The sequence below is a fragment of the Ischnura elegans genome, chromosome 4, assembly GCF_921293095.1.
Source record: "Ischnura elegans chromosome 4, ioIscEleg1.1, whole genome shotgun sequence".
Classification (NCBI taxonomy): domain Eukaryota; kingdom Metazoa; phylum Arthropoda; class Insecta; order Odonata; family Coenagrionidae; genus Ischnura; species Ischnura elegans.
Window position 1 is genome coordinate 53,607,225 of NC_060249.1, and position 144,179 is coordinate 53,751,403.

General features: G+C 37.7%; 2 protein-coding genes and 2 long non-coding RNA genes across 4 annotated transcripts; 3 read left to right on the forward strand and 1 right to left on the reverse strand.

Annotated features, from left to right (window-relative positions):
* Positions 1-11,906: 11,906 nt before the first annotated feature.
* LOC124156863 lies at positions 11,907-12,637 on the forward strand. The gene is made up of 3 exons (XR_006864413.1): positions 11,907-12,245; positions 12,344-12,457; positions 12,564-12,637. It is a non-coding gene; the product is annotated as an uncharacterized LOC124156863 (long non-coding RNA).
* Positions 12,638-27,938: 15,301 nt separating this feature from the next.
* On the forward strand, positions 27,939-101,149 carry LOC124157488 (ATP-binding cassette sub-family G member 4-like). The gene is made up of 12 exons (XM_046532225.1): positions 27,939-28,347; positions 77,980-78,097; positions 79,876-80,065; positions 82,429-82,574; positions 85,081-85,319; positions 85,700-85,924; positions 86,410-86,597; positions 89,526-89,694; positions 90,161-90,261; positions 90,887-91,042; positions 96,665-96,808; positions 100,274-101,149. The coding sequence occupies exons 1-12, from the start codon at positions 28,266-28,268 to the stop codon at positions 100,472-100,474; spliced, it is 1,959 nt and encodes a 652-aa protein (XP_046388181.1). The 5' UTR covers positions 27,939-28,265; the 3' UTR covers positions 100,475-101,149.
* On the reverse strand, positions 37,814-38,906 carry LOC124157489. Its single transcript, XR_006864605.1, has 2 exons — positions 38,352-38,906; positions 37,814-37,922 (listed from the first exon to the last, which is right to left on the reverse strand). It is a non-coding gene; the product is annotated as an uncharacterized LOC124157489 (long non-coding RNA).
* Positions 101,150-113,022: 11,873 nt separating the features above from the next.
* LOC124158141 (histone H2A, sperm-like) lies at positions 113,023-115,485 on the forward strand. Its single transcript, XM_046533324.1, has 2 exons — positions 113,023-113,165; positions 115,140-115,485. Exons 1-2 carry the CDS (start codon positions 113,023-113,025, stop codon positions 115,483-115,485), a joined length of 489 nt encoding a protein of 162 aa, XP_046389280.1.
* The last annotated feature ends 28,694 nt before the right edge of the window (positions 115,486-144,179 follow it).

Sequence of the window (144,179 nt, forward strand, 5' to 3'; positions counted from 1 at the left end):
AGGATGGTTTTAAATGGGTGTGCATCTTGAAATTTAACTTCTCCAGGTTTCACTGAGCATCAGCTTAATACTGTTCAAATTGTCCCATTATTTTTAAATCTAAATAACATCTCATATAAGAGGGGCTAAACATTTTTTACTATGCTAAAGTTTTTAGTACACCCATATCAAGTTGAGGTTCATCATCAACATCAGAGTATTAAAACTTTCATGGGTGGAGTCCATATTTAAAAGAATTACTTTTAAATTTCCCCACCTCAATGGTTAAAAATAGCCATGTTTTTTCTCTCCTGACGAAGACCTTGTCAGGGATAGTAATAATTAACAACGATTATTATTCCTAACGAGAGGAGAAAAATGTTGGCAATTTATAATCATTATTGCAGGGAAACCCAAAAGTAACTTAGGTATTTACACATCAGCAACATCTTTAACAATAGCAGTGTGATGACATATCTCATTCTTATGGCCTACTTATCCTCCTCTGCTTTAATTTCTATTGTCCTCCTTCTTTTACCAACATGAATGCATGGAAAACAGAAGTATGTATGGAAAATTGCAATATTGGAGGAATAAAGTGAAGTAAATATTTTGAAACGTGATGCTACAGAAGAATGATGGGGATCAAATGGATTGAGTGAGTAAATAATGAAGAGAAGCATAATAAAAACATCCAGAAGAAGATGATCACTCTCAGTGATTCAACCCATAGCTTGGTTTGATAAGGACAGGGGAGAGCTCACCCCAGACTTAACTGCACATACATGAATTCACAAATCAAGGTAGAGGGCCAGTTCCTTTTCCTGGGCCATTTTACACTTTGAGAATTTTAGAGTGTGGTGTCCAAAGGCTTCACCCTGGATTGGATCCCATGACAGAAGAAAATAGAACAACAACCTAGTCGGCCTTAGGAAAATTGGGTGGTGAGCTGCATCAAACCAATTTTAAGATTGTTGAGTAGTGTCAGTGATGAACTGTGGTTACAAGTTCTGCATGTGAGACAGTGAATCTCTTCAGTTTGTATGTGTAAGCATAATTATTAATTAATGTCCCCCTTCCTTTGTGCTTCTCAGAGGACCTGGCTGAAAGGCAGTGTCAATATCATGCATCTTCAATAACCAGAAAATGTCTTTAAATATTCAGCAGCAGATGAACGGCATTCATTAATTTACTGTTGACCTTTTCTTAAGAAGGTTGGGAATGGAGGGGTTTTCAAGATTATCCACAGAATGTAAGAAGAGTCATTATTACCTGAAGATTTATTGAAATGCAGTAATTCCACAGCCAAAAAAGATGAAAATCACAGAAAGGCATAGGAAACCACCCTGTAAACCATAATGGTTGCCACAACGTTGCAGCAACGTCTCACGGCAACCAACTGGGAGTTCCATGCAACGTTGTGACAACGTCTTATTTACTGCCAAACGTCCTCCGTACTACGTTTTCACAACGTCTTCACAACATCTTTGCAACGTGACACGTAACATGATTGCAACCTGCCTGCAACCTTCTGTAAACCATATAGGTTGCCACCACGTTGCAGCTACGTCTCACGCCAACCAATTTACTGCCAAAATTTAATCCTTACTACATTTTCACAAATCTTCGCCACCAGAAGCGTAACGTGATGCAACCTTTAATAAATAATACTTTAAATTGTGTCGTTTCAAAGGAAATTTTTTTATTATTCCTTATTTACAATTTGTTTTCCTTTCCTCCACCCTCTGATGCCTTGACTCAGCGTGCCTGAACCAGTCAATTGCCTTCTCCTTTATGTGCTTATGGCCATATTCCTTTAATGTGGGCTTGCAACGGAAAGCATCTGAAATTAAATTTTAGTAAGGATTTTAGACACAAGTAGTTTTATTGAACAGTTCCCATTTTGAAATAATTTTATAAGCACAACATACCAATAATACAGGCACACGTTCTGGTGGCACAGAACTGGATTTTTTTAGTGTTCATTTTGGAATGGCCGAAAAATGAAAATCTCCGACCAAGGTTATTGGTAAATAGGTGGTATAACATGCCGAAAACACCCTCAGTAATGTTATTCCGACCTCGTCCGCATAACTCTACAGTCTGAAAAATCAGAGGAATTTTTACAACACAAAAAAACTCACAAATAGCTACTTATAAAAGCCCATCAAACAAATGACACTCAAAAGTTTTATTTTACCAGAGCTGCGTGGAATGGCTTTTTGAGGAGTTCCACCTCCAGGGCATCAAATTCTTCCATTGTATCCATGGGGAATTTCCAGGTCAATAATAAGTCGTTGTCACTTTCATCTGGCATCTGGCAGTTCGACTTAGCTCTTTTCAAAGCCCGAATTTCCTTTAAAATTTCCAGCTGCGTCTTCTCAATTCTCTTTAAATACTGAAGAAGGTCTTCAGAAATAACTATGGGACCAGAAGAAGTTTACATTACTAAAAAATATGTATAATGTACTTTTCATCTTATTATAAAGGTGAGAAGTAAATTGACTATAATATAATTAAGACAGTAGTTTTTATAGGGCCATTTTTAAATAGATGCACATAACCAATAAGATGTGATGGTCAGCTGATGAAATCAGCAGGATTAGTATTGCACTTGCCACCTAGGTCAGAGCCCACAAATTTGGACTTTCTATGAGGCAAGAGTTGGCAAATTACTTCATATGAAATGACAAACAAGGGTTTGAGACACGAGCTTGGCTGCATATACTTAGTCATTTTCTTGAGCGATTCTATTATCATTACTGTCATTACATGAGATCTTGAAATGACCTCGATAATTAAGGCGTAAGCAGTTAATTTTCCCACAAAATCCACCTGATAAATTTAAGGCTGGAGAGTGGTTTCTTTACTTTAGAGAAATAAAAGTTTAGTCCAAATGTTAATGAAATAAGCAAGCACAACAATAATTGAATGTCATTCAAAGAAAACAGAAATTATCTCATGATATTTTTTAGAACAGCCAATCTTGAAAATCATAGGAATGGTAATAAAAATAATCGAATGCTAGGGTTGTATTGAAAGGGAGAGTACTAACTTTGAATAGAACCCAAGAGACTAGAGAGCATAATTCAATTCTGGGTGCTGGACAGCACAAAATAACAAAAGTAATGTCCTTGCAAGAATTTCAACAAAATGCAAGGATGGATTGCTGATAGCTCTCAAGGAAAATACCTAAGCTACTGACATATGTTGGTCTCATTGAAGTATTTAATTAATAGAAATTTGAAAACTTTACTTACAGCTTAGAGCCAAATGAATGAGTGTCTGTCCAAACTTTATGTTCCCTTTAAGGCCTTCCAATAAATAATATTTTGCAATATCATCTAAGAATGATGCTCTCAACCCACGCCTTGTTGCATCTGGTGGAGTAGAACCCCCAACTCTTTTCAAAAAATCAATCTGAAATAAAAATTATTATATTAGGGATAATTCATTGAACCAAAGGCTGTACACATCCACTATGACAATTTTACATGAAGAATACTGGGTGTCCCATTTATCTTGATCACCCGAAATAACTTTTTGTCCAGATGGAAATTCAAAAATGTGTCAAGCAAATGTTCATTAGCCGTCAGGGGGACATTAATTAGCATGATTGACTTCCTTGTAGCTTTATTATTTACAAAGATATGAACAGCGGTATGTCTTTTTAAAATGGCACCCTATATTTTTTATTTGGCAGTTCATTTCCTTTCCTAAAGACTTATTCAAAAATGTAGCACAGTGGACCATTAACATAAACACAGTGTTATGAAAAATGTCTGACTCAATAGCACTTAGTGCAGGAAGGCGGGTATTGGAACTACTCCACCAGTCATTCATAAAAAATATAGGGTGTCATTTAAAAAAGACATACCACTCTTCAAATCTTTGTAGAAACAAAGATACAAGGAAGGCAGTCATGCTGATTAATGTCCCCCTGAGGGCTTATGAACATTTGCTTGACACATTTTTGAACTTCCATCTGAACAAAAAGTTATTTCGGGTGGTCAAGATAAATGGGATACCCTGCATAATTGGAATCAAGATCAAACAGTCTGCTTGCTTAGAAGAAAACAATATTAGGGAGCCAACGCATCTCAAAGTCTTTGATCACTCTATTGAAAAGTGCTTCAAGCAAACATAAAGGAAGATGAATCTAAACCATTTCCTATACTGGGCTGGGTATTAATAATATTACCACAGATAAACTGATATTCACTTTATCATTATGGCCCAATGGTTTTATCCCTGAGTAATGTGCACAAATAGACTTGCCTCCAACAAATCAAATCCTATTACTTATCCCCTCTTTAACAAAATCACAGTGACATCTTTAACTACAAAAAATTATCACAAATGAGACACAAAATTGATTGAAATGTTTTCTTTTAATAACAATTACCTGATTGGAACTTTGATCCAAAACTTTTTACATCATCATGAAGATGTTTTTGACATGAAGCTACACTTAAACCCACTACACCTAAATGAAAAATAAACACTATAAAAAATGTAAATAACTTTAAATGACTCAATAAATAGTAAAGCCGAGAAGTTTTTCTTCATAATCCTCCCACACTACGGTGATGCAATGCGTCAAGCATTAAAATAAATTTAAGTTTATGCATATGCAATGTTTTTCAATCCACAGAAGATGGATTGACTGAGCTGTCTCAGGAAGTGTGAGAAGGTTGAAAATATTAAGAATATGCTTCATTTAAAATAAAAAATGTTGCAATAAGCAACACTTCTACTTACCCAGATTCTGATGAAGGAAGCAAAAGTAGAACTTCAGCGGTTGATAAACTTTTGTTGGAGAAGTTTCGCAAACATAACACTACAAAATTACGTAGTAACAGTAGATGATTGCCTAGGTGCTGGTGAAACAAGTAAAAGAAGAACTTAAGAGGCTGATATGCTTCGGCAGGATCAATTCCGCTCACGAAGAACACAACACAGTTCACGTAACATTATTAATGTACACATGAATACGACAACGGCCATCAAACGGCCATGGCCGTTGGCATGTTGTTTTTCTCTCGATGGAAATCGACTATTGGTGGAATCGACCATCGATGGTATCCACGGTATCCACAATCGATAGCTCGACATCGCGGGCGGGAGTCTAAATCTTGGTAGGCGAAAAATTAAGTTTCGCCTTATGACTTGAGGAATAAATCCCACTGGGAAATATATCTTTTTTGTATCATCGCCTTAGTAGATTAAAAAGCACGAGTGAAATCATATTTCGAAGAACATTCTTCTTTATGAAACGAGGAAAACTTATCATGGCAGGATTTTTTTTTACATCTTAAGGGAATTGATTGATTTTTTAATTAATCTGCATTTCGTAGCACCCCAGGTGGACGGCGTTCTTGGGTGTTCCGAAAAGAAATGATGAAACACACTGTAACAACTGTGACTCAGTTATTACATACACAAAAGCCTACTGTCAAAATATATACCGCGAATATCCCACAATGGTTCGCAATGTCTCTGGGACGAAATAAGAATATAAGGGATCAAAATAGGATATTCCAGGAATATCCTCTGCTGTGTGGGTACCTATTCTTTTAGCTCAATATTTTCATATTTTAATGAATGAGGGAAAATTGTTGTAAGGACGTTGCAAAGCAACCTGTCTGCAACGTTGCAAAGAGACCTAAGTAGCTCTGCAACCTCGTGCAACCTGTCTGCAACGTTGCCAGGACGTTGCAAAGAGACCTCAACAGCCCTGCAACCTCTGCAACCTCGTGCAACCTGACTGCAACGTTGCTGCAACTCATTGTGTTTACAGGGCATTACCATTAGCATTAGCATGTACAATTTGAAGTCATAATATTTCTATTTCAATTGTGCCATTTACCTGAAAATTTTTATGGCTTTTTACTGCTGTAGCCACAAGTTAGATAGAACTTTGATAAAATTGTAAATTTTTAGGAAAGGAGATGTAAGAAAAATGTGTCATCCCAGCCTATGGCATAGAAACAGGGAGTGATTAGAATATAAATTTTTACCATACCTGTTCATCGTGGCAGGAGACAACAACCCAACAAGCTAAAAATCTAAGGGAAAGAGACTGAGGAGGGAGGTGCCAAAGGAACTAAAGGTGACAAAAAAGGGTCTCTGATGACAAGTCAAAAGCTGGAGAACTTACGTTCTATATTACCAACTGCCGATTATGTAAAAAGTCATTAAATTCATCAATAAGTAAGTGAGGTGACTAAATACAGTGGTAAGTATTATCAGATAAATGGACATCAGGACAAAGGATGACTATATGGCACTTCAGATTCAAGAAGGGAAGTCAACCTATGCGTAATGGGCTAGCAATAGATGGACCTATGTAGAAGGAAACTTGAACAGTGTTTTCTTGCTTCATGAATTTTGAAAAGGTATTTCATGGAGTGAACAGGGTGAAGATAGTTGATATTGTTTAGAAAAGTGTAGAGTGGAGTGCTAGAGGTTCATTTTTTTTCTCCACATAGCACAAACCTCATAAAAGGGCATACAATAGAGAATCAGGATGGGCCACCATAAGGCATAGCAGGAGATAAGGTTTTCTTCTGCGACCCATGCTGTTATATGTGTATCCAAACAAGATGATGTCGTCTGATGAACAATTGATAACATATTTCCCAATGATGATAGCATCATCATGAGACAAATGTACCTCATCAATGTATATATGTGAGACTTTTAAAGCATTGAGAATCTACTTCCAAGAATACCTGACAGCCACAAAGGAGCAGTTGTAACTGCCTGCTATTGTGGAGCAGTTGTAGAGTAAACCCAGCCATGAAGCATTTTTTTGAAAAATAACTGCTACCATTTGAGGAAGGCAAAACTACAGCAAACTACAAAAGAAGGCATTCGACAAGACCATGAATACTGAAGACAAAAACCAACAACAAGAATACAGGCGATAGATGCAAGGCTATGTTCTAAATGTCGGCCTTGGTGGTGGCGGCACCCTTGCCTGCCAAACTGAAAGTTGTGAGTTCAAGTCCCACATGGGTAGTTAGCCCCTATTCATGATATGAGTGCTTGTGAACATTTATTGTTAATTCTTGAATACCCCCAGTTGTCAAAGGCCACATAATTGATATATTTGGAGGCATAGGTAAATATTTCAAAAGAACTAGAGTTAAGTTTTCATCTTAATACAAACAATTATATAGCCAATACAAACATTATGGATAAACAACTTTATATATGACCCAAGCAGGAGTTGTGGGGAATAAGGTAAGAAATCGCGGGTCTAGTACATATGATCAATGTGGCAGGTGTGGATGGTAGGAACTTTGCAAGGGCGCAGAGTAACAGTAAGATAAACTGTTCCATCATTCGGATCCCCTATGGACGTATGAAATATGAGGGTTCAAAGGACGAATTGCTACCAAGATATGATGCGAAAGGGAGCGATGATAGAGCGGGTGGACCGGATGATCTCACTAGGAGTCCCGTTATTGCTCTCCATTCACCCCTCATTATATAATTGTAGATCATTGCTGATTCTCAATCACATGTATGCTCTGAAATCTTACCAAATGGAGAAATTTGCAAGCATTTTTATGCCCGATGACAGCCAGACCAATCTGAATATATTCTCTCTTAAAAAAAAAAACACATTATCATTTCGCACATTTCCCCCAATGTAAAAATATCAAACAAATATTCAGTGAGTTGTTTATTATCACTCACAATCAGTTATTAAAAATATTCTAATGGTCAAGCAAGTAGGTTTGCATGGAAAATTATATGAATCTCCATTCACTGACCGCCTTCCTGCATGGAATTTCCTCAGAGAAATTAAAAAATTATTTAAAACTATTATCTTGCTTTGACTTTTACTAACCTCATCTGCTAAATTAAATTTTTTTTGCCAAAATGATGAAAATGTAATTCCAGTCAAGTCACTTTTCAAAAATTTTCCCGACATACAGCATACAGGGTGCGAAAAATTGTGTCACGAAATTTTAGCTGGAAAGCTGATACCCACAGGAACCAAAATTACTAATGATGTTTAGGCCAAAAAAGCATACCAACAAATATGAAGGTTCGACCAACTGAAAATTGAGTTTTCCCTATGGTGACGTCAGTTTCTGGTTCCCATCCCACTGTCTGCCTCGGCTCTCTCTCGCTACATCCGGTATAGATAAGAGTGGCCTCTCTCACTGAGGGAGCTGAGTGTCACTTGTGACGTCAGTGTTGGTACAACATGCCTAAGTATCGTTCTATAAGAAGAGGGGCTCCTCGGAGACCCGTGGAGAAAATAATAAAGGATTGTACTGTGTTGAAGGCTAATCATTCTGGAGCTGTTAACGTGTGGGTTGCTGATACCATTGGAACTCTATTTGGATTTAAGTTTACTTTTGCTGTTGGTAACGATTGGTGGAACACTACCCCAGGCTATTCTATACCCCCCAAAGCATATTCCTAGTTGTGCCACTGCTTAGAGATATTTCGGTGGCAAACATTTTACAGGAGAAGAATAATACCCTACCAATGTTCACGTCCAGGTGTATTGTCTCAACCCTCTAGAGGCATAAGATAATAGTCTGACAAGAAACAAATGGTATTGTGTTCCAAAGGAACAATGAGATCTCAATGGCCACATTAGAAATGAAAATGATATTGCTCTAATTTGCCGGAAGAGACAATGTAGATAGGATTTTCAAGTGCAATATTAAAGAAACACTACAGCTATGGAGTGAAAATAAGGAAAAAAGAAAAGAGAGGGAGCAGAGAGGAAGACAATCATGAAATTTTTGGAAGTACGGGTCTTAAAAAAGAATAACAAACACTAGAAGACCATGGATAAAAGTAAAATCAAATTACTCAGTAATGAAAGGAATAAATATGCAAGAACCTGAGAAAGAGCGATGGGGAAGTCATAAGCAATAAGTAGTTAACAAGGTCCTAAGATACCCTGGGAAGACTCGATTGAGTGTTGAAGCGCAAAATGAAAAATGTAGGGAAAACCAGAACAGAATTCAATGAATGAGCGTGGCTCCTGGATTTTTAGGCACTTCTATCGGCACTCTTGGAAGGAGGCCGTATCACATTCTTCTTCCATTGCCCTGCCATTTTCTTGTGCGAATTTTTATTTACAAATTTAGCACCCCTTTCAAATTAAAAAAGTATACTGTGCGTGGCATTAATTCATTATATTTAATTATATCCCACAGCACACACTTATGAACAAAGACTCCTGCTCTCTGCATTTCGAATTATTGGCTAAATTTTATCGTTTCCATTTCCTTGGAAATACATGCGGACAGATGCTCTACATCTAAATTTGAAATTTTAACAAAAAAAAACTTTTTTAAAATGCTGCATCGCCATACATATTTGTACTATAAACTTTGAATCTCAAACCTCAAATCACCAGCACTGATTCAACGCGTCCCTTCGGTTCCATGGACCAGACATGGGATGTTCACCGACATCTTTTCATCGATAGTGCTATAAAAAGATCTGAGTTCTTTCACATTTTGAACGTGATGAATTTTTGGAGATATTAGTGGCAAAATATATTACCCTCTTAACTCGAGGGGCCGTGATAAATAATTGGTACCACCTGGTTCTCCCATTCAAATCACCAAATGCTCACCTGACAATATCATATTTTCCTTTCCCCTCTATCCAACAACCACATTGGGTACCGATTCAGTTCTATGATGACGTCTCAAGCTTCAGAGAGAACTTTCACGATTTCTTAATAGGGTAGTTTCCTTCATCAAAGAAAACGAAAGGCATTGATTGCGATTCGTTACCCACCATTAGTGTATTCATAATACACAAATTATTTGGTTTTTGAAATACCGGTTTAGACGAATGGCAATGGTCCATTTTTATCCTCATTTGAAAAGGGCCAGATTGGCGCCCATGCGATGCCACTACACGTGACGTCACAGGGACCTAGTTTCTACACGAGAGGATAGGAGTTATACATCGTCTGAGGTTACCAATGCATGCATGAGGCACAGAGCTCAGGGAAACATGTCTTAATAATCACCTACTAAAACTGGCTAAGGTCGGAAAGTTTTCTTCGTTTGATAAGGTATTAATAAACCTTTTTTAAGCCAAGCGCTACCATTCAGCAAGGTACTCAGCTACCCGCTGGCAGCCTGCGACGTATCAGCGCTAAGCCTTGCCTCAAGGTCACCTCACCGGGCGGGAGGGGGAACCAGAAATACGACGTACGGAGGTATTTCCCGGCATTCATACTCGAGCGTCGCGTTTTCGCGCGCTTGAAAATTTTCACTTTTCATTTAATCGCGAAAAATAGATATTGTCATTTAAAAATCTAAAAGCGTGAAATACGTACTCCAGGAGTAATAATCTTTCGATTAAGGCAATAAAAAAATAATAGGAAACCACCCTATTGAAGAGTGAAAGGTTGAATAGGACGAATATTTTTCACAGGAAATTTATTTTCCAACCCTTCATCGAATTCATAAGATACATTGTGATAGTGGGTCAGAGGAAACGATCCCTAAAATCCAAATAATCTTGCTCTTGGAGACGCAAGGCTAGTTAAAATAGTGCTTGCATTTTTTCGATAATATTTTGACAGTGTTTCATCCTTCACATCCAATCTTCAAACAGCAATAAAGATTGATTTTTAAACATTCCTGCATTTATGTTTTTAATTTTAATCCTAATTGCATGGAACCCTTGTTACCATTATTGTACAGCTGTATACTAAATGGTACTATAGTGTACATCATGTACACATCATGTACCACAGCAGACTTGGTACTCACTGTACACAATTCAGCGCTATTTGTTACACAAGTTACACACAAAACCTACACAGATTGGGCCACTTTACCACTAAGTTACACAGATTGTACACTGGAGTTATAACTATGTACACTATAGTTACACACAGCCTACACAGAGTTTACCATTTTCCTACACTAATGGTACACTCCAAAGTTACCATTAGGTTACACAAATGTTACCATTCTTTTCTGCCAGGGATGCCTTAATTGGCATTTTTGGATCGGTCATTTACTCTGATTTAGCCAAAAAACAATAATTGGCTACACTTATTACTTTTTAAAACCCGAAAAGTAAGGATATTTTAACGGTTCCTTTCAAATTTTCGAATCATATCACAGAAATTCATAATTTTCGACAGGCATCGAAACTGATTTGTAAATGAAGTAGAGTTGTAAAGCACTTGGCGTCACTTAATTACACACATATTCCACAAAGTCTCCGACCCAATCATCAAAATATGTTGATAATTCATACACCGTGAAAAATTAGACTTGAATGCGCCAACTTGAGCCGGGACCCGTTCGTGCAGAAGCGATACCGCCGCCGCGATGGGGTACAGATCCATAAGGCGGCGGCGGCGCATATCCCTAGAGATATTATGAACGATAAAAACTCAAACTCAGCTTTAAGCATTTTTAACGACTCAACTAAGTTGTTTAAAGTGCTTAAACATTTCGAATTCTGGAGTTGAGCCCCCGGAGACCGACTTTTCCTCCATCGAAATTATCTCGAGCAGTTCAAACACAATCTCCATGGGCCCCGAACTGATGGTTAATTTCATATACGTGCGTATGCTTATCGATTGAAATGCGAGAAAATAGCCAATTTAACGACATACACTAATCAAAATTCATTATTATATGCACTAGATGCTCATCCGTTACAACAGAGGAAAAGTATATTTTTCAACAGTCTGTGCATGTGCCTATGTTCCGCACGATTGAGCCTCTATACCCGAGCCCTATGAATTTCTGCCCCCGGCCCTCGAAAGAATTGGTAACAGTCGTACGATCATCTATTAAACCATGCAACACTTAACACTCCGGGAGTGGCGCGCGGTCTCTGAGACCGCGCACCTGCTTTACGGTCTACAACTTTTTTGTTAGAAAACAAATGTGGATATCCTTTCGTTACTTTGTCTATCTTGGGAACCTCTTTCCTGTTGGTTAGAGAGATTTAGCCTAAAATGTATACTTCGAGCATAAAACATAGTTGCGGTCTCAGAGACCCGCGCCACTTCTTATGGCATTCTTCGACTGCCTGACGCCGTAATTGCCATAGTGCTCTTTCTCCGTTTCATTACTTTGTATCCATTTGATTACGGCAGTCATGTGTTCTTCTGTGCGCTGTTCGAGGCTTGCTAGTCATTCCACGGTGGGTTTTCATTGAATACACACGCTACACGAGAGTAGCACCCTCATCAGGTACCCGCTGAATTGACTTTTGCTGTGTCGCCCATCATTCTGCTGGTAAATTACCTTCACTATTAGAATTTTTTTATTATTGTGTCTTGATGAGGTTTAGAATTATACATTTTATATTTTGAACGTTTTTTGATAACTTACAGTGTTGAGTGGAAGGGAGTAAATTCTACGCTGAACCTTGTAAACTTTGCATGAATGCGCTGCTGTCTCGGATACCCACATAACCTGTTTTTTGGAAGGCGTCCAAAATATTGCAGGTATTTTGAATTAGTTCTCAATCTCATTTGCTTGTATTCTCATGCCCATGTAACAGGATTTACAATGAGAAAAATAATATATTCCACGTTGATTGTTCTCAAGTAGGGATGAATTACGAGAAAGCGGAGAGAAGGATCCAGCGATATTTAGAGGAAGTTGAAGAGGAAGGTGATGATTCGCCAGATGAAAATGAGGAGGATCATGTTGATACCCAGGACGATGTTACAGACACAGAGCAGGAATTCAGCGATTCTGATTTGGATGGCCACGAAGCATCAAACGACGACGGGACTCAAGGCCAGCAGTACAAGGGAAAGGATGGCACACCTTGGAGAGGCGACCCTCCACTCCTTTCTCGAGCAAGAAAGTGTGACATAATCAGAACTACAATGCCATCAGTCACACCAGAAACTCGAAACTTGAAAACCGTCGAGGAATGCTGGAGGTATTTTGTAAGCAATGAAATCATTGAAATAATTGTAAAATGTACCAATCAGCACATAAGGTCTATAAAAAGTAACTACAAGAGAGAGAGATATGCCTATGAAACAAATGCATGCGAAATAGAAGGATTGATTGGTTTGCTACTTCTATGTGGGATTAGAAAATGTAGTCGCATGAACGCCAAAGATTTGTTCAAAACCAATGGATCCTCTATTGAAGTTTGTAGACTCCTCACTAGTGAATTCAGATTTAGATTTCTGCTTCGATGCCTTCGATTTGATGACAAAACAACGAGAGTAGATAGACTCAAATCTGACAAGCTCTCTCCAATCAGGCAAGTGTTTGATAATTTTGTTTCCAAATGCCAGATGGGTTTTACAGTTTCACCAACGGTCACAGTGGATGAGATGCTCCCAGCATTTAGGGGAAAATGTCGTTTTAGGCAGTTTATCCCAAGTAAACCAAATAAATACGGCATCAAAATAGAAGCAGCTGCATGCGCTGAAACTTTTTATGTGATGAACATGGAGGTTTACGTCGGCACACAACCTGAAGGGCCATACAGATGCAGCAACAAACCTATTGATTTGGTTCCTCGTCTTTGTAATTGCATCTTAGGTTCAGGCAGAAATGTAGTAACAGATAATTGGTTTACCAGTTTTGAATTGATGACTACTATGCTCTCTGAACATAAGACAACAATGATTGGAACATTGCGGAAAAACAAAAGACAGGTTCCTGTTGAGTTTCTCAATTCTCGAGATCGCGCAGTGCATTCTTCATTGTTTGGTTTTCATAATGAAATTACTCTGGTTTCCTATGTTCCCAAACGGAATAAGGCAGTTCTTTTGTTGTCAAGTATTCACCATGATAAAAAAAATAGATTCAAAAACAAATAAGCAAGCCATTATCATGGATTACAACCGAGGAAAAATAGGAGTTGACATTGTAGATAAAATGTGCAGTTCATATAACTGTCAAAGAAACACAAATCGTTGGCCAGTTGTGATTTTTTACACTCTTCTAAATGTGGCTACCATAAACTCACAGATTATATTTGAGGCTAACAGCAATAAAAATATTTTGAGAAGGGTATATATTGAAGAATTGGCCTATAAACTTATGGACAATCAACTTCGTTATCGACAGGCATGCCTAAATATTCCAAAACTTATACGACTACGAATACAAACCATGCTGAAAATTCCTCCTGAGCAGGATTCAGTGTCAGCACTCCGAGTTTCTGGGCGTTGTAGTTTCTGCGACCGTTCCAAAAATAGAAAGACTCGATACGCATGCCACTTATGCAGAAAATTCATGTGCCTTGAGCATATAAACTCTGTTTGTAATAACTGTGTGATAGGGAACATAAATTCTGACGACATTCACGAGTGAAAGTTAATGCATATCCCACGTAGTCGGATTTGATACAAAAAAGTAGTATATTGAAATAATTTGTCCTTCCAAAATATTTTGTATTTGTATTTTTTTCATTTGTACTTGTAAAAATATAGCTGTCAATTTATTCAATGGTTGGATAAATTTACTTATTAGTGCCTGTATGTCTAACCAAATTATTGAAAGATGTAAAGCTGAATTTTTTTGTAACACTGTGTATGCTTGAGTCTGTATTATGTTTTACTGAGAATTATACAATGCTTTTATTAAAAATATTAAATATTATTATCGCTTAAAAAATTTATGCATTTCACTTTTCGCGGAAGATTGAATTTGTTTTTATTTTCTTCAAAAAGAAAAATAATTTTAACTAAAAAGCAATCTAAATAGTGAAAAAATGGATAAACAAAACCTCTAGAAAAATAAATAATGATGAAAAACAATAAACTACTTCTATAAATCCTGTACAAAATTTGCGGTCTCACAGACCGCGCGCCACTAGCCAAGTTACAAAAAGGTGCGCCACTCCCGGAGTGTTAAATATTTGACAAACGAAACCGTGAATTCTTGAATAGTAAATATTTTACAAAGTTTTATTATTAAGATCCATTGTTTCAAAAAAACCGTATACTCGACTACCACATAACATCTTCAGATGTTTGGAAAGTCTCATATAACTTTTTCCACGAAAAATAAACTAACAAAATCATAAAAAATTAACAGGGTGAAGAGAAATGTGGAAAGAACTAGCCAACCAATTTAAATATTTCAAGTCAAGCTAAAAAAAATCACTATCCTGGGCGTCCTTCACACGTCTGGAGAAATACTGATCTCATAAGGCCTTGGTACCGTCGCATGAATACCCACCTCCACGCACGAGCCTGCCCGAAGGGGGCGTTGACCTATTGATACTACGAAGAATTGAAATTTCCGAACCCTAAATAAAAGTAAAACCTTGTTTGAAATTAGCTATTTCATACCCTAGTCTTTCCACACAATTAAGGGCAATAATTGGCCTTTTCCCTTTTTGATTTTGAGGTAATTTATTTTAGAATATGGCCTAACAGACACTTTAGGCCTAAGGCAAAATTCTCTAAAGCTGACTTCCTGCTTAAAAAAGCATAAGAATACGAATTTTGATAAAATTTCACGTGTCGCCCGCTAAAACACTAATTTCACCTGACAATATCATATTTACACGAAGACGGCTTTAGTGTTCGTGATTAAGTAATAATCAAAGTATAAGGAAATTTAGTGGCTTTTTATCAAAACCAAACGTAACGCAGTATGTTGTGACTAATTAAATATTTACATAAATAATTCTCTATCACATTTTTACATTAAATGTGCGATGTAAACCCAAAGGAGATTACACTTTACCCCGAGGATTAAAATCATACAACGGATCAATTCTAAATTTGGCCAAATATTTGGAGCACTATTTTAGAAACGGGAAAAATGATTTTTGAGCTAATATTAGTCCAATAGTACCGTTGGATGAAAATATTTATTGAAATATGATTACGGAACATTGAATTTGATACAAAAGTTCATTTTCCCCCTAACAGCTTTGAATACTCCCGATGAAGGTCACATTTTTGTAAATGAGAGGTAACAAGAATGATGCCAGTACCATTTGACTAGTCTCCGTGAGTCCTAAAGCCTTTGAAAATGGGAACCAATAACCGAAGATAGGTATGCACTTAAAATTTAGAAATTCAAATAGCGTTAATAATAGGCATATATTTAGAAGCAGTAGGAATAATTAGAGCAGCAGGAAAGATCATAGTTGATTACGTTAATACGATGTAACTCGCTTATTATATTGGTATGTATACATGGAAACATAACAATGTAAAACGATTTTAATTTTTCTTGGCAAATAATATTCAGGAATTTTTCTCAGGCTCCAAACCAGGTTGGCCAACACGGCTGAATTAACCTGGTGTAGGACTGTAGGTTCCGAGGAGAATTCATGAATTACAATGTTACTTCAATAGCAAATAATGTTTGGCTTCGAAGGAGGAAGAGGCGAAAACAGTCAACAGACGTAGAAAACGAAAATCACTCATGTTTATACTTGTTCTGAGCTTGGCACAAATACCATGCAGCTGGGATTATGGGTATTAAATATAATCTTTTTACAGCAGAAACTGGTTGAAACTTCGAAAGCGGCTCTGATTTTGATGAACTAACAATAATTGAGGGGGGATTTCTCTCACTTATGGCTGTGAATGGCTGTGATGGCCAAATATTGGACAATGAATGAAAAATGAACCTCTGTCGTGATATTTTACTAGCCACGGCGATTAAAACCTTTGAAAATGGAAACCAATGCCCATTGATAGCTGAGCACAATACATTTATAAATTCAAATTACGTATTCTTTACAGTACTTACGAAATAAATTGACCTAAGCTTTCTAAGAAAGGATGTTAATGCTTATAGTGTGAGGAAATATACAATGATTCACTGAAAGGAAAACAACATGTGATGCCAGTTGCTGGCGGTTAGAGTTTTCGGCATTTGTTTAAAGAATTATGAAAAACATTCCTTCTGGAGGGAAACTCGAGTCGTTCCAACGTTGAGTTGAATCGACGCCGAATCCAAGGTGACTTACTGAGATTCCCAAAAACACTTTTTCAAGCCCGGAGGTCGTCCTCGGTTCCTCTGCAGAAAAACTGCACCAGAATAATCACTAAAGCCTTCGTCTTCTCTGAAAACCGGCATGATTACAGAGGACGTCTACTTTATGATCCAATCCCACCTTCCAACAATGAAAAAAATTCACTGACTGACGATCAGAGGGAAATATAAATAAATTAATAACCGTCTCGCGCATTTTAATGGGCATGTTCTAAATACGTTTCGGTCTTCTTCACACGTTGCTGACAGCAAGGTTAATAATTAGACAGAAAACACACACCCAACGAACAGAGAATAAATCTCACTCCTGCCACATCGCAAAAAAATACGAATCTATACACCATTCTGAGCCGAGACGACAATGCACAATTTGATTTGGCGATTGGCGTGGGGACAGGCCGCAATCAAGGGCTGAATCACGCTGAATGAAATCAAGCTGGGACGAAAAAAAGAGACCTCAAAAGGATGAAAAAGACTTCTTTTCCTTTACAGGGTGAAAGAATTTGACTAAGACACTACCTATCGGTGCTCCAGAGATAAATATCACGAATATTTCAATCAAGGCGCATAGAGGAGGCCCAATAGGGTGGTTTCCTATTATTTTTTTATTGCCTAAATCGAAAGATTATTACTCCTGGAGTACATATTTCACGCTTTTAGATTTTAAAAATGACGATATCAATATTTCGCGATTAAATGAAAAGTGAAAATTTTCAAGCGCGCGAAAACGCGACGGGTGAGCATGAATGCCGGGAAATCTCCCGCGTGACGTCGTTCTGGTTCCCGCTGCCACAAGTGAGGTGACCTTGGGGCGAGGCTCTGAGCGCTGATGCTAGCAGGTAGCAGAGTACCATGCTAGCTGGTAGCGCTTGGCTTAAATAAGGATTATTAATACCTTATCAAACGAGGAAAACTTTCCGACCTTAGCCAGTTTTAATAGGTGATTATTAAGACATGTTTCCCTGAGCTCTGTGCCTCATGCATGCATTGGTAACCTCAGACGACGTAAAACTCCTATCTACTCGGTCCCTGGTCCCTGGAAACTAGGTCCCTGTGACGTCACGTGGAGTGGCATCGCATGGGCGCCAATCTGGCCTTTTTCAAATGAGGATAAAATGACCCTTGCCATTCGTCTAAACCGGTATTTCTAAAACCAAATAATTTGTATATTATGAATACACTAATGGTGGGTAACGAATCGCAATCAATGCCTTTCGTTTTCTTTGATGAAGGAAACTACCCTATTCCATTCCATAGAGGGCTGATTTTTGTTGCCAATTCGGTCGCGTTTCAATCGGTTTCCAAAAATGTCCGCGGCGCAGTGATGCGTGCTATGCGATCCCATTTTCTCATTTTGCAGTGTGTTAGAAATTGCGAGGAATGGCATTGAAAAGTTATGAATTAGATATATCACATCATCATGTATATGAATTTCGGTTAAAATACCAAATTATACCTTATTTTCCCGTGAAACTCGGATCACTTTGTCCGTCAGCGTGGCAAGTGGCGACTTTGTAAACCCATTTCAATGATCGGTGGGTGACTATACATTTAGAAGCGGACTTGAGTATCCTCTTTGGTAATATTCGTGATTTCAATAAATGATTCCTGAGTCGGCAACTAAATGCGCTGTCATTGATCATTTGAATGTGTTTGCAGAAGTCCCCACTCGCGTCAATGAAAGTCAAAGATCTAAATTTCACGGATAAATAAGATAAAATTAGGGCTGATAACCCAACTTTACACATTTGATGGTGAGATCTATCAAATTCCTGAATTTTCAATGAAACTTTCTGCGGTTGCAAACACTATATTGTAAGAATTGAGAATAAATGGATCGCTGTGCACTCATCACCGCGCTCCGAACACATGTGAAAACCGAATAAAATGCACCCTGAGTGGCAACATAAGTGACACTTCCACGGGACGGACTGGGGACTCATCTGCGTGGTCTCCTTGGTAGATAAAGGGTTTTCAGGAGGAATCTACAATACTTCAGGAGGTGGTAGGCAGGGGCGGTCTGGGATGATTGGGAGCCCTCGGCTGGGGCTCATGACGGAGCCCCCCTTACCTCGGGGGTTTTCCCTCGAACAATTTCAGGAAATTGCATGTCCGGAAAAGGATTTTGACGCTATTCTGGCTCTTAAAAACCAGACAGAAGTTAATGAAAAGATATCAATTTCGTAAGAAAAAAATATTATGAAAAGTGAGCATTTCACAGTTTATAAAATTTAATAATGCATTACGGATTTATTATTTATTTTTTAGTGAATTTGTTCCTTGAAACTGAACTGACATCTAAAAAAACCTCTAAAGTAACCCTTTTCGAATAACCCTCTCAAAAACATCAGGTTATCTTTTATCTTCAGACACTTTAATTTATTTTTAATTAAATCTTTTTACTTTGAGTAGGCATAAAGTGTAAAGCAAATAATGAAAACGTAGAATTTTTATTGCAAAATTAACTAGTACGATCAGTTTTTCTTTATTTCACCTTTCAGATAGGCTTCACGATAGACAGGAAGGTTGTAGGGGGCCCCCTAATCTCAGGGACCTTGGCGATTGCCGACCAACCAACCTGGCTAGACCACCCCTGGTGGTAGGGGAGACAATTTCAAGTATTTTTGTCCCACAAACATTAGGTCGCAACTCCTTAGTTACTTAGCTATGGCAACTCAAAAATTCTGTTGCATACACTCTGCAGCCGCCATTCCTATGCGTAAAATTGGAGTAGCGTCGCAGAACAAGAGTTATTTGATTTTCAAATGCCACTTTTACAGCGAGGCGAGTACGCATGATGCATTGAATGAAGCCACTCTTTTCCATCCAGCACGTGGAATCGTGTAGACTTCAACAGCTGCCTACGCTCGAGGATTGGAAAACATTGAAAGCGCTCGCGCCGATGCGAGATCGCTATTTTCCTGGATGGTAATTCCGCGTCACTCTCCAGGCGCAATGGGATTTTTCATTATCACTACAGGTATCCTTCAACTTGCGGCAAATAGAATGACTCACTTCGATCTGGAATTACAATTCAACTCATGAATGAGTAAGATAATAAATATTACTGGTGGAAAGACCAACTTTTGCTGCTCATTGATTAATTTAAAATAGAAATTTGTAAAACCTGCCTCGCACTAGGAAAGATCACGACCCGTCATAAATCCAGTGCGAGTGATGTAAACAACATTCTGCGCTTGGAGGCGATGGAAAGGAGAGGCAGCGTAGCGCCCACGGTACCTAGACTATCGTCATTTATTGATCTTGGTAGTCCCGATGATTATGAAACAAGAGTGATGGCGGCAGGATAACAGCTTCTCACGTCCTTTGCCGCGAAGTGGCTCAAGAGTAGACATTTTTTACATAAAATGGATGGATATGACGCTCCTCAAAGCGATGGGCGACGATACTGTTAATTACACAGTAGAACATAGTATACAAAACGATCAGTGTTTTAAACCGATAGCAAAACTTTTTACATTAATATAGTTGAAAAATACGTTTGAATAGGGTGGTTTCCTATTATTTTTTTATTGCCTAAATCGAAAGATTATTACTCCTGGAGTACGTATTTCTCGCTTTTAGATTTTTAAATGACGATATCTATTTTTCACGATTAAATGAAAAGTGAAAATTTTCAAGCGCGCAAACACAAGACGCGTAAGTATGAATGCCGGGAAATCTCTCTCCGTGTGGCGTATTTCTGGTTCCCGCTGCCGCCCTGCGAGGTGACCTTGAGGGAGGCTTGAGCGCTGATACGACGCAGGCTGCTAGCGGGTAGCTGAGACCCTGCTGGCTGGTAGCGCTTGGCTTAAATAAGTATTATTAATACCTTATCAAATGAAAAAAACTTTCTGACCTTAGCCAGTTTTAATAAGTGATTATTAAAACATGTTTCCCTGAGCTCTGCGCCTCATGCATGCATTGGTAACCTCAGACGATGTATAACTTCTATCTTCTCCTATAGAAACTAGGTCCCTGTGACGTCACGTGGAGTGGCATCGCATGGGCGCCAATCTGGCCCTTTTCAAATGAGGATAAAAATGGACCATTGCCATTCGTCTAAACCGGTATTTCTAAAACGAAATAATTTGTATATTATGAATACAGTAATGGTGGGTAACGAATCGCAATCAATGCCTTTCGTTTTCTTTGATGAAGGAAACTACCCTATTACTTATCCAATTATTGTCACATAACTTAAGCAAGCAAAGGTACATAACAAAACAATACCCGAAATTACAGGTGGCTTTGGTAATATTGCGAGAACAAAATGTAAAATAATTTATACAGAAAAAATTAAATCATCCTTGGTTGGAATGTATAGCCACTATGAGTTCAATACTTTCTAAACGTACAGGGAGATGGCTGTTGAAACTTCAAGGCTGAGAAAACGCTACTCTGAACCGTACAATTAACGCGAATGTAATAGCGACCTCCATAATTATAATATCGTCTCTCAGCTTGTTTAAATAATGAATTACGTTGTACTTGGTTATATTTTCCCGATAATAGGCAATTTAAAAAAATATTATACAACAACTTCCTCATCATAATTGAAATGCCTGCTAATTAGATTCAACAAAGTTTGACACATCATTCATTATATATTCCCTCATTCTACTTTATTCCCACATGGATTACGATTAAGAACTGTCAATGATAAGTCTCAAAAGGATAGTTACAAATATTTACAGCATTTAGATAAGTCACACCTGATTCTAAGACTGTCATATCTGTGCACAATAAGAAAAGGATTAGTGATATAAGCACTGGCTGAGCATCTTGATAAGGAATGAAATTGATTACAATGTGTATCAAATATATCTAAATAAGATAAATTTATCAAACATTGTTCGAAATTTATCAAATGCTGCAGATATGCTACACACTCCTTGACCACGATTAAACTCATATCTTGGCGTTGTTTTAAGCGGTTCTCTCCTCCCTATCGGCCAATAATAACCCATTACAAAAGGAATTTACCGAAGCTGGCTACAATGCTTATCATGTACACATAAGTAACGATAACAGTGAAACCAAAGGTTGATAAATCAAAAGATAATAAGATTTATAAAATCTATACCGAAAAAAACTCGAGGTTCAGGATAGACTTTATGATAGCAGGCGCAAACTTGTGACAATACATGTCAGGTAGAATTCAAATGACAAGTTTACACTTTCTCAAAGAATTTTAGAAACCGATCCCGTATTCAACTGCTTTAAGTTCACTATCAAGGTGCCTCTTAAAAATAATTTCTACTTCCCTGGAGAGCTGTTCAGTAGAATTTTTTTTGATTTAATGGATCAAATATTTCTGAGCCGATAAAAAAATTTTAAAAAAATATTAAGAGAGAAGTCTTGTTCACAAAAAAATGCCGTGAGAAAATAATCCGCAGTAATCCAACCATTAAATGTATGTTATATCTTACTAACATTGCATCATTTGCTGAAAGATGTATCACAAGCATCGTAATGACTGAATACAATGCGAATTTCAGGGTTTTACTGGTGGTTTCAGAATACTAAAGATAAGACACTGTAGTTCAGGAGCTTAGAAACGAGGTCTTAGACAAGAAGTGAAGAGAATTATTATAAAACATACCATTAACCATACGATGACCAGCGATTTAACCCATTATAACCCAAAGTCGCTTCAAAGTAACATAAAAAATTAATACATTCTCAGCTCTATTCAGGAAAGATTAAAAACGTGTTCTTTTGTGCTGTAAAGTTTAATAGTGAAATATGTAGCTGCCACAATAATTATGATTGAGTAGAAAAATTCACATTGATAAAATGAGAAGTCTTGAAATTTAGCTTCTTCCATAAGCATCTGAGAGCTAAAGAGGGTTAAGCAAATATTGGAAAATACAACGTGACTCTGTAAATCCGAGGATGTTCGAAATCGCAAATTCTCTACCGAATGGATTGAAATTTTACGTACGCATTGCTACCGAACTATGAAACAAAAATAAGCTCGATGACAACATAAATCAAATCGGGAAACAGTCATGAACTCATTGGATGAAAATTTTTCATTCGTATTCCATTATTAAGAGAAGCAAGTTCTCGCAAACAATGATAATAGAATGCCATGCCAGACGGTCGTAACCCCACATTCGCCTTAGGTTAGAAGTCAAGAGATCATCGCGAACACAATTACACACATTTAAATATTTCTAACCACAAATTAATTTTCCAGTGATTGGTTACGACGATTTTCCTATTCCCGGAAAATTTAAAACATCAGGGAAACCAGTTCTGGTCTCGGAACTCGGAACGAAGATCTGGTCTCGCTCCCTCTGGTCGAGCATCACTTGAGAAGAATTCGATCCCCGGGCTACACCTAGTTCTCCGCCTTCAGCGTCCTTGAAAAGAATTGGGAGGATCGCTGCGGCAATAACGAGCCGCTTTGGAGGAAATAACCACCCACTGTGGAGGGAGGGACAAAGGGAAAGCGAGAGAATAAGAGGGAAGAAGATAGAAAGTCGCTTGGATTGGAATGACCACCGCTTGCATAGAACCATGATTATTACGACGGGTACGATTTATTCACGTTCACAAGGCCTTCCACTAAACATCTCAGAGATGCTGGAAACTGTCGTCAATAGTTATTTTGTTTGACCACCGTGGTGGATATTAAAATGATGAGCGATTTTTTGTCGTTGCTTCGAGTTAGGTAGAGGAACTTGGTGGGCTAGAGTTAACGTCAAGAATCTTTGCGTGAGGCCCAAGTTTTTTGGGGGGTGAGAGCGGAGGGCACGTGACTTCCTGATAACCAACCAAAAAGCGATACGCTGAGTCTAGGTTAAGTTAAATTCAGTCGCATTCACACCTCACTGGCGTATACTTCGGGAGTTTGTTAGCTGTGTTGCTAATTGGGAAAAGGTTATTTGACTGTCTTTCGTTTCCATACACTTACAAAGTCTTTTGACGAAACATGGCAACGCCCGCCTCTCTCTCTCCCCCCATCCCATACCCCTAGTGTCGCAGGTCCCACCTACTGCCGCGACGCCACTCGAAACATTCCGAGCTTGCACGACTGGGTTAGTCGCAAAGGTATTTGAAAATGATCATAAAACGTAGAGAGCTTGGCCACCGACTGAATAGTAAGATGATGTTTGGAATGGCAGCCGACGACTTATGCCGGCATTAATCTTCTTTTAACGAAATGCGCCAAAGGGACCACGGTCTAACGTCCCATCCCACGGACGGAGTGATGTGCTTGAAGTCCCCTCCACAAAGCACACAATCAGGGATCGGGAAGATTTTGATCAATCTCCACCAACGGAGGGATTTGAACCTGTCCTATGAGGACGGAAGCCATGACTCTAGGTCACGGCTACACTCCTTAACCGATTATATTAATAAACTGTCATGGCCGAAACTCGACTCTCGACGCCGGCTGCATACTCTTTCTCTCCTTTATCAAATTCTAAAGACAAAAACACCTCCTTATCATGCGAGTTCAGGAGTCTTGACACTGTCCACATGACAAATACACGAGGGAATCACAATATTGTTATACCTCATCACCGAACTGTCATTTACAACAAATCATTTACCGTTACTGCATGTAGGGAATGGAATAATCTTAACCTTTCAACTAGGAACTCATCATCATTAGCATCTTTTAAGAGGAGGCTACACAAAGCGCTTTTAACCTCACAACTAGCTGGTTAATATACACGACACTGAGTAGCGCCTACGACCAAGTGATATGTATCACTAAATGTTTATATATATGTTATATTTTACGTCTTAATTGGATGTGCAATGTTTGTGTATTCTATATACCTCATTAACGATGTTGTATTTTGCATGCAACATGACATTAGCTTTCACTCAGTAGGTTTTCGCAGGTTTTTCACGCCCCCCTTCTTGAGTGGGCGTTTTCCTGCAGTGGGTTTTTTCGCTGAAGGATCCCCTTATCCTCATGTTTTTTCCCACAAACAGAAATCTTTTTTACACAAAATTTTGACACATACTTGTTTATCTTTTTTGACATTTAAAAAATAGTTTATATTGCATATGTTTTGTATTCTAAACGTTTATCTACCGTTGTAAAATATGTTTGCATTGACGCTATCGAGGGGTTAGGTGGAAGAGGGGACTTCTTAGTCTCAACATCGCCCAAATAAAGACACCTTATTATTATTACCACTATTATAGCTTCAGACACCAAACCAACCAGAACCCCCAGACCAAGTTCAAATCCCGAGTGAAGAATTGGAAAATTTTCAACATAATCCTTCACGACGCGTGATGGTCGAAAGAAAGGGTGCCTCCACCATAACGTTCGCGACTCTCACGCCTTCACTATAGGCTTAGCTCCACCCTTGACTATGGGATTGAAGCACCTACATGTCATGGCGAATAAAACATTGCACGGTGTAAGAGGCACACTTATCGTCATGTTGAGGAATCCCCGTACAGGTGGACCAATTTTCCAATGCCCCCTTCGTACTGATTATTCCGCTCGATTTAACAATCAACTAATTCTTAACTGACTATCACATGACCGTTTTTGAGAAAAAATATCGCGATTAATGCGTATTTCTTTTTTCACATTTTAGTCAAAATATCGTGCCTTGAATCATAATTTTTTTATGCTCCTGTTTTGACTGTCTTAGAGCCAAGAGTTTTACGTCTATTTTAACAGTAACTATTTTCATTACATATCGTGTCTCAACAAAATCTGAAATAGGCAAATTCTTACTTCTTAAAATTATATGTTTAAAAATGTAAATTAAATGTTCTCAAATACTCCAACAAGTCTTTCTCAGGCTTCTCAATAGAAATTAATAAAGTGGGCAAAAAATGAAAAAGGCTGTCAAATTAACAAATAATTAAATATTTCAATAAGAAAATTCACTAACTCTTGGTTAACTATGTGGTATTCCATTATTTCCTGGATATAAATTATAATTAGCGCCTGATGATGATGATTACTCATTGAAACCCGGGTCGCGCTCTTATAAAATAAGTGGTATAAGTAACTGTTTATATCCAGGAAATTTCAATAAGGCCATATTCTATTGTATGGTTCCTGAAATATTATAGTAGTGATTCAAGCGCAGGTATGGTTAATAGAGGGAAAAGAGCGAGCAGTAGGGCCTACCGGACGGCTTTACTCATGTAGAAATATTGGTCACTTAAATGTGAATTAAAAAGACGATGTAATTTACATTACAAGCGAAAATTTAAATATCAAAATTATTGAAGCACATCAATGGTTTGTTGAAAATCTCATGTAGGAAAACTCAGGCCGGTAAATTATCCAAGGAAGTTAAAGTGAGGGTTTTAATTGAGGAAAAGTATACTGAATTGAGGGTGGTATCTGATAAATGAATAGTCATTTATTAATGGTCTTTCCCTAATAATAAATTCCTCATTCACTTATATTACCTCCCGAATTACACCAGCAGCTCACCATTCAGCAGCCTTACCAAGAATTCATTAGAATTAATTCAGTTTTTCTTTTTCGCCCCTCATTTATCATTCCTCCTAGGGTGCATTCACGTACGGGAATAGCGCCCTTATACCACAACTAACGGGAAATATTTATGCAGATATCATATCAGACTATCCATTACCAATCGAGTAAGCTTGTGGTCGATAAATAATTAATTATAAACCTTTTCGTTCGTTGAAATGGATTTTTGTGACATGCTACCCTCATAGCTCTACATTAATATCTATCAAATATATTTTCGCGCTCAAAGAAAATACCGCACTCGGCAGAATATTCTCGGAGCAGTCGAATTTGTAATTTGTTCATGTTCTCATTCCTAAGATACCGAGCTTTCAAGAGATACAAGTTACATTTGGAAGGCCTTCCTTGACTTTATTTCTTGAAATTGCAACCAGATATTAATTATAAATGCCAAAAATTAAAATGGAGAAGTAAGTTTTTAAAAATTAAATTGATCAAGTTCAATAAATTCAATTCTTTATCAAAATTAACATGCCTATTAAAACATCAAGAATGAAATTATAATGATCTCTGCACGATTTTCCATTTTCTCTAATGGTTTTCTTTGGGTTCTCCCTTTGGTTTTTGTTGATAACAGTTTCACTGACATAGCAGTCAGCGTCTTCAGGCTGAAGGTGCCGAAACTGTTATCAACAAAAGTCAACGGACCCAGTGAGAACCCGAAGAAAATGCAGATATCATCTGGTCACCGACGCGAAAATCTTGGGGTTATAATATTTCGTTTATGAACAAAATTTCACTACAGCATGAAAATATATTCCGCGCTTCCAGAATGGATTACCTACTTATTTTTTACAGGCTAAAAGTGGATAATATCATTTTTATGTTGTATTTCAACCAATTAAATGTTATAAATTAAATGATATTGTTTCTATCCAAAATTAAATTGTAATAAAAACATTTAATTCATGGTTAAATAAAAAACACAGTACTGTTCCACAACCTTATAATTTAGCAGTCTACTAGTTTCAACGTTACAACGTCATTATCAAGACTCTTGTCTTGATAATGACGTTGTAACGTTGAAACTAGTAGACTGCTAAATTATAAGGTTGTGGAACAGTACTGTGTTTTTTATTTAACCATGAATATCTCATCGTTCCACCAAGTAACGCCTAAATCTGTTGATTATAAAAACATTTAAATTTATAATTACGTACTTGGGTATGTTAGCCCACGTAACTACAATTTTTTACAGCTGAGGCGATTTTGAATTGAATTTGAAAAGTAATAACTTAATACGGCCGGATCATCACCGCTGCTGGATTTTCTAGACATTCGCCGAAATATATCCCAGTAGCGGATCTGCGCGAAGTGATCAAACAGTGCTATCATTCAGAACAACCGGATCTCAGTATTAGCTCATTCATAGCGGCTTGTTCGCGGTTGAAGGAGCATTGGCTACCAGCGAGGGAGGGAGAGGAGGGAAGCCCGAGTGGACCACTGCAAGGCAAAGAGAGAGAGAGGGAAAGGAGGATGAGTGGGGTTTCCTCCAACCGCGGCCAACTCAGTCGCGAGCGAGCTCTCCGACACACAAGTTCCCCCGCGGGGAGATAGCCGCATCTAGCCCGCGACCGATCCAGTGCCTCGACCGCAACGCTGCCGACAACACGCTTCGCTCCCGGCGAGCGCCAAACACTTTCCCCCGCGTCGGTGAACCAGACTCTACCCTTCGCACCCGATGCCCCAGCCTCAACGACCATCCGATTCCAGACAACGCACCGCTTAGTCCCCACAGGCGGGTCCCAGACGCGTCCGGCGGCTCAACGTAGTAGAGGGATCTGCTGGAGTGGTAGCGGCCCATCGGAGACGGCTTAACCATGAGGACGCGAAGCCGGGCCTTCGAAGGCCCTCTGGTGTTCCGCGATGTTACCTGCACGGTCCGCGACACCGATTCGCGAGGTGAGTTTACATGTCGTTCTCCACGAGAGACGGATTGGCCGTATAAGGGTGCGGAAGTTCTCAAACCTCAATGCCATGCAGAAGGTCCTTGCAGACTCGAAGGCGATTCAGGGACCGGAATGATCTAGCAACCTAAGAACCACTTGTTGTGAGTGACTGGAGGGAAACAGTGCACTTTTCAAACATCACTCGTGTTGGTTTCAACTGATTCAGGCGTGATATAGTGGAAGTTCGACATATTTTAATAAAATGTAGTTGCACTATCAGTAACGTATTGTACCCGATGTGAGCCGAAACGCGTCGTACGAATTAAATACGTAATTGTGGAAAAGTGCAACTACCTATATTTTAATATCACACGTTTTCCCGCGCAATCTCACGATGAAATGTTCTCGGGCTTAATATTTCAGGCGTCAGTGGTAGGCGCCGACGTTGAAGATTGAAATATGCAAACATAGTGACATATAATCTCACCAAACTATCCTAAAATAATTGAGGTTTTAGCAAAAAACCACACGCTAACCTACTTTAAAAGTCATTACACAAATACGTGCCCAACTTTTGGCGGGTGAATTCCCATTGTCATTCATAGCCTCCTACCTCCCAATACAACTTCGAACCGATAGAAACCAATACCTTAATAAAAAGAGATGTATGCATAATGCATATAATATACTGCACCAAGGATCAGCAAACAAATATATCAAAGTCAAATTTAAAATAATTGTCTGATGGTTTCAGAGAAAGCTGTAATTCACTGATAGCCTATCGCGCCCCCGTCGTATCCACGGAAAAATGGTATATTAAATATTTTCATTCTGTAATCTATTATTTTTGTCTCTACAGCAAACAATACATTTTCATCGTCATCAAGAGTAAATTCCACCCCTATATTACCCAGAGGACGATGGCATACTTGTCCGTAGGAACAACCTTCCCCGTACTGGTCAAAGCCATTGGCCGCGAGAAGGTCGAGAACTCCCATCAACTCCTATTTACATACGAATGCTTAGCGATAACCACGCCCACATTGACATATTGACTCAATCTATTAGCACTCTTATTTTCCTCACCCCACCCTTGTATTCCCTATCGCTGTACAAGCTCCCTAATTGACAATTGTTTTATGCATATGTCCGCCCACTATACTAAAGTTTATATCATCACATAATTTTGAATAGAATCAATATCATTGAATTATCAATTTTTTAAGGTAATGAGGAATAAATTTCTGTCATTTTTTTCCTATTGACAAATAATTATTCCATATTGGAAGCACGTTACATTTTTTACTCCATTTTGAAATTTTATTCGTAGTATGAGTATTAAAACAATTTTGGTGAAACTTGAAGGCGCATCACTCCCTCTCGACCACTTGCATTTTTGTTTTTTTTTGCTACAAATTATTAGCTGAAAAGTTACGTTTTCATGATACTTTGAAATAGTAAAGTTTCAATGATAGGTTTCAAATCTTAAAATTTCATCATCAGGAACTTTATGATGACTAGTTAAGAGGTGAAACAAAGGCCAGTGCATTAAAAATGAAACAAGGGCCATAACTATAATTATTTCCAAACATTGAAATGTGGTTGAATAAAGTGAAGCCTGAGAATGTGTTACATATTCGGTTATTATCTCGAAATTTTCGCTGAGTAGATAGTGTAGACATTTGTCGACAAATCCCTGCAAATCAAATATTTAAAAAAATACATATGTGAGAATAACGAGGCGAAATAGTCGAATTTTAGGCACAAGAAAGTATTGGCAAGCGTCCATTGTAAATGCTCTGACAATTTCAAGATGATTACATAATTTTTAACCAAGAAATATTTCACGAAAAAAGATAAGTCGAGTTAGAGTGATCCATCCTCTAAAGATGATATACGCAAACTGTGACAACAGAGAATGTTTGCACACAGGGGTCATCAGCGTCCGCGAGAAGCCGAGGAGCGATTCATCGGAATACAAGGGAGTCCAAGGATAGAGAGCTCCCGTAGTTGATCATGAGGTGACGCCTTCGACGTGATGAGAAGAACTAGATGCGATCTCTAAATTGATGGCTCAACAGGAATAGAACCTCGAGAAATAAATTCCATGCGATAATCATTGACGTCAACACCAACTACTCAAATTTGAGGGATCGTAAAAATGTTTAAATTCGAATAATCATCATAAAAACTAAAGGCTAAAACATTCCTATCAGGGGACAACTCGTCTCGTGTAATGATATGCAAGGGAAAATGCCTATTCGCAAGCCATTCATGAAAATATCATGGAATTTAAGGATAAAATTCGTGCAATTTATATGCCGCCATGACATAATCATGCTTCTCGCAACTCAAAAAGCTGTTCGGTACCCTATTTCAGACGATTAATTATGTCGTCTTTTTATCAGCGGATTATCTTACCCATAGCACTGCGCGACGACAAGAAACATGGAGTTTTGAAACAAATGGTTGTCACAGCATCAAGCAGAAAGATGTGATCTCTAAATTGACGGCTCAACAGGAATAGAAGAGCGAGGAATAAACTCAATGCGATAATCATACACGTCAATATCAGTTACTCAAATTTGGGGGATCGTAAAAATGTTTAAATTCGAATAATCATCATTAAAACAAAAAACTAAAACATTTCTATTAGAGGACGACTCGTCTCGAGTAATGACATTAATGTCATGGTTAATGACAGGCGTGAATTACGATGGAGCATAAACTGAAGATGTCATACGTCAAGGACTTCTCGAAGCCTTCAGCTAAAAGCCAACAATTCCATTTAAATCCGGTACAAAGTTGCCGAGCAATGCGGGAAAGGCATTCTCGCTTTTTACTGGAATAAAAATTTGGTCCATAAGATTCTAAAATATGTATACTTTATAATGATCAGGAAATCTAGCATCAACTTTTCGGACTCTCCACTGTCACTTGATTTGAAGAATCCCGTGTAGTTCCATTTCTTACCAGTAAACTTTTCTGGGTTTACGCGCGGGTCAGAAAAATTAAGGCAGCCGACGTTTTGGGTTCCGTCTATTTTCCCGTACTCGAGGTAAACAAGCAAGTATATAGCCTTTTAACTCCAGGAAAGTTTCTCAGCGGTTATGTTTCCATATATTCCTAAATATTTTGTAATATTCTGATTAATCCATTCTTTCGTCATTTAATGAAATTGATAAAATAAGAATAAATAAGTACGCCGAAAACTTAAAAACAATTGGTAACAACTGAACATCAGAGAGCAATTTTAAAAACTTAGTGAAATGGGTTTACACAAAAATGCCAATGGGCCGCACTAAAAGCAGCCAACAATGCCCAGTGCTCGCTCAAGCAAAAGCGGGAAAGGTGTGACGATGCTCCACGTAGGAGTCGGGAGAAGTCGCCAAGGATGAAATGCATTCAAGCCAGCGATAGCTCACTAAACATCCTTGGCCTTCGTCCTACTGCTTTGGAATAGCCGGTCGGTCGGTCGTCCGTCGTAAGACGCTAAATCAAGAATGCACACTATCCGCTTAGAAGGCTTCACTAAAATACCGAATTGATTCGTTACCGTTAAAGTACAAATCTGTAAGCCAGACACTGCTTTTAGTAGCATCATTGAACAATTTTGTCAATACAGGGTGTTTCAAGGTAAATCTGCAATACTTCATAAGAAGATAGGGGAGAGAATTTTAAGCATTTTTGCACATGAATATGGGATCGCAACTACTTAGTTACTGAGCTATGGTAACGCAAACATTTTTTGGAGGAACTTAGCTGTTACCATGAGAACGGTTTTTCTTGTTTAACCAGACTTTTTGCCATTTTATTTAATACTCTTGATTTTTAATGACATTAAATAAGTGTGGTTGGACGAAAATGTGCGATTATAATTTTATGAAGGATTTAATCTTTCAACTTAATTAAGCGAGATCAACAATATGATTGCACAATTTCACCCATTTTATGATTTATTGATTCAGACAATTGCTCAGTAACTAAGGAGTTGCGACCCCATTTTTAATGAAAAAAATGCTAAAAACTGTCTCCTTTATCATCTTCTGCAGTATAACAGATACCTCCTGAAACACCCTGTATTTTATTTTAAGAGCCAGACGCAGCAACATTTTTGAAAAATCTCTTAATACTTAATCAATTTTCCTGTCCATAAACGTCACCTCTATATCCAGACACAGTTGAATTAAGGATGAGGAGTAACTTTTCACAGAGAATCGCCATAATCTAATTTGCAAGTATGTCTATGGCGTCGACTCCACAAATTTCATGGTTAAAGCGAGTAGAACGAAGCACAAGTGTATGGGAGGTCCCCTTGCAAATATATCTTTAAGGTGTGTTTACACGATTCATTTACCCGCGCGCGTAGATGCGTAAACACATTCACTATCAAAATAGCACTGAGCAAACGTCGAAAACAGCGCAAATGTACGGATTTATATCCAGGAAACAGACCCTGTTCCAATTTCGTGCATCTATCCGAGCATAAATCCAGTCACGTACTTACACGGGTAGCTGAATTAAGTAGGATTTCAGATTGGGAAAGTCTAACCGATCGATGGGATAATTTACATTAAACATTTTGCAGAAATTTCAAGAAGAATACTATATGACTGATGTTCAAGATATTTTGAAAGAGCCTAATAATTATGGTAGAAATGATCACAAGGTTAAGATTGGGGAAATAGAATGCAGAACCAATAGATTTAGATGTCATTTTTCTGCGAAAAATAAGGGACCATAATACCTCCGATAGTTTCTCTCTAGGATATCTCGACTCGAACAAGGTAAAATAGGCTCTGCATTAACGGTTAATAACTTACAATATTTGTAAACATTAGCTATCTGCATGAATTTCTTGCCATGATCTAAATCATGAATGAATATAGTCTGACTGTTCGTTTTCTAAAATTAACTAATAACTTTACTTGCGCAGTAGCATGTGCGTTTCATTCTCCTACTTTCTGGTCTGACCGCACATCGCTGTCGTATGTGCTTGGCCTGTGTCCACCCAGCTAGCGCATGTCATATGCAGGCTAGGAATAGTGCTTCATACCTGGTATGGAATCATCCCGTGCCACACACCCTAGTGGAGCCACGGTGCTTCCTTATAAGTGGATGAAATGGATCGTGTAAATATGGCATCAAAATAGTAAGCCCAAAGTAATAGTTAGGAGCGGATAATCAAGTAACGTGATTCATTCCGGACGTAATTCATTCCGGTTGCGGCTAAATAAGCTCATTGGACATTTCCTTCAGTTTGTGATGCGGGGCATGAGCGTGCCCACAAAAGAAAAGTTGATGCTATGCAAGGAGCTTATTTTGCATATTTCATAATTTTTACGTTTAACAACAGTCACATGCAGTTCTTTTGGCTTAAGATAACATAATGTCGCATCGTTTGGAATTGCAATCTTAGTCCTTCCCGCACAGTTATTAGTCGCACAGTGATTCGAAATTTCCATATTTACGACCATGTGCGCCATTAGCGCTAGTATGAGATTCATTATCCATAGATGGTTGTGTCTTCCTTTACGCTCTATCTCCGTTGCGTTGCCTACCTAAGGAAACAACACCGATCACTATGTCCTTAAAAATTATCATGATAACTGAGGGCTCTATCATGGTGGCCAGCATAGTGCCTCGAGTGCTTAGAGGTCCGTGGCTGCATCCCTATAACGCAGTTGAATATTTTCCCGTTCTATTATACGTTAATTTAAATATCTTGGCTAAGAGTTTGCTTACACTGAATAGGTGTGTCACAATAATTGCAGCAGCAGCGCAGTACTGTTGGGGCATTCTATGAAGGGACGAGAAATTCTGACTTTAGTTACAAATAAATCACGTCCATAACATATAAAATCCATAGCATGACTGACTGACTGACTGATACATACTCGATAAACATTTCCAAACACTTCCACAAGCCACACTCACAAGCCTCAATGATTGAACCGGAAGGTTGGTTTGGATAGGAGAGCTAGAGCTCGCCCCGCACTAGGCGACTGGCGTGTGAAGTTTTTCACATTTGATCGAGAAGCTTTATTTAGAATGGAGAGGGTAGAGCTCGTTTCAGAATAAGCCAAATGCACTTAAAATCCTCACATTAAGGGGTAGGGGGCCAGATATATCCCTGGGCCACCTTCGAGGATTTTTGATTTGGGTAGTTCACACATGATATGAACTCGGGAAACCTTAATCAGCGTCCAAGCACTCTAATTACAAAACTACCACGCAAACTATTTTGGACTTCACTACACGAATATCTGCATAAATCATAGAGAACTTAAAAATAAAATAAAAAACATGAATATACAACGATGTATTGTTCCAATGCGTTGTCTCTAGATTGACTACATGGAATCGACTCAGAATAAATGTAAAAAACATAACAATTCCGCATAAATTTAGTCTTCTATACATTGCCTTCACTGCGTTACTGACGCACTTGATATCTATCTTGATACCTATGATCTCTTGACTATCAAGAGAGCCAATGATGCAGAGAAGGCAAAATTTTATAGAGACACTCTAAATTTCTGTGAAATTTTGAAGTGTTTTATATTTATGATGCACTGATCGTTGTAGCAACTTAATTCTAATGAACCATTTCACTCTTCTGAGTGCATTTGAGCACTTTCCTCCAATGCCATCACCAAGAATCGACAAATCACCTCAGTTTAAGGTTCCCTTGTAAGCACAAAAAAACAAAGAAACCAGATCTGAACGACCTATCTTTTGAACCGAAGAGAGAAACCTGTCGAGAGAAAAAAAGCCATGCAATCCACAGGTAAGCATTCATTCAAAGCGCGGGTGCCCCAATTTCGTCGTGCACATAGCGACTGTCATCGTAGGTGAGAAGACGGCCTTGTAATGAGAAAATTCGCCCATAGCTTATCCTCAACAAAAATATCAAGACTTGGCAATTAACCTGAAACTCGTAAAGCGTACCGGAATGAAAAAAAAATCCAACCAGTTTGGGGGTGGACAATGAAAAAAGAGCACACTGAATGATACCAGTCCAGAAAACACTCTCAGTAGAAAGTTTGCGCCCGCTTACTGCCGTCATAATACTTTGATGCATTCAGGGTGAATTTGAAGCCTTTTTTGTCCCGTAAACATGGGGTCGCAACTCCTTAGTTACTGCACAATGGCTACGCTAACATTTTGTAGGATGCAATTTGCAGTTGCCATTTAAACCGCTGAATAACGTAATGTTGTACAGTGATGGAAGGGATCTGGAACTTGTGCTTGAGATATAACTCGTTCATTTTGTAACATCTACAAAGAGAATTATTTTGCAATGGGCTCCGAAGAAACGTAGACATTTCCTCTCTCAAATGCGTATTTTTTACAATAAAAGCTTTATTTTCACAGATAAGATAAACATTTTCAAAACTAATTTTTAGGAACATTTATTTCATTTATCGTAGATTCCTCCTGAAGCACTCAGTATATAATGATGAGTTGAATAAAATGTGGGCAATTTAAACATTACCGATGAAATACAAGGTAATCCGCAACATAAACATCACTCGTTAAAAGAAACAACTGCCAGTGTTTTTTATTAAGGTCTAAACGGGTTTTCCATTCTTTACTACATCATTCCACTCTACATACTTCACCAAATATATTCTTACGTTAACGCGGGAAATACCAAAGGATCATCGCATACGTCGTTGAACTAGTTCTGTGAGAATCTAGTACACAATGATGATATAATAAGGTATTTCCAGAGTAGCATTCTGTAGAACGTCACATAATTGGCATCTCTTCCGGAATATTAACGTCTACCTATTCATCATTCAGTCTAAAGACATGCTATTTACATACTTATGATGATTGGACATAGTAAAATCAGTTACAGGAGACACTTAACAATGGTATAAACGTTCTCACCGACACATTTGCTTACGATTTAATAAAGATATTGTATCTGAAGGGTTCTAACCAGGAAAAATCCTCATTATAAGTCAAAATAGCATCCAGTCATGCGTTGCTGAGAAACCTGTCTTTTACAACCGAAACGAGTAACGATAATGATATGACCAGTAAAATAATTGTTCGAGAATAAAAGCTGCTCTAAACTTAAATTATGATAAAACAAAAATAGACTTTAAATCCATCTTAAAGATATAAAGATGTGCGTCTCCAATGCTTTCAAAACAGTTTGAATCAACGAACAAGTGTTTTATGTTCGGATATAAGCATTCGTTTTTTACCTGGTAACTTAGCGATTAAGCAATTCTGTACCGGAAAGAGTCTATAATGGATCGAAATAAATATTGAAATCATTCTGGGCTACCTATACCGCGAAAATAACATTAACAACCTCTACATAAATATCAAATTTGGACAAGGCTGTAAATAAGCAAAGCATGAGCCAAATTATGTATCGAGGGGATAAATAGAAAAACCATTATAAGTTCTAATTAGAATACATATACTTTGGAGACTAAAATAAAGCTAAGATTATGTCCTATACTTTGCGAAAAACTCACTACCTTGATAATAGTAGTCACTAAAAGGGCATGTGAGTGGAAAATATTATTGACTAAGACCTACCTACTTTCAGAATCCCTTAGCCGAATCATCGAGAACATCTATGTAATGGCCAACGTAATGGTCACCCAGGTAAAAATATTTGGTCTGTAACTGAGCTGGAACAGGTCTGGAACGGGGGTGGAACTAAAGGTCTGTAGCTGGTCTGGAACTGGGAAGAAATTGAAACATTGCTCCAGACCAGTTTGGTCTGCAACTGGTCTGGACAACGGGTGGGTAAACTGGTCTGGACCCAGGAATAGCTTGGTCTGTAACTGGTCTGTACTGCTCTGGAACTGGGCTGTTCTCAGGGAGACTATGTGGTCTGGAACTAATCTGTACTAGTGACTAGTTGGTTTATACTACTTAACCTGAGACTCAGGATAACTGTAAGATCAGTCAATCTCATTGATCTGACTGGTTCAGTTCAGCTAGTAAGGAAAAGGGAACAGCCTAAACAAATTTATCTGAGAAGCCTACTGAAGGCATTTCCCAAACAGCCAAATATGACAGAGATAAAGGCATACTGGATAGCAGTAATCTTCAATTGTTACAATGGCATTCTTACATAATCAATTTAATACATTGTAAATTTTGAAAAGCGATGATACATCTCTATGGATGTCTTCAGTTGTAAGGGGCAAGAAAGTTAAGTATTCTTATTACAATAAAAAGCTCAGAGTTGATGTATCTCCAGATTATACCAGTATGAGTGCAAATGGAATTCAGAATTTAACAAATGTCAACCCGATCGTAAGATATTCATTGTGCTCACACATGGCAACTGCATTTCAGCTGTGAATTGCCATTTAAGTTCTAAGTTGATAAAACATGTTAGCATACGACTTTTGACAAACCATCAATAACATATCCCCTGCAACAGGAAATTTTGGATTCGTATGGAGGTGGATGATTTTCTATGCAATAAAATAAATCCATACAGGCAATTTAACATTTATTGATGTACTCAAAACATTCTCTAGTACTAGTAACACAGTTAACATGTATCGTAGTAGAGAAAACGTCTAGTGTCCATCGCCATCAATCCTGGAAAATGAGAATTGTAACATTTAATAACCAGCTAAGTAATAAGTACTTAAGGTAACTTAAAATTGTTCCACATATTCTCTAATATGGTTATTCAATTTCAAGAAAAACTCTTCATGCACGAATGAATTTATAGTGAGACTAATGCTTTTATGCCATGAAAAACAGCTAATAATGTGGTTTCTAACGCGAGAACAGTAATTTGAAATATTTCAACTTAATCGATCTGAATGCATAGTATTTTTAATATATAAGTTAAGCCAAAGATCAACCTAAATTGTAACCACAGTGAGAACGTAGTAATAAATAATCTTATATAACTATTGGGTTGAAAGAAGTAGTTCATTAATTGCATTAGTCCTAAAAAATTGTTGATACTCAAGTTCGTTGATTTACTATCGATTGTAAAAATATATTCCATGTACTTACATTAAAAAAGTCAGCGCAGCAGAGATGGGTTGATACTGACCAAGGCATCTTCTTTAAATCTCTACGTGCTGCAAGGAGCCACTTTTTCCGCAAACCCGGTAAATAAAAACTTTATCCGGCGTTGATTTCATTGTGGTAGTATGCAATTGGCATGAAACAGTATTTTTTTGATTCCTTTTTGGAAGTTTTCACTTTGAATAACGTTATATTTTCCTCGTCCATACGTTCTTAAACATACAGTTACTTGTAAAATACGGTTTTAGGCACAGATTAATTCACAAAGTCGGAAACTACTGTATCTACGAGTGTAAACATTCCAGTGTGTTCCAGTGGCTGTTAGGTCACGTGGTATAGAAGATGGCCGCCGGTTGTTTTGGCGCAAGTTTCAAAATACGATTTTTAATACGTTATATAATGGGAAAAAATTGTAACTCAAATTTTTAATCCGCAAAATATGTATTTACCGCAGTTACTATATTCTTTTACTGAACTAAATTTCTCTGGAGCAGGTGCACCTGCTTCTTATAGGTGCGAGGTGTACCTTCACGAAGGTACCTGAGGGACTTCTCATATATTTTCCTCTTCAACAAATGCTTTAATTTTAATGGGCTACTGAAATGATGCACTGAGTTCACCTTATTACCATTTTATACGCGGTGTTCTGAATTGAGATCCATTTGCATTTGAGGGGGCAAATAGATACTTGAGTATATTATTTTATGCTTCCATAGCCCAAATGAAGTGTGTAAGCACTACTAGCTGGAAGATATTAAATTTTTCTTACAATCAGCTCATTAACTGCACCCCTTCCCTACAGAAATTCAATGCAATTTTTTGAAAGAAGATAGGTATGTTAGTATGCAACATCAGTGGCGGATACAGATGGGGGGCGCAGGGGGCGCGCGCCCCCCCCCTTGCGGGTCCGCCTGTATTGCCGAGCATTGCAAAACCACAATTGTAACTATTTATATCATAAGATGGCATTGTCTTTTACATGTTTATAATCAGGTTAAATAAAATTTTCATATACTTTGCCTGTGACTTGATCAACTTTAATAAGGATAAAAGTAAAGACAACTCAAGATATGTTGCGCCCCCCCCCCCCTTGAGTTTTTTCTGTATCCGCCACTGTGCAACATGTAAGTGTAGATGTTTGGTGAGGAAGAATCCTTCTTCCATGGTAGTGCTACCCTTGCCTTACGCTCCCTGGAATGTAGAGCTTGGGTTGATGGAGGGTTAACTACACACCATGGAGGGTACTACCCTTCATTTACCCTATGTCTATACCCACCATGGAGGAGTTCATTTTTATTACAGTGGAAGTTGCGGGCAAACATTTTTGCCTGAAATCGGTAAATACATTAGAATTAGAATAAACCATTGCAAATTATTTTATTGACTGCTATCTACTTTCTAAACCCTATTTGATATTTCAACCTTCATTGCTTGTGCAATCATTTAAAAGTAATATTTATTTTTACCTTGCATATTCAATTTGCAGTTTGTATCATAAATTTAAATCGTTAAAAAAATCATAAAAATAAAATTTGCATCATAAATTGAGACTAATATCTGAAGTACTTCTGATATTAGTCTCAATTTATGATGCAGCCCTTTATGATGCAGCCCTTTCTAATGCCATCCAAATAACGCAACTCTCCACAAGCCATGATTGTGGGCAGTGCACTGTCCACAATCATGGCTTACCCATGGGTACCTTTGAACCCATGTGAAATTCATCTATGAAATAACAAATATAAAATTGTAATTGGAAAAAAAATTAATGGACATTAAAAATTGACCAATCCATAGCCCAGGATTCCTAATTCCATTAAGTATCAATGCCTGATATACATTATAATAATTTCACTGTTACAAATAAATTTAAGAGCAATTGCAGATGACCGAATAAAATATCAGATCTCATGTCACATTAGAATCCAGACCAGTTGACTCACTTGGAATTCTTCCAGAATAGTTCCAGACCAGTTGAAACTCATAGAATATTTCAGCATAGTTACAGAATAGATCCAGACTAGATGCAGACCATCGAAAATTACAGTACAGTTACAGACAGTTGATCCAGATCAGTTACACACCATCGAATATTACAGCACAGTTACAGACCAGAATTCCAGACTAGTTACAGACCATTTTCCTTTGCCTCTCTGAAATCCAGACCAGTCCAGTTCTGTTACAGACCAGTTACAGAACAAAATTTAGCCTTTCAGACCAGTTACAGACCAGATCCAGATTAGTTACAGACCAAATATTTTTACCTGGGCAGATAATAGAATAATATACCTACTCAGGATAGCGACTGCAAGACAATTTTAAGAAGTGGCCACTGGGAATGATAGAGAAAATTTAGAATGACCAACGATAATAAATGGCTATAAATCATCCGTTAGATTGAAAAATAGCAATAAAACATTAAATAAGGAAATGAGCATTTAAGTGCGAAAACGAAGGGGCAAAATTACGGCAAGGTCATATTTCCTAATATTCGGGTGCTAATTTATGACTTCTAATTTAGTTTCCTTTAATGGGAGTCTCTAAATTTATGACGAAACTAATAGGATCGTTGTGCGAAAACGAAGGGGCAAAATTACGGCAAGGTCATATTTCCTAATATTCGGGTGCTAATTTATGACTTCTAATTTAGTTTCCTTTAATGGGAGTCTCTAAATTTATGACGAAACTAATAGGATCCAAAATGGCCTAAAACTAATTAATGAAAAACCTTGGATTTTGACTCGCAAAAATACCACTGAAAAGGCTTCATTATAATATTAGGCGTACATCTAAATGCATTGCGAAAATTTCAAGTTAACATTCGTAAAAATGAGTGAGGTGGCATAATTGGGAAGTAAGTTCTAGAAAACTGAAATCGTTAATAATCGCTATTTAGACGCAAGGTTCGTGATATCTGAAGAAAATAAAAAACAAAAATGAGTTGAAAGCTTTCTCCAAGGCTATTGTTTCTTCAGATAAAGTCTCTACAATGACAAGTGGTAGTCGTTCACATACCCTCACTTACGTGAAAGTCATCACGCGAATTGTTTAACTGCTCCTAAATAATTTAAATAATACAAATTTTGTATTCCAAGGACGAAGATGATGACACCGATGAAAAGAAACCAATTATCTGCCTTAATTTCTATCAATACGCAGTCTCTTGGCATCATTAAAGGAAAAATCGATCCGCAATCTACAGCTCTCAAGGTAACTACAAAATTTTCGGGGACCGAATAACTGTCAGAGTTCAATACGCATTAATTTCTGACTCAAAAATGTCTTTATCTGACCTTATAAGTTAATACATATTCCTGAATCAATGATTGATGTAAGTTTACTCTCCCGTTTATGAGAGTCATAATATTGCTTGATGCGTAAACAAACAGTTTTTCAAAAACTTTAATAAAAGAAAGTGTTCAACGAGGTATGTGGGAATCTTGGAATACAAAAAACAACTAGTAACAAAGATTTAAAAGCTTTAATACTCCCATCAAAGTCAGAGCTGAAAAATGTGACGAATTTCAATAGATAATAAATTGTTGTTCAATAAATTGTGACAAGGGAGAAGATTTGATACATCATTTCTAAATATATTATTAACCAAGGCTCACTAAATTTCTGCGCTCCATTATTGAGCTCATATAATGTAAAATTCGTCAAATTTTACGGCACTAAAAAGGCAGAATCAACAGTCTTCTCTCCAAAAAATTTCATGAAAATAGTAATTTAATCACCATTAATATTCCCTTACAAATTATACTCATGATTCAATGCATTTCATTGCCTGAAAATTTTCCGACATTTTAAAAACTCAAAATATTAGTATGAAGAAGCTGATTTCATAATTTGAGGCGACCGCCTATCACAATATTATCCCAGAGAATTAGCAGCACAGCAACATAAGCGAACAAAATATCCTACGTCGCCAGAGAACTAAGTGGAGAATGAGGCAAGCTGCTTGAAATATCAATTTAATACCCCTCTATATAAAAAGTTCAACACCCAGGCCTTTCCAATGTTTACAGCTGAAAAGGAGGGTTCTCGACTCTCCGACTTGACTCTGATGCCGCCCGCGTCCTTGGGGGGATCCAAAACATGTCCTGTACGAATTTAGTCTAGCGTATATTACGTCATCGCAGTTTTCAAGCAGCGCAGCTCAAGTTCGGATTCGGTCTTGCGATTATGCGCAGCAACCGAAGAACCCCAAACAACAGGAAGTGATCAAACAAATGTCGCTATCTCCATGAGAAGATTAAATTGTAGAGAGTGCGTGGTTATAGACCACAGTCAATATAGGCCACGAAACATCACGCACACACGCGATACACATCAGGTAGAGACATTTGTTTCATTGACATATTCACATTTTGTAGGATCACCGACACTTGATTCCAGACTGCTCAATACCCTGTGAATAAAACTGATGCATTTTCTATCTTTGAGGACAATTCCTGGCCCACGAAAGTGTCATACGAGATATTTATTAAATGCAAATTGATTTGAACCCAATTTACTAGCACTCACGTCGAAAATTCGAGAGAAACTGGTATTACTTAAATAAAGGCCAAGTAAATCATGTTCGGCGCTATAAAATTACACTGTAAAATCCGTTTTATTTAATCATTCCATTTTCCCAGGAAATTTAGTCAATAACAGACCATAATTTCATCAATATTTTATAATAGTAAGTATAATAATAAGTGTGTTAATGAATTCTCCTAAAATTTACAAAGCGCAAAACTGATCGCGATGTATTTTTTTATTTTAAACATATGCTACCATATTGAAACAATCAGGATACACATCGTAAAACCCTGTCAAACCTTGTGTGTACATAAAATACAAACAATTTAAAATTGAGGTAAATTTTCAAATTTTATGCGCAGAAATTTTTCAAATATGGTCCATTCCGTATGCTCCTAAAATATTATGAGAATAGCCAAAGTTAAGTTCAAACGAGTTAAGCGAAAGCGAAAAAAAGCGAAACAAATCGTCGAGCGGGAGTGATACGTCCCGTTAACAAGCATCATTGTGGCACCAAGATAGATATAAATGTTACATGTGTATCTGTTGGCATTTGACAGCTGATTGATATTACGCAATAAACTAATCGGACATTGAAAGAGCCGAGCACAATGTTTGACGCCTCCGTCTTCGAAAAACTTTCGCTCTCCGCGCGGGCGAATTCGCAGACGCTGGTGCAGCCAAACACGTGCAGCCCAAAATAACTCCCCCATTGATCGCCGCATCTGCCTTTCCTTCCGGAGCGCGAAGGACTGAGGCAATTAGGCCATAAAATTCTATTGGTCACGGCCACCACCGTTAGGCCGCGTAAACCTACAGTCGAAAGAGAAGGAAAATTGACTGATGCGCAAGGTGTGATATGGGGGGGTCAGAGATCAAATTAAGAGGAAGCATCACTCCCTCTCGGACTCACCTTATTTTGTGACGTATAATTCGTTAAACATTAATTCAATCATCTTCACAGTACATATAGAGATAAGTACTTGGCCAACATTGGTCTTTGTCTCAAATTTGAAATTTTCGCCTGGTTAGATTCTCAGATGTATTTTTACATATTTAAGATACAGGCAAATATAGGAAATTGTTTACTCTGTATACCTTGATATTTCCCATTAGGTAATGTACATTTTAAACGATTCATCCGTCACAGAAAAAGAACTGAATACGATCTATTGAATGTGGTCAGTTCACCAATCAGGAAATTGAGTACCCATAGATGTCATGGGATGATGACGTCAAGACATTACCACAGTTAAGCGCGATGAACTCGCGATACTCGTAGTTGAGAAAAAAGTGAGTTCTTGTAACCTCCAAATATTGAAGTGACCATTTTCGGACTTCGTGTGACGCACAGCATCATTATTTATGACGTTCATTTTTACAATCTTGCCAAACTTACCTAAAGTTTTTTCGAGACAAGATAGCGCTTCCAGTTTTAAGCATCCTTGCACTTGGTTGAGAATATGTTAAAAGAGTGCTTGAGTTTATTGGCTTATAGTAGGAGAGATACGAGGAGAGTTTCAAGAGCGATTTCTTAGCTTCAAAGTAACTTTCGAGTTATGCATTTCTGCGAAAGATGATACCTGCTTGAGGTAGTTATAGCGCTTCGGTAAAAGTAAAAAGAATGAAACTTGGTCACATATTCATTGAAAGATGAGCATTCAATGATCCAAAGAAAAAGGGATATGTGTCGTTTTTTGAGATATTTGACGGTAAAATTAGGATAATTTAACTCGAAGAGAAATGGAGAAATACGGCTTTTTCGAGCTATCGAAGCTATTTATGACAAGTTGTTGAAACGGCACCCATTAAAAGCAAAATTTTGCGACAAATCTAAACATGTACGGGAAAGCATAAGTCCATGATGCAATGAGAAAGATATATACGAAAAACAGCCTGAAACTGGCAAGGCGGCTGGGAATCTCTAGCACCAAAATCGCGAAAAGGAAACCACTACACCGACTTTACCTTACTTACACAAATATATTTAGTTTTGAAGCTTATAAATTCGTTATTCTAGGTATTACATATCTTTTATTTACAAATAAATATGTATTCAAATAGGATTTACCACTTAGATTGAAAATATTTATTCAAAAGTGTCGAAAATAATAGGTTGCTCGAGTACATCACTTGACTTCAGCATATGCCGCTCTGACTACGCATTATTACGCACATTACCTTGAAATAAGGTAATCATTATACATACTATCGTTTCCGGAGATAATTGATCGATAGTTGTATTATATCGGTAATCTCGTCGACATTAATGCCTCTCTTGCAACGTACCAATTATTTCCATTGAATGGCAATATTTTACTCTGCTATTTTGCCATTAAAGTGGACTAATTGTTAGTCTAGATTTTATTGGAGTGAACATTTACTGACTTCGCGCGATACAACATCGTAAGTTACGACGCTTATTTTTATAATCATGCCAAACATCTCTGGTTATTACCTATTGCTGGACGTACATTTTTACAGGGCAGCGGAAGCAATAAGAGGGAAATGGTAGAATCTTGGCTCGAGTCCAGGTCAAGGCCCGCGATTTTCCCCCTGCGAAATTCCTACTATTATTGGACTTGATGACGACTCATGAGGATAGTCCTCGGTTATCTCCAAAAACGAAGAAAAAGTTTTATTCGCCAAATACATGGACCTCGGTCCGTTACACCACTCCTCTAAATCCTTCCCATCAAAAAGACGTCGTCGGCTTCGATGGTTATCATCGCCCTCCTTCTCGTCGGATAGATAACTTCCAAATCAGGGACAGACATCATTCCTGCCAACTGTTTGCCCATTGTCTGTGATGATTGCTCGCCCTCAGGTCAATGCCTGCCAACCTTATAACCAGCCAAAGTTCAACATCTCCCCTGAATAAATATGTACAAACAAAGAAAGCTGCTGACGCACCGGAAAATTCACTTATGACAATGTGGGCCATAGCAATACTGAAAAACCTTTCCTTGTTCCTTAATTTCACTAAAGTCATGCTGTTTACAGTGATGAGGTGTATTATCCATGAGATAAATACATCGATGAAGAAATTATCGTCTCTCCTCCACGAAAATGTCATGATACCCTGTAAGAGGTTAGCGCCACTGACACCGAAAACGTGTTCGTTAATTCCGCTAAAGTCATGCTGATTACCGTGATGAGATGCATTATCCATGAGACAAGTACAGGAATGATGCAATTATCGCTGCTCCTCCACGAAAGTGTCAATACTTTACTCTAAAAGAGGTCTATGCTGAAAGACTACAATTGATTTTCAATGACACAGGGTCTATAATACAAAGCGCTTTACTTTCTTGCGGTATTAAAATTCAAAACTTCAGGAGCAATAAATTAATAGAGATATTTTGCCAAACGAATAGATATGGGAATTTGTTTTTCCCCCGAACCCTAAAGGCCTTTAATAAATGCTAGGCGGATAATATTAACTTCGAATCTTGTTTGAGCGTTTGCTTTTTATATGTAGACGGTTGGTGCCCTAACACCCTCTGCCACACGCCTTTTTAGGCGGCTGCGGGGTTGTATGCCGATGTAGTTGTGCCCCCGCACCATCGACACTGAAGGCTGGTCCAATCCGCGACAACAACGCTACTACGAGTTTACTGGAAAATAAGATCACGATTCTCCGATAACATACGAGCGCTATGACGCATGCTCAATAGTTAATTTAGTTTTTCAAGTCTTAATTCTTGGAACGCAACTTTTAACGGCTAGTAACCAAATCGCCCCGTAAAGACAATCGACGTGGACGCTGGCACGCCGCACGCTACAAAAAATACCCCTGGACCCCAATGTCAACATTTTTGATACTTTCAACAAGAATGAAAAACAATATCGTTAGTGCAAGGGACAAAATCCATTACATTTGACATAGAAGTGGAGAGGTTAAAACATTGAGCTAAAAAATCGAAGTTTTGGCTCCGATTTCGTTTCGACCCTCAGTTTAACTTGGCGATGTTCAATTTTATGTTAAAGGTTAATAAATAGTTATATCATTTATACGCATAGTGTGTTGTCATTTGTTATTGCGCTCAGCGCCATATTGGATTTCTCACTTCCCCTCAAACCCCTCCGAGTACGTTCCCTAGGGTTTAAATCCATTTTGTTTCGTTTCTACATTCCGCTACCGGAACGAAACTACTGAAATTTTACTGGTTTTGACTTTCGTTTCGCTTCACTTGCCATCCCTGGTGTGAATGCAAGCCAACCTTTTCACTCCACATGGAATAAATTTGCTGGCAACGACAGCATAGTCGTTACTCAATCTATAATAATAATAATAACAACAATAATATTTATTGTTCTTGGACAAATTGACCATGAAGAACATAAGATGAATATTACATACAAAAGAGATCACAAAATAAACTTGTACAAAATATATCAGATATTTCCGAATGGAATTCAGCACAACTAACACATCAGGGCATAGAAATGAAATCTTGAAGTTAACTCAAACAATCATAGCAAGAAAACCTAAGTATGCACATATACCCATCACAACATTTAGGGTAGAACATGAAAAAATAATTAATTAACTAAATAAGTAGAACATGAATAATGATAAATCATTTACTCCAACAAATATGGCATTCGATTTCAAACAGACCTGAGGTTAATGTTATAAAACATAAATTATGAATAGTTGAAATCTCAATGACGAATAAATAGATGCATACTTAACAAGTTTGAAAACCAGTAAATACTTTCTAATAGCATTGACATAAATTTTTAAACATGCTAATGGTATTGCATCTGCATTATATTATGTATTTCACATATATATCTATGTCTCGGAATCAAGAAATGCGGCAACTGCTCAACTGGATTTTCCAGAATAAAAACAGCAAGACGGAACACCAGGCGTTTGAAATGCCGTTAATGAGTGATCATATCGAGGTAGTAGGTTTTTGGACATTCATTCCACAAAGGAATGCCCCAGCTCATAAAAATATCTCATAACATTAAATGACAGGATCAGATCATTGTGGATACGCATATGAGTGTCACTCCATGTCTTTACCGCAGCCACTCTTTCTACACCTCTCTCTGGCATCAATTCTTACAGGAACTCTACATATAGCACGATGGTTAAAGTATCCTTCAAATACGAGAGTGGCATTTTCCCAGAAAATCCAATTATGATGGTACCACTCTCTCAAAATCCTTCCTGAGGCTGCAGTAGTAGCAATGTTACAATACCCCAAATACCACCGGTTATTCTAAAACATTTTTAAGTTTCTTAGAATTAATTTTTTCTTGCATCTATAAGAGTCAAGATAGAATTTAATATGATCCCCTTATCTTTTTTAAATTCTACACCAACAGAATCATCATAAAAGGCGCTGCAAGATAACGATTGATTTTCAGCGGCATAGGGTCTGTATTCACTAAGTGCTTTACTTCCTTGCGTAATTAAAAAAATTCAAAAGCGGGAATCACCAACTGAAAGCTCGTCCAAATACTGGCCCTTATCATTTGCCATAAATTACTTGCGTCGTTCAGTAAATAATAACTTGTTTATAATGAGATGCAAATTCTATATTGGCCAAATTATAATCAGCACTCACTTTTTAAAAACAAGTATCAAAATCAGCCACCAGGTTTTGCTGCGAAATTACATCACAATCAAAATGCCGCAAGTGACCGAGCTGAGCTCTTCCTTAACCATTAACACCAACCTTGAGGCTACTGCGCAGGTAAAATATTTTTTTTAGTTGAGCCACAAAAATGTCCTTTCACCACTGATATCAGCAAGGAAATTTTGCTGATCGTTAGAATAATAACTATTTGAATATTCTTCTCACCTTATAGCTAAACGAGTTCGTCAGCCATCACTAACCCGTAGATAGGTTCGATCCAACTTCATTTTATAGATAAACGAGGTTTAACTGCCCTCATACTTTCTCCATTTACCCAAGTTTAGGAACGGGAGTGGACGGATGACGGATTCTAATTTTGAAATGAGAATGTTATTTAAATTTAATGGCTCTTGAAGATGTAGGGAAATGAATTATTCGCTGATTTGAAGTACCTATTCATTAATTTTATCGTAATTGGGAAAAAATAGATTTTAAAGCTTACTTTATGATCATTTTTTAAATTAACTTGAAAATAATTTTTAATGCGATTGTAATTTTTTTATTTAAAATTAAATGCCTACTTTTTCAGAAAATGAACTTTTAACTCTAACTAGTTTTATTTTACCGGGATTAACTTAAACTTTAATAAGTTAATTTTTTGTTACATCCCCAACTCATATTCAGCTTGTTCTAGTGCCACCAAATTAAATTATTGCGTCGTAGTGAAGAGTGCCAATCGACTGTATTCTGGTTTAGTGCACCGTTCCGGATGTTTACTATCGCGTTCGACAAATAAGTAAAGTGACCTTGTCATTAAATGTAATTAATTGCAAATGCAATATCTCGATACCTATGTATTCGTTAAATGCCTTCAATTAACGATCCTCATGGACAGGTCATCAGCTTCACTGCACTCTTCGTTTGCGTCCGAGTACCTAATGTGGATTGTTTTGCTCGAAAAATGTCCCGAAGATACCTCCTCTTATGTATTGTTTTCTTCATTCCATTTTTCTCATGAACTTCTTAGTGTCAAAGTATTCCTTCCAACCGTTACCTCATACGCAGCTTAATATTTAGTCTTTCGTAATTTCTCGAGTGACCTCTTCTACGTTGAATTTTCTTGAACTACACCATCACGTAACAGCAAGAAATTACAAACATGGTGACATGCTCGTTCGTATGTCTTCAGAAACCTTACGCCTGGCTTGCACTTGTAGCGCTGTCTTAGCGCGTGTGCTCAGTGTGGGTTGGATAACTATCCCCTACACTAAATGGGAACAACACATAAATACGAGATAATTAACAACTAAATGAATGAAACAGAAGACTAGACGAAAATAATGGAATAACAATAACCGCAAAATAGCCTTCTCCAAAACAAAGTAGTTGACTCACGGGATTACCGTTTGGATACTTAAGTACACCATTGACCCTCCTGACGCCAATAGACGTCTATTTTTCCCTCGGTCCACACAAAATGTTTATCAATAAATGTTGCACGGTAACCTAAGAGTGTAATATCTAAAATACATGTTTTCGCATTGATGCCCTAAAAGTAAATATCATAGACTTTGAAGACACGAAGGCAAAAATTAAAAAAAGAAGCGGCACCAAATTCTGGACGATATCGCGATCATTATGATGACTGCATCAACACTCTTAAATCCCATATATCTCTTACAACATTTCAAAAAGAGCTGACACTTGATAGAGCTATGAAACAATATAAATCGGTCCTGTTGACGAATTATGAAATAATGCGTAAATTGACAATTTGGGTCATATTACATCAAATCTTTTGCCAAAATTTTGGTTTTTTTTTATACCAAAGGTGGAGGACAATAAATTTCATAACAGTATAGAGATGACCTGTTTGTTTGAGGGAATTTAGTGGAAAATTTTAACGCATAATCTTACACCATTTTCCAACAAATTTCCATTGAAGATATTCTAAACTTTCGCTAAAAAGTTGCATTTTAAACAAAGATTTTCAGAAACTGCACAAAAATGTATTTTGGGGTCGACATTGAAATTCTTAATTTGAAATTAACGTTTTACTGAAAAAAATTGTCTCCATTTGAAAGAACTAATATCTACTAAATTCCTAGATTAGAGCAAAGAATTACTACATTAATTAGTCCGAAATTGAAAACACTTCAAAATAGCTTGATTATAAATATACCATTTTGATACATAATTGCAACATGTTATGACTGTGCGCATTATCAGGTTACTGACTTCACTCATCCATCAACCCATGAATCTTGCAAAGAATGTCATTGATCTTTCACACCCACGGGGCAACACAAACAACGATGGAAGCATCAGCGAGGATTTTGTGTCACTTCTTTGTCTGGGCTTATGGCGATAACGGTTGCAACATGATATAGCTAACAATAAGAAGCAAAAGAAAAAGGTTTTGTAGACGAATTATGAAATAGGGTACAATCGTCGGAAAAGGAGTACTTCATACTAAGAAGTTCATGAGAAAAATGGAATGAAGAAAACAATACAGAAGAGGAGGTATCTTCGGGACATTTTTCGAGCAAAACAATCCACATTAGGTACTCGGACGCAAACGAAGAGTGCAGTGAAGCTGATGACCTGTCCATGAGGATCGTTAATTGAAGGCATTTAACGAATACATAGGTATCGAGATATTGCATTTGCAATTAATTACATTTAATGACAAGGTCACTTTACTTATTTGTCGAACGCGATAGTAAACATCCGGAACGGTGCACTAAACCAGAATACAGTCGATTGGCACTCTTCACTACGACGCAATAATTTAATTTGGTGGCACTAGAACAAGCTAAATATGAGTAGGGGATGTGACAAAAAATTAACTTATTAAAGTTTAAGTTAATCCCGGTAAAATAAAACTAGTTAGAGTTAAAAGTTCATTTTCTGAAAAAGTAGGTATTTAATTTTAAACAAAAAAATTACAATCGTATAAAAAATTATTTTCAAGTTAATTTAAAAAATGAACATAAAGCAAGCTTTAAAATCTATTTTTTCCCAATTACGATAAAATTAATGAATAGGTACTTCAAATCAGTGAATAATTCATTTCCCTACAACTTCAAGAGTCATTAAATTTAAATAACATTCTCATTTCAAAATTAGAATCCGACATCCTGAACTTGGGTGGCCAATCCACTCATCCCGGATTTGTGTATTCGTTTGGATCTGATTAGTGGATTCTTGCAAAGAAACCCTACCATACTTGGATACCGTTTTATTTTCCCCTTTGTCTGTTGGGCAAGCTTCGTGCACAAATTCGAAACCGATCGACATTCAAAAAAATTTTACGAATAAAAGATGACTTTTATAAAAAGCAGTGATTAAATTAAACAGTTCACCACATTTTTGAACGATTAATTTCAAACGTCAATTTTTCAAATCATTCATCCCCCCTATATAAAAATGTATCTATGTAGTCATCATCGCACGGCCATAGTGAGTATAAAAATTTTAAAGAATATTAAATAGTTTCCGGTGCCAATGAGCAAATTCAAATTTATAACTATTGATCTAAAAAATAAAATAATAAAACAAAGAAACAAGCAAAATAGCCCCCGAAAATTTTTCTGCGATCAGCATTCCAAACTAGAGTGTTGAAGAGTTCAAACGTGGTTCTAAGTAATCAACTGCGAGAACTCTAGCTGAATAAAATCAGATTTCCTCTATTAAAATTAAAAAAAAAATGCTTTCCCATGAAACAGCTAAATAAAAACAAAATTTTCCGACTAAACTAATCGAGAAGAGCGATATTTTTGGAACCAATTAAGAGTTATCTTCGGGTTTTCGTTTCTACATGAACGAGAGTGTGAGACAAAATATAAAATTACAATTTACTTTCGGATAATAGCGATATTTATACGTAAAATAGATCGCAACAATGGCTTCAGATCGTTGCAGGTATGAAATGGCAAGCTGTATCATGATGAGGAACGAGACAATAGATCCATCATCACAACCCATTTATACAAAGAGCGCATTCTTTTCATTCAAGGCACATATTGCTCAATACAACAGAACTTCACACTAATCGTCGCACGTCCCATTACGTCCCAGCACTTACAATAGTGTGTCCTACGCTGTAACCACAAGCGAGAACTCTCGCTTGACAGCGCTTAAATCACAAAAAAAATCAGTTTCAACGCAAGTGTGGGATGAAATGGAGTCTCATGAACATTTCGGAAAAATGAGTAAAAGCTCACTACTGTATAGCGCGGCAGGCATAATTTTTTGGAAAACGCAGTTTAGGAGAAATTAAGATTCTCATTTTGCAGTAGTCACAGAGATATGATAGCAGCAACATGGTCGTAATTGCAGCATTTTTCCACCATTCGTCAGAGATTTTTTCGTCTAAGATTAATAGCACTTCCATTCGAAGTTCGCGTAAGCCATTTGAGATCTTCAGCGTGTAGGATTTAATGGATTAATGGACCTTTTGATAGAATGAGCTGGAACTTAGTATTCGAGATAAAGAGTGGGCCACTGGTCAAACGCACTTCTATGGTAATTGAGGTTCTTGAACCTTCTGCCGTGACATTTCCGCGATATCTCGGTCCTTGCGAAGCGGAGATATGACAAGTAGCGCCAAAGTCAGTATCACTTATTTTTTGCGTTTTGCCTGCTCGATACCATTACAGTAATTACACACATTCGTGTGCACTCAAGATTGGCTCAAGCTACTTACGATTTTCAGTATCAACATACGTCAAGGCCGTAGCAAGAAACTAAATTCGGGTTGTGGAATTTTCTTGGGAAGGGAAATATTTCGGAGGGGGTCTCATTTATAGGGATCTTCCAAACATTTCGGCGGTGTTTGAGATGGCCTCGAAAAAGTATAGTTCAATTCGATTTAAGAAGACGCATCACTTTTTCTCAACTATACTAGACAACTAGGCCACTAAGTTCCAGATCAGTATATCAAAGAGTCCATTAAGCCATAAGATTCTACGTGCTGAAAATCTCAAGTGGCTTGAGTGCACTTGAATGTAAGTGGTATTGACAGACAATAGGCAAAAAATCTGTAATCACAATCCTGTTGTTACTATCACATCTCTGCGACAGCTGGAAGATGAGAATCTTAATTTCTCCAGAACTGCGTAGAATTCGAAGTATTTTTATTCATTTTCATTATGAATTACCTAATGCCGATTCATAGGAAAATTAGCAATTAATAACAATTAGGATTAACGATAAAATTTGTTTAATGGTTTCGGGGCGTTCATAGAAATAATTAGTGTCGACTGGGCTCCGTATACCGATCTTCTCCAGAGCGAAAAGAACAAACTGTCGCACATAAGATAATGAAATTGATTTGAGCTGTTTTTCAGCCGCATCGATTTATTTTCCGGAGTTAACTTCTCAATTCCATATTATATCCACATCATTTTTCATTCTGAGGTACCACCTTCCACGAATCACGGCAGGAACTAAGGAAACACGGCCGCAAAGCAAATGAAAACAATTGAATACGACACTGTGCGTTCCAAAATTTCACGCTAATTTTCCCGTTAATGCACAATTGACCAAACCCGACACTAACTTTTCCCACTAATTTCACCATATTTCACGCTAATTTGTTATATGAAAGCCAATAATGCATGGGTACAGATATCTCACGCTAAGTCAGAACACGAAACGTCGGCAGAATGGAGAGAGACCACCCGGCTGGAAGCCCGAAGAGCCTTTTTCGATAATATTCGCCGGGAAAGCATCAGATCTTACTTATCGCTATTTTGAATTTGCTAACCGGCCTTTGAGCGTGAGGAACTTAGGTTATCATTTTAAAAATTTTCTTGGCACAAAGAATTGACCTTTTTCAACATATTTAGGCATTTCAAGAATAAAAATTTTACAGTTGAGTACACACGGAGGTAGAATTTTTACTAATTGGCTACAGGCAAATGTTGATAAGGTCTTACTTTACACCCTCTCTATTCAAGATCACGGTACACGTTGTAAAAGGGTAATTAGTCCCGGAAAAAAGGTCCGTGGAGCCCGAGTGATGATTTTATGGCGTCCTTTTAAGAGGTATAACGGAGGAATCAGTTATGCATTACTCATTTAAAATCAGGCCATCATTTTGAAATTTTAAGAGTAAATAGCTTAGACCTTTGTCAACATTTCACTGCACCTGAAATGTAAAAAATGTATTTAATAAAATAGTAAGGATAAAATGTTGAACTTGAGATACAGGAAAATGTAATTCATATACGCTGGAAATTTTCAAGAGGAGAGTATAACTTTTGAGTTCGTAGTCCGTCACCAGCGGAGCTGGAGGTGTGCGAACACTTCATGGATCTTTTAACCAGAGCTGCTTCTGGGAGAAATGAAATTTCAAGATTTCTTATTTTGAAATTTTGAATATTTTGCACTCAATCATAATTATCGTGGCAGCTAAAAAAATCATCATTAAACTTTACACCACAAAATAATACGTAGTTTAGAAATTTCCTATATAGTACTGAACATTTACACTTTTTTGATTTTGCTTAGAAACAACATAGGGTTATAATGAGTTAATAAACTTCGGAGATGGGAGCATTGTGCTGAAGAGAGCGCCATTCTTCAAATGTCGGGAAGAACAGCTGTAGTCAGCCGGCCAGTGCGACGCGGAGATAGAACGGGCACCTCGTCCATTCTCCCTATCCTCAAGCGCCGATAGAGTTTACTTCTTTTGTCTCGGTGCAACCAACCATCCGACACCCACAGGCGTGCCTCCCCTCCCCGTGACCCACTTGAGGGCCGCCGAGTGCGAGGGAAAGGAGGCGTAGGAGCAGCAGCGACTCTCGAGCTCCCGACTCGCGATGCAGCGACGCGTCGTTGTACTCCCGATTGGAGCGGAAGATGGCGAAGTTTACGTCCCCCCTGCCACCCATCCCTAGGGGACGACGAGATGATTGAAACGTCCTTCACTCCCGGCTGCAAAGGGGTATGGCACATACATAAGAGGGGGCGTGGAATGGAGGAAGGGAGACGGTGGGAAGAATGCACAACTCGCGGGAGCTGCGATCTCTAGCCCCGGGAAATAGATAGCGCGCGCCAATCCAACGGTAACTTTCGCTCTTAACCTTCATGTTTATTATTAACAGTGGCAATAGAAGCAGCAAAAAGACAGAAGAACATAAAGAAGACGCATACGTCCATCTTGACCGATCTTTTTAGGAGTAAGTTAAGTACGGAACGGCTCAAGTGAAACGTATTATGATTTGTGAAATATGATTTGATGCTTTTCCGGCGAATACTGTGGATAAACTCTTCTCGGGATTCTCACCGAGTTAAATTATTCATATTAGCCACCGTTTCGAGCTCCTTAGGGCTGTTGAATGTCGTTTTATTTGTTTATGGTTGCTAAGTCTCATTGTTACAATAAATTTAGTTTTTTATAGTTTAACAAACTAAATTTATTGTAAGTGAAGTCATGAATGATACAGCAGTGCTATTTCAAGGGTATGAAATAAATTCCCTGGGAATAACGGCCAGTCGAGATTCATTGCGGTTACGAGGCAATAACATTAGCCAAAATAGGTATGCCTAACTCTCAATGTCAAAATGGGATCTTTGGAGTTTCAGAGTAAAACCTGGTGCCAAACAATCATAATACGGTTTAGCTGAGCCATATAAGTTATACAGAACCAGTTTTTTGCATTTTTAATGAGAACGACAAAATTAGGCAATAAAATTTTTCATAACATCTTGACGGAAAATTATGTTCGTGCGTTTCTTCGGCTATAGTTTGCGGGCCAACGCATTTTCTAAGGCTGTCTAGGCTTCATCTCGGGATCGTCAGAAAAAATAATACGTTCTGGACGGAATTTTAGAATAGAATAACTAGACTTTGAAATCCATTAAAGATGAAGGAGGTCAAATGATCAGACCACGACAGAGATGAGGAGATATTTGGAAGACCAGGAGACCCTGTGGAGTAATGCATGCCATAGAAGTGGGTTGGTCGCATAAAAAGAAGCCACAACCTTGAGAGAAGCACAATGGAAGGAAAAATAAAACACTATCGAAAATGAAAACACTATCGAAAGATCAAGAGACAAGAAAGATCATAAATTCATACGGAAGGGGATAATAAAAAAAGACAAATAAAAATCGTAACTTTCCCAATTGCGTAGTCACATTTACCTCCAACCGTACACCAGCGATTGACAAGAGCGCGATTTGTTCGAAGAAATTAAAGCTGAAAAAATCTTGCATTCTACTTGTGCGAAGATAATTATCAACGACTACACTCATTCGGCTTAATGTTTTGGCTAATTTTTTCGCATGTACGAAATTGATGAATCGTTGATCTTGAACGTGCCCAATGAACTTATTTTGAATGAATCCGTACCTTTTTTGGGAGGATTTGGAAATGTTAAAGCCTTAATGAAGGCTGAATGAATAAATTTACTTCTTCGAACAATTCAAATCATGCCATTAAAATGCCAAAATGACTTGAATTGTTTTTTTTTCATGCCCTCAGAATTTTGAGGTCGAGGGCTTCTCTTTTGAGGTTGCTGTACGCAACACTAATTCATCGGGCGAAAAAGTCTCAACGAAATAAATGGCGTACAAAGTAACTCTTTCTCATGAATTACTATGTACAATATGGATAGTTACTGAAAATGCGAACCAAAGAGATAAAACAGAAATACGTATAAAAAATTGAAATATACAATAATAAATTCATCCTCACCGATAATACGTTTAAGAATCATAGCAGGTCTAATTTTTTGAAGCCATTAACATCGAGAGGTGAGTGAATCTTCAAGAAAATTTTTAGAAGTATTTTGTAAATTTGATTTTAATTTCTTTGCGGATGATTTCAATGCAATAAAGGTTGAGAACTGTAATATTCAAGTTTACAAGATGAAAAGGCTATCCAAAGCAGAGCAAGATATATCTACTGCATATGCATCAATCCATGCATACAATTAGGATAATAAAATATCATTAAACTCTGTATTCAATCAATAAAGGATACCGCAATTTGAGTTGCCTTACCTCTGGTACGAATAATTCTTGGAGAAAGTTAAGATTCTTAGTTCATTTGCACCTAAATACCAACTCATTGATTAAGAATATTACGAAAAGGTACTATAAAACACATAGATATTTCAAATAAGAAAATATGTCATCGTAGAGAGATACATAAGACGCAAACCACCGTCTAATTCATACATATAGTTCTGAAGGCAGAATCAGGCACTCAATAGCCGACAAAAAATATTAGAGTTTAGAATTTTAATAACTGTTGGTGGCTAAAAACATAGTAAAGCAAAAATATTATCATTCATTATCTAATATATTAATCGTGGAAGTATCATGCAAACGCTTTGCGGTATCGAACTTTTTAATATATTCATCAGTTATCAGTACGGATATAATATTTTCCATAAGGCGTGGCTAACATAAATTGGCAAATGGTCAAAAAGACGAGTCCTCCCTAAATCCTCCTAAGTCTTTAAAATCCGATTTTCTGACACAGGAAAATAATATCTCTAAGAGTTTGCCAAGACTCTAAACTAATTTTCTCGCATTTAGATAAAACGATAGCCCATATCTTTCTCAATGAATCCGTAAACGCTGATATAATATCTTAATAATCAGATTTGAATAGATAGAAGAACATTTTTAGCAGTGAAAATTTGTTCATAATTGACCCATATTATGCAGAAAAAGAAAAAAGCTAAACTTAATTTTGGATTTTAATTTCGATAGAGAGCGTTTAGACCTCGAGAGGAATAGGTAGACTTCTAAGAAGACATTAATTCCATTGTTATTTTAAAATTTTGGAAAGTTCTGAGAAGCTGAACATAAATTGCCTAAGGTATATTTAGCGTATTAATTTCTCATGAACTGAGATAAAAATATTTACGATTACACCAAATCATCACATTAACCTTATTTACGAAATATAAAGAATGATTTATCGTAGCTTGTACTTCGTAGATGCTATAACATTCCAATACCATAAATAAACTGATTTTTAATGCAGACATCAAAACTCTAAATTGCTTGTACTAATTATGATCTAAAAATATGAAGTTAATCATATCAAATCACTATAATACTATCAAAAAACGCAATTCCGTCCTCAATAACAGGGCGCTGAATCCCTAGTTTAAGTTGAGTGTGATCTTTTTATTTGTCTTAGTATACCATAATTCAATGCGAGCTATGATTTGTTCTATAAATTTGGAGCAACTTTCGCCCATATAGTGATTGAATCTGATCCTTGAAGGAGTAGAGAAGCCCTTTATCGTCAATATATGTACTAAATTTGCCTCCGTTTGAACCTACTCACATAAGACGCAAGGCAAACCTTAAGCCAGTGTAGGCACCTATTGTGGCTGAGACAGCCAACATGCTTACGCATGCAAGAGAGGGCATGTCGCTGGTGAGATTTAAATGCCCTCCACGTTCTCCGTGTCCTTCGATTTCAGCGGGAGCGAAATCCGACTAGAAGAGAACCTCACTTGGCATTCATTCGGGCAAAGCATTCCAAATGCAATCAACAATGCATGTTCGATAAAGCAGACATCAAGCGGGTGATCTCGCCGTCTCTGTAATAATATGTGATGCCGAGAAGCGATAAGTCCGTTGAATTTTTAGTTTATTTTGGTATTACTGCGCGGGGAAACGCAGTCGGATACCTCATCAAAATGTGTGTCCATCATCGAAAGCTCTTTACCGCAAACACCTATGCAGAATTTTTCAATTAAATAATCGTCAACTAGCGAGTGGCATTCCTTTACGGAGTCACTAGGCTAGCACGCGAAAATTTCACGCAGGAAAAATCATTTTACTTTAATCAAGATACGAACTCGGATCTCCCGAAGTGGATCCAGGTGCTGGTCGTATGGAAACGAAAACGTTTATTGAGTAAATTAAGCCAAATTTGGATCGTTTTAAGCGCAAGCTAGAAATGCAAATATTAATTAATTTGTGAAATATTCAGGCAGATTATAATAACAGGGTAAAACCATTCAAATGCCTACAACTACTCCCTTGAAATTAACATTCCGAGTTAATTACAGGAGAATAAATTCATATGTAATACGAAATATGCGAAACTTGGACCTCTGAAAGAAGCGCTGAGGAGAGGATCAACGCATTTGAGATCTAGGTATGGAGTCTAGATGGAGTTCAATGAGTAGATGCTGAGAAATGAGGCAGTGCTGAGACAAGACAAGTAAGACAGAACAATATAGAAACACCAATGAAAAGAGAACGAAAATTGTTTCGGGTATATTTCAAGAGAACAGGGGATTTGTTCGAGTGAATAAGGAGTTGTTTTCAAAGGTAGACAAGGGCAAACGCGCCCAAGCACCGACACGTGAGAATTTGGTCCAAACATCAATATTGCCGTATATTAGGCTGATAACTGAAACTGATATTAGGCTTTAAAATATTTTGCAAATATTAACCAGTTAATATAATCAATTATTGAATAAATGTACTTCGATATTGCTCCAATTAAGTTCGCTCTATCGATTGCAGAATTATCAGACAAACTAATTTTGAGTCCATTGTTTCAGTGGTCATTAATCTGATAGGATAGACGGCGATGATAAACGTTGTTGTATTCTACCTGGTTTAAACTGGTGAATAAGAACTACTCTTGGCAGATGATAAAATTCAGGTCATTGATAAGATGGGTCAATATGAAGTCTAAGATCCACAAGTGGTAAATGCAACACGTGTTAAGGATTAGATATATAACCAGAGCCTTATCGCATAAAGGATTGTCACGCAAATACTCCGTAAGCTTTGCTTTCGTGATATACTAAAGAGGGATACCTAATGTTTTATCTGCAAAGCCACATATTCAAACACAAGTAATATTAAGACAAAATTCGGAAAGCTGCCAAAAATCCAATTCATTTTCAAGAAACTAACAAATCACAATAATTATATAAACGTTACGACTTTATGCAAAAAAAAGCTTGCTAACGATGGCATATCACGCTATGAAACATCACATCTGAACTGCCTTATGTTCCTCCGGAGGTGCCACCGGACACTGCCCCGTCCGTAAAAAAAAAGTGTATTGATTCATCTGATTTTGCCTTGCCTGGTAAATATAGAGCCTGATGAGATATCCCTCCGGAGTAGCTGCATACGGATTAAGAAGAAGCTTTCTCAAAACAATGGTCGGCAAGGCGTCACATACAGCTGTGAATCGAAATAAGAAAATAAAGATTCTCGCAAAAAAAAAACTATTCAAACAATTGGAATAATTAAGCTGAGTTTGAGAGGCTACATCCAGAGTCGACTGATGAGCAGTGAGAAAGGAATGAACGAACTCGGCCGAAACCGGAAAGAGCCGGCGGAAGCCAGTCCGGGACTTCGCAACATTACCGACAAGAATGATTTTAAATGAGGAAAAGGTCAAAATTCAACTACGAGGATAATGAATTTTGAGGTGCATTTCACTCCCATATGGGATCCAAGATATTTATCGTCCAAGTAGGATCTAATCTAATTAGTTCCACATTATTCAGTCTTTACATTTTTCCCACTGTGAAAACTCATTCAGAAAATATGAAAAAATGTTATCAGAGATTTAAATGAATTTAAAACCAATGAATACAACTTGAGATCTACAATTATGTATAATTTGCCTAAGCCGAATTTGATCCTATTCAAACGCTCATTCATCTATGCATGGCCATATTATTTCCTAAATTGCTAAATAATATAAGAGGCTTTATACTTTAAGATCTTTTCCGAAAAGAGTAAAAACAATAGTTATTTAGTGTATGAAATCCGGATAAATTCTTTGTTAATAGTACAATTAATACAAAATGTATTTTTTTTGTATGACTAGCTCACACTAAAAACAAATTATTATCCTTTATATATTTATTTATGGTTCGCATCGCTGTCTGATTTTACTTATTTTTTCCAATTCCTAATTTAGAGGTAACCTAATACAGGCAATGCATAAATGGGATTCCTAATTCATTCATTGCCATTTTAAATATAAAAAATACTTGTAATGTTGAATGCTTGGATAGATAAATTTATAATTATTATTATTTTAAAAATGCAGAGAGAACCATCACTGATATAAAAAAAACCGTAATGTTATATAGGAGTAAACTATTAAAGGGATACACACTTTTGCTTCGGGTGGCTGGCTGATGAAAAGCGCCTAAAAAAAGCACTTCAGCCAAGTCTTCACGTATTTCTCATATAAATTAATGTTGAAACGTTAGCATGTTTCCTGGCATATGGCAGACAAAAAATAACACTTTCATGATAGAATCGGCACCTGTTTGGAACTAATAAATCCTACAGATCAGTCACTATTTATGAACTATTTTCTTAACACCATGAAAATATTCCACAAATTGCGAGTCCTTACGACTGTCTTTAGAAGCCGATTAGTTTACATCACCTAACACACTCATTTCTGCATAAATACGATTGTATATCTTGCAATAAAAAATTTGATACCTCCAAAGAAGCCAAAAATAAATATATCAATTCCCGCCTCCTATATATGACCGTTGCTTAAATTCCTAGCAAAAGCTTACGTCCTCCAGATGCGCACGAGTGGGTTGAGGAAATAAATGAGAGGGGTATGGTCAGGGAATAAAGGGAAAAAGAACGCATGTTAGGCAGAATGAACAACGTAGCTCAGAGTAACAGTAGAAATTCGAGCCTTATTAAAAAATGGACTCACTCGTCAATTTTCTTTCACTTCCGACTGTGAAACAGTTTGAAAAATATACCCGCGTATTTCCGTTTTTCGGTTCGCCGCTACATTATCAAGCAATTCGCGACGAAATATCGATGGCCTTCACCTTTTCGCACATAAGGTGATGATGTCACAAACTCCCGCTTCACAGATACTCCTCGGCTCCCCCGTTTCGCTGTGGTTTGCACATGTTTGTGCTATTCATTCCATCAATTAGCGGATATCTCTGAATGCATGAATAAAACACAAGTCTAATGATATCGCAACTCATGACAAGTGGGCGAAAACTATCAAGTTTTTTTTTTATTTTAACCATATCAACGCCTCCTACTTGGAGTGATACAGTTGAGAAATATACTTAAATAAAATGTATCCCCTTCGGGAAAAATTCTGTTATGGCATTTTTGGTATATAAACATGCTTTTTTATTTCTATCTTATATCATTGATTTTTATCCATATAATAATCTTGACTTTCTATTCAAGAGTTTAGTTGCTGCACAATTTATTCATTTGAACAACTACCGATCTCAAAGCCAATATTTCGGTTCGTGGCACTCTTCGGAAGAGAAACAAATGCCGACATACATGTATGCCCCGTAGCACCAAGAGGCTAACTTAAACTTACGAGAGAAAGACTTAATAGCGAAGAACGTTTTTCGTCGAGACTCAAGTTTCCCTCCCATAGATCGAATTCTTCTCTGAATTAAGATGTCGGATCAGCTTGAACGATACCATTCAACTCGCATTGTAGCATGAAGGATAGAGCCGATACTTCCCCTTTCATTCTCCAAGGAAGAAATAACTCCCCTCTGAAAACACTGGGGCTTATTCAGGCGAGGACAGACCAAAAACATACAGGAAACATAATAGCAGAGACACAAATAATGTATGCTCCACCACTTTTTCGATAGCTTGACCCAGGTGTCAACACAATGCACCATGTAATTCTCAAAGGTAAAAATACATATTTTGCGAGCTTATTTTTACCGTTTAGGAAGATGGAGAGGGGTTAAGACAGGTATTTTGAAGGTGGGTGGGGGGAAGACCTCTCCTCAGAAGAAGAGAAAAATCTCTCCCTCCACCCGCCTTCAAACGTCCTGTCTTTACTCCTCTTCACCTTCCAAAAGGGTATAAATAAGCTCGCAATATGTGTATTTTCGCCTTTGAGAATGACATGCTGTCGAAACCTAGGACAGACCATAAAAAAATTGAGGAAAATACAATATTAGTGTATATGCGAACATTTTTCCTGCTACAAAGGCCCACCAAGTATCGATACTATCGATACTATATCGAGAGAATGGGCTGCTTTATCAGTTTCGAGTTTTCAGTGAATTACGTTAGGCGCGGTCAAGAATAAGTAGTTCAGGGCAATTTCTGTCACCATCCACCCTTTAGTTGGTCAAAAAACAAACACTAAATTTGACAACGAAAATCGCAAACAAGAGCAGGGTTACTACTGTCTTTCCACCCAGCACAACAGCTTTATAGAGGATGTTTCAGGCGAGATGGAGTGAAAACGGAACATAATGAAGAAGCAGGAGCAATTTCCACAATTTTAAATTTATTGGTACTACCGGTTTCGCTTTACCGGTTTCCCGTCTTACCACCCCCATCCTGCCTTTCCTATTTAAGACGTTACACACTTTGATATATTGTACCTGATGATGCTGTAAAGCGAAACCGGTAGTACCAATAAATTTAAAATTGTGGAAATTGTTCCTGCTTCTTCATTAGCCTTATAGAGAATTACTTTTCCCCGCAAGATTTCGCTAAAACTCATATGTAAACTCCAAACCCAACGCAAGTCCATCTGTGAACCGAGGAGCACAGCGCTCCAAAAAAACAGTGCCCTGCGAAGAGCCACGTGACACGGAACTCCACCACTTAGTTTGTCACTCGGTGACAACTCCGCGACGCTGCGTCCGCAAGATACGCGGCGGGACGGCTGTTAATCTCATGAATGCACGCGAAGAAAGGCTGTTGCGAAACGGGAGGGTCATCATTGAACGGGAATCTGGAGAGAATGGGCTGCGTTATCGGTTTCGAGTCCACCGGTCCATCCTCAGTGGATTAAATTGGGCGCGATCAAGGATAAGTTGTTCAGTGCAATTTCCGTCATCAACTCATTGTAAGTCGGTTTTTAAAGAATACATTCGAATATTTTTTTTTGCTATTTTATACAAGTTCAGAAGCTCAAACATGGAATAAATATCATCGAATGATGTTTGAATGCTATTCATAGGCGGATTTAGGGGAGGGGGCACGGGGGCACGTGAACCCCCCAGACGCTTAAAAAATAGACGAGATTTTTATCACAAATATTGATCAATTTTGTATTTTAATATAAAAGATATAAATATGTACATATGAATAACTTTTATAATAAAATTAAGAGTACATTTCGTAGAGCAATTGTTGCATGTAGTTTTTAATCCCAAATATGAGAATACCGTTTGCCAGTCAAACCCTGGTGCCCCCCAGAAGAAAATCCTGGAACCCCCCTTATTGCTATTTGTAAGCAAACCACCACACTAGATTTTATTTAAATTCTGTGTTAATTCACTGAAGAACAAAATCTAAAAGAGAACAATTTCTTCTCCTCTGAAATTCCTTGCAACCAGGTTATTTTACATACAACGTATTCGGAGTAACTTAATAAAGCGAAAGTAAAGACTTCAGAGTAACTTAATACTTAAAGCAAAATAAAAATAAATAGCGTGACGAGATTTTCCTCTATCTTCTTTAAAAAATATGTATGTATTATACATTCTAGCATTTAGCTACCTCATACACTCAACAAAACTGCCTATTTTGGTAGTTATATTTTTAATATGGATGGTTAGATGGATTGATTTAGAGTGTTATTTGATCAAATAGCCCATCATCGCGAGATAACTTCTATCATGGAGGGACTTCCCCGAGGTTCCACTTTTCAAAAATCTGAAGAAAACGTCCGCAACCGTTTGTGACGCTTAATATCAATTAAAGTACTTTAAACCAACATGAAACAGTTTGTACACTTCCACAAGATTTCTTGGCTGAAGGTCTCGCGGGTCATGCAGCGCTGTTGGTAATGTTTTTTTGGGTGTTCCCCACGTACTTATACGGTTTTTTGCCCAACGTTGGCCGTTGCTGGTCGCATTCTCTTAGGGAGTAAGGATAGTTTTTCCGTGGAGGATATTTATAAGGGTTTACGGAGGGAAGAAGGTTGAAAGGGGAGAGGTTGAAGGAGTTCTAATTTTATTTTTGCATAATTTCAAAGCAGGATCCCACGTATGGCTTATTTTTCAGCCATACTCCCTATTGTAATTCTGTTCGCATTCCCTTATCTCCAACGCCTCGCGGATCAGGACACATGATTCCCATAAAATTATTTTATTTTACGACCATTGTTTCTTCGAACAGTCGACCTCTTCAGGTGAGCAATTTAACATATTTATCTTAAATAGGAAAACAACCGAGGGAATAGTAGGAAAAGTGGAGTTATGGGGACCAACAGACTGATAGGTTGGGAGCGTGGGAAGTAGAAGGCTCAGTTTGAAGCGTACAAAGTTTTTCTAGTCGGTAAAACATGATATACAGATTGCACAAAGTTACGCCAGATGCTATCCTATCATATAACTCCTCGATCACAACATCGAGTCTGACTTTTCGCGGCGAGGTCGCATCCGCTTAGCTATGAAAATCGCAGAAATACATCGATTGAGATGACCTTAATAGGATAATAATTTGAAGATGCTGCTATATAAAATGGTAGAAAAATATTTGAGTAGATATGACCAAATGCTGGAGTCATGTCAGAAGGAAAACATCACAATTATTCACGTTCGAAGAAAGTAAGGATTTAAGACTAAATGGATTGATTGAATAGATTGAGAAATTTGAAAGTCGAGGAAAAAATATCAAAAAATAACCCCATGGTTATAAATATCGACACAACAAATGTTAAAATAAATATTTTCATGAAACAATAGGCAAGATAACGGCTAATAAGATAATTATATTGTCATCTGAATTCTTCATTTTTTACGATCAGACGACCGTATCGATACCGCATTCCTGGGAATGATGACCTTGCTCACTTATCACGAAAGGGGGAAGCGCTCAGGCATATGTGACCACAAGAGGATGCAGATACAAACATCGAGGAGTAGTATTGGACACACCGGATAAAACATAGTAAACATGAGTTCAAGACGTCGCAGAATCATGCTGCAGAGGAATTTTCATTCTAACCACTTGATGGCTGGAGAAACTCTAGTCAATCTCTAGTGGCGCCCATGCGATGCCACTCCACCCACAGGAACCTAGTTTCTATACGAGTAGATAGGAGTTTTACATCGTTTTACATGAAACTATTCGGTAAAGTCTACATTACACAACGGGCACAAATTATAAAAGAGCGAAAGAAGGACGTTCCAAAGCGTGTGTGATGTGTCATGTCCTCCGTTCAAAGATCAACGCCTTATCGTCAGGAACGGAAAAAATAAACACTTAAGCTAAAACTCAAGCAACTCAATAACGTTACGTAATGAAAGATAAATAAGTACCAGTTTCTTTCTTTAAGGACACAACAGGCACCATTAATATTAATATAAAAACTTTAAACTAAATTGCATTTTACCTTTAATGGGGTGGTTCCCTATTATTTTTTATTGGCTATATCGAAAGATTATTACTCCTGGAATACGCATTTCACGCTTTTAAAATTTTCAATAACGATATCTATTTTTCGCGATTGATTAAAAGGTGAAAATTTTCAAGCGCGCGGAAACGCGACGGCTAAGTATGAATGCTGGGAAAAACCCGTGTTACGTCATTCTGGTTCCCGCAACGGCCGTGTGAGGTGACCTTGGGGAAAGGATATATACGCCGATACGACGCAGGCTGCTAGCAGGTAGCAGAGTACCCTCCTACCAGGTAGCGCTTGGCTTAAATAAGAATTATTAAGACCTTATCAAACGAAGGAAATTTTCCGACCATAGGCAGTTTTAATAGGTGATTATTAAGAGATGTTTCCCTGAGCTCTGTGTCTCATGCATACATTGGTAATCTCAGACGATGTAAAACTCCTATCTACTCGGATAGAAACTAGATTCCTGTGGGTGGAGTGGCATTGCATGGGCGCCAATCTGGCCTTTTTCAAATGCGGTTAAAATTGACCATTGCCATTCGTCTAAACTGAGATTTCTAAAACCAAATAATTTGTATATTATGAGTACACTTATGGTGGGTAATGAATCGCAATCAATGTCTTTCCTTTTGTTTGATGAAGGAGACTACCCTATTCTTTCACATCTGTTGGGTTCATGAATTACGGTTGTGGATTCTCACCAGGGAAAAAACAGCGGTTTATTATTTAATCTTAAACCATAAATTTTCGTGGAACCATGGAATGAAAAGTGCAAGCAACCCAATGACCAATTCCATAGCAATATGCTCACAAAATCGGAGTATTAATTTAAGATCACTCTATCGCCACGTAAAATATCGGAATATAGTCACGTTATAAATTATCCTGTTGACCTACTCCTAGGATAATTCACTCTAGGAAGAAGTGAGCAGCCCTAATAATGCCGCTCTTACAATACTTGGGAATAACCCGACTAATCAAACCACCAGTAACTCCCTGTACACTAAAGTAGACACCATGGAGAAACCATTCTCGATTCCACTTCCTTTTTGCAGTGAACTTCACCCCTACGTCACGGGGCAATGCTTGAGAAAAGAATTTGATGACATGAAAACGATTTCATTTCATCTGCGTATCTAATAATATTACAAACACAGAAATAAACGTCAAGTAGACCTCAATCAGTCAAGGATAAACACGACAGTAACATTCAATTCAGGTCGTTTCAGTTTTCTGAAACAAACTTTACAAAAAAATCACTGCCTCAACCCATGTGTTTAAGAATTTAGGCTCACTATGGGGGCGTAAATTCTTAAAGCATTTTAAGGATATCTTGTCAAATAGGCGACCTCTTAGGGAACATTTGGCAAAAACATATCACCTACTACAAAACGCCCCTCTCGATTCTATTCCCAAACTCTACATTACCACCGTTTTCTCTATATCGCAACACTACAGAACAGAATGATATCCTACTCTACAACCTAAGCCAATGTTATAGTTCTGCTAATTTAAATAACATTCCCTTCGCACGTAGTAACTCGCTTTGCCAATTCTAGAGCTTACAGTGTGGTCTCGTGTCTATACGGCTTCTCAACTCGAACCTGTAATAAGCTTTGTTGGAGCTATCTTCGAGCTAGGAAGTTTAAACCATAGCGAGTAGCTTTTTTATATGTTTCGTTATTTTTAAAGCCCATTAATGCGGTATTATCGAGATGTTTACGGGGATGTAATCATGATGTTGACACAACACTGTTTTTTTCGAAGTTGCCCCAAAATTCTCACAAGGTAACCCCTTAATTTACTGTGGAAGGAACAATACGCTGGGATCTTAGAGCCCCAATTATTTGATCATTACGAACAAGCAATTTAGACCCTGTGAAGGTAGGCCATATCTAAACGGGCCTCACCTTTAGTCCCATCAATGAAAAAACAACTCCTAGTCATCCTTTATTTTCCTTTATGACGGTTGTTGGGACTGTATTCTGTCCTGTATTCACTTAAGGCATTGTACATTTTCCACGAAATATTTGATGCGCAATATGCGTTCTGTTGCATTAACAACAAAAACAGGCGTAGTGAGGCCAAATTTCCCACTTTTTCCGTAAGGAATTTCGCGTGGACTTGAAGGTGAAGACGTTTTATTCTTCAGTTTTCACGTTTGCCGACTTTTTTGGGCAATATTTCATCTGCGTACTAGCCAGCTGATTTAGGTACGCGTTAATGTTATATTCACAAGCTTCTTAGTAAGTTTCAGTCTTATACCAAAAGGATGTGAAATATACACTGGAAAATAAATATCAGCCGCTCTTTAGAAGATCTGAACAGGTGAAAAGGCGTGTGACATACTCTCCAGGCACGTGGATATGGAATAATATTCATGGATATGGATATCCAATGTAATATGATGGCACAACATCTAATTGTCTTTTTTTACACTTCTTTCAAAGGAAAACTAGAGAGGGTACATGTTTGATAAATCCATCCACTACCGCATGAGGCCATCAAGAATGAGAAAAATAATTTCACTTTCTAATTAATTAATTAATAATTAAAAACTACTAATTGATAACATAGTTGGAATATAAAAGCATTTATTATTCTTTAAAATTATTACTGCGACAGTTTTAAAATCAGAACCTGATGTGTAGACGCATGATTCAAGTCGGTACACATGAGGGAGTGTTTTCATCGTACAAGTATTCTATGGAATCGAAAAAATAAGAATATAACAGCAACAAAATGAATATGACCCAATTTCTTGCGATGATGAAATGTTTGGCTAGGTAACCACTGACAATCTAAATAACTGGCGGAGCTATAAAATCGTGAATAAAATTAACATTCTGCGACACAAAGCAAAACCTAATTTTCCACTCCAATGACAGTCCGTCGACCCCACAATTCTTTTTACGCCCATGGGGCCGCATTTTCTCCAGCGACGATCAACCCCGGCATTGTCCTTACTTTTCTTGCCGCTGTGAGAGCAATGGAATCATTATCACGAAAGAAATTTCTTCCGAAACGGACAGTTTCTTCACCTTCACCGCGATGATTGGGAGGCACCACGAAGCTTTCACTTCTCCCCCGATCCCAAATTTCACTCGTACTTATGCCGTGTCATTATTCTCAGCCCCCAGGGAGACTGGGGTCTAGCACGTATGAAATATTACTGAATGAAGCAGTGACAGACCCGGCAAGCTCCAGTGCAACAAATCCGCGCAACGGCTAATGATCAGGTTTTCAAATGCTACGATTACGGTAATTACCTAAGGGAAATATTCCGCAGCCACGTATTACATAGACAATTACATTATTCGACATAACACGTCACGGTCGTACCCAGGATCAAAACTAGAGGGGGGAAAACCATGGTTGTTCAAGTTACAGGTAAGATTTAAGCACTGTAAGACGTGCACCATTTCACAGAGCACTGACGTTTGAGAATTTTTTCCGGTCAATGCGGTAAACGTACTATTGGAGTTATAAGATGAGAATCGATGTAAAGAAATATAATAGTGCATCGAGCATCAACTTACGGTATGACGCCACAAATGACGGTTCCAAATTAATAATAATAGTAATTAATCCACATCAATGAGAGTACGATGCGTGGAGGACAAAGAGATACAAAAATATTGGGCTGAATGAGTCTTCCTTAACTCAAACCTTTATTAACGTAAATGTAAACTTACCCCGATTCCTCCTCCTTTTTTAGTCTTTATTTCCATTCTTTTTCATCATAATACTTTCTCGTTTATTTCTTCATTCGATTCCGATTTAATGACCAAAGAATGCTTCCAAGTGCGAGTCTAATTCATTATTATCTTTCTTTGAGCCGAGGTTATAAAAGTACTTCGATGCACAGTTGCTCAAATCTCACCTTACTTAACGTATTCTCCGTTATAATCACGACATAAGTAAAATATAAATATTGTAAGAAGTACTACATCGATTAAATATAAGTTTGAAAAAGTTCTTATAAATTAATTCACGGAATCCACCAAATTCTTAAATAAAATCAGATTCACTAGCTCTAGCGCATAGGGCAACATCCAATACGTAGGATCAACAAAATTATTTCCAATGGCATCTATCAGCCTTTTAAGAAACTATGAATAGGGAAGTCTTGTAAAACTTTTCTAGCTCGCAAAAATGTGAGAGTCAAAAGAGAGAAAAATTTTATTGTGTATATGTAATTACATTGCTAATTTTTTCAGCAAATTAAAAAAAAAAAAAAATTTTATCTGAACGATAAAAATACACATAATTGACCAAAGACCATCCTATACCGCTATGTGATTGTCCGTATCATGTATCAATTGCTATCCCCCTTATCATTATCTGGTTCTCGCATATCCTGAGGGTCGGGTTTTAAATCCCAAGGATTGCACAGTACTTTATTGAAATCTCGATTCCTACTTTATTGGAGCTACTTTTAATAGATTCATTTCCCACCACTCGATAGAAAGAAAGAATGGAAAGGCATTACGTATTTGGAATCCTAATAAATATAATGGGGTTCCTCAGGCGATTGAAATAATATCCCAGATGGCACAGGATGTGCCGTCTGGGATGGGTATATTTCTAGTTTTCACGAATGTACCAAACTGACTCTCTGCCCTGGATCCCAGTTAAAGTTATTTTGCTGTTTTCTGTTCTCTATCAACTTCAAAATGAGACGCGTTTTCAACCACTTTTTTCGTCCCAGGATGTTGATATACTTTATATCGAAGAAAGTCCTTCGCTGGGCGCACGTTCAGCATTTTCGAAGCATAACAGATGACCAGTCTTATAGTAATTTTACGTTAGTGAATTTTTTTGCCCTTTCCTCTGTTCAAATTTCCCGCTCAAGGCACGACGAAAGGGTAAAGAGAAGATTAAATTTACACTACGAAGATTAATTCCTCCGTTCTCCGTAGTCCTCATCGGCGTTTTTTAGAAAATCCCTCACTTGAAGCTAACTTTCTTTTTTAATGACTCCATTTCTTAAACGAACGACAATTTTACGGTGGTCTTTCTTTGTTTATATATACCTACTTCTTGATTTAATTGGGTAAAGGACGAGCTCATTCCAATGGGGCTTTTCTGGAGGCCAAAGTTTATTTATGTACTGTAAGTTATCAGTAATTTTTGTAGTTTTTGCAGTACATAAGCTTAAAGATATGCATACCTTAACATAAAATGTGAACACAGAAGAAACAGTACACAAAAAACACATAATACATACCCTTACCCTCGCGAAAAACGCCAAAGAACGGCATTTCGCCTTGAATACGGGCTAGTCAAAGGCTAAGTTATCCGCGAAAATAAGTTTGATTTACCTATATGTTTTCGTATCCTGCTCCTTAGGTTTCCGCATTGTTTTTAATGCCGAACGGCTGCATCCTCCAAATGAAAAACTCTTTTTTTGTACTTATTTTTTTGAGTCTCGAGGGTTAGAAGTAAATTTTTGTTGACTTATTCATTGAAATGTATCGAGAATGTATTTGCAACCAATGGACACGGCTGGTGACTTGTGAAATGCGAGGCAGACAGTCATTCATTATTCTGCACTCCTCACAATCGTATTCTGCAAACCAAATAAAAAGCTAGGAATCGTCTGGACATTATAACTACCGCTATTCAGCGCTATTAAGTGAAAGTAAGTGAAAGTCCTCACTATTCTCGCCAGGTTATTTTTCCATACACCCCAAGGGCCTGTACAGCTTCAAATAGAAAGGCATTCCTCAAATTATCTCCCCATTCGTTTTAGAAAACGTAACATTAAATTGCATTTTCTCGCCGTGAGGCACATATTAAATTTGTAAATTAGGCTGGCTACCTACGGCAAGTTTATTGATAGAGACAAATTTAAAAGGCCTTGGTTAAATTTGAACCCCATTTCAGTTATTGAAGACGCTCCTCTCAAATATTAGGTAATATCTCGACTGATATAGTCCATCGCCCAGGCGCAAAGATGCAATATATCACTGATGCATAATGTATGGATTCAGATTTTATAGCATTATCATTCGAATATTGACGGGAATTATATTTTAATCCCAATTAGAAATTAAGTAAATATTTAACAATAACTTTTATGGTACAAAAACAGTTAAACAGATTATCCTACCGGGATAAATGGGATGTACTTTTTCAACAGAGCAATGCTTTACCCAGCGTGTCTTCTTACCCGTCTTCTATATATTTTTTTATTTTCCATCCATTCATTTTATATATATTTTATATACATCGAAAACAGCGCATTACAATGCACAACAGTCGTATGATAGGCGAACACATTTTAATGATGAAAAAAGATTTTTTAAAACATCGGTCTAATAAGAGAGAATCATTCTAGGCACAGGATTCCAACGAACAATAACAATGAGCTTAAACAAACAGCCATGGCCTGGATAGTGCAATCTACCCTGGCAGGACTCAATCTGCGATCTTTGGTTTGGCAGGCTAGGACTTTACCCTCTCAGGGAAAAATTTCTGCTGTGTAAGTCATTTGGAACTGTCATCTATCTGCTTTGTACCACTGATTTGTATGTGCTTTTGAACCACTATGGAATTGAAACACGGTACACAGCAGTTCATGACGTCTTAGCATCCTACCATGTCATCAACTCATTTGTAACATATTTTGAACTGCCTTGGATTTCCATTGGAAACTGCTACGGGACTCATTTGGATTTAAATTTGGAACTCGTTTGTACCACTCGTTCATCCGTTTTGAAACTGATTTGTACCAGTTGGACACCCATTTGGAACTCATTTGTACACCATGCCACCTGCTTTGTAGCAGTTCAAGATGGCGTATTCAATTTTCTTGAAGTTTATTTTAGTCTGTTTCGGATATTTAGGCAAAATGACTATTACGAATGGAAGTGCGGCAGTGACGCCATTTCACTACAGCTCCATTGCTTTGCAAAGCAATAGTCATAAAGGAAAGACCTACAAGCTCGACAAGCTTATCACAAGTTTCATGTTTTCGTATAGGGGAGTGAGGGGTAACTCACTTTGGTGGTCAAGAAAGTCCTTATCGAGAGCTTAATTCCGATCTTACGTGGTTGATGTGGATCATTCAGTGTCCATTTTTGAGTCAAATGCCTTCGTTTCTGGAAATTTTTTCTTGAAAACCGTCATGTTAAATATCTGAAAATGCAATGGGAAATGCGAAAAAAGGCCTTTCCGGGTAATCGAACTTGTCAACCTCGACATTGAAATATATTTTCGAAGGAGGGATTCATGGCGAAAAAATTCAGCCCTAAAATACGGATCCAAATATGGACATAAACCATTTCCTAGGGATCGCGAAGACAATACATCGGTATGTTTTATCATAGAGTAAGTATATAATATACTTACTCTATGGTTTTATGTATATTAATCTATGCAAAATACTACTTTTCCGGTAATATCAAAGAACGAAAGCAATGAAAGAAAAGGTTGCAAATATGCCGTAAAATCCGCAATATTTATAATTGCGAAGTATACTTTGAAAGTATAGACATTGAATTTTTACGATAATAATATACTTGGAAACGCAAAAAAACGCCAGCGCTATGAATTTGTTATTGAATACCTTTATTATACGCAACCAAAATTCTCGGTACGTAGTGAAGATAATCTCGTCGCATTTCAAATCGGACCCAAAAATACGATTTAAGCCACAAGGAAAATAGAATAATTTTTAAACTAATTCGAGTGATTATTTGGGAGTTCCGTTTCTATTAACTGACTTGCGATTATTTCTTATTAAACCACGTATGCATTTTTATTGCATATATTAAAGAATTTTCGTTTTCTCGACCAAACGTATCAGACTGAACCTGGCCATGGTATGTTGGCGCGTAAAAGACAGTTCCAAAACAAATGATGACGTAGGTATATAAATCGCATGGATTTGTTCACAAAGAATTACAAACGTATGGAAAGCCGTTATACATGAATCTTCTCAGTACACAACAGTTACAATACGAATGATGACGCCCGGAAATCCTGTCATCTCGTTCAAAGGGAGTTCCAAATGAATTTTCTCCGTACACAGCAGTTACAATACGAATGATGACGTCTGGAAATCCTGCCGAATCGTTCCAACGTAGTTCCAAATGAGCAGAAAGCAGTTCCAAACGAACACACTCTGTACAAAGGAGTTCCAAAGGGGATCACAAATGAGTTACAAACGTCTTCATATTTCTAATTTTTGGTACAAATGAGTGAAAATGAGTTTCACAGCAGTTCCAATGCAGATTTTGGTGTTCCAAAGCAGTTTCAAAAGGCTTCCAAAGCAGTTGCAAAGCAAAAATTTTTCCCTGAGCTGCCACCACCGAGGTAAGGAAATGTTTGAACGTTCTGTTGTATCATGAAGAATTTGTGATTAGCTCAGAGCCGGGTAGGGCCTCGGGGCAAAGAACTAGTGGGGATGGTACGCGGGCCCCATCTGGGCCCGGCTATTTTACCCCTCCTCCCCCACCCCTAACTTCTCTCCCGGAGGATGCATCACCACCACCCGACTCATAATTATGATTTCATAATGTACCTATAATAAATTTAAAAACTAGAATATCATCATGAATTCTTTTGGGCACATATTTTATAGGGTGAAATAATATTTGAAGCTTTCCCAGCAAATTAGGTATGTGGGTAAAATTCTCTTGGGATTACCACCCAGTTAAAAACTCAATATCTGCCGACGTTTCGAACTCCGACTTGGGGTGACATCATAAGTTTAAGAACCTCTTGTAAATCAGTAAACTACATCCACACATTACTAAAATATTTCTGGCGATTAATACCAAGAGATGCCTTCTAGTAGCATCGACGTTTTGAAAAATAACAGATAATGAAGTCAGTGTGAATCTAGATAGAGCAGGGAGAACACATTTTGATGATGAAAATGGATATACATTCTGAAACGTCGGGCCAACAAGAGAGCATCACCCAATGTAAAAATCTCAATAAGCATATTGTTACACTTGATTCTGCAGGGTAATTTAAAATCATTAACGTCCACATTTTTTTTTCATCTCATCCAAAGGCATCCTATGCAAGGCTTTCCACAACCTCATTCCTCAAAGTCCACATTTTCATGCCATACAATTGTACCTTACAATACACCCTTACCAGACACTATTTTTCACCAACTTAACCACAAAAATCCCTGAAATGTGGTGAGACGTAACTTAAACGACGCGACCTCCAAAGGCTTGTGCTGGCTTGTGATTGGGCCTTCTTTAGGAGGATAAGGCACCACCCGCGAAAGAAAATAGTCCCAGACTGAATACAGTTTTATCGATGAGATACAATTTTGTAGGTGCATATGATTTTGACAGTCCTCTTGTATCTTTTTTCTTCATTAAAGGAAATAAGAAACAAAACTTTTTTAGTAACTTCCTAATCGCGATTTCTTGTATCCACTTACATCTTGATGGTCCACCTTCGTATTCAGATACGTAAAATTCCTGTGCCGTCTGGGATGGTACTCAACATTAAGCTCTTCCCAATTTTTACCTCACAACCTTACCCAAATTTCCCTTCAAATCATTTTCTGTGACTAAATATCTAATTTACCTTCATGCTATTCCCATCTGTACATTTTCAATAAATTTCCCTTCATTACAGATATTCTTTTTCCATAAATACCTTATCTCTTCCATTTTCTTTGGATTGAGCAACATTCCTGTTTCCCCAATTTGTTCATCTAATGCATCCACAGCATCCAATAATGCCTGAAAGCCTTACCAACTAATTATAGCATTCCATTTATATTGATTTTCAGCACATCTTTTCCTCAGAGGCTTATGTGACATTATAAGTTTACTGTTTATGGAAACTTTCAAAGCAATACCATAGCGCAATTTGCAGAAGGCCCTAATTTTGTTAATTTTTCATCAAACTCTACCACAGCAGCCAATAACAATGCATGGCAACTACCACAATTTTAGAAAGTGCAAACAAAATAATGAAAAAAATGGACACTTACATAAGAAATCCACAGGAAATCAGTCCAAAGTTAGTTTCAGATAGACCTCTGAACTCTGCTGAAGAAAGCTCAGTTGCCTTACGTCTTCTATGCCATCCCAAATGCATGACAATTTCCAATAGCTATATGGACCTGCAATTAGACAGGCAATAGAATAGAACTAAGCCCAGAGGGAAGGAGGGTATCTTAGATATAATGTTTATGTTCAAAATAACTTCACATTTTAGCTGCTGGATTTATTCTTGGTATGGCATTTGGAGGACATGACCAACGAACGTGGTCATTTGCACCATAAGAGGGGTAGAGATTAAAGGGTGGAGAGAAACCCAGCATCGAAATTAGCCTGCTTATAAAAAAAGGTACCAATGGGACGACAGTTTATCATTCTATCCACTGGATGGGGTGCTGAACCTTAGGTATCTGTGATAAAACACACAAGCGGTGATTGGGTAGTCTCTGAATGTCTGTGACTGCCTAGGTTTGAACCCAGACCAACTCGGCAAGAAGACAACACACCAGCTATCCCACCAACCTGATCCTGTTTTTACTCTTACAATACAACAACAATGTATTAAATCCTGTCACATTATGGCCTTTGATGAACAATAATTAAAGTCAAAGCAAGGCTATTGAAATTTGGTTCTCTTCCAAAAGTCCACTGCAGCTTTACGACAACCTTATACATACATATATAATAATTACTTGATTTAAGAGGATTTTCCTCAAAACATCTGGGAGTGGATATCACACAAACAAGCTCTGCTTCCACAAAAAAAGAATACATAGCATCACAAATGTAACATGCATCAATTAACATAACATTGCAACTGCATTACAATACATATAATGGTATTTCAAAAATGGTATTTCAAATTTCACCTACTTTGGTTGCAACCTAATGGAATAATCTTGCCCCTTTCATTCTTTCTCTTCCTTCTTATTACAACCTAGTTATTTTGATTAGGGGATACATAATACATACATAATTTTGCAACAACTATTCATCAACCTTAATTGCTATTCCGTGTCAGAGTGAATAACTACATTACTTGGCCACCAGTAATTTTCAGAATTAGGAGGTAAATGATTGTGAGGCCACATTATAATGCTTTTTTTTACATTAAATAGAGTCTCTAAAATTATTGTCTCTATTTCCAGAACAGAGGACGATTCTAAAAGGAGTGAGTGGATGCTTCAAGCCAGGCAGACTCACAGCCATTATTGGTCCATCAGGCTCCGGAAAGACAACTCTAATGAACATTCTGTCTGGATTCAGGTATGCATCACAATGGTTAATCCTATTCACTTTTTTAAAGAAGAGCAAAAACCACGTGCAAATGAGAGAATTCAGGTGTTCAGAAAGTTTTCAACAATCTATTCCCAGGTTGAAAATTTGAAGTTAAAATGGGAGTGTATTGAGATAATGCGTCCAATAGCTATTTATCAACTATTTGGAATGCATTCTCGCCTTCCAATATTAAAAAAAAAAAATTGATAGCTACTTTTGTCCAGTATGGCTAAATAAGAATGTTTTTAATTATTTTCACTCTTTTCTGGCCTCCTGAATTGAATATAAATACTTAAATAATGATAGAGATTTATTTTTGGATTTGATACCCTTCACTGAGATCAGTCTCTAAGACAAGTACAAATAAAGCAGATACACTGTTAAAAATTGCATAACTTGCAGCTAATTAAATCATTATATTCTTTAGCTAAATTTAATAATAATATTTGCGACCAAATATTTTTTTATTTCAGTAAAATGTATCCATTCTACTGAATGGAATCAGCAAAGAAAAGGTGAACACTTTAGGAGTAATAAGGATGCCATACCCACAAATACTAACCATTAGTGCAATCAAATGTTTTATGTTGTAATTAACCTATTGAGTTCAGGTTTTTGTAAAATAGCTTTACAGCATAAAAGTAATAATGAAGGCTAACACACAATTAATTAATCTGGGGCATGCATTTATCCTTTGAAACTTCCAATCAAGCCAAAGTCCACACATTAGAATTAGGATTTAAAGATGTCACCCAATCGAAGGATAGTATGATGCATAATAAATAAGTAAAATTTGTTGCAACCACAAATTTTTAATAATACATATAGTAGCACTAAAAAGATCTTGCCCATCAAGGCATCATTAGGTTAAACCTGTAGTTGAAATAATGCTTAAGATGCACACATTAGGATTATTTCACTAATTCCAAGTTGTGATTCATCAATTTACTAGTTTTATTTGTACTCTAGTCATTTCTTAGAACAAGAGTTAGAAATTTTACGTACATACTGTATATGTCTGAATATAGTCCCCACTTTTTTTCCAAAAATGCCTGTGTTAAAAGTAAAGTAGGGGACTACATTCGAACACATTTTTTTAACTTTTCCCGAAACTTAAGCCTCAAAATTAGGGGGGGGGACTATATTCAGAGCAGGACTATATTCGGAGAAATACGGTATTTGCAATTTCACCATTATTGGACCATTTATTAATGTATGTAGCATAATTATAAGTACCTAGAGAAAATTATAAGGTAAGATTTCTTACACATACAGGCAGAGTTAGCCTTCAGACATAATTTTTAGCTGGTGTGGCAGCACTGGACATTAAAATCCAGTAAATTAACTGATTCTCTAAACAGAGCTAAAAGATCTCATGCATTCATGGATGCAGAAAACCCTGCCTCATCTTATAATTACAGCTAAAGATTTAACTAATCTTTGAGCAGAGCTCATGTAAAATCAATAAAAGTAAACTACTAATAGAAAATTGATTGCACTTTTAATAAACTAAGTCTTCTCAATCACAAGTTTTAATATAGTCAAAAGCCTGCTTCAGAAATCTTGATAAGGAATAGTTACTGAAAAAATGCCATCCATGACATCATTGATGCATAGACGTCAGCAGAACACTAAACTCTCACTATAATTCATAGAGATGGAATTAATAATGGCCATTTATGCAATGTAAACAAGAGAAACTTATGATCAAGCTTGGGACGTATTTGGTACAAGTTATTTCTGACAATGCTAAACATCTTCTCTAGAACTCGTGGTGTGAAAGGAAGCATCACAGTAGGAGGGGAGGAGTGTGTGCCTCATGACTTCAGACATCACTCCAGCTACATAGAACAGGAAGTTGCTATGATGGCTGAGTTGACAGCACGTGAAACTATGACAGAAGCCAGCCAACTTAAGATGCCCAGGCATGTAACAAAGGAACAAAGGGAAAAGACGGTGAGAAGGAGGATCATCCATGAGCATGAATTATGATGATAGTTGATTAAATTTTCCTATCAATTTCTGCTAATCCCGGTATTTACTAACCCCACCCTAACCATCCTTCCATGGGTGATGTACTGTCATTTCCAAAAGTCTCTGAGCTTCTATCTTCTACTCACCGCTCTAATGAATTGGACTATTTTCTGGTAAAAACTCACGAGGGTTGGTACACAATGCACACAAATTTTGGCCCTTGCGAAAAGAGGTAGGCATCACCGAGAGTCAATGAGAAATGCTTGTGACATGGCAAGCATAACTGGAGTCAAAGATTATAACAAGGAGCTCCAATGGAAGGATATGGAGCCGAGGAACTTCATGTCCACACTTGCAGGTCATAAAATATGAAAATACTGCCAGTTTCAATGTCATAAAAAGTGTTTCAGTGTTAAAACTTGCGTAATGAATGTCGCAAGAAACATCTTCTATGCTAGTCAGTAAATTTAAAACATCAGGCAGTTACAATAATGATATACAGTTGAGGACCTCAAATCCAGAAAGCTTGGGACCGAAGGGCTTCTGGATTTCTGGTATTTCTGGATTTCTGGTCTTCATAGCATACTTAGTAAATTAATTAATTTATACATGTGCTCAGGCTCTTGTACTTGATATTTGATATCCTTATGTGTCCCTGACAAGGTTCTTAGCATATGTCCATAGTATGTGCTAACTTCCTACTCATCCCAGAACAAGGCTTGGAGAGTGGTGCCATGAGGTGGCAAGTCAAAACACTACGCAGAGTAATTTTCAAATGTTCTGGATTTCGGGTTTTCTGGATTTGAGGTCCTCCACTGTATGTCTAAATTATTTTGATTCATAGAATATGATGATAGCAGGAGTACGCATGCATTTTTAGAGAAACTATCAGATGAAAAAAATCTGAAAAATTAGAGGGAGAACAAAATCATCAATGCTTACACACTCACCAAAGAATTAAAAAATGTACAAATAATTTGGCATTCACAAGGACGTGAACCCATATCACAATATGTATTAATCAATGATTTTCACCCTGCCTGCGGCATCAGTCATCTGGTCCACAGCACCCATTATCCATGTTCCAAGAAAGGTTTCCTTAACTTGAAATCTTAAGAGGAAGCAAGATCCATTGTCTGGATCATGAGCTCAAAGGATAAAACTCCAATCGGAGCGAGCATGGGCACGAGGTTCCTCAGGTCCAAATCCTTCCGCTTGGGCTCCATGTTATGCTGTATCATTCCAGGTATTTCAGCCCTCCCGCAAGCCTTCCTAATCAGCTCTCATTGAGGCATGCCTCTTCCAGCAAGGGTCAAAGTTCTAGCGCATCGTGAGTCAACTCTCCGGAGGTTTTACCAGAAATTCGTCTTATTCATTTAGTTGCCGAGTGGAGAATAGATGCACACAGACTTTTGAAAATGATAGGGCAAATACAATTTTTTTGTCATTTATTGCAACACTGTTTTGTGTCCAATGTCCATTCATTATCACAATTGTAGTTGTAGAAATTATGCATAGGTGCTTAGCACAATGCATTTTCATGCAAAAAATGTTAAATATTGAATTTCTACATCCCATATGTGGGTGGTGCGGAAAAATTGGTAATAGGTACCTGATGTAAATAAAAAGTAAACTATATTAATTTATTTAATGCTAAATGTAAGCCCCTTTTTGATGACTATATCAGATGTGTGACGCCCAATTTGCTATACATATTTAGTCCATTGATTCTAAATATTAATCACATGGAAGAGCAATGTCCCCCGGGATGTTTCTATCTGTATGTCTCTAGAGGTAGGGAATTTTTGTTTCACTAGTCTCATATCTCAATAGTCTCTCATATAAGCATACTCAGATGTTCCCCATTAAACATATTCACAATCTGAGAGGAGAAATACAATTTTGAAATTTATGGGACCCCATGCCAATGCTTCACAGCTGCCATTGGCTGTTGGTCAAAATTTGAGGTAACCTCACTGAGAAGAAATTTATTTACTGATATTCATTTACCAGTGAAGTATGCTGTCAGTGGTAACAAGCTTTCACTTGCTTCAATGTGGGCGCTTTAATCTCTTCCCATTAGAGAAAATAAAATAATTAAGGCCTCAAAATTTATGGACTGCATAATGAAGCTCGTGGAAGTAAATCAAGTTGATATGAGGTGGTAGGCATTGAGAGGAAGAGGAAACAGTAGCAGGGCTACATATTTGCTGTTAATGTTAAAGAATTTTTCCCTCAGAAACATTTTACATCTAAACTATAGGGCATTTTTATGACATGTTAAACTGAGACCCCTCATAAAGAGATTCCTTCTCATAATATATAATTCCATATTTTACTTGAAGGTTACTCAAATATCGGATCTACTTGGACTTGGAGGATGTATGGGAACGAAGGTGTGCAAGTTGTCTGGGGGAGAGAGGAAAAGGTTGTCCATTGCAGTGGAATTGGTTACCAACCCACCAATAATGTTCTTTGATGAACCAACCAGGTAATGTCATTTAATTTTATCTTCAATTTTCACAAATTTTAAGTAGTAATCTCAAGAAAGTCTTGCTTTTGGAACACCATTACCAAAATGCTTTCTCACAATGCTTGCATTTTGAACACCATTGCCAAAATCCTTCAGCCAGAGCTTCAAACAGAGCTTATTCATCTGTGACTGTAGTCACAGATGAATAAGCTCTGTTTACAATCGAGGAGTGTTCAAGAACTGACGGGAAATAAATTTTGAAATTATAAATTTTCGGCTCACACTACCATGCTTGTCCATGAAAAAAGCTTCAGTTTTTCAACTGTATACTCTGGCACATGAGAAAACCGTTTAAACCATAAAAAAACTTCTCAAAATTTGGTGAATAAAGCCCAAAATTTATTTTTTAACCCTTTTGCAGACTTAAATATCAAGATACCTTTCTTAGAAACACACCAAATTTTATCCGCAAATATTTTCCTCTCAAAAATGGACTATGTGAGACATTTCCCAGGGGGACCATTACTCAAAGATGGCTTATTGGGGGTCATCTTATATGCCCAGTTGTCATATATGTCAGAATAAATAATGAGCTCTAAGTAAACAAAAATGGTGGGGAGGCATCATACTGATGAATGGTGCCAGAAATTTGGCTAAGAAGTGGTTTGGAGCATGTGGTCACCAAGAAGGCATATTACGAGCACTGAAATCTGCAGAAAGTTTTGAGACACAATTTTAAAATCCCATCCAATGGCTCCTTTTTCGCATGCAATCATTATTTATGCCCACAACTCGGAATAGATTGGTTTGCTTTTGAAGAAAAAGTTCAATGGGCACATATTGTCGGTACAAACTTCAGAAACCATTAGCTACACCAGCCTTATGATCAGCTCCATTGGCATATATTACACAGCACGACAGCTACAATACCGCTTGCAGTGTCTTGTCATAGGGTGATACACCCTTACTTTTTGAGCATAAAAGAGGCTTGGTTGTAATTGCAACAACTCAGCATCACATTATGCAATGCTAGAGATACTTTTGCCTCAAACCCTCTTTATCATCACAATGCTTGCATTTAGAACACCATTGCAAAAATCCTTAAACTAGAGCTTATATATCTGTGACTACATTTGAGGAGTGTTCAAGAACTGACGGGAAATAAATTTTGAAATTTTAAATTTTCGGCTCACACCTCAATGCTTGTCCATGAAATTTTGGCCAACAACGATACTGTAACATGCATCAGCCTCCATATTGATCAGACATAGCTCTGTGTAACTTTATGCTATCTCCAAAAATAAAGAGAACCTTAATGGGTCATCATTTTACCAGCATAGGTAAATAAGTCCTATAAAGTGTAATTTGATCAGAAAGTAATTTTTTGACATTTTTCTTAGCATGTATGTACATATTTTTCAGCCAGTTAATATTTTCCTGTTTCTCCGCACAATTGCGAACCTAAGTTGTTAAGGAGAAAATTCTCCGAAAATTTAATATGATCCGCACCTCAATTTGAAAATAATCAAATTCTGTATGAATGATTCATATTATTTTTAATGATTTCACATTTAAAAGGATACTCCTAATAAAATTTTTTCCTTCTCAATTACTTTGCTTTGTTTGGAGAAAACATTTATTTGATATATATTTATTCATATGAAAATGGTTTCATTAATTTGCAATCCATTCAATCAACCAGGTTTCAGCTTTTGAAAAGTGAATATCTGACCAGTGGTTGTTTCCCCATTGATCATATGTCAATTAAAACTGAGGATCTTATGTTAACCCAACATACATCATGATCTGTTAACACTCTATATTTATCAGCATAATATTACAGGAAAAGTTATTCACATCCACCATTGAAAAATGTAGAGAAGAGAATTACAGTGCAACCTCGATATAACGACACCCCACGGTGCACTAATAAACACTCGTTATAGCGAATTATCGCTTTACCGGAGGTGGAGCAAATAATAGCCAATATACCTGTTGCGAACAGATATACAGGAACAGGAGTGGTGCGGCGACAGATAAACATCTATCTGATAAACGTAAGCATAAATCCAGGCGAAAGGCGATGTTTATTTGCATCACTAAATTTCCTTACTCAAATAACGACTAACTATTCAAACAATTTATAAGCGCCGCACTGAATAAAAATCATGCAAAGCATTGTTTCGTCAATCATTATATTTATCGAACGACAGTTTACCACATAAATTTGAGACTGAGCACTCCATTAACTTCATTCCTAACAGATCGCTAGCAATTACAGAGGTTAAGGAGTCTTGATGAAAGTCTTCCGGCGGTGAAACCCTCGCTATGGCGAGAGCCAACGCCATAGTGTCTCGTAAAAACGAATTTTTTGACATGCTTATTATAGGGTCAATTGGCGGTGCATCGGCTATCCCTCGTAATAGCGGGGGTGTCGCTATAGCCCGTACTCGCTTTAACGAGGTTCCACTGTATAGAATATTAATCTTTACATCATGTATTTCTAAAATTCATTCATTTACAGTAATCTGGATAGTGTGGCTTCCCAAACCATTTTAAGCCATTTGCGATGCCTTGCAGATAGTGGAAGAGTGGTCATATGTGTGGTGCATCAGCCCTCATCCAAGCACTTCACAATGTTTGATGATCTGTTTGTGCTCTCCCATGGAGAAGCTATCTACTATGGAGGTGTTTCTGAACTGGTTCCATTCCTCAAATCCTACGGATTCAGCTGCCCTGATTATTACAACCCAAGTGATTTTGGTAAATAGAACGCTATTCTAATTCTTTGCTTTCTTTCAGACTTAGTTTGGATAGTTGAGGGTAGATTTCACCACAGACTAAGCCAAAACACGTGAATTTCATGCAATTCAATTAATAAGTGAACTCAATGATGGATTACGTTTTTTATCCATGATATACAATATATATGTAATGGGTTTTTCATAATATTTCAATTAACCACTATTGAACATCTCTAACATAAAGGTACTTTCACCTCATTTCCTATATGTTATCAGTATAATAATGTGAATATATAATAAAACTAACCTCTTCAATTTGGTAAGACTAAACTGAAATAGGTCAATGACGAGTGAAATATTTCATTTTACATTATCCATTAAAATCAAATTTACTTTCAGTGATTGAAGTGGCATGTGGTGAGCACGGAACCAGCACAAAAGAGTTGGTACAAGCTGTCAAGAAGAAGGTGGAGGATGAGACAGAGAAGTCTTCAAAATCAGTACCCACCACAAAGTCATCAATTGCTGTGATAGGAAATAACACCAATAAAGAGCATTACATGAAGGAAGTAGAGGAGGAGAGAGAAGAGGCAACAGAATCACTTCTCACCTCAAAGCCAAATGGTAAGATTCTTTTCCAATTTTTCTTTTGGATGATTCATACCTTTCTAATGAAATGGAATGAGATGAAATGATATTGTCCTCATGAAGTTCCAGTCACATAACTATACAACAGATGAAAGAGCCTCCTTCAGGTATATCCAAAGAAAAATGGCTGAGGAAATTTATTCTATACGGTTTACTTTTTTCTTTTTCTAATACATTTATTTGATACATAAGAATAGCAGATTTATTTTTAGAATACTATCTCTATGGACACGGGTGTAGCGAGCCCCGCCATGGACTTTTTCAATTCTCCCATAATTTAATTAAAAACATGCTCGCAGAGGAGAAAGTACTGGAGTACCCACATGTTATACTAATGATCACCTACAAGTATTACAATGCCATAGCAAAAAAAATGCCAGTGATAATGAGTAATGAGCCACAGTTAGTTTCCATTACTACAGTGTAAAAATTCATTTTTTTCATTAATAATTCTCTTTCAGATTCAACAGCAGTGACAATATCTGAGAATGGATTCAGTTTAAAGCCTCCAAAATATTCATTTGAGAATGGTATAAATATTCAGTCCCATAGCAGCGAGGGAAGTCTAAGACTCTCTCGACCACCTACAATGATAACTCAAATGAAGGTATTGCTGTGGCGGTCATCAATTTGCACATATAGAAATCTGGTGAGTGTAAAAAATTATCAAACCAGCATTATATTTAGTCTGTATAAAGGGGGGTGCCAATCACAAAATGACAAAAAATGTGGATACTTAACAGATACTGCTTTAATGCACCTTCACCAATACAAGTTACATTACAACATCAGCCGGAAGCCTTCTGACTGCATATGCACAGGGTTGCCAACTCACACACACCACACTCATGCTAGCTGACCAAATAGATTGGCTACCACATCTTTCCCTTCATAGATCAAGTCATTGAGGGTCTTTGACGTTCCCACCGCTCCTGGTGACTCCCCATTCCACCCCAAAGAGTGAGCTCCTGAGTATCAAGAGGGCATGGAGTGAACCTGGGGGGGAGTGTGAGGAAGCATCATCTCCTATCATAACTAGTGTATTATTACTGCATTTATTTTTGTTACTTACAACATCATTTTCAGGTAACAAGAGGGGATCTTGAAGAGAGAGATTTTTCGAGAAGTTATGTCTTCAGTTGCTTTTATTATATCTTACGAAATTACCCATTTTGTTCCTTACTAGGTAAGACCTGGGACAATAATGAACTTCAATAACAATAACTGGCTCCCAATGCTCCGTTTAGTTGCCTTGGCCCATACATTGTCCCCCTTACAATAGCTCTTCACCTTTGGGTAATAAAGGCTGAGTATGTGAAGTTGGCTACTAGCATTGATTTCAACAGCCAGCATGCATACTTTGAGTGGACCAATTTTGTATGTGAGTTTCAAAATTTTCTCACAGCCACCATGCGAGATGAGGAGGAGGAAAAAGTGAAAATTGCTCTCATGCTAAATATCTTGGGGGCAAAAGCTCTAGTATTGTTTGATACGTTTTCTATTGCTGTTGCAAAAAGAAAGTCCTACTCGGCTGTGGAAAAAAACTTTTGAGAACTATGTAATGCCAAAAATTAACAAAACAATTGAGCGCTTCATTTTCAATCAGAAGGTCCAAGAAGAAGGTAAAAATGTTGAGCTTTTCTTCGCCGACTGTAGAAGGCTGATAAAGAACTGCAGTTTTGCAAGATCTGAGACACAGGAGGACTCCTTGCTACGAGATAGGATTGTCTTTGGGGTGAGAGAGTGCAGCGGCAGTGCAGCAAGCCTTGGGGTGACTGGAGGACCTGAGTCTGGAAAAGGCCGCAGCCCATTGCAGAGCCGTGGAGCAGAGTCAACGCCAGGCCAAGCAAATGAGAGAATTGACAGCTTGTGCTAAAGATAATGTCCAGATTGACGTGGTGCAGAAGAAGAGACATGGACCTCGGAATCGAGGTGATATGGAAACTAATTGCAATAAAACTGAGAGTGGCAGAAGAGGGGCTGAAAGTAAAAAATTTCAGAGGAACAGATGTCAGACAACACATGACCTGCATGAGTGCTCAGCTTATGGAAGAAAGTGCGCTAAGTGTGGCATCCTGAACCACTTTGCAATATAGTGCCAAGAGAAAAGCATGTGTACCGTCGAAGTGATTGACAGTGACTCGGATACGTCTTCATTGTCGTGGTAAGCAGTCAATTTGTGTGTTGATGCCATTGGTGGAAATCAGAGTACCCAACACAATGAGAGGGTGGAGGAAATTACCATTTCAGTGGGACCTAGAGTGCTAAAACTTGATACAGAATCAGAAGTGAAATATGTGGGACATCTTTTTTCAGAGGCAGGTATGCAAACTGATCCTGAGAGGGTTAAAGCATTGGTAAGCTTGGAGTGCCCAAAAAATAAGATGGAATTGCAGGGGGTTCTGGACATGCTTTATTATGTACGTAGTTTTGTTCCTAATATTGCACCGTGGTGGGAATTGCTGAGGACTGAATCAGATTGGGAATAGCTTCATTCTCATAGTGAGGCATTCAAAAAATTAAAAAGAAGTGTATCATCTGCCCTAGTACTGGCATCACTAGGCTACCATGCTCCCCCTATTTGAAATTAGCGACCACCAATGCTTTTCGCAAATATGTAAAACCATAATGCAATGCAATATACCAATGCAAACAAACCCTGGCCACAGAGTAGGGATATACAGAGAGGACAAAACGGCTGAAGGCGGTAATCAGCTCATTGCGCATTTCGCCATGTTCTAAATAAGGAAACGTGGCTTGAGTTGCTATTCGGTTGCTATCGCTGCTATCATTCGCGCTTGGCGTGGAGTGTTGTCGCACAATTTTTTTTATTCCTCCACTCTTCAATGCTTTCACGTAGTGTGCTAGTGTTTTAAAGAAATGTGGAAAATGAAGGAAGTGTAAAATAAGACGAGAAGAAAAGGTTTTGCTTGGTGTTCAGCCATTAACTGCAAAAACAATGTAGGCATGACGGAAGCAAAGTTGAGTTTCTTCAGTTTCCCTAAAGACCCTGTGAGGTAAGTAATTTCATATTTTTTCTGAGTTACATTGCTAATCGAAGAAACTAAACTTATATTCGAGTATTATTTTGCATGCGAAATGAAATTGTCGAAAATATTAAATAAGAACTTGAGGTGTTGGCGCAGGCCCAAGGAATGGGTGATTCGCTGTCGTTGGTCGGATTTAGAAAACAAGACGGTCAGTTATTTACATAATAAATGCGGGATTTGTGCGTGCGATTTGGCGTTCCGTGCGATTTTTCATTACAGAGAAACCTATGGTACAGCCACCTAATGTCCCCTCTGTATATATCTACTCTGTGCCCTGGCCATTAAACATAATAGCATTAAAAGAGCCTTTGTTTTCTTTTCAAGACCAACAATGGCATTGCTGTCCTTAATAAGACAAGAAAGGTCAACATCAGAGCAGAAGGGTGAAACCTCTGAATGATATGAATTAATTAATTGCAGGATTATAACCCTGACCACATGTAGCTACACTATCATTTTCAGTACATATTATTCCTGCTGTAAGGCAAATTTGGTACCTACCACTAATAGATATTTATTTTTTACAGTACCTAACACAGCTGACATTATTCGGGAACTTATTCATTGGTCTTCTTCTCGGAGGAATTTTCTATGACATTGGTGGAGATGCTGCAAAGGCTCCCAGCAATGCAGGATGCCTCTTCTTTTTTCTTCTTTTCCTATTTTTTGCCAATGCAATGCCAACTGTCCAGACATGTGAGTAAACCATCAAACAGCTTCTGGAAAGAATAAGATAAAATAAGCTGGTACAAGCATTAGAATTTTGGCAGATTAATGTTGAATATCAGAAGGGAATGAAGAGACTTTAAGGAACTTTGATATTCTATTCTCTCCATAGGAATTGACTAATAGTGTTATTTTCTTCCTAAGAATCAATGTTGATGACAGTGAATAATTTTTAAATGACAACATATAACTTCCTTGCAAAGGCATAGAGGAAAATTCTTTTGTCATCCAGTGGTTAATCAATGCTGCATACTTTAATGCAGGAATGTGAATTAATTTCAATGGAAACTTTTGTTCGTGCTAAGATACTTTATTACTCAAATACAAATTTTCATGAATGAAATATCAGTTTAAAACCAGGTATACATTTTCCATTGAGAGAAAAAGTGAATTTATGAATGAATGCATCTCTTTGTTTCATTCCATGCTGAGGCAGATCCTGTTGAATTGCCTGTAGTAATTCGTCAATACCGCAATGGTTGGTTTTCTCTAAGGTCCTACTTCATAGCAAAGTGTCTGGCTGATGTCCCGATGCAAGTGAGTATAAAAATATTCAATCAAATACAAGAACACATTTCATTTACTCAAAAAAGGCAATGTTCACACTGTGTTCAGGAGAAAAATTATCCATATTTACACATTAAATCAAGACATATAGTTTCCTGATACAAGATCCTTAAACGTTCAGCTTGAGTGAATTTAATAATTCCGAAAATCTTCAATATTTCAGAAGGAGATGAAAATATGAATCATTGGAAAAAATTTAATTTTTTAATCACAGTAATTCTAAAAAATTGTGCAAATCTAATTCTCCTTGTGGAATACTATGCACCAATTCCATGAATAAGTTAGCATAACAATAGATTCTACTCTAATTAACTTTTCAGACATTTTAAGAAGTTTTACAAAAGGTGAACTTCAGCCAGTTCATTTTTTAAATTGTAATTGTAACTTATTACCAACTTATTTTAAAAAGTGACTACTACTACTTATATAATTCTTATGCCTTTAAACCATATCTGGAGGTATTTTTGCTACTTCCACGAAATTTGCCATCCTCTTACATACCCCTACCCCCTCGAACTTGATAATGACCTGTTCAATGATCCTTCGTCAGATGGAATCCTAACATTGTGTATCTCTTCATATCTTCCCTGCACAGGTTATCACCCCTACTGTATTCCTGTTGGTCTCCTACTATTTGACCGGTCAGCCCACGGAATGTTTCCGGGTTGCCATGATGTGGACGATCTGTGTTTCCTACACCATTTTAGCCCAAGGTATTGGACTAGTCTTTGGAGCTGCCTTCCCAGTCGATGTAAGTATTTAATCACTTGCTTTACTGAGAAAGATGATCAGTAAAGAGGATGCCTTACTGCATCTTGATCGGTCATATTTTTTTAATTTTGGGAGACATTAATATGTCTCCCAAAATTACAAAATAATTTTTTTTTTTTTTTTTTTTTAAGATATAATAATAATATTTATTGCAGAGATTAGAAATTTTACAAAAACTTATAACATTAATCAAAGATGAAATGTCATTTACAAGAAAATACAATGTGAAAAAAAAGTCTAGGTCCCGCTAAGCCTTTCAAGGCTTGTCTAAAACTTGATTAGTACTTAGTTTACTTATTAGTACTTAGAATACTTGAAAAGTAATTACTTGATTAAAACTTACGCTATCATCGTAACATTTTCAGAGAATTTCAATTGGATATTTTTTAGCATTTGCCTGTTGGCCAAATACAAAAAACTTACAATCGAAAATACTAAGCAAAAATTTCCTATTATTACAATAATACAGGCAAATGTTGTAAATCATCTACTTTATCGTAACCTAAATTAAAATATGTTTGGCTAAGTTTGAAATGAGTAATTACTCATTATTAATTAATGGTTAATGTGTCACCACAAAATGCCGGTCGACCTGGAGATAATTTTAAATGATAGATGATCTATAAATCTCAACTTGACTTGATAGTAAAAGTAAATCTTTATTGACTCCATTTCGAAAGCCCTAAAGGAACCATTAACTGTGGCAGGATCAAAGTTTTTATTCGGCTGAGACTTGGGTTCGGGAGATGGGTTAGTAAAATGGGTACCCGGTACTCCGGTTCCCATTTCTGAGCGTCCAGCTTCCAAACCAAGTTACTCCCGCGGATCATTCTCCACCGCAAAATTGCCCCGAGTACATGTGGGTTCCTTAAGCACGATTTCGTACGAGTTATGCCAACCAATTTCATAAAAATCATTATTCTCTACGCAAAATGAAGTTACAACAACATAAAACGAACGCCAATCTCGTCGCTTTGTGGATTGATTCACAAATAACTGATTTAGGGAAATAATAAGTATCACAATAATCTCATTTCCATTATTTTTACTGCATTTTCTAATTGTTAACTACAACGATTTGCCTGAAAAATAGAACATAAAGTAATTACCTTGGAGGGAGGTAATGAACTTACACTTATCGGAAATTTATGGTGAAGAGGCGACAGTCAGCTCTGGTCGTTTGTGCCATGAGGGGAAAATGGAGGGATCCGGTGTCGGCATTAGCCTTCTCTTAAAGGCCGTTTCATACGATGAATGATCATTCGAATTAAATTCATTCGCGTGATCGTTTCAAACGCCTGCTTTACACGGTGAATGATTTCGGCGAATTTACTGCGCAGAAACAATGCGCACTGGTACGACTATCGATACTGCATATCGATTCTAACGACACTTTTGACCGTTTCCGACCACATGCAGTTGTAATCAAATTAATCAAATATCCCTCATAAAGCCGTAAAACTCGCCATTTGGAACCATTAATCTTAAAAATTTTCTGGAAGAGGGCCCCCGCAACTCCCACTTACCCTGGCGGGTATGCAATACCCCAAAACCCCAAAGTATTAGTTGCTCCTAAAACCCCCCCTAGCCTTAATTTTTGGCTGCTCCCATGAACAGCTCTAAGTATTATACAACAATATGTACTTATACATTTAGCCGCGATTGCAATTTCAAACTACAACTCATATATTAGTCTCCATTGGACAATTTACAGTAGGGCTATTTTTCATTGATTTAAAAAGGTGGTTTAACCGATACGCTTTCAACGAGTTTGGATTTTAGGGGGTACGCCGCACCGGCCCAACTACAGCACTGTAACCTGCGCAATGACGTGCCGCACGTACCTTTAGGGATTGGACGGGGGAAACACAAGACCTTATCCCCCAAACATTTCGGGGAATTTGAACCCTCACAACTCGCCACGGCCTTGTATCACTGGGTGACCGCAAGGAAGACTTGCTGCGTCCCACAGATGACCCCAGGTGGCTCGGCTATCCGGGAGAAACTTTAGAGAAACATAAGAGACTGATATGAAGACGCTCTTTTCTAGGTTAATGGGCTCTAGAAACTTCAGCATTCTTCCTACAGGTGAAGGAGTTACGAAATAAAATATCCATCGATGAGATAAATAAAATAAATTTTCTCAATCCGGGAAAAACACGACTACCGCGGTCACTCGAGTATCAACTCGAGAAAAGCTAAATAAAATTTGATCGCAAGCAAACAAAGTTACCCGTTTTTATGAACATAAAAATAATTGGCTGAGCAACGTATCACAGGTTTTTAAAGGGTGGTCGAAACCTGGGCCGATGAAATAAAAAAATAAGTGAAACGTTACCATGTTGAATAATTACATTTTCGATAATTATGCATTGGGCATCACATAGGTTAGCCTACCCCAAAAAAACCGTTTTCATCACGTCATTGATGCAGATCTTGCCAAGCTGAATCCTGGCAACAATTATAAAAGTAAAGGAATTAATATTTAATGAAATAGGAGTAGGTACGAATACTCGGGTATTGATAAAAAGTATTTTAAGAAACATGGATCTTAAGTTTTTATCTTGCTTATAAACACTTTAAATACCTGCCGAAATAGTTATTTCAGTGAAGTAGAAGCAGGAAAAAATGACAGGATAAACAATTATCTTGCGTCCCAAGCCAATTCGGCTTTATCGTATATTTTGGACGTCATGCCGTCATTAAACCGAATTAAAATGACCAACACCGCAAATAGTAAGAATTTAACTTTAAAACGTTATGACTGAAAATAGAACGACAAAGTGGAGTTTTATCTCGAAAATTTTAAATTTCACAGAAGAATGTTCATGAATAAATTTATTTATGTACCCCAATATTTAGGTCCAAATTGAAATACTTTAAATATGATTCGGATATGATGTTCACATCAGAAAAAAATCTAACTACCTACACCATGGGGCGTTCTGGCCAGGTCGGCTGGTCGGCAATCGCCGAGGGTCCCGAGCTTAGGGGGCCCCAATATCGCTCGCGCCTATCGTGAAGCGAATATGATAGGTGTAATAAAAAAACACTCAGACTTGAACCAAATATTGTTGGCAATTATAAAATTCAACCTTTTCATTGGTTGCTTTATTTGCAACATACTCAGGGTAAAAATGTCATTTAAAAAAATTATTTGAATTAATTATCATAATATTTAAAATAAAGTTGTATGAAGATAAAAGATAAGCTTATGCTTTTTTGAAAGGGTTATTTGTAAAGGTCATTTTAGAGTTTTTTTTTTTAGATTTCCGTGTAGTTTCAAGGATCAAAGTCAAAAAATAGGCATTAGAACCAGAATACATTATTAAATTTTATAAGCTGTGAAATTCGCACTATTCATATATATTTCAACTACTAAATTGCTATTATTTATTAACTATTATCTAGTTTTTAGAGCCAGAACATCGTCAAATATATTTCCGGGCATGCAACTTCCTAATCATTTTCCGGGGGAGTACCACCGCATCCTCCGGTAAGGAGAGCCCCATCATGAGCCCCAACCGAGGGCCCCCAATCACCCCAGACCACCTCTGCCTACACCTATCCCTTCCCCAGACATTTTATCTTCGTGTACTGTACACTTCATACTTTACAGCTCGGAGTACTTGGGAGCATAAAAATTAGAATTTTGTGTTTGGTAACAACTGCCATTTCGAGGTATATTTTTCAATAGCATCATACTTCTCAGAAGTGAATATCAAGCGGATGCATAACAAAAATTCTCTCACATTTAAACACATTTCCTTTACAATAACAGTGAAGTCTGGCTTTCAAAGAAGAACGGAAACAATATTTTGAGTGGAAATATTTTCTGAATAGCCGCATCTGAAAGAATCGTAAAATATTCCCGTATCCATTTGACGGTGGGAGTTCTTGATAAGTGAGATAAAGAGCAACGTTAAGTCCGAGTCATGAAATTCCGAAAAATGCCGTATAATAAATCAATTTACGCAAGAACGGAAGCTTTGTCGCACTTCTGAGGAATATAAAGAAAAAAGAACAGTTATCGATTTCTGAAAATAAAATAACGACGATAAACATGTCCTACAAAATTTATTTCCCCGAATGAATACACACCGGTGTAACTCAAAAACTATCGTGGTCATTATTCGGTAGGATATGAAGCTTGCGTTGAGTAATTATGTCTTCACTCCGCAATACAGTAGGTAATTTAGCGTAAAAGCGTAAATGAATTTAAAAATAATTGAAAATAAAAGTTCAAAATGCCTTATTCTCAAATTGAAAATATCTAGAATAGGATCCTCATAATACAAGCTCCCTGCCAAAACCTGACGTAATCGCGCGTGGAAAACAGTGTGAATATAGAAAATAACTCAATACTTAAAGCCACCGATAGCGTTTACTGCGTAGTACTACATAGCAGTTTGGCCTCTATTGAGGTTACTAATAGCAAAGTAAGATTCCTTGCTCGCTGGAGGGGCAGCCGTGAACAAGAAGCGGCGATATGCAGAAGGAATTAGTAGGCGCCCATACTGCGGTTATGAGGCTCGACGAAAGGTGCGACAGCCAAAGAAGGTACTCTAATGCGGTGAGATACTAGTGAAACAGCAGAAGTACAGGAATTCTAACCATGCGGTAGTAGCCATCTCTCGTTTGCATGAAGGCGACGCGAAGGCTGCATTAGTGCGTAAGGTGGGTAAGGTAGTTAAGGCGCGATCGAAGTACCTGACCCAATGGCTTCAACGTGGAGGGAAATCAGCGTAATTCTTCCGAGGAGCAGCGGTTCAAGACTAACTCTTCGAAAATTAAGAGAAAATGAGACGGAATTCTGAGTAAATTCATCATAAATTAAAAGTATTTTTTCCAGCTGGTGCCTTGATGGTGGGCTCCCACATAAGGCTAGTCCGACGGGGCACGGTGAAAATAATCTATTAACCAATTGAGCCTTTCTGATGGTTCAAAAATAAAATATTTTTCCATACATCAATTCATCGTCACAATACATGGACTCCAAACGATTGAAAAAATCACAGAAAAGGAAAATCGTACCAAAGAATCAAACCACGTTTAAAAAAATGAGCGGGAGCCTGACGGTGACGTTACCTTGCTTTCTGTCACATTTTCCTCAATGCAAATTTATAGCCATTAATGACAAATATAATTACTGATTAATTCCCGAAGAGTTTTAATATCAAATCTAGCGACATTCGCTATTAAGTAGCAGGTTAAATACACAGCAGCAAAATTTAATACGCAAAATCTCCCTGAGGATATACTATTTCCTCCACTCGTGCCCAAGGGAGTGCAAATAATTACATTGACACCTAATCTCGGGCCCTTAAATGACTGCCGTGTCGGCGTAATTCAACATGGTGTTGCGACGTTGATTATTACTCATCCGAGCTGATGTGAACTGTATTCGTGAGCTCAACTGGTCACTTGTAATGAGTTACATAACTGGGATGCTCAGACAGCTTTAGAATTGAAGCCTTGGGAGTAATTACGAGTGCCTAAATGCGAAACAGGCAGTGGTGCGTCGTGTGGACACAATAAGCGTAATTGCGTGGATTAATTAACGATTGATGATTTAATACGTCCTTTCGTCTTTGAATTACAGTTCGCCGTGTTTCTGGTTCCATTGACTACGACTCCTATGCTGCTCTTCTCCGGGTTCTTCGTGCATCTGGGTGACCTCTCAGCTTACGTATCGGCTTTTTCCTACGTCAGCCATACCCGATACATGTACGAAGGAATGATGCAGGTTGGTAATGCGTAAGCTCTTCACAGTAGAAATAATCTACAGTATAAATACACTTTCTAATATGGTACACAATTTTCCAAAAGAAAACGGTTCCGGTTTGATTTGACAGACGTCAATGAAAATGATATATATATATTGGATAAATGAAGCATAATCAGAGTGAAATTTTACGGTATTAAGGTACAGATATAGTGTTTAGTTGGGTATTGGTTCAAGAAATGACGTGCATGTCAACCACTTGGTTAAAGCAGCAAGTTCAGTATAGTAAAATTTGCAATGCAAAGCCAACATTGGCAGTATTTACGATTATTCAAAATTGAAATTTCCTCTTTCTTTGGTTACACTAGCTCCATATAATTTTTTCGGGAATTTTCATTCTTTTACATCACATTAGGCCAATTATGAACTCACTTTAAATAATGAGGAACTTGCATGGGTCGTAGATTGCTCTAAAAACTATTTGAAATAAGTCAAATGGATACATTAGCTCGCAAAAATACCTTCAGTTTCTCCATTCAACATCAAAAGAAATAAAAAAATTGCATTTAAAATCGAGAAAAATTTCTCTGAGCCGACCACTGCGCGAAGACACCCGAGCGTTGCCGAGGCCAGGCGTGACGTCATAGGTGCCTAAACAACCGTAGGGAGTAGGGAAATACGCTGAGCGCATGGTGTAAAATTTGTTTTGAGGGAGTATTTAGCCGCTCATCGTCACTTTATTTTGTTCTGTTATTCTTGGGCAAGTTTTCCTATTGCTATTGTGCCTAGATTATTACTTGGGATATAAATTATGCGGCATCGGGATGATGAAGTACAAGCGTTTCACTTCGTGTGTTTTGGTTATCAGAAAAATGGATGATAACGTTGCCACTCGTTCGAATAGTACACCTGAAATTCATCTACATCTACATAATTCCCCGCAAGCCGCCTAAAAGGCGTGTGGCATGGGGTGTTAGAACACCAGACTTTTTTTAGGACACCAAAAATTGATGCCACGACCCACATGGAATTTGTTAAGACAAATTATTGCTATACGTCGGCGGCAAATCGAGATGTAAAAGAAACTTGTAATACTGGAGGATAACGATCGTAAGCTGTGTTGATGACATTAGAGTAAGCTGTGCCGTTGAATTTGGCAACGCCGAATTAGCGGAGAAGGTAGTCCTATCCGACCTACGGTACGAATTCACAGCAAAACAGTCTGCACACAATCCACATGGGAGATCGCGAATCGGTTCCGCTGCCAACACGCACACAAGCAACAACCTATTTCAATAATATAGGTAAATCCATAAACAATATACTAGCATATACCATAAAAATATACTGGGAAATAGGCAAATACTTTTATCAAAAACTGAAAGTCACTGTCACATTCTTATATTCATCACGGACCACTTACAATAACAGAACTCGTTATGATGAAAACAACTATTTATTCACTGATTTAAACCCTTAAATTAGCCCACACAAGTGACACAGGTGACTTTTCTCACTACTATTCGTTGAAATAATGGAATAACAAACTTCACACACAGTTTTTATTTCAATAGCGTGATCGTGAAATTTCATATCTACGGTGAACAACGGAGATTAGCACGCCACTGACAATTTTTACACTACTGTTAGACATTTATCGATAGCGTAATAGCAATTATTACAATTCAATCACGATGGAACACTGATAAGTCTTGGCCGATATTTTTCAACCTTGTCAAACTTTGTGCATTACAACCACTGGCACTGTGATTATTAGCGGTAGCTTAACGGGAGATGTCACGTTGAAAATAACACTATTTTGGCACAAAAATGTTCCTAGATGCCTCCAATCAGCGAGCAAAAGTTGCATTGACTGGAATTCACCCCATAATACAAGCAAAGACAGTCCTAAGTGACGAATTCTCCGGTACCTACGAATAAACGGATAAAGTTATTGTATATAAAAGCTAAGCGGACATTAGTAAACATCAAAATCGTTCTAATTACATACTTAAATGAATGATATGCCGTCGATAACATCAACTTACAAGTAACGTACATCCCCCTTCCAACGGCCGTGGCTCAGACTCCTACAACAATGTTATTTAGGTATTATAAAATTTTTGGTTTAACTGCTCCAGTTTTATATTTTATGCCCTTACTCAGATATTAATACAGATATTATAAATAATGCAAAATATGAGGGCTTCCAAGCCTCTATCGTCGCATATTTATCTTTAAATAAAAAATAATCAACACGTCTAACAAACGAAGCACTCACAACTGCTGGCAACTATTACAAACAACCACAACAATAGCTTCGCGTGATGTTTAGGCACCTTTGACGTCATCGAGGCTTCGTCGGCAGTGGCTTGGGGGGTGAGGGTGTTTTTCCCGCGCTTTAAAATTCGTAATGTTTATCATTGAATATCTCGCGAAGGAAAACTCAGATATACATGCGGTTTTCTTTGTTGTGTTCAGAAAATAATTTTCTGTCCGCCTGTGAAATAAAAAAAATTCATGCAAGTTCCCCATTATTCTTGAAAAAGGTAAAGGAAAATTATGATGAGTGTTCAGTAGTTAACGGGAATTTTTAAATTTCGCGGGTTTTGAGAGACCGATTGTCAATTTTTTAATTATATTAGTATGCTGTTAGTATCAAATATTTCCCTGAAGTGTGAAAAAAATTTTCAGCTGTATTCACTGCGTACTTTGTCTGTGGCAGCCGCTAAGGTTAGACGCATTTTTATGAGCTCGGCGATTTTCGTTTGTTAAAATGAATGGATCAAAGTATGATTGTAAAGCAAAGAATGATCAGCATATAAAGTGTAAGAAATTACGTGAAATGAACTGTTCTCGGGATTCTCACTGGGTTAATTCTTTCATAGCGGCCTATGAAAGAATTAACCCGGTGGCTCTTTTAATCCCGAGAACAGTTTACCCACACAATTCGCCGGGAAAGTATCAAGTTATATTTCAAGTACGTGAACTGACAACAAAGTCCTATGGTTAATCTGCTATGGGTAAAACAAACATTTACGAGTGTTTTAAGCGTTTCCATCAATGCCGTGGTGACGTTGAAGATGACGAACGCCCCAGCACATCAATAACGGATGAAAACGTGGAAAAAGTGAAATAAACAGATATGAACATCTAATTTAATGAATATTTAATGGAGAGCATTTTGAAGACGACAACATTCACGTGAACGATTAAATAAATATTTAAAAAAAACTAAAATTCTCCTTATTTTCTGAACACACATCGTATACAATTTAAATTTAGTTCGATATTACCTTCAAAACAGTTTTAATACCCCTTTATTAGGGTGCCAACAAAGGTTATACTTTCACCCTTAGCGACATGCGATTTTAACTCTAGCCACGAAATTTGATGCATTTAAGTGGTGAATGAAACGCAAGGAAAATATTTAGTAGTAAATGTTGGTCCACTACACTTTTTTTTCATTTTTATCTCCCGGAACAGGCGGTTTATGGATTCAACAGATCAACATTAATGTGCACCGAGCCCTACTGCCACTTCAGACATCCGGAGAAATTACTCAAAGATATGAGCATCGGCGATTTGAGCTATTGGTCTGATCTGGGAGCCATCATTGCCTTCGTGGTTCTCGTCAAGGCGGCACTCTACCTCATAATTCGGTGGAAAGTGTCCATGAAGCAATGAATTACGCAATTATTCCATAACTGAATGTATTATAACTAAACTGGGCAACATGGGTTCAGCTCCGAGTACTACGGAGGTACCAGCGCAGGGTGTAAAGGCCTTGTCCACAATTGTCTTTCATATTGTTAAGAATTGATACGCATCAATCATTCTTGGCAAAAAATATATGTAACTACTCAATATAGCAAAAAATTTTGAGATGGATAATCAGAAATTTGTGAACAAAATATCATGGCATTAAAAGTTCGCATATCCGTCTGTTAACGGCTGTGCATTTAGTTTTGTACACAGGGTTTCCTCTACGAGAAAGAATATCAATGTGCGGCTAAAAATATTCATTCCCACACTTTCTATTCACATCATTCATCGCAATTTCCTTCCGAGTTCTCCTGGCATTGGTGCAAAACAGGATCCAACTTACACGCCCAGTACTTTTAGTCTTCTTTACAGGGTAAAGGAATTGGGATAACTGCAAAAAGCTCTGAAATATCGAGGTTAAATGTTCTGCTCCTCCGAATGGATTGGATTAATTTCCTTTCAGTGAATGTATGTGTGTACATGTGTGCGTGTTAACCCACGTGGTGACTGAACATTCCTATTTTTAAATGATTATTATGCAAAAAATATTTTATACGTCTTTTTATACATGTAAATAAATGTTATATCAACGATGAACCTGTATTCATTTATTTTCATAGTTTCCTTCCCATTAATCTATGTATTAGAAGTACGTATGTTAAGATAGTCGTATAGTATTTTAATACCTATATTAAGAGAATCATATTCTAATGCACTGACGCCGGCGTAATGACTTGCAGATCTGGCTCATTGACTGCAAATCCCGATTTTGAACGCCAGATGAAGTGTTTTAGGGATGAGGTATGGTTTTCATAATAAGTGATCGGTTCGAGTTGAATCTACGAGTTGTACATTACCGGAGTCATCAATCACATGAGAAGTTTTAAGAAGAATAATAACACGTTTCGCTTTTTCGTTCTAAGAAAACTAGCATTGATGTTGAAATTCCCTGACTTCTATATGCCTTTTGGTATTAGCCTCCAGACTAAACTACGCAATAATTCTTCACTAGTTAGATGAATCATTTTACGGTTGCCTCCTTAAATAAACAACCAGTTTTAAACACACATAAAAAACTACGTAGTTTCCTAATCATAACATAAGAAAGTAGATCTTATCTATTTCAGATATACCATCCTAAAATGAGCACTAAAGTATTTAATCCCGCATTAAATATTTTAGTGCTCCCACATAGCACTTGAAATTGAAAAAAAACATGCATTTTCTTAATATTCTAACTTTCATGAAATGGGCGCCAATACATTTACACCCATGCCGACAACTATCTCAAGAAATTAGTTGATTAAAACTACTTTCAATTACATTCGGGAATCACTTGAAATATGTCCGTCTGACAGCAGATAAAATGTTTTATCATCAAGAAAAACCTTTGTCTACGAAAATCTTCCTTCCGCCAAAACTATGCATTAATACTCTACTAAACTAATACACTCATATATTTTTCCTTGATATTCCTCGATGAGGGATTTATCACAAATATTACCCAGGTTGGGAAAGACGCACATGATTTTGAATTTTCGGTGGAACTACCACCCTCCTCTTTATATCCAACGCGTCGATAGCCCGTTTCAATTGCGGATCATCCAAATCTCGGCACAGTGTGGCTAAGTAATTTTCAAATCAAAGTTTTCTTTGCGTTGATACCTGAAAGGAAGGTTTCTAAAAATAACTAGTCACCAAAGCTACCCAAACTTGAGTATTTATGTGACGATGGTTTAGAAGTGCAGCCAAATAAACATCAAATAACGGACAACACATTCCAGTCAAGAGAAGCGCGATCGCATCATGTAAGCGTATTAGCTACCAACGGTGGAGTAGGCGCAAGAAAAGAAATATTGGAGGAAAGACGATGGTTGTGAAAACACATTCAGCTGAAGATGGCTTGGTTTTGGACGAAAAAATGTCAGCATTCGTCATCTCTGTAGTTTATTTTTAATGGTGAAATACCTGTGATAGTAAATATTCTAGGAATTATCCTTCCTTATATTTGGTCCCTTAATAGCCATACTTAGTTTTCAATTCAATTCAATTCAATTCATTTATTTACGGGATAACCCATTAACATATTCTTACATATAGTTTTACATATGATAAACAATACAAAATACTGAACACACATGCAATAAACCCAGAAAAAGAAGAAAAAAAAATCTATACAGAATTGCACATCAATGAATAAAACATGTAGAGAGATACAACAAAATAAAATTTAAAGTATAAACATGTTCTCCAGTAAAAAAGTTCATCTTTGCCACAGGTGACATTTGAATCTGGAAAAGGACATAGAGAAATTCATAGAGAGTTTTCAAGAGGTTGTGGTGTAAAGTTTTATTTAGAGTCTCTTCTTCAAAAACTCAATAAGTACATGTATTACGATTACACCATAGCGTATACCCTATGATTTTAGTGGCTCCAAAACCAGTCTCTTCTAGCACAGTATTTACCCAAATCTAAATCAGAAATCAATTGATAAACTCAACACACCCAAAAACAAAAAATGAGCTGACTCAACTAAACTTAAATTTCAGCTTTAAGTACACATTATATATTGGTGGGAAACACGTTCATTTACATAATAATATAAAATTGCACCAACATATAAGTGAAAAGTGCAAATACCCATAGTCATCTCATTCTTCTCCAAGGAACATTCGCCAATACAATTTCGCTCACGCATATACTAATCATGCTACTCCATTCTCATTAGAATAACAGGTAGGAAACTGGCCACAATAAAAATCACGTGAGTTCAACTCTAAATAGGCACTTGAAAATTGAGCATGAGAAGGATTAAAACATGAAATTTTTACAACTTTCACGGTCCATACGCTGTCAATTAATAAAAAAAACTTTTAGGATAACCCGCGTCTAGTGGCTTAAAAGTCATTGTTTCTTCCCCTCTGCCAGGGATCTCTTCAAGACTAATGTTACTTTGTAATGGACTTTAAAGCCGCAAGACGCGGGTTAACCGAAAAGTTTTATTAATTGAAAGGATTACCTGAAAAAAGTTCAATGCTGAACAGGGCCAGCATATTGGTCAGTATGATAGATTCAGGTCAGTATGGCGAAAACAGTATCTCCTGCTGCTTATACTTACCTTCCACACTTGAGAGAGAGGCGGAGAAAACTAAGGTGTAGGTGAGTTGGCTATCAGAGATAAGGTGTATGCGGTGGGCGTCGGGTGAGCCTACTAGTTTTTAGCCGGAAGAGAAATCAACTTCTTTAGATTTTAAGGAAGAACATTTTGATATTCCCTTCACGATCTCATGGCCATCTAAACAGATATGACTCAAACGTTAGAAAATTAAGGAGAAAAATCCTAACCCTTAAAATTGTGCATTAACATAAAGGAAACTAGCATTATCCTCACTTTACTTAATTTTTTTCATCATACTAATCTAATTACTCAAATAAGCGGCGAAAAAATTCAGGCATGAATACATAATTCCCGACATCAGTTGAAAGATGCTCGAGGATTAGTTTTAGTCCAATTTTACTATTAGTTCTATTTTTTACAGACATAGAGACTACACTCTCCCAATTGATAAGAACATGATTATGATGATGAAAGACTTCACTTAAATTATATTTAGCACTTTAAAATGCATATTAGACAGAGGTGCATGAATAAAATACTACTGTGGCATTGAGTTTACTTTCTTCCGATGCATACATTACACTTCCGATGACATTGGCTGAATAATTTTCAGTTCAAAGAAAAGGATTCACCTAAAAATTTTGAGAAATAAGGAAAGCGTTTCATAAAAATAAGGAGAAGTATGAGGATATTGATAAACAGCTTAGCGATTGCTCATGATTGATTTGATTCGCCTGATCCGAAGGCCATATAAAGACAACCTCGGGTAAAGACATCCTTTAAATACGAGGATATGATTTCTTAACGATGAGAATTCAGCACAGGCCACTAACCAATACAGGATCAGCATCAGAAATGTTTCCCGCCAAAAAATCAGATTATTTCAACGCATTTTCCTCTCCTCCGTCAGAGAAGAAGATAATATTTTGGGGAATAATTAACATACCGCATGTATCATAAGAGCTTATTTTAAAGGCGTTAAATGAACTCAATCATCTGGAAGTCCCAATACATACAACAATACATTCATGGGGGAGGAAACGTATTGAAAATATTTGCAGAAGAGCCCTGAAGAAGCAAGAAGCCGTGAAGCGTCTGCCTTCAGACGAAAAATTGGGAGAGGTGCTACCTCGCGCTCGTCAGACTGCACCTCGAATACCTGGCAAACATACGGTATCCGACGTTAAAATATTGAAGCTGTGTTTTAAATGAAATACAAAGGGAAGCGGCGGCATTCGACAAAACTGTTACGACCGATTAGAGAGAGATACACATCTATTACACGGATTATGTTTGGACCCGCTAGGGATCCGAAGACTACATGTTAGGCGTAAGACTTATTGAGTAAATGGGAACAGAGAACAAAATATTGGAACTGAAGTATATATTCAGGTCTGACAGAAACGATAACATAAGAGAATATTTGGAGGGGAAAAACTGGGACGATTACTAATCAGTACATTAGGCATGATGCTAATAATGATGTATAGGGATGAACCCTTAAAACCTAAAGCTACCATTGTAATCAATATGGACTCGGGTACATCCATTGCTGTAAAACTAAGACTTAATTACTGGTAACAGAAAATGAAATAAAATTGACATACGGAGCATAGTATAAAATTCATGGGAAGAGATTGAATTTCTATGATTATTGAATGAAATTAATCCAAAATTATTTAAATTTAACTTCGAATGTTAATTAAAGTTGAGTATTGCGACTAGGAAACTAATTTCCTAGAACACAAACAACTATAAAAATGAGTGACCAGGGAAGAAATAGAAATAACAAATACACTAATCCAGCAGGGCTCCATTACAAAAAATATAGGAAGACAACCAGAAAGCAGGTGCTTCCATGAAACGAACCTAAAGAAAATTCCAATGGAAGAATTAGAAGCAAAACCAGGAATAAGAAGAGCAAGCGCCAAGAATGAAGAAATAATAGAGCTGAAATCCATGGAAAAAGGACAAAGAAGTAGTTTGATACCCAGATGACAATGGCATGAAGGAGTATCAGAGCAAGAATAGCAAATTGGGCATTAATAATACCTCTTTCTCTCTCTCTCTCCCTCTCCAATATTAAAGAGATTTAGTAAAATACAGTAGCTATCAACTGATTTTTAAATATTTAGTGAAAGGATATGTGTTGCAACTGCCCAGAGCGCGACTTCGCACCTGATCATGATCATTTTAATCCGCGTTCAAATTGACTCTAACCGCGTTAAATTTTTCTGAACCTGATAATATTTCGATGGGTTGACTTGAAACCCCCTTCAAATATATCTCCAGGCTCTTTTAAGCGAATTTCTACTAAGATAAATCAATAAAATGTTTACAAAATAGCTTTAAGAGTTATAAGGTGTTTTAAGAACTCTTTCGTCTACTAGTGTACAACACGCTGAGTGTTAAAGAAATAACGAGCATTGTAATAAATATTACACAAATAATGACTCCACGCTAGGATATTGCACGCAACTGCATCCATAGCATGCAATCGTTTTTCGTATACAAAAATAGCATTTTCAATACCTTATGTTATCAGAAAAGCACAAACTTATCCAATACAAATCAACTTTAACTTTTATGGGTTATGGAATCCAACGGTACGAGTATTATCTCCATCAGTACAACACACATACTTTCTTCCGTTATTTCTTACTTGAAAAATGTTATAGCTTTAAAATCCGTTCCGAAACAATCGACAATTTTAAAGTTATCGAGATTAATTTCAACATATCCAATCACGAAGAGCTTCAGAGGGTGACATTTGCACGATGAAGTGCATGGATTAGTAATACTAAACATTAAGTAAAGAGAGAATTGTGGAAGATAAACGAAATTCATTCCCCAAAAATACTGATATGTGATACAGCAAATGAATCTATCAAAAATTGTATGCAATCTTTTTTCCCACAAATTTCCAATTGCTAGCATTCAGAATCATATTGTTTACAATATCTTCTGCCTCAAGATAAGTAATTTTTTTAGGATCACTAAAATAAAAATATCGAAGCAAAAGTTCCCATAAATATCGTCCAGAACTATTTAAATGTATAGTAAAGATGCTAATTACTTAGCGTCATGTTACCAACCTTTCACTAACGACCACAACAAGGAAACTTTCATTAAAGGGAACGCATGTTTTCATAACCAAGACGATCCCGCGTAAATACAGGAAAACTCCGCAGCTAAGATCGTATCTTAACGTAAACAAGGTTCGTTACACGAAGCTGCATTCAGAATCAGCGGAGGAGATCTTTCCGCTCAGTGAAGCACACACGCATCACATGGAGGAAGCGGCAGTGAGCGGAGACAGGAGAACGTCCGCCTTAAAGACGGTGCGAGGAAAATTCTCGACGAGATTTCTCGAAAACACTCGGCGAGTTCCACGCACCCCAATTCACGTCGGCGCTGCCACTTGCACAGCAAGAAATCCAGAATCAAGGGTACTGCATAGAGGAGGTCCAATTCCATCCCATAGAAGGTTGATTTTTGTTGCCACTTCGGTCGTATTTAAATCGGTTTTCAAAAATATCCGCAGCGCGGTGATGAGTGCAATGCGATCCACTTTTTCAAAAATTTGCATTATAATGTTCGTAAATACGAGATTTAACAGCATAGAAAAGTTATGAATTTGATAGATCACAGCATTATGTATATATTAAGTGCGATTTATACCCCGTGTACTGCAACCCGTGTAATTCGGATCATTTTGTCCGTCATCGACGCGAGTTGCGACTTTTTTTAACCCATTTAAATGCGCGGGGGGTGACAACACATTTAGAGGCCGACATGGGGATCCCCTTTTGTAATATTGGTGTCCAGAACAATGACCGGAGATCCCCGCCTCGAAGCAAAACGCGGACTCCCGCCAATTTTCTTGTTCCCAATCTCAGATTGTTCTCCTCGAAAGAAAAATGACCTCAAGCTATCTACCCCGATCTAGTGTGCCTTATCGGCCATCTTGACATTCTACTTCCCATTCCTGAGTTTCTTTCCCACTCTCTCCCGCCCACTCATAACACCTGGCTTTCCCTGCTTGCGCGGGATATCACTCACTAATGCATCGCAACTTGCCAGGTCGAGGCTGCCGGCGAGGAATACCTTATCTATTAGCGGCGAGAATATCAGCGAAGGGGCAGTCTTCGATCATGTAAACAATAGATACGATGAGTAATATTTAGAGCCTGCCACGTGAACGGCGGTGAAATTTATATGAATTTTTTAGAGAAAAAATTACCCACGCCGGGAATGGAACCACAGGTTTTGGCTTTCCGATGGACTGCATAGACCACCTCGACATGGACCATGAATGGCAACGTGAAGAAAAAAGGTCTTCAATGAAGCCACAACCGGCTGAAAGCGTCAAGTCTGCGCTAAAGCCGCGCTCGTCTGTTTATTGACTAATTAAATGTAGAAAATTGAATACCTAGGTTAAATAATAATTTATAATGTTGTCTTTGAATCAAAATATCAGATACAGGCAGTACAGTAACATGCAGTACCTTCCAATTATCCTCTCAAATATCATTCGTCGGTCGGGTTCGCTGAATCGATGAAATCTTATTATCTTGCTTCGGGGCAAGAGGTCTCGGGAAACGTAATTATAGATATCATCGGTAAACCACACCATAAAGTTATCAAGCAAAATTTTTCATTTCTTCACGTATTAATTCATACACTACTTGCCGTTTTCACATCAGATAAGTAAATTTGACGAAAATATATTCTCAATATACTGAATTACGTACATCATGTTTCATTAGAGTGGGTACGATGCGATTTTAAACAATCCGATCGCTCTTTTATAAAAACAAGCAAATAAAGGCTCCCATCAGTTTACCGTTGCCTCCATTGGTCTGCAATATCCGCAGTAGCTTGTAACCACGAGTAGCTCCCGCCGAAGAAAACGTCACCAAATGAGTGACGTCAATTTCACTGCAAGGAACTGCCAGGAGATTTCGGAACGCTTTGGCAGCGATGCCAGTACTGCCAACCAATTGAGGGTAGCGCCCAAGGAGTGTTATTTACTTTCACAAGGAAAAAGAGCGATTATTTACACATACTTCAAATCGATCAACATCATTAATGGAACTGACGAAGAAGCTGAAGTTATTCTACAATTTTTACAGTCAGAACTAATTGTTAAGGTCACTTTGAATACAACCGTAGGATGTGTGCAAATAAAAATAAAGATATCTGTATTATATAAAGATTAAAATGCCGTGTTAGTCTTGACTCGATATGGGATAAGAAGAATAAAGAAATTAAATTTCCCCTAAATCGCTTATCATCGTTACTAAACCATAAATCGGGAAATTTCTGCGTAAATTAAATTAAATTGAAGGATAATACATTTAAAGAGAATATCAGAATAAAGCCATCTATATCTCATCATGCAAAACTAAGTTAGTTACCAGATACGACCGCAAATGTCAGCTCTCCACATCAATGAGAACAATAAAAATATCGACATTGCCCAGTTGCAATCACTAATTCCTTTCTGTTTCCGCTATAAACTGGAATAATCACATGATTTCAATGCTGCACCAGTTGAGTGGTCAGTTGACCTTTAGGCAACATGATCAATTAATCCATCGAATGAAACGAGATAAGCAAGCATACGCAACTGAGCTGTAAATAAATGAACATTATGCGCCGGGTGAGCTAATAGGGAAGATATTATCACTGGAGGATCATCACCATAATAGGGAAAATTCGTCAGGTACCGGTGTAAAAATGGTATTGACAACAATAATGGTCAACACCGCTAGTGCGGTGTCATTACAAAACAAATGAAATCGAAAGAACTCGTACATTACCAGCCGTTTAAGCATTTCTATTCACACTAAACGTCTTTTAACACTCTAAAAGGTTAAACAAACGGCAAGGTAGAAGCAACCAAAACGAAGAAAAATAAGTTTTCCCGGTAAAATGGTAATAAAAGAAGATGTAAAACCTAAATCTTTATGCGCCAGGGAACAGGCGATGGTCGGATTCCGATATCAATACCTCACCCCAATTTAGCGCACGTAAAGAAAATTCAACCTTTCGAAATTATGTACTCGGGCTACAGGGACAATAGATTACTACCTCAGGAATCACGTCAGACGTGGTATTATTTTATTGCGTTTGGAATCTAACTCGTACCTAATACAGCAAAGAGTACTAACGATGCGTTCGGTGATGAAGCAATTAAGATGAATCAATTGTATTGTTCCTACCACACGCCAGTACAGAGAAGCCATGCCCACGTTTTGATTGCCCGATACCTTGAATTGGTGATATCTCTTTGAGAATCGACTACTCATTCACTTTCGCGAAAACGAGACTGAGAAAATTGTTTTTCATGTCCCTCTATTTTGCATTGCTATGAAACTAACCTCTGATATGTCGCATATTTTGCGAAACACGACGACCTAGTAACTATTATTTGTTATAAAATATGAATTGTTCTAGGTACATTTGATTAAATTTGACCGTCACCGAAAATTAATGAGCCAGTTCCATTTTTCTTCAATGACTTTTTGTATAGGTGATGCAATTAGTTACTCAAACACTGTTTACAAATGAGCTCACCTTAGTTTCAAATTACGCATCTTTTTAAAGAGAACTCTCATTTCCAAACGCGTGGGTATAGTTGATGCAACGGTAGTGGAGAGATAATCAGCTGCTGACCGTACTTGGCTAGGTACGTCTTGAGAAATGATGCCGATATCTGAATGAATAATTTCATCGGGGAATTAAGAGTGTGACACATTTCTCGGCAATATTGATGATTAAGTGTTAAGCTTGATCAGTATTTGGAGTGAAATACCTCACGATTGAAACTAATAGCATGTAAAATATTAAAAGTCAAGTCTGAATTAAAATATTATTTCAAGAGTTCTATTTCTACAATCTATAAGAAAATAGAGCTCACCATCTGCTCAGGGAGCTTAGCACTACAGCGCTTGGCAACTGATCGAAGACTCCTGGGTTCAAATTCCGGGAGAAGCCTTTGAAAACCCTCAGTCCTTAAGTGTGAGGTGGCTCAGGAAGGGAATGTGCGTAATGCATACGCCTGAGACTCACTTTAGGGTGGGCTAACCTCACTCATCCACAAAACAGCCTTACGCTGATAGAGTGAGTGATTGGCCATCTTCAAACACGACTAATACTACTTTAAAAAATTTGATGGAAAGAAATTTCTATTTTGCTTCTGAAATTTAAATATCACGTGTAAGGACTGTTTCACAGTCCCACATCCAAATATTAATCCAATTAAAATTAAGAAATTATTGATTTTCTTCCCATAATTTTTTAGTATGCAATTAGACCCATTTAACACCGACACCAAGGATCATCATTTTATTACAAGATTAATTGCTTAACCGCTACCAATACCATAGCTCCAGGAAAATTGCAAATAAAATCATCGTCTGAAAAAAAATCCCTAAATACAGGGTTTCATTTCTTAAGCTTTTCATAACTTCAATGAAAATAAGTGGATAGAAATAACAACTGCTAATTAGAAAAATGTATTACTTAAGTCGAAATTGTCTTTCACCAATCGAGAACAGAATTTTTCCACCAAATTACAAAGATTTAAGATAAAACTTTGGCATCATGTTCACTGCTGGCACATTCATTATAATTATAGCTTCAGATCGCCCCCAGACGTAAGGTAAGGTACGGCATTGGATTCACATGCCTCAATAGAAAATTGTAGGATTATTTCCTAAAAGAAGACTACTTTTACGAGAATAAGGCAAATATTTGAGCAAGGGTGCGATCAAGACGCTGCATGCCTTGAAAAGTTGACCACCTTTACCAGAAAACAAACCACCTGCGCCGAGCTGAACACTCTTCCAATTTTTTTGGGGGCACGCCTGCATGAACCCGCGTCCGCAAAAGCTCATGAAGATACATGATCGCGCAGTCCGTGAGCGAAGAATCACACTCCCCGTAGTCGCCCGAAATGTCGGCCACGGACGCGCCACTCGCCTCCGCGGCACGTTTTGCAAAACGAGTTGGCATCGTGTGGGGGAGAAGCGGCAATAGCCATTGCTATCTTCTACTTAGGGTACCTCAGTGGCCCGTTTCTACTACGCTCATACTACGCAGGTACATATCCGAATCATAGTTTTGCGCTGGGTGGTGAGGATCAGTGGCGCAGCGAGGGGGGGGTTTTGGGGGATAAAACCCCCCCAAAGCTCAGAGAAATTTTTAAGTTTAACCCATTTTACTTAATTTGATTGATATTACTAATAGAATAATGTAAGGAATAAAATATCCGTCCGAAAGCCGTAAAACTCACAATTTTGAACCATTTATCTTAAAATTCCGCAATATAAATAAAAAATCTCGCACCTACCGATTATCCTGGTGGGTATTCCATACCCCCACACACACCGGTATTAGTTGCACCCGCCTTGAATCCTAACTGCGCCCCTGGTGAGGATAGACAATAGAATCTGCTGGTAAACACCAAAATATTTTTAAAAGGTAGGATGAACGCTTTTAAGACGCGGGTATGGAGGAGACTAGAGAGAGTGAAGTGGGTGAATAAATCGTGGAAAGAGGACGTAAAAGAGTAGGGGAGGAAAGAGCATTATTGAGAATCGTATACAAAGGAAAGGGGAATTAGATCGGGCGTATTTTGAAAGGGATGGGGATATTAAGTACAGCAGTCGAGAGACCAGTGGACGGAGAAAAGAAAAGAGAATGAAGAAGCCTGAAGGTGAAAGACTAAGTGAGGTTGAAGAAGGATTTGGTGCTTTCCCGGCGAATGCTGTTGATGAAATCTTCACGGGAAATCAGCCGGGTAATGATGGTCATTGCTGCCAACGTTTCGATGGCATTCTCTGTCATCGTCTTCATTCGCCCTGAAGACGATGGCAGGGAAGGCCATCGAAACGTTGGCAGCAATGACCATCATTACCCGGCTGATTTCCCGTGAAGATTTCATCAACTAAGTGAGGTTGAAAAGGATGTATAAGGAAGGCAAAGAAGAGGCATAGGACAGGAGGAGGTGGAGACAACTTCGGTGTTAGGGACCTGCCAGTTGGCATACAATCATATCGAAATGTAAAAAGTTTACAATTCCACATAGATTTTATACTGTGCTACAACCTAAGCTTCGACGTGGCACGTTATCATCTGGTTGATGATGGATGGTGGATGATGACGAACGATATCGAGGAATAGAACCAGTTGATGATGTCCATTATAATCATCTTTCTCGAGAAGGCGGTCTGGTATTACGGATACTTTTAGTGTCACTTGGAACGCTAGAAGGTTTATCCACTCATCCCTTGACCACGGTAGAGTTAGCGTAGTGGTACGAAGGCAAGACTCGTCAGCCACGATGGATGGGTCACCCCACGCATGGATCTCACGGCCACCGACGTCACACCGGGGGCCGCCCTACCGCCTTGCCAACCCCTCCCTCTCTTCTCCCAAGGGGGAGCGAGTGGAATACGTCTTGCAGGTGACGACACCTGACGATTGGTCGGAATCCCAGTCGCGATAAATCAAGGGGCTCACCTCGGGAAAAGCGAAGCCGAAAAGTATACGTGTCCCACACGGTAAGCAACGCGAAAATTCTCCCCACCCGCAGCCAATGAGCGGGTAGGGCATATTATTTGAGGTGAATTGAAGTTGTTACAGGAAATTTCAACCCATACATCGAAAGGTTCCGGCTTCACTTCGTAGAAATAGATAGCATTCATATTAGGGAATATTTGGTAGTCTTCTACAATACTTAATACAATCTCTTGTGATAACCTGATACCCTTCTGATACCGTAAGGCGGCGAGACGTTGTCAGAATAAAAAGACAAAAAATGTTGACTAAAATATATGCTTTAAAACTAAATTTTTTATCCTTATAAAACCAATCCTTTCATCGTGAAGGATTTACTTTATAATTGCAATTCCAGCCGTAGAAACCCGAAAAAACTGAAATCCACCCTCATTATTAAAGGCATATTTCGATTACATTGATGTTGAAATTTGCAAACATGATTCCGCAGGGTCAAATATTGTGTGATGAAATTGATTTTTATTTAGATTCTTAATAATTTAACTACCTACACAAACATACACCCGCACTTACAAGAAAAAAAACTTCGACCCACCATAGGGTGATGTTTTCCCTCCAAATATTGCACAAAGTATTAGAGAACTAGTTCAGAACAAATTAACTTTGGGTGAATTGGAGTTGAAAACTTGAGAAAAGCGTTTTCAACACAATGCAAATTCACGTGAGTTGTTTTTAACATGATCCGGGCTAAATATCGATGTTTTTATCGATATTAAGTAGCGGCCCGTTCTGACACTATTTCTGCATTCCCCATTCGTCCAAATATCGATTTTCAAGAATCGATTTCTTTCTATAAATATCGAAGATTACGTCGATATTTGGGCCTCGAGAGACACGACTTCTCGAAAAATATCGATTTTCGATACTTTCGATATTATCACATGGGTTTCGATCGATATTTATCAATTAAAAATAAATGGACGAAGATCCATATAAACATAAGCGGTGACGTCATCATGCAAAAATGAAAAGTGGCTTTAAAATTGCAGCGATCCTATCGAAGATGTCGTTGACGAAATAGTTCATGATGTTCATGGCCTTCGGGGAGATTCCAGTGTCGGGGTGGACCTGCCTCAGCACCTTGTAGATGTAGATTGCGTAGCTCTCCTTCCTCCTGCGCTTCTTCTTCTCGTCCCCCTTGGAGATGTTCTTCTGGGACTTGCCGGCCCTCTTGGCAGCCTCTCCGCTAGTCTTCGGCTAGTCACGATGGTATCAACGTTGCGTAGCAACGAGATGTGGCGCAAAATTGGGGGGGGGGGGGGTCACGTTATATTCCGTAGAGTCAGGACTCGCCGATATGCGTTCGGTCGATGAGACGGAGACGTCGGCCATCAGCAGCCCAGAATTAGCATGAACCACACGGGGAGGCGCCAAATCTCAACGATTCGTCGTGAGGTCCGCACCGTAACGCCGAAAACCTAGATTAATCACGTCCGTACGAGGAAACGGAGGCATCTCCATCAGAGCAGCAGTGCGTCGAGACTGATGAGTGAGTGTCTCTCTATTCCCATCCATCTCTCTATTCTCCTCTCACATCATATCATAAACACATATTCCACAGTCCATCAGAGATCGCGAGTTCCACATCGCCGCAATGTGTCAGTGCGTTGGAACATGGCCGTACCCAGCGGGGGACAGCAGGGGGCAACTGCCCTCCCTCCCCCCCCCCCCCCCCGAGCGGCAGAAGTAAATTAGGGTCAGTACGAAATTTTTGAACAAATTTTCCTCAAATCCAAGAAAATTGATATTAGTATAAAACATATAATTAAAATAGAAATATTTTTTTACTGATAAAGCGTTGTTATGATTTTCTTGAAATTTTTGTTTCCTTAACCTTTTCTTTATCACAACTTGAACGACCACGGCATGTACCTCCTCTAGTTTTGATCCTGGGTACGCTCTTTCGTTGGAATCGTTTCGTCTATTCCCCTTGCGACGCATCCACCGTCTGCTCCGCAAGGGCAACTACGCCGAGCGCGTCGGTGCCTTTGATCCCGTGTACCTCGCCACCGTGATGGAGTACCTGGCTGCCGAAGTCCTGGAATTGGAAGGCGACGCTGCCCGTGACAACAAGAATACCAGGATCATTCCCCGTCATCTTCAGCTGACCATTCGCAACGACGAGGAGTTGAACGCGCTCCTGTCCGGCGTCACCATCGCCCAGGGTGGTTTCTTACCCAACACCCAGGCCGTTCTTCTGCCCAAGAAGACCGAGAAGAAGGCTTAAACGATCTCTTTTTTCGAAGAGATTAAAGAAAAATGGTCCGAAGGGCTGCAGAGCATAAAGGTCTGTCAGTCTTACGACTATGTCAAAAAAACTGGCATTTTTACCCGGAAATGAATCGCCGTATGCTTGCATATGTGAAAACCGTATAGTTTGCGACACTCGAAATTGATGATAAACGACTCGTTTTCCGTTGTGAAATGAATGAAAACTATTTCATTCGATATACTATGAGAAGTTACGGAAATAATCGATGTATAAAGGATTCATGGGAAGGTTGACTTTCAAAGCAAGCGGCAATGGACTTTTCCCATACAAGAAATTCGGCTCGGAAATAAATGAAGGATAGCCGCGATCTTTTGGAAAAATAACGTTTACCGTATTTTACGTGCGTAGTCATCGGAAGGAATGCGAGTAATTAAAATTTTCGCGATTTTAGAGGTTGCGTGCAAATTGGGTATGCGGCAATGGACCTTTCCATGTAAAATGTCGACTCGGAAATAGTTGAAATAGAGACGTTTTCTTCTGAAAAAAATAACGTTTACCGAATTTCACGTGCGGGAAGGAAAATAATTAAGATTTGCACGATTTATGAGGATGCTTGTAAATCGGGTAAGTATAAGGAAATGGGGTATTTTTCCTCAAATTATTGGAGATATTCTCTTTGATTGAAATTAACCCTGCACCGATAAATGTTTACATGACCGACAACTAATTACTAATAACACTAACGATAATACCAACCGTAAACTAAACTAATTTTATATTTCTGTACAAGTGAAGTACTCAGAGTTACTAGGTAAACGCTTAAGGAAACTCACTCCCCCTGCATGCTCATTTGTTGTTTTTTTTGTAACCATGACCTGCAATTTTTACGTACCGCTGCCACTGCAAATTAATGAAAAAACACACCTGACAAGCACCTTCGAGGTGGCTCGCATGAAGTATAAAACAACGTGACATAACTATGCGTGCATATCATTTGAGCATTGTTAACATTTTTTCCAATGCCACTGTAAAAAACTAGTATTCGCAGAATTGATAGCTTTGTAGCCGGAAATTTGCCTCTTGGAATGAAAAGAGAGAGTATGCGACACAGTGGCTATCATTCATAATTTACACTCGAAACTGGTAGTGAAATTAAACAAAAAAATTATAATAAGAGAGCTTTTCAAAAGAATCCAAAAGAGGCATGAGCCGTCAAGCAAGAGCAGAATAACATCACGTAAGCCGGTACAGATCGGGAGATGACCAAACAATTTCTGAGCATAAAAAATCAAGGCACATCCAGAAGTGATATATCGCTGTCAACATCAGCCACGCGAAACGCTTCATGCGAAAAGCGATGTATTCGTTATCTACTTGGTTTCTCTATCACGGTCAGAAACAGCGAATTAATATTAATAAGATATTGGCTTCAAACACTCTAAGCATCGTTGAAGGTCATCAAAACACATATTAGTGGCAAATTTATAGGATAAGGTCTTAAATATCAAACAGGGTTATAATCGATGTGATGACGTAGGTTTGATGAATACTCACGATAAAAATCTAGAAAATAATCTAGGATATATATTTTCCTCATAAAACTTTAAGCCAATCCTCTGAGACCGAAGATTATAAAATAATATTTAATGACTTATGTCTTCAGTAAAAATTTATAATCATCCCCACCTTCGGTTGAACACAAGTTATTTCCTGTAGTCTTCCTCAATTTGCAGTTGCAGTAAAGGCATCACCATCAGAACGCAAAAGACTAGAGCTATCCCTTTTGTTGAGTATTCAAGTAATACGTCCCTAGATTAGATTTAAAAATTTACATCACTAACAGCAACAGATCACTTTATGTCAAAATCTTTTGGTTAAAGTTTAGATAAAAATTTGATTGATGAACAAATGTCAGTGGAAACGAGCACAGTTTTTTGACTTAGCGACACTTTTCAATCAAGTTTTACAGTCACTTCAAGCGAAATGTCGATAAGATTCTTTTCCAGAACTCCACCAAAAATATCTTATGACCTCCTACTCAAATAATGACACGTTTTTCAGGGCATGCAACTCAATTAATTCAATTTAAATTGATACATTAATGAAGAATTATAGATTAGGTAAAAGTGCAAAATAGAGGTGCACCTAGCCACAACGACGAAGTTCCGAAAACTAGTTCCAAATTCGAACGATTGAGTTCCAAAATATCATCATAACTGGTCAGCAATACTAAGATTGGTTTGCCGCAGCTCTCTACTCATTCTTCTGTCAGTTAATTTATTCAAACCCACTTACTTCTTCACTTTCACATCATTTATGATCTGTTACGTATATTTAATTCGAGGTCTTCCTTTTCCGATCTTGCCATCTACTTGTACCTCGAGGATTGTCCTCATCAGGCCATCATGTCTTAAGATATGGCCTATAAGGTTTTTACGTCTTCTTGTCAATGTTTTGATGTGGCTTATCCTCTCTCATACTCTTCACCTCATTTACTACTTAATTTCTATCTTGCTGGATCCATTTGGCCCTCATCATTCTTCTAAATCAATCCTTATCATTCTTCTATCCAAAATGTATGATCAGTTACATCAGTTCGTTTCCACTTGGCTGTGGATAATACTGCAAAAATTGAAATGAATAGCAAAATGCCAAAAGCCTATTTTGATCGAGCATGGATTAAAATAAGCGAATAAATACGTAAATACCATAAACAAAAATATTTGTTTCACCATAAACGGGAGACCAGTTTCACTCAAGGACGAAACAGTAAAAAAATTCAACTAAAACGGGGCTTCACAAGCACGAATTATCGGCGTAATATCTTCCTAAGGCTTCCAACTCATTACGGAATTCTTGAAGGCCAACTTTTCGATGCCTGCGTTGGGAATCAAAACACCCGACCGATAAGGATTCCGAAATCTTCTGGGCAACACGAGAAAATTTCACGTAAACAACAAGTTTCACGAAGTACCAACGATGAATAACGGGCGTATCCACGAACATGGTACTCAGAGTATACACGAAAACACAAAATACATTGCAATGACCAGCGAGAGCTTTCACTGAGAAAAAACATTCTTGGCTATCGCGATATAAACGCAAACAAGTAGGTGTAACACAACCGAACCATGATATTTTTCAGATCTTATTTGCCATGCAATTAATACGCTATAATATTTATTTTTATTTTGAGAATATGGTGCTCTTGAAACAGTACTTGTGCTCAAAAACTATATTCCAACCCCGATCGAGTAAATTTTGCCAAAAAAAAACATGAAAGTGATCCGGTAGTGGGTATGCCCATACGGTAATACAGCATTTGAAGAACATTCATCATGTAGAAGAAGAAGCATCTGAACATTTTTTTTCCATTTCCACTCCAACTATCTGATAGACAGAAAATCAGTCGTTTCATGGATTTGATGGAAACGCCCGAGAAATAAACCTATTTTCCCCTCGTGACAAATGAGAGATAATTGAGATAATTGGAGGACAGACAGGCTAAAAACCCTACAATTAACAAGGACAGTATGGTTAATGTCAATTTTTAGAATTTTGTGTTAATTTTTATAGAAATCCGTACGAGTCTATATAAATACGTGAAAAATGTTTTGTTTAAAAAACATGTTTTGAGTATTCCATCATAAATTTACGACAGTTACTGCTTAAGTCATCAATTTTATTTAGAATATTACTTGTCCTAGAAAGCTTCGATATGACTTTATGAATAACAGCACTCATTCTTACGAATGGAGAGATGATTTTTAGTTCATTATTACCGTCAAGGAATCCTGATTTGATTTTTTCGTCACAAAATCACGCAAGATAAGAGATTATGGGAAATTATTTTTTTTCAAGCACGACAAAGGCTCCGTGATCCTCAAGGACACATGCCTATGCCGTTGCGCCATGCGACCAAGTGACCAAGTTCAAGGTTAGAATTGGACAAAGGACGCCAAGGCTCATTCAGAATTATTTATCTCAGCTGCCAGCGATTACGTAGGGTAATGCGACGCGAGACACGTTTCATACGACTACAATGGGAAAACAATCCATTCTTCTTCTGCCTTCGAAAACCTCGTGTGGGACATTCAATACTAAAGGAATGTAAAACAAAACGTAAGCAATTGTGACAAAACTGGATGGATAGCCACTAGCCAAACACATATACAGCATTCAGTGGACTTTTTCAGGGAATTCCGCGGATTTCGAGCTACTTACGAAACAGCAATTTAATCGTCTATAACTCTCAAACCAAGGGAGCCCAAATTAATAAGCAAAGAAGATATAATACGAGACGCGTTAAAGTTAACATAATTTAGATATGCTGCTATTAAGAAATTAGTAAGTTGAGAGAGAAGTTCCTTTGGTAAGTATTTGTTTCTTGATATAATAAAATTTTACATTCATGGTCTATGCAACACAGGGGCGCAGCTAGGAATTAAGGCTAGGAGGGATTTTAGGCGCAACTAATACTGGGGTGCCTGGGGGTATGGCATACCCGCCAGGGTAAGCGGAAGGTGCAGGGGCACTCTCCAGAAAAATTTAGGATAAATAGTGAGTTTTACGGCATTCTGAAGGATATTTTATAAGTCCTTACTCTATCCTATGAGTAATATTAATGTAATTAAGTAAAATAGATTTAACTTAATAATTTCTCTGAGCTCTGGGGGGGGGGGGGTTTACCCCACAACCCCCCCCTCGCTGCGCCACTGATCCAACTTAACTTGGGTATTATTTGTTAATTTCAATTTCTGCCGCTATCCATTCTATTTCTACCAAACTTAAATATAAATGCTAAGGTCAAAATCACAAGTTAACAAATATGCACGCAGAAGGCTTTAAATTACACAATGTACAATACAAATACCTGCCTTCGAGGTAAGTCGATTTCTCCTAACCCGGTTATGTTGATCCCTTAAAAACGTTAGCGAGAGGGCATATCAGCATTACTACAATGTATCTTTCAATTATTAGCAAAGACTCGTCCCTAAGCGAATAAGTTTACGGGTAACCATGGTTCTTCAGCGTAATCAAGTTCTCCAGCGTACTCCTTTCTGGCGGAATGTAAATTCGATGGCGTGATGGCTAAGGAACTATTTGACGAGGGATTTTCATAAATATGAATGAGTGATTAAAAAGGATACGACTTCAGACTTTGTTATGACCATGTGAAGATACCAAGAAAGGACGGAGAGGAAATAGATAATAATCGAGAGTTGAATGAGATGGAATAACTCAATAAAAAAGAGTCAACGAGAGCTCAATTAAACCCATAAAATTAAGTGATAAATATACAATACAAAGTATATGGGTCACTCCACCTCAATTCAACACATGTTTGTCCCTTTGGATCTCAGATTTTGATGAAAATTTCCTAATGGGCATTTATCCGCCTCAAACTAAATATCCAAAAATCGTTTTGCTATAAACAATGCTGAGCCTATTATGCATTTGGTGATTTTTTCTTATTTTTGCCAAAACAACGTGCCTTGAATCATATAATCACTTCTACTTCACCACCAAATTGTCGCAAAGCCATGAATTATGGCCTGCATTGATGGCTTATTTAAAATATTGCCGGCATAGATAAGACTGGAAATATAACATAAATTCAAAGATGATCTGCAGAAAACCCACTTTATAGTTGATGGCAGTTATTGTGCCCGAAATAGAGAGCTTGTTTCAAGGTAGGATTCACGGCGTGATGCCCAATTTATGCTGAATGTCCTCCTCTTCTTTCGCTCACCTCTCCGAAACGATATAAATAGAATAAGCCACCGAAAATACCCGAAACCTATCACATCTACCGCAAATCTTAACGGTGGCAGAGGACCCAAGTTGACCACAGTTCAATATCATTCGAAGAGAATATCATTAAAAGAATTCGCTGGAAGTTGACTACCACGGATCGGCGTCACCATCGTGTTTTGATGATGCCGAATTTATAAAGCCAGCGACAGGAAACGAGAGCCACGCTTGAATTCTTTTATTTACGCTTTCATTCTTCCCACCCGCATTCCGTTTGTGACAAGGGCTCGGTGTCAGTGACGCAAGGCCAACCGCTCAGGCGCAGGGTCGCTGAACAACGAAAACATCGTCTCTTCCACAAGGTTCCTGGAATGGTAGTTCGAATCGTTCGAATACTAGTTCCTGGAGGCAAGCTGATTTATTTACGAGGAACGGTGAATTCACGGAGCAAGAAGTCACAAGGGCGGGAACAAGGTCTCTGAGGGTAGCGACTGAAATAGATGGCCTGACAAACTCTTCTTTGAGCATAGTTTCAACAGCACCATTGACAGAGGTGTGAGGTTCGGAACTAAAGCGTACTAAAGCGTAAAGAAGTAGCGCTGCCACGGTTGTATTAAAGGACGCGCTTCACCTATCACAGCTTCGGCATCTCTCTACTCTTCCATATACTCTGCCCTACCTCCCAACGTTGGATGACTGATGAGTTGCACGTACGTTACTGAAGCTACTCCAACATTCACAAAATTCTATAGATGTGAGAAAGTGAGAGATTTGACAATATACGATATTTCAATTAATTGTGAATGAAACAATGGATTTCGTCTTCCCCATTTTTCTTCGCTTTTAAATATAACTGGAAAACCACAGTTTTCACAGCATTACATAAAATTGACAAATCGCTTGTTCCAACCACAACGTTTTGCGCACTATTTCTCCAACAGTAATTATTGGTAAACGGTTATCTTGGATGCCTTCATATTACAAACTTCGAAATACACTCCTTGAGGGTAATTAATTTCGAATGATTTACCGCATATGGCACTGAAAAACGAAGAATTATCATCTCTCTAATTTTGAATGACATGAAACAAATTGTAAAAGACGGATTTCACCGGATGCGTGTCAAGAATAATTCCTAAAGAATGCTTATTGAAGAACGAATATATATTTTTCCAAATGGTCACTGGTCAATGGTCATGAAATAATAATCAGAAAGATACAATATGGAGTGAAAATGGACAATAAAAACGTAGAAATTAATCAATAAAATTTGTAACTATCCAAAAATGATCGATGTATTATATTTGAAAACGTGAAAGCATGTTTTTCCAATGTTTAAAATCACCATCTCCACAGAGAGGTATCAGCTAAACATAGTGGCTTACATGGATAACTTATTTTCGAGGAGAGCAAGGGCATGATCAATGCAATTTTTGGTTAACTCAATGTCTGAATGGATGCCCTTTGATATTTAATATTTAAATAAACGCGAATTATAATTTATACAACGGAATATCACTGAAAGTCCCCAAGCCCAAATGCACTATTTAAAAAATTAGTGCAGATTAAGGTATATTTCTTTCTTCATTTACTTCATTTCGGGATGGGCTTCCCCTTGTATACACCCCTCGCTACTAATTAATGAAAATGGTGCGTGCAGCATATAATAATAAAATCTGTAAGTCGTTGGCACTCAATAAAATGAAACGCGTAAAAAGAACACACAGGAAAAATAAATGGATCTTTTGAAGCCAAATATATGCACAATATTCTTTATCTTTTCTCCACATAATTTTCCACCCGACATTTTATCAGCTTTTCAATCCTCAAGGCTGTTTACGAAGCCGAATCTAATTTTGGAACTCAGGGATCATCCATGGGTCTAATATCACCGCTGACTCGACGCAGCGTCAGCGGATCGAGTAAATATCGGCCATCGCATTGCAAACGACATCACTGTAGGGGTGTCAGCATCGCTCCAGCGGCGCGGCGGCACCACAGACGATGGATCAAAGAGCGGCTAGGCCGGCACCCATGGAATGAGGCGCCCTCGACACTCACTAGGTGGATGGATATTAATGGGAGAAAAATTGACCGTGAGAATTAGTCCGCGATGGCAAAGGATTTGGACACTTCCGGAGACGCGTGGGCATGCTTTTCCTGATGCGAATTTAAAGCAAAGGATTGAGATTTGACGCTCTTCTAGAAAATATACTTTCGGCGTCGCCTTCCAAACTGGTCAGGTCAGAAGATCTATTGGCGATCTATATACAACGTTTATACTCAATCACTATTTCTCTTTATCTCTATATGTTTGCATGCGGGCTACAAAATATATAGACTTCAAAAACTTCTATACTAAAATGCTCTTTATCAATCAATGATAAGTAATAAGTGTATATACATGTTTATAGTCTTCTTAACATAATTTCCAACCAAAATAGAATCAAATACGCAATCATTCCTCGAGGTGGTAAAATTAAATCAGCTCCGCTTAATTCCTACCCGTCACTCTTATTAGTATAGGGCGCAGTACGGCAGTAATATATGCAAAATAAAGCAAAATAAACTGCGGTATAAGTAAGAAGGCGAAAAATTTATTGATCACGAACCCATATCCAGTGATTTTATGCAATATGCATCCATTTTTTACCATTCCATGAATTTTACCTTTGATATTGTGAATCCAGAGTATTCTGCAAGCATCTCCCCCCGTACGACTTTATTCGAAGTGCCTATTGAAAGCACAAGCATCAGTACCAGACTAGATTATATTTTCATCTTTCTCATTTTCATCTCATTTATCCAATGTAGCGGTCCACTGCGAAAATGATATATATTTTGTTCAATATTTCAAGACCTGATCAAGTTATAAAAGAGAGACTAAAGCAATGTTAAAATGCTAAACTACTAGACTGAAACCAACTACATAAATACTACTGAAATGGTCTTTATTTGTCAATGATATTTAATAAGCGTATACACATATTCATTGTCGTCGTCACATTATTTCCAGCCAAAATAGACTTAAATACGCAATCATTCCTCTTAGTGGTTAAATATTATCATCACCACTTCAGACCTATCCCTCACTATCCCTACCCCGCTCTCTCTATTATCCCTCTCCACTCACCAAACATTTCTCCCTCTATGACACAGTTCTCTATCATGTCATTAAAACCTCTCTCCAAACTATTTCTCGATCGCTTGAAGACTATTATTATTATTATTTTGTTCTTTAATTTTCTTCAGTTTTCACTGAGTAGCTTTAGTGTTAAGAGCACGGGTTTTCACCAAGGTAACTCTTTACTGTTGAATTGGGTTGAGAAATTTTCTCGTGATATGACAGGTTGAAATTATTACAGCCTTTTGCAGTTTGATGTATGTATTATATTATTATTATTATTATTATATTTATAATATAAATATTATTATTATACAATTTCCCAAAGTACCTACGAGTTTCGGTGAATAAAACTACACTCATACCACACGAATTCAATAAGCTGTTTATAAGAGATTTACCTATGGTTCTATGATTATGATTATGAGTATAATTAATTTGGTAAAATGGTTTTTGGGTCCCTCGGCGTCCCATGGGTTTGTCATTGACGTTTCCTTCCGCTGCAGGAGGCTTCTTCAGAATGTAATGAAGAATCCTGAAGAGTTCTCCTGAGGTGGCGCGTCGGTAAAAAATCATGAAAACGCGTATCCACACAAAAACCATATAATCATTACGTGGGCCGCTAAATCTTTAATCATTAGGATGAATTAATTAACATTTACGTACGGCACACTTTTTATCACGAAAATTGTTAAGTATATGAAAGATGATGATTACGCTATGCGTCGAAACTTTAATTTTCGCAAAAAAGTGGACAGAACGAAACATTTTTTTTCATTCATCCTTCAAGTAATTCCGTCACATGTTGTCAAAGATAGTTGAATTAATCAAAAGACTATTCACTTTATTGCGCCCAAGCGCACACGGGCACTACATAAGTTGACCCCCAAGGTGCATTATATAGGTTTTCAAAAGTCGTCACTCACTTCGCTGACGGGAAAGCGATCTCAATTTCACGGGTTTTAAAGATATAAAGATGTGATCCATCAAATTCATATATCCTCGCGATTGAAAATATTGAGAATAATGAATCGCTCTAAACTCATCGCCTCCAAGCGTACAATTTTTTAAACTGGTCCAAGTGTGCCCTAAGTACCAACATAAATCAAACTTCTACATGATAAAAAGGGCCCCTCCTTTATATTAGACCCTTGGAAGCGACTTAAGATGCATCGTATCAGCGGAATCAGCTTTGAACTATCTGTTGCTCAAAGTATTCCAACTGCTTCTAAGCGCAAAACTACGCAAATTTCTCCGCGCCTCGACTATGCATTACTCTGCGAGGTCCCAGGTAGAGGCTATGTAGTTATATGGAGCCCCATATGAAACGAACTTTAAACTATCAACAACCAAAATAGACGGAGAAATAAAGACAGCCAAAATTAGTTTTAAGTTCCTGAAACAGGGCAGTCAAAATATGTTTGACTATATCAATGGTTTTAACGTTCTTGCCGCACCACGAATGTGGTCAATTATTTTATAAATTCTTCCCTCTTACACCGACTCATAGGCTAGATTGAATTACCATAGGCCATTGATTGATAGACCATAAATACCTACTGAATTTTTCATTTCGTTACATAACAAGTGCCTGTAAAATCCATTGTTCCCCAAAACTATACCGCCTTTTCCATTTTAATTTCTATGCTCGCATCGGATCACATAAATTGAAATACAAATTATAATAAAAGTACAATAAAACATTAAACGCCGCAAAGAATTTGAGATCAGAATCGTTATGCCGCTGGCTGCTGACAACTCAGACTCTTCGCTGAATAAAATTTTTTGATGGATCTCGCGAGTACAACTTGGCTCCGGATTTAAATCAATTAATGAACATCTAGCCTTTAGACCTATGATCTTTTGCTCCTATCTCAATCTCGATGTACCCTATTTCTTAGAACGTTCCGATATGCCCGGCATTAAGTCATATTCTTGACGCCACTGGTGTATTATGCAAGCAATGGCTGCCTCTGGGAGAGAAATAGACGCCCTAGTTATGCCTACGATTAGGAACTGAGTTAATTTCACATAATTTTGTAATTACATATTCTCGAATGCAAAAGATGGAAGAGCCATAAAGAATTACGAGGACTTTCTTACAGACAACAAATTGGGAAAAAAATAAGAGTTAATTTCCATCGTCTTTAATCTGTAGGCACCAAATATCAATTAATAGTATATCTACGGTCAATTAAACTCAGAAATCAATTACCTAAATATTTAAGACCACCATTATGATTAGCCAAAATATAAATTTAACATCGGTTGAAGTCATTTTTACATGAAAATAAATGCAAGGCCGTATTAAAAATTTTGATAAGATGATGCCAATAAAAATAAAGCTAATACAATATTCAATAAGAATACAAATCGGGGGAAAGCATCTAATAATTTCCATCGTGTTTTCGCAGTGGGCACCAAATATCAATTAACGATAACAATAGCCTAGCTCATTTTCTAATTTATGTTCATATTTTCACTTTGAATCCATTGGATATGCTTAAAACCCTAAAATAATTTGAAGTCCATACATTTTGTATTCCATATTCATAAGGATATAAAGACAAACAGAGAAAGAGTAAATGTGAAAAATAAATATTTATTTCAGTATTACGTCAATCTGATCTGACCAGTTCGGAAGCCGAGTCCGAAAATATTTAGATGAAAAACCAGGAGGTTGTGGTTTTTTTGTACACTTGATGAATAACAAAAGCAAACGGCCGAGACAGTACATTAGCTTCCGAGCTACCAACTTTGCATATGAGTCACTCGAGAGGTGAGATAACTTCCGAGTTCAAATAAACAAGTGCGAGATATATGAGAAGATAAAAGGCCTTCGAAAATCTCCGTGGGATGTTCTGCGGTTCGCCATCTGAGAAGTTCCATGAAGTGTTTACCACACGGATAGCGCAACCGCAACATCTTCCATTTGGTATCACAGACACATCGTAACATCTCGTAATAAGGAATCTAGGAATTATGACGGAGAAATTCTTTTTAACTCCAGAGAATGAATGAAATCTCTTATTCTGACCTTCTCATCACTAGATTCTTTGAAGTGACAGCTGCTTGGACGTATAAGGGACGCACCTCCCCATTCTAATTACCTCATTCCCCAATGTCACTCTTTAAATAACAAGAAAAAGTGACGGATTCGGCCGTTTTCAGCCGCAGTCTAGAAAGAAATTCCCATTTCGCACGTATCGAGGTATAATTTCAAAACAAAGGTCTCCAGGAGACTTTCAGAGAGCTCCTTTAGGAAATCAACTTCTACGAACGAATGGTGGATTAACTCTCCACCGTGTAAAGTTCTGCGATTTTGAATAGGACTCCAAACATAAACATGAACTAAAGTATACGTTAGTCATAGTTTTGAAATCAGCACTGTCTCTATGTATAAGAGTTCCGAGTTTCACCCATAATAACGGCAAAGTTTTAGGAAATATTACTAAATACCTCAACGAGAAGAAAATTTTAGAGCATAGGTAAATACATATGTTATTAACAAAATAATACCGGAAAAATATTTCATGGTAAAGGGGCAAAATAAATGATAATTCAAGCGAATTAGAGCGTAAAAAGAAAGAAGGAACATCACATTCATTAATTTTAACAAAGATCGCATAATTTTGTTTGGAAAAATACAAAGGTACATGCGTCTGTAGAGGTTTTAAAAAAAAGCTTCAATCCTGCAAACATATGCTGCCTCACTCTCTGGCTTTGGATAATGGTATTCTCCTCAATGACCTCATAAACCATGACAGGAGGCATTCAAAGAGCCTTTTACATGGCCACCTCTTGCATAAAACATGCACGTAAATCTAAAACCTAATAAACATTAGCGGAATCCATACACTGATTATTTATGAGGAAGAACATTTTACCTAAGTTCTCATTATATCAAAACCCAAAAACTGAATGTTAAATTGTTTACTTGAGGGCAGAGTCTGTATAAATTAATGTCTAGCTAAAGACATGTGACACATCTAAAATTTAAGAAAATATCATCCATTCCTTAAACCGAAATCCCATCAAAGCATTTTCCAATAAAACAAATTTATGTTCGGTAAAACTTAATTTTTAAATGCATTTACACGTACAGGTAAGGAGGGCCAGATCACTTACTTGAGGCACTCCCGAGTATTTTTGTTTGGGGGGGGGGGGGCGGGGCCGGAGGTGTCCAAAGGCTTCAAGCAGAATTTAACATGGGACCTTCAGTCTGAAGACAAACACTCTACCCACAAGTCCACAACAAAATAAATAACCCTTTCTTTGGAGTAAATATCTCCTCCTTAACCTGTATAACAACCAACCTTGTTTCATAACGTTGCACTGATCTAATTTCAATGGCCTGACCTTAAAATGCTTCCCTCACAGGTTTTAGGTCATTTGACTAGTGGTTTGAGATTTGACCTCAAGCGAATGTGATACCTTTGGAAGTGGTACTGAATGCCTACAGTGGAATCATCTAGATAGCCTGAGCTCAACGCTTAACACAGAGAAATAGTTATTTTTATTGAGACGAAGGAAATCCGCACTAGTTTTGCCGAGGTTGAGGCGCAAACGAGGACTATAGAGCATCCTGGTCTGACATCAAGAAACTTTTCCTATAAACCATTATTATTAAACTATGGCTCCGAAACGAAAATTTAATAAGGGAGTGTATTCATAATTTCAAAAGAACTAACCATCAACTTCATCAGTGCTGTATTTCATTTTATCGGCTATTATTTTCTTCCTACTACCGTAAAATAATTGTTATGTATAAAAGGCTTCAAAATTTTAAATCCATGCTTTTTTAAAATGCACAATACCACTGCTAATGATGCTAAGGGTGATAAATAATAGGTGTTTTTAAACAATAATAAAACAATCTTTAAAAAGCAAACAATAATTTTCGGCTACTAATCGCTCATAATAAAAAATGAGCCACATTTTAAATAACAGTCATCATCTATTCTTCACAAAAAACATGCACTAGTTTCATTAATTTCATAGTCGATTACGAAATCACTGCAAGTACCAAGGATGTGTTGTTGTAGATCGTGTCAGATAAAGTTATTGGGAGACGGGTTAAATGAAATAACTTAACACGACTTTATTCTTAATGTATTTTTAAATGACGATATTTGATGCACAAGAAGATGATTTAAAAAATATCTACTCAAATTAGACGAAAAAACCCTCACTTTATTCATATCACCTATTTACTCCTAAAACATCCAATCATTTCAAGCAAACTCATGATTGGCGAAGAAATTAAGACAATTTTCCTTCAAAGAAACAAAAACGTGGTCATTTATGAGAGGCAGCAATATGATTTTACGAATATGAAAATTATTCTCAGAAGTAAAGTGTAATCGTGTCGATGTTAAATGAAGAGCAAAAATATGGCAGACTTACTACGTTAATCACTAACTACCTAAGTTATACGAGTTGCATTATCACGTCTTGCAGTCATTTGCCGCTGTCGAAACGTATGCAAAGAAAATAATAGATGATTTACTTTTTCCTACATGGAAAGGTCCAAAAATACTTCTGGCATGAATGAAACACTCGGAAATAGATTCCGCGAGTTATTCATTCAAACTGTTTTCCAGGTACACACACTGGTTATCCCCATGAATTCTTAAGGTGCTGAAGAACTAAAAGTAGATTTTGGAGTAAAGATCCAGTAACTGAAACTGCAGCATGAGGGGGTGAGTCTCCGCGAATCACAACGAAGCTATGGATTCACTATTAAGTGAAATTTGCCAATGAAGCCACAAGCGTGATCGCACACGTCAATTTTTTTTACACGTCGTATCCGTTTCCTTTATGCGAAACCGCAAATCTTCACACTAATCCCATACCGACGACCGTTTCCCGCCAAAGGAAATATGACTTTCATGCCTGGAGTGAACGACCGCCGCTATACTTCGCAATGAAAGCTCTTCTCTGGCCTTGAAACGAGGATTAGAAATTCACTTACGGTTTCATAATCGACTGTGATCATTTACGTTAAATAATAAAAACTCATAAAAGTTGCAACATTCATGCGTATACTTTTTGTTCAATTTCTATAGAGAATGGTATGCAGAACTGTGGAGTGGAGTATTTTTCTAGCTGTAAGAAACTTCGAGCTAAATGAGATTATTTTAATACGCTGAAACAGATTATTTTATTAGTCATTAAAGAGATAGAGAAACTTGTCGTCGTCAAAGGAAAAATAATTTAAAAGGGCATATCAATCGTGTACTGAGTAATCAGGAAACAAAATTGGTAATACTCTTGACTGTGGCTATTTAAGACTTCACATCATGCCATAATCAGTGCTGTAGTTGGGCCGGTACGGCGTAACCCCTTAAATCCAAACTCGTTGTAAACGTATCGGTTAAACCTTTTCAAATCCGTTAAAAATAGCCTTACTGTAAATTGTCCAATGGATTTCAGAAAGAAATATCGGAGATGATTATTTACTTGTCGAGAGTTATCTCGTTGCACAACTTGGAACTAATATAAGAGTTGGAGTTAGACATTTCAATCGCGGCCGGATGTATTAATTCATATATGTTCAGCTGTTGGCAAATTTTGGTGAGTACCTACCGCCAAATTTTTTCCCAACTACAACCCTGGTCATAATACATTAATTCTATTTGTACACTATTCTATATGTCTTAATTCTATATGTCATAAAACAGATAAATTTTCGGATTAGGATAAATGTAACACGAACATTTCCTTCCAGTTAGATCACATTAACACAATTTAAGTGACTAATAGCTTCCTAAACAATACTAATCGCGAGACACATCCCGCAACGCACTAAGATGAAGTGCTTAGACAGATATGTATCCTATATCTTCTAAGATATTATCAGTAATTTTAACTTTTTTATTTTTTTAAATAATTTTAATTTTAAGAGCATACCAAAAGTAGGACTCTAATAACTCGAGATTCGATCGCCTTTTGAAAAAAAAACTGACCAAAATACCTAGTTTGTTTCAACAAGTTACTGCCGTATAATCTAAATCCATAAATTAGTTTCAAATAGTTTTCTTTTGTGAACTGAAAGAGTAAATTCGTAAATTATTTTCAGATAGCTTTTCCTGAACTGAAGAACTAGATTTTCACATAGCTTTTCCGAGAACTGAAAGAGGGCCTACCAGGCTTCAAGTGCGTTTCATTCAAGGATGAGGTTTTTATAGCATCGTATAAACACATTAAACTCAGTTTTAGCATCTAACTACACAACCGAAAATAATGAGAGCAAATATTCTTTCGACGGCAACATGAAAGAATTGGGTGAAAGGCCTTGGCGCATTTTAGGGGAAGGGATTATTCGCAACTGAAAATATTATACGGGACCATTTCATCGCAACACTTCAAAGGAAATTACATCAAAAGAACCTCTCCGTGACTTTTGCCAACTACAGTCAAACGCCTACACTGGGTAACTCGACGCTCTAACTAGGATAACAGAAAATAACCTCAGCACTCGGTCACAAGCCGCCACAAATCACCACTAACCTGATAGAAGTCTGACGGAGAAGTTTTGGAGCCATTAATGCAAGGACTCAGCGTAGGCTGAGAAGGAATACCTTCCGTAAGTCCGAATGACCGATGAGTAAACTCCATGGTCCACATGCGGAAAAACTTTGTGCGCCAAAGTCCCAATTAATGACTAGACAGACCATAACAGTAAATATATACTCTAAATTGGCGTGGGTCCCAACAGGAGACGAGAGAGGTTGCAGCAATGGATTTCAAGATTCAGGAATGAGAGATGGCAAGGGAATAGGAAGATATTATCACGCTATCTACTTACATGAAGTAAGCATAAATAATGCTATCATCTTCATTGAGTGGGCAATTTCATTTCTAGATAATATAAAAATTAGTTCAAGATCTGTAAAGAACGGGCTTTTTCTTCGTGCGACGTCAGCATGAATTTAAGAAAAAAACGCTCGTCCACTAAAGATAAATTATCGTTGCATTAAGTTTTTTTGGAACACTCATGTGCATGGAATGTGCAATCCCGAATAAGAATGACTAAAGAGATAAGAGTAAAGGCATGAAAAATAACCCATTTTAGACCAGTTTTTCTTTCTTGCAACAAATATGAGATCACCCCCAGCATAATAGCGGTATGCCCTAAGCCTAAATTTATTTTTGTCACGAATAACTATTGCGAATCATGATTGCTCCAAGACTAAATGATTTCTCTCGATCCAGATTAAATGTGTTTTTCCTGACGCCTTCTTTATCGTAGCATAGCTCTAGGCGAAAATTCTTACCGACCTTTACGATGCAAACCATAGAAGCTATTATTTCAGCTATTCCCAGCTTATCAGTTTTAACTAACTCTTGGTGACCACACTTCATAATTATAGATGATTCATTTCACTCGCTTTGTGAAATATTGGTTATGAGAATATTTTATAGAGGTTGCTGAAATCTAGTAATTACGACACACCACTGTCACGACAGGCGAAGTGAAACAATGAAGGTCGTGTTAATAAAGTGGGTATTTCAAGGGGAACGGACATACGATGGAGTATAACTCAATATCAGTACCAGCCAACTCTTTGCAAAAACATTAACAGTTATTCCAAAATGCAACAGCGGTAGAAAACTTTCAGGGTATTTATGACTCGCTGGCCTGCTGCATATCGTATCTCAAATACCAGATATTTAAAAATATCTCCATTACTGATGGTGAAGGGACATCAACAAAATGCGCATCGGTTTCTTGGATCCTTCAGGGAAAACTACTATTTCTAAATATTCCGCTGAATTTCCTAAGAATGTCTGGGCAGCGTGATGGTGAGAACTTCAGCCTAGGACACCTGAGGCCAGTGTTTTGATGGTGAAAATACCATAAACAGATTCAACAGACGATGAAATGAAGTTGACGGTCAATAGAGGATGATGATTTTTAAAAACTTAGTACCTGCGTGCCAATGATGGTTTAAGGCGCTGGCTTGTGCTGAGGAGGACGATTCATTGCTTTTTATTGCGTCTAGACAGAACGAAACACATCTATCAAAGAAACCTTAATTTAGGAGAATCTCCTTCGAAAAATTAAAAAAATATCTCAAAATTCTCATAAGCATCTTATATTGAACTGGCGATACAAAACTTGTGTTGAATACAACGTTTATGAACGCATTATTTTAGATTTTCCGGGTGAATTTAATGTAAATGCGATTATTGGGCTTCCCCTTGGTGATTTTTTTCCAATGAGGGAGGGAAAGAGGCCACCAAGATCAGCTTGTATCCTCATTGCTACAACAGAGACTTGGAATGTAAATTAAGTAGTACGCAGAGACAAGTGATACCATGGATTAAAATTTTTAGAGAAGAACGAAAAAGAAAGCCATAGTCAGCGAAACTAGCCACTCTAGCAGATGGTCCCTGAACCTCTATTGTTGGGCATAAAAACACGCTTGTTTGAATCAGAGTGAATTCTGTCACAAGGGTGAGAACGTCCAGAAGGTTATAATTAGGTTGTCTATCGAAACGTCGCTTCGGCTACAATAGAAATCATCATCCGTTGTGAAGCTCGAGAAACGCTTTGGCACATAAATGATTGCATTTTTCAATTGCACCACGAATTGTCGCGGGGTCGTCCACCCCACAGCTTTTGGTTTACCTACTCGAAACATGCGTTTCTCTCAAGTTTGACCAGCTCTGAATGAGAGCCCTCGTCACGTTTTGAACACGACAGGTCGATAAACCCTTTAAAGTTAAAAGGACACACTGTTGAAATCTAAAAAATGGAGTGCCAACCGGATACGACCTCGCGACTTCTTCAGCGAAATTGAATCCTTTGGGGTGACGTCACGCATAGCTTTAAGAAATTCTGCACGGTGATGTCTCGAGGTTGATCGCCCTTGCGGAAACAGTCGCCAATCGCTCCTCGCCTGTGGCGGCACCCGCTGAATAAGTCACGCGGCACCGGGACCTTGTGTCAGTTCAGCTCTCTCGATTGAGAAGGCTGGGTCCCGAAGGTGGCGGAGACAATACGGTGTAGGCCCCATTGCATCGCGGTCATTCGTTTCTACGAGTATATATACGTTTCATTACGTTTCTCGTACATTCCTTCTACCGTGCTACGCTGTTAAGAGGATGTGCCACTACCACTGACACTGTCTTTTTTCTGGCACATAAAGGCCGGTTTATTGAAAGAATTAGCCATAGAACTATCGGTAGAATCGGTAGATATTAACCATAGAACTATCCGTAGGGAGCACTTAGCATGCGATTCCTTTACCCATTCATCAATGGCGGAGTTCGTAGAAAAAGTTAACGCCAAATCTGGTGAAATTAGCGCGAAAATTGGTGTGGTCGATATAAAGTTAACGGTAAAATTAGCGTGAAATTTGGAACGCGCAGAGTCTTAGTCTATAGACCGTTTTATAAGGGTATCATGGCTAGCGTTAGCTGTTGCTCAAATTTGAAAATATCACTTCAGAACGTCCTCAAACGTAAAACTTTTGTATTGGAGATGCAAATGTTAACAAGGGCTATATATATATATACACAGAATTTAAACATAACAGCTTAAGTTTCATTGAGCAATACGTTACGAAATAAAGTTAAATCTAAATTTAAAATTTACCTCAGTTTTTTCTCTGACATTTTCATATTCGATATTATTGACAATTGCAAAAATGTTGTACTATATGTAACTTTGATGTAATGAGCATATCGTTATTTTATACAATTATGACGAAATCTCTGACATCAAGAAACCCTATGGACTTCTGGAGTGATGTTCGCCTAGGTATACTAGCACTCAATTAAGTCCTTCATTTGTAACACTCACTCTTTCCTACCTTGCATTAGTATTTTAACAAAGAAAACAATGGAAGTCACTGAAATTAGGTAATAGTTTAAGAAAATAATACATCACTTCTATAGAGCCATCTTACCCAATCATGCTAGCGCAGCGATTAACTATGAGAAATCACATTAACTTGCGCAGATTTTTATTCTCATTAACTCATTATTTAGTAGAACTTTTTGTTTTCAATTGACAGGATTCATCTTCAATTATTATCAAGAACAAACGTGTGCCACTGCTAAGGTTTCACTATCCTATCATGAGGTTTTACTAAGCCTGACTGACGAAACTTCTTTGTTTACTGCAATTGTTCAAACAATTCGTGATCAAAAATACAACTAGACCGTAGGCACCGATAGAATTTCTAAACAAAATAAGGTCATTCGATATCTCCGTTAGTTCTCCTACGACAAGCGGGAAGAGAGTTTAAACAGTTGAATTTCATAAAAATCATCCTTTAGGGACCAACCTAAAAATTTCATGCTGGCCAAATGCATGCGAGACGAATTCCTCGCTTGCTGTTCTTAACCCTTCCCATAGTAATGAAAGGAGAATAAATGGAATAAATATCACGAGGATGTATTGCTAGATAAAAACATTGTATTCAGTACCGTTGCTACAATTCGTTCATTGCAAATATATAAATATTTTACACTTTAAGAAAGGATAATTTGAATGAAACTTGCAATTAAGGGATAGTATATCTATGATTGATACGACAAATGGTTTCTCCAAGATCTGTTATGTGTCCAAGTTTCATTTAGTTTTATTTAACGTTCCATAAACATCTGCAAACCCTCAGATATGCCATAAAATTCATCTAGCCATCAAAAGACCGGCTTAATGCAGCTAAGAGGTATTACAATTATTTTAAGAGGATATCTTCCCCGCGGACCATTGAACATTTCCGAAGGTTCGCGAATTGACCAAGCCGTCCACGCACCCTAAATCAAAATACTACTACTACTAACATCTCCGAAATAACCACCAACGTACGAACAGATTAAACTGGATTGCTCATTCTAATTTTGAATAAGAATACACCCAATACGGCGAATTTAAATTTTTTTTCGATGTGTAAAAACGATTTATTGGATGCAGGGTGAAATAATGTATAAATCACTTGTCAGCATAGGCGGAGAATCAAAATAAACTTTGCGTCTACAGATATTGCGTTATATTTATTTTGGTTTTGATTGTTTTCCACTGTAGAAAAACAGGACAACAACTGAAGACAATACTGCGGATGGAAAATTGTCGGACGAAACCACAGGGCCAGGGGTGGAGGTGGAAGCAGGGGGGAAGTCGCTTTATTTGGAATCGATGCGAGGACAACTGGACCTCGCGGGGAGCGTGGGCGATCCGCACGTGCAAAACCCATCTGTTTCCATGGCATTGCGAACTGTCCACGGAATTTTGAGACCCGGAGCACGTATCTGACCCGAAAGAAAAGAGCGATATTTTTGTGCTTACCTTTCACCTGTCGTGCACTCCTCTCCACTCGTAAAAACAACAATGAGCAGGGAGAGAATGAGAGCAATAGGAGAGACACAGTGGAAGATAGCTACACTCACAAGATATTATTAAGAGATGTGTCAAATTAAAGTAACCGAGGCTGGCTAGATGGAGTGGAATGACATTCTGATTTAATGAAAGAGAGAGATGGTATTTTTTCCACAAATTTATTTAATGATGTACGTTTTGACCGTCTGGTCATAAACTAGTACAATGTGAAGTTGTTGAAATCCGGAGCTGAATTTATAAAGTTCGGATGAGTGGGTAGTGTTAAGGGAATGAGATGAAAAGTGCTGTGCTTAGTGTTGAAAATATCAGAAATCAGAAAAGATAGTCTCTGTTTAGACACTCACAGAGGTGGCGCTCACTAAAGGCAAGATGGAGGCAAAGATGAAAAGAGGAAGACGAAGGAAGGAGCTGTTGACGGTTTAAGAAGAATGAGCTTATCGAGTGTACGAATAAGAATCTTTCAATGAAAAAAGACAACCCTTAAGAACACCAAAATGCTGTCCAGCAACACTACCGTTGAGTGGAGAGGAGATTCAACTCTCAACTCTGCGCTTCAACCCGAACTATAGTTTGGATAGGTGACGGCCGAGCTTACCACAGACTAAGCCAAAAGCCTAAGAGTTTCACACATTCAGGATAGGAGGTAAACATCATTCCCTTGGCCTCCCTTGCACTCACAGAGTTGTATTATTTGGGGTCGTGCAGAGACCTCAAGCTGGGTTTGAACCCGAGGCCCTTCGGTCAGAAAGCAAGCACTCTGCCCACCACTCTTCCAATGCCATAAACTGATAGAAAAATTAATTCGAATCAGCAAGAGATCATGAAACTATATGGTGGTCCTAGGTCCTCAGGATTTTCACGGTTGAACTAGAGTTTACCAAGGTACTTTAGAGCACATCTCACGTACTTATAAGGCACGAAGAATCTCAAAACCAGATCACTGGGTACAAGTTTCGAGAAAATTACGTGCAAAACGGTTAATTTTGAGACTTTCTGCGGAAAAACTGTTTCTTCTGTTTGGTGAAAAACTATTATTAGACACAGGTCCATACCACCTGAATTGCCTCTGTGTATCACAAATGACACGTATAACACGGTTAGAAAAACTCTATGTAAGTGAAGTTAATAATATTAATTAAAATTGACTCGATAACTACCATTTCTGCTATAACAATTAATATTTGAACACTATCCATCTCAAAATTATGGATGAAAAATCAATCATTACCTATAAGCTTGGACGAATAGAAATGATAAAATTACTTCAACTCTTGACGAGTATATTTGATGACCCCTAATCGCTTATTGCGCATTATCTGGTTCCTGTAAATTCTCAAGAAGCTGCAACACTATGAAGATACTGGCTTTAGTTATGAAGGCAATGCCGTGAAAGTACCAGCTTGTTCATTGATGTTGGAAAGTAGGAAAAAATTTCTGGCAGTATTGGTTGATGAACTGGCTTTTAACTAATAGAGCATGTTTTTTGCTGGAATATAATTACTGTTATTTATTAGATTAGACCATCTTGGCATTATAATCTACGACCAATGGGAATCGCTGATTCATTGGACCCTTCGGTTGAGGCACAGTGGCATGAGTAGTTCCAAAGGAATTTTCACTTTTAACATAATGTATTGTTTTTCATATTTTATGAAAACCTGTATTATAGGTACTGAAACAATAACACGTTTTAATGTATTTAATTGAAGCTGTGTGATAAAAAATCGTTTCTGTTTGAAATAAATTACGCACGATACAAGATTATGGGCGATGTTTAAGCGAATTTGTGCATTCAACTGCAAGTTTACCGCCAAGAACCTTGCTACGTTACTTTGTCTTTTGTTACGTATCTTTTGCGAATTTTACGCTCAAAATTGTATCCTCGGTGAAATAGAGCACATCTCGCCAAGTATTTCCCAAAATTCATCCACCAAAATTATACACGCACAAGCCAAGTCTAACCACCCCAAATTACCCCGAAATTGCATCCTATACGTTGCTTCTTCTGCCCCTCCAACTCAACCCTCGACCAATGTCACCCTCTGATGATATACGAGGCTAACTATCTGAGAAACATGTACTTCTAAATGGCCTAACAGCCAAAACCGAACGTGTGTAATAAATCTATGGAAATAAATAAACTTGTTTCGTTGTTATTATTATCATTATAGATTATTTTCATCAAAGAGCAGCTTAAAGATTTGATTTAATGGTAAAACTGCAATAATTTAATAGATAATAAAATTAAAAGCAGAAAAATAACATTTTCATAAAACAGAAAAAACGCAATAATTGCGGTTGAACCTTGAAATGAGTCAAATATGTGAAAATTAATTCAGCTCAATGACAGCGCTCACACTAATGTAGAAAATAAACTTCGAGACATCTCCGCTAGCATGAATCCATAGCACATTCTTTCGATCTCACACAGCAATGAGAATAAAGTGTAAGCTTTTCATTGGGTATGTATCAACTTCTCGCTTGAAAGGTAAAAAGAATGACGTGAACTTGACTATTTCAGTTTTGAAATGAAACCATGGAAAAGTCAACAAAAACGCTGTCGCCAGCGCGACAAGAAAAGATGTGACAAGATTACTAAAATCAAAATAAAAATTCCGCAATTATATTTTTCCGTTTGAAAACATGCAACATTCGATGATTCTGTGCCAAGGTTGTTGAAAATTAAAAAAGGGTATTGTGAAAATGACTCCAATGGCACAGAAGGGAAACGGGGATGACAATTTCATCATAACAATAAAGCCCTAAATTGTATGCATGAAGACATTAACAAGCAAGGGCAGAAATGATCGTGGTCAAAAAAGAAAATTCACCCATAAATGTATCTTAAAGCAGTATTTTAATATCTCTTTCTGCATTTAAAAACTGTGGCTGTAAAAAGGAAAACGAGCCTCCCAACATCAGCCACATATACTCTCCAAATAAAATTTCATGACTCGATGTGGGAATAAGTCATGCGGAAATGAACGTTTCCGCTTACTCATTAAGAACGCTCATTGTCCATAATTGTAATAAAGTCTACACGTGGCATTTTATGTTACCATTCCTCAATATTTAATTGAACTAATAGGAATACAGGAAAAATTCCAAATGCAAGATAGTAGCTACAATACTACAAAAAAATTCTTTTTGTCATTTCACGGCACTTCAGATAGCGGAAAAATAAAACTCCCGCGTTCATGTACTATTGTTAGGCTCAGTTCACATCCTCAATGGGGAGAACAATGGCGAAAAGAATAAAAATACTACTGCCAAGAATAACTCAGTCAAGTTCAAGAATAAAATCTGTTTGTTTCCATCATGCCCCCCGACTGAAATCACGCTATTTTCAGCGGAAAGAATTATTTCTTTCCGAGAACTCCATTTGTTGGCAGAGATAGACTTATTTTGTGAGCGCGCGCTATTGTGCCGCAGTGTCCACGTTCCAGACGGGTGACGCAACGGCCAAAGAAGTCCGTCCATCCCTGGGGTGCGGGAGGATCACGCTTGACGTGCGCAGAGCGTGCCGAAAGAGAAATTTTCGATGGAAAACAAAATGCGCGCGGAGTCGATTCATGAGTTGCGGGGTTCCCAGAATGCTTCCCCCCTTCGGAAGCAGCGCTCGGAGCGAAGACTTCGCTCGGCCGCGCCGTCTTCGCGGTATCTACGACGCCACAACCACGACACGCTCCTTAAGAGGGCGCCTCACTCCCGTTCGAATGATGTTAATTTACGAGGGATAACTCGTTTAAAACTTTTTTCAATTGCAAATAAAAAGAAAAAGAATTTTAAAATATCAATGCAATTCATGCAACCTTCACTGTCGTTCGCGCGGCAGGCTTGAAATGTGACACATTACCGACTAGCGCGGCTCAGCGCAGGTTTCAGTCTCTCAACCGGTTGTGGCTTCATTGAAGTTCTTTCTCCATTCCGTTGCCATCCTTGATGGACCGCCATGGCCTAAATGGCTAAGAGAAATTGGCTGTTAAAGGTAAAGTCTCCCACTGTTAACCTAAGAGTAAATAAAAACAAAAGCTTTCAAGGTGGCAGCGCAGAAACCAAAATCTGAGGCCTACTTTCGAACCCCCAACTTCAGTAATGATATGCGAAATGGAAAAAAGTTAACACAATTCCTATAAATGAATTTATAAAAACATTATACGCCTTCTTTTTCGTGAGTAAAACATTCAATACAAATAAAATTTCCATTCGAAAAATAATTAAACAATCGCTATTGTCGAAATCAGCTATTCCTCCCCATGAGAATCACGTGATATGGGATTCTGTTATGCCAATCTTCTACATATACATACTACCCTGCAGGCCGCCTAAAAAGACGTGTGGCAAGGGGTGGTAGGACACCTAACATCTACATATAAAAATCAAATGCCCAAACAAAATTACGACTAGCATTTATTTAAGCCCTTTATAGTTCGGAGGAAAAACGAACACCAATGTCTAACCGTTCGAAAAAATATCTCTCCTAATTTATCGCATCTGTTGGACTTATAAATTTAGTGGAGCTCTAAGGTGATATTCTCCGTGTTGCTCTTAAAGATAACTATTATCAATTACTCAAGCAATCTAAGCCTAGCGCGTTACCTCTGAGTCTCTAGCGGCTCCCAGTCTAACTGGGTAACGTTGTCTGTACGTGTACGCCCGTGGCAGTTTTTGACGAATTCCGCAGCTTTCCTTTGTTGTTTTTTTAGTTTACGGATTAAGCCTTTCTGCTTCGGATCTCATATGCTCGCTAATTCGTTTTTTCGCACATTCAAGGTGCGGTCAATTTCGGACGAGTGCGAAATTGCACATTTCTCTTACTTTCTCATCCGAAAATCTTCCCGCAAACAGCTTGGCGAATCCTAACTTCTTCAGGATTATTCCAAAAATATTTCTTATATGTGTTCCCCACGAGAGGATCGAAGTTATCGTAACTCCCAGGTACATCCCTTTGTCTGTTGGCTTTGTGTTAATACCATCCACAGCATGAACATGATTATAGTTGGATGAAAAAAATGTACCGTGCATATGCTCAGATTAAGTTCAAGTCCCTACTCTGGGTCCACAAATGAACGTCTGATAAAATACGATGATAGTATTTTAAAGTCAGAGTGATCACTAATTTCACGATGGATGACAGAACCGCCAGCAAATAAACGTATTTTACTGCTGATTCGGGAGCGAAGAAGCGAGGCAATCTTGTGGAAAAGCCTAAATCACTGTTTTTCATTTCTGAGATATTAGCTCGAATGTACATTTGATATGTTTAATCACGCCGAACGAAGTTAAAGTGTCCTGCACTTCAAAATTTCAGAAAATAATGTAACCTGCCCTCCTCAACGCTAGCTATTTATCACAAAATTGCATCAAACAAATAACCATTCTGCCCACTTTGAAAGACACGACGTTTTCAATTCAAATTCGCATTCACATACGTCGCTTCAGGCGAATATTCAAGCATAACAACAGATAGAAGCTGAAACAAAGAGACAGGGACATATAAACCTGACGATGAAACTGCGGTGACGTGGAGATGGCTGAGGGCCGAATTTTTTTCCATATGTTTTCGGGCATAATTCCATGTCCACGCCAACACAGTGTCATTGTCATGTTTATATGTCCCTGACTCTTTGTGTCAATCTCTATCTGTACTTTTTTCTGGGTTTTCTCCATGGAAAATCAGCAAAACACACACTCACTAATTTGATGTATGCCAGCACATTTTTACTCCTATTAGTTCTTTCACATAAGGGTGGTAAATGAAATTTGAGAACAAAAAGAACGGAATGCTAAAAAATTAAATTTTAATTTTTTTTTGGTCCTAAAATAAAAACTTCTTTGATTTTTTTAATTAGAAAATAATAAGAAATAGATCATGCGATCGAAAAAATGGCGCCAGAGCTCATTGAAAAATAAAATGAATTTTCAGAAACTTGGTCATAATTACGCGTCACTTTGTGGAAATCTATTTAAATTGAATGAATTCAACTGCGGATTTCCCCTGAATTTTTATAAAATGAACTTGATTTTCATTTTTACGCTATAACTCCTAAATAAGCATATGAATTGAATTCTGGGGCAGCAGTATTTAATTCGAGTTAAATATTAATTTTTCTTCCCTCTAATTGCCTTTACAAACTGTCTTCTGTAACTCATTCGGGGCCACCCCTTGCCCTTCTTCCCTTCCTCCTGTCCCACTACAATTGTTTTCATCAAGTCATCATGTGTCATAATGTTGCCGCTAATGCATAAATGTACCTCCTAAAGTTCAAAGCATTTACGATATCATAAATGACCGGAAGGAAGTCAGAGCTTTGGAATTTTTTGGACAGGAAACCAACACGCACTTGATCTAGCATCAGCACTTATTCTGAATCGATATAATTTTAAACAAATACTTTAACACGATATCATGGTGCGACGGAAGTGACTGCTCATAAAAATATCCGTCATAAAAAGCACTTTCCGAAAGTCAAATGGCATGGCTAACAACCCTGGGTCTTCCCCGCGAAGTGAGAGCCCTAACGGTCGGAGTAGACCACACACTCCTTGCGGTCGCCTTGACCCTCGTACCACACCGCATTTGGTGATGCAAGTTAATTACTTCCTGCCCCCTTCTCGCCCTGTTGGCGCCGCTGAGACCAGTGGAAAGAGCCCGCATCCAAGTTAACCTTTCGCAAGGCGCATTTCAGAGAATAAAGAGCAATGCATTTCAGAATAACACATTTCACAGCGAGAAATCCCCTTTCTTGACGCGCTTGCTGTGAAGGTTAGTCGTGACGACAAATTATAGGCGAAAATATCCTCAAAATAATCATGCCACAAATAAAAACCCCAACTTTCGATTAAATACAGGAAGAGGAGGGCCTTACAAAGTTGTATTCACTACAATTTTTCTGAAAAAACCATCAGAAATTAAAAAGTACCTACTTGTGACAAGTATTAAAACCAAAAGTAAAGCTCTTTTCCTGGTATTCGCAGCCAGCGTCGTCGTATAATTATCTATCGAAATTCCCATCACCTGTGGGACCCACAAGTTAATTACCTACGATTGCCCACTCCCCAAACTTTCTGGACGCTGACGTATCCCTAAAATTATTTTCCTAGTGGATCAAATTTATCAGCACCGCTCACGCTAAGAATTTAAAACATCAGTAAACAAAAGATATAGGTACTTCGTGCGACATTGTATGCACGAAGAAATATTTATGTTACATTCAAGCCAAAAAAATCCGTAGTTTTTCTAGTAAAATATAAGTGAGTCCCCAATCTCTCATTTTTATAATTGGAGACCCAAGTTACACGATATGTAAGCTATTTATGTGAGCGTTGCCAATATAGTAAGTGAGCATAAAATACAAATATCGCAAATTTTCCCAAAAATATTAATTTCAAGGCATGCCTACATTACCCAAGACATTTCATTAAATAACGCTTATATTTGGAATATTCTGGCGGAATCTAAATTTGCGTATTCTA

What these genes read in the sequence shown, in the direction of transcription:
- LOC124158141 (XM_046533324.1), top strand. Translation starts at nt 113,023, where the DNA reads ATGGATGGGTCACCCCACGCATGGATCTCACGGCCACCGACGTCACAC. An exon ending in GTGACGACACCTGACGATTG is followed by an intron (nt 113,166 to 115,139) that starts GTCGGAATCCCA and finishes TACCTCCTCTAG; the next exon opens with TTTTGATCCTGGGTACGCTC.
- LOC124157488 (XM_046532225.1), top strand. Translation starts at nt 28,266, where the DNA reads ATGAGGACGCGAAGCCGGGCCTTCGAAGGCCCTCTGGTGTTCCGCGAT. An exon ending in AACATTCTGTCTGGATTCAG is followed by an intron (nt 78,098 to 79,875) that starts GTATGCATCACA and finishes CATCTTCTCTAG; the next exon opens with AACTCGTGGTGTGAAAGGAA. An exon ending in TGTACGAAGGAATGATGCAG is followed by an intron (nt 96,809 to 100,273) that starts GTTGGTAATGCG and finishes CTCCCGGAACAG; the next exon opens with GCGGTTTATGGATTCAACAG.